The 144,179-nt window shown below is 38.5% G+C and overlaps 5 protein-coding genes and 3 long non-coding RNA genes across 17 annotated transcripts; 5 read left to right on the plus strand and 3 right to left on the minus strand.

The window, feature by feature from the left end:
• Positions 1-6,110: 6,110 nt before the first annotated feature.
• LOC107770072 (uncharacterized) lies at positions 6,111-17,598 on the minus strand. The gene is made up of 3 exons (XR_001644526.2): positions 17,420-17,598; positions 15,298-15,725; positions 6,111-6,380 (listed from the first exon to the last, which is right to left on the minus strand). It is a non-coding gene; the product is annotated as an uncharacterized LOC107770072 (long non-coding RNA).
• Positions 17,599-26,966: 9,368 nt separating this feature from the next.
• Positions 26,967-35,138, plus strand: LOC107770071 (gibberellin 2-beta-dioxygenase 2-like). Its single transcript, XM_075243045.1, has 2 exons — positions 26,967-27,379; positions 34,694-35,138. The coding sequence occupies exons 1-2, from the start codon at positions 26,967-26,969 to the stop codon at positions 35,136-35,138; spliced, it is 858 nt and encodes a 285-aa protein (XP_075099146.1).
• Positions 35,139-37,703: 2,565 nt separating this feature from the next.
• LOC107815187 (uncharacterized) lies at positions 37,704-40,422 on the plus strand. Its single transcript, XM_075245158.1, has 6 exons — positions 37,704-38,538; positions 38,622-38,807; positions 38,887-39,306; positions 39,387-39,950; positions 40,036-40,089; positions 40,158-40,422. The coding sequence occupies exons 1-6, from the start codon at positions 38,422-38,424 to the stop codon at positions 40,320-40,322; spliced, it is 1,506 nt and encodes a 501-aa protein (XP_075101259.1). The 5' UTR covers positions 37,704-38,421; the 3' UTR covers positions 40,323-40,422.
• Positions 40,423-48,083: 7,661 nt separating this feature from the next.
• On the minus strand, positions 48,084-48,430 carry LOC142176014 (secreted RxLR effector protein 161-like). The gene is made up of 2 exons (XM_075243047.1): positions 48,295-48,430; positions 48,084-48,205 (listed from the first exon to the last, which is right to left on the minus strand). Exons 1-2 carry the CDS (start codon positions 48,428-48,430, stop codon positions 48,084-48,086), a joined length of 258 nt encoding a protein of 85 aa, XP_075099148.1.
• A 25,729-nt stretch (positions 48,431-74,159) lies between these two features.
• LOC142176015 (uncharacterized) lies at positions 74,160-76,673 on the plus strand. The gene is made up of 6 exons (XM_075243048.1): positions 74,160-74,483; positions 74,574-74,762; positions 74,885-75,068; positions 75,724-75,908; positions 75,996-76,230; positions 76,315-76,673. Exons 1-6 carry the CDS (start codon positions 74,160-74,162, stop codon positions 76,671-76,673), a joined length of 1,476 nt encoding a protein of 491 aa, XP_075099149.1.
• An 8,624-nt stretch (positions 76,674-85,297) lies between these two features.
• LOC142176693 (uncharacterized) lies at positions 85,298-86,890 on the plus strand. 2 transcript variants are annotated; one of them, XR_012705425.1, is made up of 3 exons: positions 85,298-85,534; positions 86,063-86,522; positions 86,600-86,890. It is a non-coding gene; the product is annotated as an uncharacterized LOC142176693 (long non-coding RNA). The 2 variants fall into 2 exon arrangements; XR_012705424.1 differs by having other exon boundaries at positions 86,404-86,522.
• Positions 86,891-109,576: 22,686 nt separating this feature from the next.
• LOC107824677 (calmodulin-binding transcription activator 3) lies at positions 109,577-125,204 on the minus strand. Of its 4 annotated transcripts, none has more exons than XM_016651475.2 (13): positions 124,916-125,203; positions 124,116-124,224; positions 123,793-123,908; positions 123,258-123,344; positions 122,818-122,906; positions 120,528-120,573; positions 116,430-116,697; positions 116,055-116,305; positions 113,874-114,248; positions 113,065-113,753; positions 111,828-112,407; positions 110,688-110,996; positions 109,577-110,036 (listed from the first exon to the last, which is right to left on the minus strand). In XM_016651475.2, exons 5-13 carry the CDS (start codon positions 122,826-122,828, stop codon positions 110,010-110,012), a joined length of 2,556 nt encoding a protein of 851 aa, XP_016506961.1. In that variant the 5' UTR covers positions 122,829-122,906; positions 123,258-123,344; positions 123,793-123,908; positions 124,116-124,224; positions 124,916-125,203; the 3' UTR covers positions 109,577-110,009. The 4 variants fall into 4 exon arrangements, with proteins under 4 accessions (XP_016506961.1, XP_016506960.1, XP_016506959.1 ...); XM_016651474.2 differs by having other exon boundaries at positions 123,258-123,389; XM_016651473.2 differs by lacking the exon at positions 123,258-123,344 and having other exon boundaries at positions 124,116-124,235; positions 124,916-125,204.
• Positions 125,205-126,611: 1,407 nt separating this feature from the next.
• Positions 126,612-133,120, plus strand: LOC107824678 (uncharacterized). 6 transcript variants are annotated; one of them, XR_012705239.1, is made up of 6 exons: positions 126,613-127,005; positions 129,052-129,382; positions 130,018-130,104; positions 130,211-130,265; positions 130,963-131,042; positions 132,894-133,108. It is a non-coding gene; the product is annotated as an uncharacterized LOC107824678 (long non-coding RNA). The 6 variants fall into 6 exon arrangements; XR_001656913.2 differs by having other exon boundaries at positions 126,612-127,005; positions 129,052-130,104; positions 132,894-133,120; XR_012705241.1 differs by lacking the exon at positions 130,211-130,265 and having other exon boundaries at positions 132,894-133,106.
• The last annotated feature ends 11,059 nt before the right edge of the window (positions 133,121-144,179 follow it).

The following is a 144,179-nucleotide window of genomic DNA, read 5'->3' on the forward strand; positions in this document are numbered from 1 at the left end:
GATACAAATAGACTGGGTTGATTAATCCGGAATGCGTGACATGATCGTTGAGATCAATTATATCATTCAGATAAGTTTTTTTCTTTCCTTTTCCCCAACATTTTGTTGAGAAAGACTTCTTCTTTTTCTATTTTTGAAATTCTTCACTTTTTCATTTCTTGGTTTAAAGATTTTACCTCCCCAACAGTTTGTTTTTGAAAAGGATTTTCAGAGTTTACTACCAGTTGCCAAAATGATGCAAAGCAAAAGGCGAATATAATAGGCCAAAGATAAGGCGATAAAGTGAAAAGAAGTTGGTCGCAAACACAGAGTGGGGAAGGAAGAAAAGGAAAATTCATCCCCATCAAGTTTTGATAGCGTAATGAAGCACAAGGCGGGGAAGAGGGAAAGGGAAAAACCATCCCCAGCAGGAGTGGCACGACCACTCACCATGTGTTAAAACTAACAAATTTTCTTTGATTTGAAGTAGGAAAAGGAAATCTTGTTAATGGCGAAAAAACATGCCACAAGGAAAAGCACCAACACTGGGGCAGAAAATTTTCTGCCATTTGTCGAAAATTTTCTCGAAGGAACGAGGAAATCAATTCAAGTTTTAAGAGATAGCAAGACAACACGATTCTAAGAAAGACAGTCGGAGGTAAGACAATTCCAAGTTTTTGAAGATGGGTTCATCCGCCCTCGAATAGGATATTCTGGGTTCATCCGCCCTCGAATAGGATATTCTGGGTTCATCCGCCCTCGAATAGGATATTCTGGGTTCATCCGCCCTCGAATAGGATATTCTGGGTTCATCCGCCCTCGAATAGGATATTCTGGGTTCATCCGCCCTCGAATAGGATATTTTGGGTTCATCCGCCCTCGAGTAGGATATTTTGGGTTCATCCGCCCTCGAGTAGGATATTTTGGGTTCATCCGCCCTCGAGTAGGATATTTTGGGTTCATCCGCCCTCGAGTAGGATATTTTGGGTTCATCCGCCCTCGAATAGGATATTTTGGGTTCATCCGCCCTCGAATAGGATATTTTGGGTTCATCCGCCCTCGAATAGGATATTTTGGGTTCATCCGCCCTCGAATAGGATATTTTGGGTTCATCCACCCTCGAATAGGATATTTTGGGTTCATCCGCCCTCGAATAGGATATTTTGGGTTCATCCGCCCTCGAATAGGATATTTTGGGTTCATCCGCCCTCGAATAGGATATTTTGGGTTCATCCGGCCTCGAATAGGATATTTTGGGTTCATCCGGCCTCGAATAGGATATTTTGGGTTCATCCGGCCTCGAATAGGATATTTTGGGTTCATCCGGCCCTCGAATAGGATATTTTGGGTTCATCCGCCCTCGAATAGGATATTTTGGGTTCATCCGCCCTCGAATAGGATATTTTGGGTTCATCCGCCCTCGAATAGGATATTTTGGGTTCATCCGCCCTCGAATAGGATATTTTGGGTTCATCCGCCCTCGAATAGGATATTTTGGGTTCATCCGCCCTCGAATAGGATATTTTGGGTTCATCCGCCCTCGAATAGGATATTTTGGGTTCATCCGCCCTCGAATAGGATTTTATTTTCTAAATTGTTGTTGAAGCCAGGCGCCCACCTGTATAACGAGAGGAATACTTTTTGTCTGTCCATTTCATATTTTAGGCGCCCACCTGTATAACAAGGGAATACATTCCTCGTCTTTACCAATAGGAGACGCATTTCCTCATAAGTTCATTTTACCCATAGGAGATGCATTTCCTCCTAAGTTTACTTTTACCCATAGGAGACGCATTTCCTCCTAAGTTTAGTTTTACCCATAGGAGATGCATTTCCTCCTAAGTTTACTTTTACCCATAGGAGACGCATTTCCTCCTAAGTTTAGTTTTACCCATAGGAGATGCATTTCCTCCTAAGTTTAGTTTTACCCATAGGAGACACATTTCCTCCTAAAGTTTAGTTTTACCCACAGGAGATGCATTTCCTCCTAAAGTTTATTTTATCCATAGGAGAGATATTTCCTCCTAAGTTTAGTTTTACCCATAGGAGAGGCATTTCCTCCTAAGTTAGTATTGAAGTTGGGAGCCCGCCCATATAACAGAGGCATACATTTCTGTCCTTTCATTCTGTTCTAGGTCGCCCACCAGTAAAATGCGGGAATACTTTCTGTTCTAGGTCGCCCACCAGTAAAATGTGGGAATACATTCATGTTCTAGGTCGCCCACCAGTATAATGCGGGAATACATTCAGTCTTTTTCATTACAAGCGTTGAAGTTGGGAGCCCGCCCATATAATAGAGGCATACATTTCAAGATCAAGTCAGAAAACAATAAAATAGAGAGTTACAACAAGAATCCCCAGCAGGAAACAATAAAAATCCCCAGCACCGGGAAACAGAAGGTTGCAACAAGATGTCCCAGCACAAATTCAGGCGCATGAGTCAAAAGGAAGAAAGGACGCGTCTTGAAAGAAGCAGCTGGTGAACATTAAATCATGCCCAGCATAACAAGTCTGATGAAGAAAGCCGTACCCACCAGAGGAACCACCGAAAAGCTTGATGAAGAAAGTCATGTCCCCAGCGGGCCGAGCAAAATGATGAAAACTGGTATTCAGAAAAGCAAAGGGCCAGTATCATTCCAAAATTCAAGGAAGAAAAGCACCGAAGGAAACACAAGCCGACAAGAAAGCAAGGCAACAAGAACAAATTTTAGTCTAGCCTAGCTTCTTGTTTTCTTTTAAGCACGGTGTAACAAGGAGATCGGTAAGCAGTGATAACAGCATGCAACAGCAGTAACATCGCAGTCCCACGGTAGTCCCAGCTACCAAAAACTTCCCGAACTACATTGACCTGATTCCTGTTTAGCCCAGGATATGTAGGAAACCTTTGAAGCAAAGGTTCGGTCAAATCTTTTTCAAAAAAAAAAAATTGCTTCACACGGAGTACTCGGATGGGCAAAAATCGCTCGCTTTATCTTTGCACGAAAACCCTTCGTGTCTCCGGGCAAAGAGGGGCAGCTGTAAGCACGTGATTTTTGCCCTATATGAGAATTACTCCCAAAAAATTCAAAAATAAAATAATTTTTCTTGGTGTGCAATTTTTGTGATATTTTGTGTAACTATTTGTATGTTTGTCTATGCATGTTTATTTGATTAATAAAAAATACAAAATATGTCGCATTTTTGCATGTAGGATTTAATTCTACAATTGTTAGTAATTAAATTTGTTTACAAAAATTAAAACTTACAAAAATAGGCATCTATTGCATTTTTAGCATTTAATGTCCAAATGAACAATTTTATGCTTAATTATTACTTAATTGTGTGTTAATTGTTATTGGAAGTTAATTTGCGCTTTTATAACTTAATTTAGTTCTTAATAATAATTTAAGTACTTTTATAATTTAGTTTTAGAAAAATAAAAGAAGAAAAGAGAACAAAAATACAAAGAAAAATCGGATTGGGCCACTTCTTCAATTTCAAACCACAGGCCCAAATAATTGCCCAACTTTCCCCATGACCCGGTCCACTTCAAACCGGGTCGACACGGTCCGCTCCATTAACCCAACACCCTTTCTTCATTTTTGTCCAACACAAAACAAAACCAAAAAAATAAAAAATAAAAGGTGAATTATCACTATTAATAGTTTTATTTTTTGTTTTTTTATATATAAAAAATCCGAAAATATTTTATTTTATTTTATTTTTATTTTTATTTTTATTTTTTAAAAAAAATATATAATAATTTCGGGAATGATTTAAAAAAAATAAGAAAAAGGGAAGTATTGAATAAAAAAAATATAAAAGTAAAAATAGGTGAAATTCTCTTTTTTTTTTAAAAAAAAAAAGTAAAAGAATGTAGAAAATTTAAAAAAATAAAAAGTTTTGTGGAAATTTTTAAAAAATTTAAAAGTAAAAGAAGGTTGGAATTAAAAAAAAAAAATAAAGGTATCTGAAAATTTAAAAAATTTAAAGTAATTGAAAGTAGCATTTTTAAAAGAAAAAGAAAAGATAGTGGTTTTGTTTTTTAAAGAAAAGTTAAATAAAGTGAGATTCTCTTTTAAAAAAATAAAAAGTGGGATTTTAAATAAGATAAAGTAATTAAAGTTGGAATTTTAAAAATAAAAGTAAATAAAGGTGAGATTTCTTTTTCTAAAAAAATAAAAGCAATTTGTAAGTGGGATTTCTTTTAATTAAAAAAATAATAAAATAATAAAAAAACAAATCTAAAAATTTCGAAAATTTTGCTATAAATAGAAGAAAAAATTTAGGAAGAAGGGTGGAAAAAAAGAGGAAAAACTAGATAGAGAGAAGAAAAAAAGAGGGGGCGGAGTGAGAAGTATACACCCGATATACATTCTGGATACACTGAATATACAGGGGCAGAATTCATTTTGGAGAGTTTTGAAGTTGAAAAAGAATAGTTACTGCTTCATTGCCTCGCTTAAGATCTGAAATAGTCAGAACCTTCCTGCCTTTTACTTCTTCTCTATACTTGGAGTCGTTTATAGTCTCCTGGGTTTTCTGCTATTCCTACTGTACTGGTTTGCGGTGTTGCTGAATCTGATGTTGCTATGTTATTACTGTTGCTGACTTCTCCTTCTTTTGTTCTTGTACTGCTGTTTCCAGGTACACATTTGTACAATCTCGGTTTGAAGCAAAAATGAAATATTAATCAGGCTTTGTTCCTGTTGAATTCCTCCTATTTAGATTTGTGGTTGAATATAATTTTCTTTTCTTTGTATAAAAATGTAGTTGATTGATTAAATTAGTAACGATGTCACATATGTATAACTTCTTCATCTAATAATGTTAGTTTAAATTAATCAAAGAATAGTTAATCTGTTTTGATATTATGGTGTGTCAATCTCACGTTTTAGTATTATTGAATAATAGAATATAGAATGAAAGCAGTTTTTCTTTGTACAAACTCGGTCGCAATTTTTCATTCGCATTAGCCGTAAACTAATAATTAATAAGTTACGTTTTTAGCATGTAATTAATTAAGAGATTTTCTTTTATTTTAGAGACGAACTTAATAGGAAAATATAGTCACTGTAGGTTTATCCTTTTAAATAAAAATGAGACGAGCCTCGACAAACAAAAATGCACAAGCTGCGGGGCCCTCTAAATGTATATATTAAAATACTTAGAATTCGGGACAGGCCGTTTAGCGAATTTTACGGCCTTCCCAAAATAACAATACGCTAGTTGTTTTAGGCGCACCTTTAATAATTTAACCTTCTTAAACACGGGTGCACATTGATGTGACCCAAATCCAAATCTCAATAGAGTCAAAATGTGTCGATGACCACGGGTACATTGATTGTAACGCGGTTCGGGATATATTTTCACAACGTTGCAATTCCTTGTAGAAAATAATAATAACAATTATGAAAGCGGTAAAAAGTTAAAATTTGCACATAAGTTCATATTTGTATAAAATCAGATAATCAAGCCGAATATAACAGTTGAGCGACCGTGCTAGAACCACGAAATTCGGGAATGCCTAACACCTTCTCCCGGGTTAACAGAATTCCTTATCCGGATTTCTGGTACGCAAACTGTAATATGGAGTCATTCTTTTCCTCGATTCGGGATTAAAATTGGTGACTTGGGACACCCTAAAACTCCCAAGTGGCGACTCTGAAATAAACAAACCAATCCCGTTTCGATTGTCCTTTAATTGGAAAAAACTCCCTTGTACCCTCTCGGGTACGGAAAAAGGAGGTGTGACAACAATAACAGAACTGGCGAGGTAACTAAAAAAAGCATCAACAAAAATCCAAAAAAGAAGTGGTAAAAAGAACTATAGTGACAAGACTATCAAGGCAAAGTGAAGAAAAGATCAAGATTATCTGAAAAAACCATACAGCTAGGTTTGTGCATGAAGTGAGACTACTTAATTGCACGAGAGAGAGAACAACAACTAAAAATTTATGAACACAGACAAAGTATAGTGGTAGAAGAAATAGCAGAAGGAGGAGAATAAGAAAGAGAAGAAGAGGTTTATGTCACGATCCAATTCCCGAACCCGATCGTGATGGCGCCTCTCGTGAAGGCAAGGCCAGCCAAAACAAACAAAACACCTCTTTTAACAATTAATTAACATAACAAGTCTAAAACATGATTAATATAGCCATAATTGCGGAAAACAACGATAATAACAAAAGGGAAACCATCCTGACACAGCCCAAACCGGGGTGTCACAAGTCATGAGAAACTAAGAAATCCGGATATAAGTCTACTGAACACTAATTCCGATACAATAGTTCTAAAAATATGAAAATGATAAGATAAGGGAGGCACGGGGTTGCAAACGCCAACAACTACCTCGTAGTCTCCGAATCACTGCCTGAACTGGGAGAATCAGCACGCAGGAGCGGACTCTACGATGCCTGAATCTGCACACATGATGCAGGGAGTAATGTGAGTACTCCAACTCAGTGAATAATAATTATAAATAATGGCTGAAAGTATGAAAACATGTAAAGGCACAAAGCAATTCCATATCAAGCAGTAAAATTACTTAAAGCAGTAAATCAGTGAAGAAATCAAATGATATTCCTTTTTAAAACAAGTAAAACAGGTAATTTAATAGGTAAATAACAAGTAGAAAATCCACCCTTCGGGCACAATATCAATCGCTCAGAACAGTATCAGCCCCTCAGGCTCACTCTCAGTACAGTATCAGCCCCTCGGGCTCAATATCAATCACTTAGAACAGTATCAGCCCCTCGGGCTCACTCTCAGATCATAATGGGTAGCCGCGCTCACTGTGGGTGTGCAGACTCTAGAGGGGCCTCTTACGGCCCACGGCACTCGGCCTCACATCACTCGGCACTCGGTCTCACATCACTCAAGCCACCTCGTGGCATATAAAGTATCTTAGGCCCTCGGCCTCATATCACTCAGCATATCCTCACATATGGCCCTCGGCCTCACTCAGTCCAAAAATCATCACAAGACCCTTGGGCATTAGTAAAACAGTAGTTCTCAACCCAAAACATGATGTAGAAATATCATTTTAAGTTTCAAATCTGAGTAAAAGTGGCTGAGTTTATAAAACAGTAGATATCAACAGGACTGAGTTCAAATAATAAGTCAAGCAGTGAGGAAACAATGATAAAAATTTCAGAAGGGTTCAAATAGTTGGCACGAAGCCCAAATATGGCAATCAGCCCAAATCGTGATGATAACAAATGAATTTCAGTCAAATACGCGGTAAAATCATCAATCGGGATGGACCAAGTCACAATCCCCAGTAGTAAAAGACCCCACGGTCATCATCCAGCGCGTATCTTGCCTCAATATAGCACTACGATGTGCAATCCGGGGTTTCAAACCCTCAGGACATCATTTACAATCATTATTCACCTCAAGCCGGCAAAACTCTAGTTCGCTATGCCCTTGCCTCTCAAATCCGCTTCCTCGCGCGTCGAATCTGACCAAAACCATAACGAATACGTCACAATAGGCTAAAGGAACAATACCCAATCAAAAACAATCGAAAAATATCAAAAATTCCGAAATTGGCAAAACCCGAGCCCCAGGCCTACTTCTCGAAACTCAGAAATTTTTACATCATTAGATTCCTTATCTCGCTACGAGTTCATACATATAAAAACCACAAGAATCGAAGTCCAATTGACCCCTCAAATTCCTAATCTTAGCTCTCTTAAGTTCAAGCCTAACCTCCATTTATAGTCCATGATTTTCTTAAATTTCCAGTCTTAATTCATGTAATAACACCATAGGATTGTGTTTTAGGTCCAAAAATCATTACCTTATCAAAGCTCCTTGAAATCCCTCTTCAAAATCGTCCAAAATTCTCCAAGTCCGAAGTTAGAAATGAGAAACCCTTCAAAATTCGCGAAGAAGAACTTAAATACCTTCTGCCCAGCCATAACCGCATCTGCGGACAAATAGCCGCTTCTGCGGTTGAAACTCTGCATCTGCAGAACCTCAGTAAGTCCCGCCTGGCCGCATCTGCGGCTCCGCGTGTGCGGCTCCCTATCCGCATCTGCGGTCCCAGCCAATCCTTGCCTTTTCCGCTTCTGCGACCCCCAACCCGCATCTGCGACACCGCACCTCGGCCCCCAAATCGCAGGTGCGAAAATACCTAAAGCACCAGAAAATCTGCAACAACACAAGTCCAAACTCTTCCTGTTAGCCATCCGAAACCATCTCGAGGCCCCCGGGACCTCAACCAAACGCACCAAGGCATCTTAAATCATCATATAAACTCGTTCAAATCATCAAATCACCTCGAACAACACCAAAACCGTCAATTCACATCGAATTCAAGCCTAAGTTTTTCTAACACTTCCGAAACACACATTCGATCAAAAATCCGACCAAATCACCTCCGAACGACCTGAAATTTTACACACACATCCCAAATCACCTAACGAAGCTACTGCAACTCTCGAAATTCCGTTCCAACCCTCAGATCAAAATCTCACCTACCAACCGGAAATCGCCAAAATACTAACTTCGCCAAAACAAGCTAATTTCTACACCGGACCTCCAAAACCATTTTCGATCACGCTCCTAAGTCACAAATCATCCCCCGAAGCTAACCGAATCACCGAAAATCACATACGATCCCTCTAACTCATAAGTCAACATCCGGTTGACTTTTCTAAACTAAGTCATCCTTAAAGAGACTAAGTGTCTCATTTCCTACCAAAACCAATCCAAATCGACTCAATCACACCAATTACAGATAATGAAGCATAAAGAAGTTGAAAATGGGGAAAACGGAGCGGTAACTCATGAGACGACGGGTCGGGTCGTCACATCCTCCCCAACTTAAACAAACACTCGTCCTCGAACGAGTCAAGAAACATACCTGAAGCCTCAAACAGGTGAGGATATCTGCTCCGCATCTCCCACTCGGTCTCGCTGGTAGCCTTCTCCACGGGTTGACCTCTCTATTGTACCTTCACTGAAGTTATATCCTTTGATCTCAACTTTCGAACCTGACGACCCAAAATAGCTACTGGCTCCACATCAAAGGTCAAATCATCATCCAACTGAACCATGCTGAAGTCCAAAATATGAGATGGGTCCCCAACATACTTCCGGAGCATAGAAACATGAAATATCGGATGCACACTCGACAAGCTGGGTGGCAAAGCAAGCATGTAAGCCACCTCCCCAATCCTCCTAAGTACCTCAAAAGGCCCAATGAATCGCGGAATCAACTTCCCTTTCTTTCCAAATCTCATAACATCCTTCATGGGCGAAACTTTTAGCATGACCTTCTCGCCAACCATGTAAGATACATCTCGAACCTTCCCGTCTGCATAACTCTTCTAACGCGACTGCGCTATACGAAGTCTCTCCTGAATCAACTTCACCTTCTCTAAGGCATCCTAAACAAAATCTGTCCCCAATAACCTGCCTCACCGGGCACAAACCAACCAACTGGAGATCTACACCGTCTCCCATATAATGCCTCATACGGGGCCATCTAAATACTGGACTGATAGCTGTTGTTGTAGGCAAACTCTGCAAGCGACAAAAACTCATCCCAAGAACCTCCGAAATTAATAACACAGGCACGCAACATGTCCTCAAATATCTGAATAGTACGCTCGGACTGCCCGTTCGTGTGCGGATGAAATGTTGTGCTCAACTCCACCTGAGTACCCAACTCTCGCTGAAAAGTCCTCCAAAATTGAGAAGTAAATTGAGTACCTCTATCTGAAATAATAGACACTGGCACACCATGCAATCGAACAATCTCTCATATAAAGATCCCTGTCAGCCGCTCCGAAGAATAGGTAGTACACACTGGAATGAAGTGCACGGACTTGGTCAGCCGATCCACAACCACCCAAATAGCATCGAACTTCTTCAAAGTCCGAGGAAGACCACTCACAAAATCCATAGTGACTCTCTCCCACTTCAACTCGGGAATAACCATCTGCTGAAGCAAGCCACCCGGTCTCTGATGCTCATATTTCACCTGCTGACAATTGAGACACCGAGATACATACCCCACAATATCCTTCTTCATTCTTCTCCACCAATAGTGCTGCCTCAAGTCCTGATACATCTTTGTGGCACCCGGATGAATAGAGTACCGCGAGCTATGGGCCTCCTCCAGAATCAACTCCCTAAACCCATCCACATTGGGCACACAGATCTGGCCCTGCATTCTCAACACGCCATCATCACCTATGGTCACATCTCTGGCATTATCATGCTGGACTTTGTCCTTAAGGACAAGAAAATGCGAATCATCATACTAGCACTCTCCGATGCGATCATATAAGAAAGACCGAGAAACCACACAAGCCAACACCCGGCTGGGCTCCGAAATGTTTAATCTCACAAACCGATTGGCCAAAGCCTGAACATCAACTACAAGGGGCCTCTCCCTAACTGGAATATACGTCAAACTCTCCATACTCGCTGTCTTTCAGCTCAAAGCATCGGCCACTACATTGGCCTTTCCTGGATGATACAGAATAGTAATATCATAATCCTTTAGCAACTTTAGCCACCTCCGCTGCCTCAAATTAAGGTCCTTTTGCTTGAACAAATGCTGAAGACTGCGATGATTAGTGAATACCTCACAAGATACGCCATACAAGTAGTGACTCCAAATCTTCAATGCATGAACTATGGCAGCCAACTTCAGATCGTGAATAGGGTAGTTCTTCTCATGGGGCTTCAACTGACAAGGAGAATAAGCAATCACCCTACCCTCCTGCATCAATACACACCCAATCCCAACTCTCGAAGCCTCACAATACACTGTGTAAGAACCTAAAGCTGATGGCAAAACCAATACTGGAGTTGTGGTCAAAGCTATCTTAAGCTTCTAAAAGCTCTCCTCACACTCGTCCGACCATACAAATGAAACAAACCGGCAATAATAGCCTGCCAACCCAAGAAAGCTACTAATCTCTGTGGCTGAGGACGGTCTAGGCCAACTCTGAACCACCTCTATCTTCTTTGTATCAACCTGAATACCCTCGCTGGACACCACGTGCCCCAAGAAAGCCATTGAACTGAGCCAAAACTCACACTTGGAGAATTTTGCACAAAGGTTCTCCTCCATCAATCTATGCAATACAACTCTCAATGGTTACTTTGTTCTATTGCTTATAATCAATGCACATTCTTATCGTGACATCCTTCTTCTTCATAAACAAAACCGGTGTACCCCAAGGTGACACACTAGGCCGAATGAACCCCTTATCTAGGAGTTCTTAAAGCTGATCCTTCAACTCTTTCAACTTTGTTGGTGCAATACGATATGGCGGAATGGAAATGGGCTGAATACCCGGCACCAGGTCAATACCAAAATCAATATCCTTGTCCGGTGGCATGCCCGATAGGTCTGCAGGAAATACATCGGAAAACTCCCTCACAACTGGAACAGAATCAATGCTAGGAGTCTCAGCTCCAACATCCCTCACAAACGCCAAATATGAAAGACAACCCTTCCCAACCATATGCTGGGCCTTCAAGAAAGAAAACACTCTACTAGGAACGTAATCAGTCACACCACGCCACTCGATCCTCAGTACACCCAGCATAGCCAAAGTGACTGTCTTAGCATGACAGTCTAAAATAGCACGACACGGAGACAACCAATCCATGCCCAAAATGACATCAAAATCCACCATGCTCAATAGCAATAAATCTACTCGGGTCTCCAGACCCCCAATAGTCACCACACATGATCGGTACACACAGTTTGCAATAACAGTATCACCCACCGGGGTAGATACATGAACAGGTAAGGCAAGAAACTCATGGGGCATACCCAAATAACAAGCAAAGTATGATGACACATAAGAAAAGGTGGAACCGGGATCAAATAATACAGAGGCATCTCTGTGGCAGACTGAAACAATACCTGTAATGACAGCATCTGAAGCAATAGCATCTGGCCTGCCTGGAAGTGCATAGAAACGGGCTTGACCGCCCCCTGATCGACCTCCCCCTCTGGGGCGACCGCTGGCTGCCTAACCTCCACCCCTAGCTGGTTGGGCGGGTGGTGAGGTAACTGGAGCAGAAGTCGAGGGCTGACCCCTTTGCTGAGACGAACTAGCAATACGACGAGGACATTGCCTCCACACCATCCAAACTCTCCCCACTCAAAACAACTCCCAGGTGCTGGAGAATGGGACTGAAGGGAATCCCTCGCACCGGAGTGACTAGCTGATCCACTCGGCATGGAAGAACCCTGAACAGATGGGGCAAAAGATAAACTTTGAGCTAGAAGGGCGCTGAGTGAGGGCTGACCCTACTGAGAACCATGATAACCACGGCCTGAAGATGCCCCACGATACTCGGGACGGGCTGACTCAGCGGACCTGAAAGAACGGCCTCTACCATGCTGGAACTGGCCCCTAGACAGAGCACCACTGAAACTGCCAGAACCTCGAGGCCTCTTGGCCTCCCTCTCCTCTCTATCCTGCCAGCGAGCCGTCTCAATCTCACAAGCGATATCAACCACCTCCTCAAATGAAATACCCAATACTCTCTCTCTATTCATCAGAATACAGAGATGATAGTTAAGGTCATCCACAAACCTCTTGATCCTCTCATGATCTGTCGGGACCATCCAAATGGCATGACGAGCCAACTCGGAAAACCTCAACTTATACTGTGACACAGTCATATCCCTTTGCCGAAGCCACTCAAACTGCCTACGTAGCTCCTCCTTGCGGGACTGCGGTACATACCTCTCCAAGAAGAGAGTGGAGAACTCCTGCCAAGTCAAAGGCGTTGCACCTGTCGGCCTACGACTCTCATACGCCTCCCACCAAGTGAAGGCAGCCCCAGTGAACTGAAAGGTGGTAAATGTCACACCACTAGACTCAAGAATCCCTGTCGTACGGAGCATCCACTGACACTTGTCGAGAAAACCTTGGGCATCCTCGCCCTCAGCACCACTGAATGAAAGAGGCTGGAGCCTACCAAACCTCTCGAGACAACGCTGCTCATCGTCTGGCATAACTGGAACTACGAACTCCTAAACTGGTGTAATCGGCTGAGCTGGAGGTGCTCCCGGCATCTGCACTACCTGCTTAGGTGTGCGAGCAGCAGGGGTCTGATTGCCTCTCCCAGCCTGTGAAGTAGTTGCTGCTGTGGTAGCGTCCCTCGGGCACAGTATCAATCGCTCCGAACAGTATCAGCCCTTCGGGCTTACTCTCAGTACAGTATCAGCCCCTCGGGCTCAGTATCAATCACTTAGAACAATATCAGGCCCTCAGACTCACTCTCAGATCATAATGGGTACCCGCACTCACTGTGGGTGTGCAGACTCTAGAGGGGCCCCTTACGGCCCAAGCGCTATATCAAGCCACCTCGTGGCATCATCACTCGGCACTCGGCCTCACATCACTCAGCACTCGGCCTCACATCATTCAAGCCACCTCGTGGCATATAAAGTATCTTAGGCCCTCGACCTCATATCACTCAGCATATCCTCACATATGGCTCTCGGCCTCACTCAGTCCAAAAATCATCACAAGCCCCTTGGGCATTAGTAAAACATTAGTTCTCAGCCCAAAACATGATGTAGAAATATCATTTAAGTTTCAAATCTAAGTAAAAGTGGCTGAGTTTGTAAAACAGTAGATATCAACAGGACTGAGTTCAAATAATAAGTCAAGCAGTGAGGAAACAATGATAAAAATCCCAGAAGAGTTCAAATAGTTGGCACAAAGCCCAAATATGGCAATCAACCCAAATCATGATGATAACAAATGAATTTCAGTCAAATACGCGGTAAAATCATCAATTAGTACGGACCAAGTCACAATCCCCAGTAATAAAAGACCCCGCGCTCATCATCCAGCGCGTATCTTGCCTCAATATAGCACTACGATGTGCAATCCGGGGTTTCAAACCCTCAGGACATCATTTATAATCATTACTCACCTCAAGCTGGCCAAAACTCTAGCTCGCTATGCCCTTGTCTCTCAAATTGGCCTCCTCGCGCGTCGAATCTAACCAAAACCACAATGAATACGTCACAATAGACTATGGGAACAATACCCAATCAAAAACAATCGAAAAATATAAAAAATCCCGAAATTGGCAAAACCCGAGCCCCGGGCCCACTTCTCGAAACTCAGAAATTTTTACATCATTAGATTCCTTATCTCGTCACGAGTTCATACATATAAAAATCACAAGAATGAAGTTCAATTGACCCCTCAAATCCCTAATCTTAGCTCTCTTAAGTTCAAGCCCTAACCTCCATTTTTAGTCCATGATTTTCTTAAATTTCTAATCTTAATTCATGTAATAACACCATAGGATTGTGTTTTAGGTCCAAAAATCTTTACCTTATCGAAGCTCCTTGAAATCCCTCTTCAAAATCGTCCAAAATTCTCCAAGTCTAAAGTTAGAAATGTGAAACCCTTCAAAATTCACGAAGAAGAACTTAAATACCTTCTGCCCAGCCATAACCATATCTGCGGTCAAATAGCCGATTCTGCGGTCCAATAGCCGTATCTGCGGCTCCCTATCCGCATCTGCGGTCCCAGCCAATCCTTGCATTTTCCGCTTCTGCGACCCCCAACCCGCATCTGCGACACCGCACTTGCGGTCCCCAAACCGCAGGTGCGAAAATACCTGAAGCACCAGAAAATCTTCAACAACACAAGTCCAAACTCTTCCCGTTAGCCATCCGAAACCACCCCGAGGCCCCCGAGACCTCAACCAAATGCACCAACGCATCTTAAATCATCATTCAAACTTGTTTTAATCATCAAATCACCTCGAACAACACCAAAACCGTCAATTCACATCGAATTCAAGCCTAAGTTCTTCTAAAACTTCTGAAATACGCATTCCATCAAAAACCAGACCAAATCACCTCCGAACGACCTGAAATTTTACACACACACATCCCAAATCACCTAACAAGCTAATGTAACTCTCGGAATTCCGTTCCGACCCTCGAATCAAAATCTCACCTACCAAACGGAAATCGCCAAAGTACTAACTTCGTCAAAACAAGCTAATTTCTACACCGGACCTCCAAAACCACTTCCGATCACGCTCTTAAGTCACAAATTATCCCCCGAAGCTAACCGAATCACCGAAAATCACATTCGAGCCCTCTAACTCATAAGTCAACATCCGATTGACCTTTCCAAACTAAGCCTTCCTTAAAGAGACTAAGTGTCTCATTTACTACCAAAACCAATCCAAATCGACTCGATCACACCAATTACAGATAATGAAGCATAAAGAAGCTGAAAATGGGAAAAATGAAGCGGTAACTCATGAGACGACGGGTCGGGTCGTCACAGTTTAACATTTTGAGTAAGTACTAACCAGATCGTTACTACCGGTAGATAGAAGATTGATTAGTTGAATAGCAACTTGTTGTGCAGAGTAAGTTTATCCAGGTGAACGAGCACTAAAAGCGAACATGTTAGGATCATTCTGGGCTCAGACGCTGAAGTTGTGCGACGACGTTAATTGTAATTCTCTTTCCATAGCATCCTTTTGTGCATTGAACTTTTCTTGCATTCTTTGATGAATCTTATATTCTATTTCTTCTACTTTTTGCTACATCATCTCATCAGTAGAACTTAAAAGAGTCCAATATCTCCCACTTTTTTTAAGGCAGCCTTGGAAACCCCACATCCATACAATCTTACGCGGCATGGATGCTCAGGTCTTATGACGAATGCAAATGTATCAACTAATTGACCGATATCTTCACTTTGTTGTGTTGATTGTATCTTTTTTATTTCAGCCTACAAACCAAATTCAAGAGAAGATAGTTCAAGTATATGAAATTGAATCAATGATTAAGATCAAAGAAATGATATAGATAGACTTTAAATTAGAAACGTCATACAATTTTACTAATTATATCTCCATATAAAGCCTTTTATACCCAGCCAATTGAACTGATACTACGACGATCAAAATAATGACTGTTTATATTAGTAGTAAAGGTACCTGATCATATAAGAAACTATTTGGACTGCTAAATTAAATATTAAAAGCTGGTTTTCCATATCGATATGAGATAACTTTTGTCAACCAACATATTTTCTCATCTCAGTCTATATCTCTATGACAGTTTATACATAATTATTTTCTATTTGTCGTCTTAGTTTCTTTATTCAAGTCATGAATCTGTTAGTAACAGATAAGAGCTTACAATGGTAGAAAGCTCTTTTGTAAGTTGTGATTTTTTTGAACGTTTGTCTCTACTGCTACTAATACTACTATTATTACTCTGCTTGTTTTTTTTTTCCTTTTTTGGTATGTCAGTGTTTGGATGTGTACAAAACTTAAAAAATGAGCAATGATCATTGAAACAAGCTAAGGGCATATAAACCAAAAATAGCCTTAGAATCTAGTGGTTTTCAATATATCTTGTATAGCATCTTTCTCCAAAAAGTTATAATAAAAATAATTCATTAACGGGCAAAGTGAGATGTTAAAATCAAAAAAAGTGTAAATCAAAATGTATTACAAAATAAAAAGAACATAAACCATAAAACTGGTCTTTTTTATTTATTTAATATAAAATGAAAAGCATTTTTGTTTCTTAGTATGAAACGAGCAATTCAAACAATAATTCAGTCCTATTTGACCTTTTTCCTTTTCTGTCTCCCATAGAAAATCCAGAAAGATCAATGACATTTAAGAACACTCTGACTGATCAATCAAAGTTTCAGGAGCAACATTTAGTAGATGAATTTGGATTAAAATGATAGTTTTGAAGCATTTTAGAGTTTCTTGAGATCTATACACTATACTTATTGCACAACCATCACCCCAAAAGAAATGCATCATGTCCAATTGCGAAAAGCACCGGCATCCATAAAAATAGAAAATTTCCACATCGCTTTAACATTTTCAAGCTATATTCTACTCTCTTATTTTTATTCTTTTGTGTTTTGCTCCTTGTTACATCTTCTTCGACAATTTACTTAGTAAGCATTATCACTCCAAAAGAAACTGAAGCTTAATACATAAAGCTACATAAACATTTGTTAGGAACCCTACAAGCAGGCCAATAATTACAGCCAAATTAAATTATGACAATACGACTATCAATTAATCTACACCGAATTATAACAGACAATAATATGGAATCTAGTTACTTCCATCAGGCAAGTATATCAAATTGGTAATATAGCTTTCAGTTTTAAGATACAGTGGCAAGAGTAGATGCCCAAAAATCTTTGAAAGAATACCCAAAAAAAGATCTAAAATACTGAAGAAGAAAAAGGAAACAACTTTTCACTTCTCTACCCTAAATGCTTGGATAAAGCAAACACAAATTCATAATAAAATTGAAATCAAGTAGAAGAAGCTGTAAAACTATCGCATTCAAACACTAATTTACTACAGGCAAAAAGTAACACATACTAAAAACGAACAAATTGAAGAGTGCGTCGGAGAGCATAGTTGTGGAGGAAGAGAAAAAAACCTGGAAATTAAAGTTTGGGAGGAACGCTATCTTGCAAAGGGATCACAAAGTGCGAGAAGGAGCAAAGAATTAGAAAGAAAAAATTTGGCAACATAGTTATCTATTAGGGATGTTTCTTTGCCTAAGGGAAATTTTGTGGGTATAGATGTTATCGACTAGGGATTTTTGCCTTTGAGAAATTTGGGGCTCTTGTGTTTATTGGGAAAAGCGGAAAAATTTTATATTGATATATTATACTATTAGTTTTGGCGGGTTTCGGAAAATTTTGGGAAAAAAGTTAGGAGGGAATTACTATCCGTTGCAATAGCTTTATTTTCTCAAAAACCGTGGCCAAAGATAGCTCTATTGGGACGGTTAAAACACTGTTGCCAAAAAAATGCCCTATGGAAACGGTTAAAAACCAATTGGAACGGTTCGATAGCTAAAATGTACCGATAGCATCCAAAGCATATTGCAACGGTTGTAACCGTTGCGATAGATATCCTATGGCAACGGTTCTCTAAACGTTGCCAAAAAAACTTTTGCCATAGTCCCATTTTCTAGTAGTTCATACCTTTGTCAAACCTTCATTCCACCTTCACATCATTGAGTTAAATCCCCTATTTCTTTAAGCGCACTTACATCAAGAGTCACCACTTAGCAAGGAAATTTATTTTTTTTCAATTCAAGTGGCTCTTATTTTTTTCAACACAGTGCACATTTCTCCTTATTTCATTAGCTCCACTCAAAAGCCCAACCGACCACCCCACACTTTAACTTTTCCATATTGATTACAATTAAGTGCTTCTAAGAGGTGATAGGGTTCAAAAAGATAGACAATTCACAACTTGGGTAAGGCTTGTAATGTGGTTGCCAAAAGAACAAGATTACAGACTCAAAGGGGTTAACTAGGATATACACAATCAGGTGGGTGAAAACATATATAGATAGGTTCAACAAAGAAACGCCGATATCACTTTCCAGACCAATTAAGACTACCATTTCGCTTCGTACACACACATGGTAAGTTCTAGGCATTGAATGTTAGCATAGAATACACAAAGCCTCACGCACACATGGCACATGACTCAATTCAGTTAGGACCATCAGACACTCTACTAAAGGTGCTTAAGCCAACTCAAGAACACACAATTTAAGGTTTTATTGCTAGAGTCAACTAATGAGCCTAAGTGTCACATTAAAGCAATCTCTATTCTTCTTTGCCCAAGAATTCCTAAACTAAAAAAAAGGAAAAAGTAACTACACCCGGTTCAAATGGAAACCCTTGGAAAAGAACCGTAGTTTAAAAAAACCAAGGGGAGTTGATACACTACCTAATAGAAAAAAATCTTTTTTTTTAGCCACACCAAAAAAAAATTCAATTAAACTAACACAACTAAAATAGCAAAGAAAGTCACCCGTGCATTGTCCCCAATGCACACTATAACTAATAAAAGGGTAAAAGAGACTCCCTGGTAGGCCAAAGGCCGAAGCACTAACAGCTCATAGGGTACTCAGACTTCTCCCAAGCTTGGTCCTTCGTGCGGGTACCTCACACTTAGTTCCAATAATTTGGTTTGTTGTTGCATCCGCTTTGATTTCCATGTTCCTAGAATATCAAAAATTGACACTACAAAAATAACAACAACAACAACAACAACAACAACAACAACTCAGTATAATCCCACTAGTGAGGTCTGGGGAGGGTAGTGTGTATGCAGACCTTACCCCTACCCTGGGGTAGAGAGGCTATTTTCAAAATAGACTCTCGGCATCCTTCCTCCAAGAACTCTCCACCTTGCTCTTGGGGTGACTCGAACTCACAACCTCTTGGTTGGAAGTGGAGGTTGCTTACCATTAGAGCAACCCCCTTGTCTAACACTACAAAATAATACAATTAAAAAAATAAAATGAAATAAAAAGCAGTAAAGTTGGGTTGCCTCCCAATAAACGCTTGATTTAACGTTGCAGCACGACATGAATCACTTTTTGTCTCCACCTCGAGCTTATGAATTGAACCCCAAGTTTTGCTTCAAGCTTATGATTATGCTCTTGGGGCAGTGGAATGAATCTAACTGGCCCAAGGAAATAATGTAGTATTCTGCACCCCTTGGCCTTTGTATGAGGTATGTAATCCTGACTTTCTGGCAAGAAGAATTCCAAAATATATGCACCTTGTTCCTTATCCCTTGACTCTTCAATTGGTTCGGATGACCTATTTCCATATCATCATCCAAACACAATGGGGAAAATATTTAGAGTGTGGACCAATGCGCTCACAAACATGAACTTCAGGACTTCTAGCATCCTCAACATCAATGATACTAGAGTCAACAAAATTTATATCCTCAATGTCCTTGGCTGACTATAGTCTCACTTCATCGACATCCTCAAATTCTAGTTGGTTAGATTATTGTTTTTCTACTCTGACCTCATCCATTTGCACCTCAATTTCGGCATCTAATCCATGCTCTTCTTGGCTACTATCCATAATATTGGCTTGTTGAGCATTAACTACCTCAACTAGTTGACTCACTTGTGCCTGCAGGTTGCGAATAGCAGCATCTTGACTTTGTATGTGAAGTTGTTTCTCATTATTTTGTTCCACAAGGCATCTTAGCATATCCTTGATCTCTTCCAGGTCATCATCCCTAGGTTCTTTATTTCTATTAACTTCACAAGAAAAAGAAGAACCATCAAAGTAAAGGGTTGGGGGAAGATAAGAAATATAAGCACAACCATAAAAGTGACCATCTTGACCACCACACATATCACATACATTCCATACATAAGATTGAGTTGGTGCACATAACTCACTCTTGGGAATATTTTGATAATTTTGTCATGGGTGATTTTCTTCACAATATGCATAAGGAGGATTAAAAGCAGAATTGCCAACATCAAAATTTCCATAATTCCTAGATGTCATGTTTCTCAATTAACAAGTAAAACAAAAATAAATAAAAAAATCATATAAAACAAAATAAAAATAAAAGTTCAAACTTGTAACCTAGCAATATATACACCTACAACTACACCGTTAGTTTCCAGGCAATGACGCCAAAATTTGATCACGCCCAACTATTCCTTAATAAAGACAAAGCGGTCGTTGCAAATATAATTCGGTTTACAAGTCCGGAGTCGAATCCTCAGGGAACTAACCTATCTATTACAACTCTTAGTGATGCTAGTACAAGTTTAAACAATTCCCTAATGTAAGATTTTTATCAATAAATATTGGGATTTGTTTAACTAAAGTAAAATGATACTAAAACTAACAATATTCCAAATTAAAGATAATTCAATAGTAAAGAGATCTAGGGTATTGATTTCCCCAATTGCTAGATTAATCCTTAACTCTTTTGCTATAATCTCGATGTAATACTCTATCAGGATTAAGAGCTATGTGTTACTGCAACTATCTCTCGATCAACTACGATAATTTACTAGAGCATTCTCTCGAACTATTCTAGCTAATAATATATGCAGCTCTGAATTATCCCACCAAAGTTTTGTTATTTCTAACCCCACTTTTAAATTCAAATAATGAATCTCTTCAATTACCCCAAAGTGGTGTTGTTCAACAACGATCTAACCTAGTATTCTTTCTTAAGCAACACAAGGCGATTAGACACGATTAATCAAGGGTCCATTCAATTAATCACCACACAAAACATAGTTGAACAATTATAATAAACTCGGCTCGATTATAACAAAACTGAGTCAAAACTTCATCTAACAATTGATTCCATCAACCCTAGATTAAATGTTTAGATACTCATGGTAAAACGAGATAAAGCCATAAGATAATTCATAATTCACAAAATAATGATAACAAGAAGAAGAATAAAAAACTCTAATGGTGTCTTGATCTTCTCACACTTGTTCTTGCCTCCGATTGAGTCTAAAAATAAGCTTAACATTGACTTGTGTGAGTTTGTTAAGTTTATATAGGGTTAGGATAAGTTTTCCACGCTTTACACTTTAGCCCTTAAACTTTCTTGGCCTTCTCCAGATCGACCGCGGTCACGGGCCAACTGCAGTAATTTTAGACTTTTTGTTTTCCGCCTTTCTTTTACCGCGTTCCAACCGCGGCCCTACTGCGGTAGCGGTGGACTGTTGCCCAATTTTTCTTCGCCTTTTCTTGCTCCATCCGGGCTCTTCTCGATTGGCCTTGTATCTACACATTTGACCCCAAAACACTCTATATCCTCCTCCTAACTCGGAGTAGTTCCTGCAAGGCATAAAAACCTCAATTAGAGTATTTTGTTATCATTTAGCACTTAAAATATCAATAAAGTATGGTTAATTTCGAGCATAAATAGCATTTACATCGCATAATATATGCTACTATCACCAATCGATTTGTGAGGTTAGATATTTCGGAGCTCAGTCGGGTCTTAGCTTATGTGGTTTCTCTGTCTTCCTTGTTTGATCGCATTAGAGAGCGCCAGTATGATGATCCTCATTTGCTTGTCCTTAAAAACAGAGTTCAGCACGACGATGCCAGAGATGTAACTATTAGCGATGATGGGGTATTGAGGATGCAGGGCCGAATATGTGTGCCCAATGTAGACGGGCTTTGAGAGTTGATTCTGGAGGAGGCCCATAGCTCGCGGTATTCCATTCATCTGGGTGCCGCGAAGATGTATCAAGATTGGAGACAACATTATTGGTGGAGAAGAATGAAGAAGGATATTATGATATTTGTAGCTCGGTGTCTCAATTGCCAGCAGGTAAAATATGAGCATCAGAGACAGGGTGGCTTACTTCAACATATAGATATTCTAGAGTGGAAGTGGGAGCGAATCACCATGGACTTTGTAGTTAGGCTCCCACGGACTTTAAAGAAGTTCAATGCTATTTGGGTGATTGTGGATCGGCTGACCAAGTCCGCGCACTTCATTCCTACGTCTACTACCTATTCTTCAGAGCGGTTAGCAAAGATTTATATCAAAGAGATTGTCTGCTTGCATGGTGTCCCAGTTTCCATCATTTCAGATAGAGGTACTCAGTTCACTTCACAATTTTGGAGGGTCTGGCAGCGAGAGTTGGGTACTCAGTTTGAGTTGAGCATAACTTTTCACCCTTAGATGGACGGGCAGTCCGAGCACACTATTCAGATATTGGAGGACATGTTGCGCGCTTGTGTCATTGATTTTAGGGGTTCAAGGAATCAGTTTCTACCGCTCGCGGAGTTTGCTTATAAAAACAGTTATCAGTCGACTATTCAGATGGCTTCATATGAGGCTTTATATGGGAGACAGTGTAGATTTTCAGTTGGTTTGTTTGAGTCGGGTGAGGCTAGACTTTTGGGTACAGACTTGGTGCATCATGCTTTGGACAAGGTGAAGGTGATTTAGGAGCGGTTTCATACAGCGCAGTCAAGACAAAAGAGTTATACTGACAGGAAGGTTTGTGATGTATCCTACATGGTTGGGGAGACGTTTCTATTGAAGGTTTCACCCATGAAGAGTATTATGAGATTTGGGAAGAAGGGTAAATTGAGTCCTCGGTTCATTGGGTCTTTTGAAGTGCTTCGAAGGATTGGGGAGGTGGCTTATGAGCTGGCCTTTCCACCTAGCTTATCGAGTGTGCATCCGGTATTTCATGTTTCTACGCTCCGGAAGTATAGTAGCTATTTTGCAGCGGCAGGTCCGAAAGTTGAGATCAAAGGATGTAGATTCAGTGAAAATATAGTAGAGAGGTCGCCCCGTGGAGGAGGCTACCTGGGAGACCGAGCAGGATATACGGAGCAGATATCCATACCTATTTGAGGCTTCAGGTATGTTTCTTGACTCGTTCGAGAACAAACATTTGTTTAAGAGGGGGGGGGATGTAACGACCCGACCGATCATTTCATAAGTTACCGCTTTGTTTCCCCCATTTTAGCTTCTTTATGTGTTGTTCAGTTGTATTTCATCGTATCATACTGGTCGGTTTGGGTTCGGAGTGGTTTTGTAGAAGAATGAGACATTTAGTCTTTTTTGAGTAAAATTAAGTTGGAAAAGTCAACCGGATATTGACTTATGAGTAGAAGGCCTCGGATGTGAATTCTAATGGTTTGGATAGCTTCTTTAGGTGATTTGGGACTTAGGAGCATGATTGGAATGTATTTTAGAGGTCCGTGGTAGATTTAGGCTTGAATTGGCGAAATTGGAATTTTGGCGTTTTCCGATCGGTAGTGGAAATTTTGATATCGGGGTCGGATTGGAATTTTGGAAGTTGGAGTAAGTCTATTGTGTCATTTGCGATGTGTGTGCAAAATTTTAGGAAATTCGGATGAGGTTTGATAGGTTTTTGCATCGTTTGCGGAATTTGGAAGTTTGAAAATCCTTCCAGCATATAAAGGAGATATGCAAATATATCATGTAAACAACCAAGGAAATTGCAAGTAATGATGTAATTTAATAACCAAATCAAACACTAGCCAGCTTTTCTTCAGATTAACGGATCATTTTGGGCTTTGGAAAGATAGCAGATTTTCTTATATTTTTGTTGCAAAGATTTGTTCTTCGCGTTCGCGAAGGTGTGGCTAGTGGAAGGATCACGAACGCGAGGAGTTGAAGGCATTCATAAAGAGGAAAGATGGAACAGCTCCACCCCAAGGATTTCTTCTACACGTTCGTGTAGAGGACAACGCATTTGCGGAGGGTCTGGCAGGTGAAGCTACGCGTTCGCGAGAGGGTACTCGCGTTCGCGAAAGAGGAAATTTGAGCAGTGGATTTTTGTGCTTCGCGAACGCGAGGCTTTGACTGCGTTCGCAAAGAAGGGCACACCTGGGCAGAATGTTTCAGTTCAAAATCGAGTGTTAGGTTCATAATCTCAAAATTCATTAGAGAGCTCGGGAGAAGGCGATTTTGGAGGGGATTTTTAGAGGATTGATTGGGGTAAGTGTTCTTCACTCAAATTTGGTTAAATCTCATGATTATGACTTGATTCTTATCATATAATTTGGGAATTTGGGGTGAAAATTGGGGAAAATGGAAGAAGATTTGGAGAGTTGATTTTGGAGATTTGGATGACCATTTGATGTCAGATTTTGGTGAATTTGATATGGGTAGATTCGTGAGCGAATGGGTTTTCCAGTTTTATGATTTTTATCGGATTCCGAGACATGGGCCTAGGGGTTAGGTTTGAGCCAATTTCAGGATTTTTGAGTTAATTTGATTATTTTCACTTGGACTTTGTTCCTTTAGCGTATATTGATGATAATATACTGATTTTGGTTAGATTTGGAGCATTTGGAGGCCGATTCGAGAGGCAAGGGCATTGCGGGCTAGAGTTTCGACCGGTTTGAGGTAAGTAATGATTGAAAATGTTGTCCTGAGGGTATGAAACCCTAGATTTCACATCGTTTCACTACTTTGAGGTGGCGCACACGCTAGATGACGAGCGTGGGTTCGTGCACCATTAGGGATTGTGACTGGGTTCATCCCGTACGACTATTAAGTCGCGTATTTGATTGAAAACTTTTGGGCTGAATGTCATATTTGGGCCTCGTGCCAACTGTTTGGACCCTTAGGGGCTTTTTACTACTGTTTTCCTCACCGGTTTGGTTTAATATCTACACTCAGTCATGCTATATTTTTACTGATTTCATAACTCGGTGTTATTTACTCTGTTTGATTCTATAAATGATATTTTGGACTGAGCACCTTGTGTTATTGTTAGCCCGAGTGGCTTGAGAGATTTCTGACTGAGTAAGGCCGAGGGCCTGTGTTGTGAGGATATTATGGGATCGGGCTGCGCGCCGCAACATGTTGTACTGATTGTGATATATGAGAGGCCGAGGGCCTGATTTATTATGCCATGAGATGGCTTGTGATAACGCTTGTATTGTAGGAGCTCCTCCGGAGTCTGAACACCCCCAGTGAGCGCGGGTACCCAGTGTGAGTGATGTGATGCTCCTCGAGGGGCTGTTATGATTCATGTTGTTGCACGAGGGGCTGATTATGAGTGATTGTGAGGTGGCCCGAGAGGCTGGTTCTGTTGATATTTTGCCCGAGGGACTGTCTACGTTTCTATCATTTTGACTCACTGTTTCTTCACTTATTTGAAACTATTGAAAGATGTTTTAAAAGAAAAGGTTTTTACTGAAATTGAGTTTGTTTTACGAGATAATATAGTTCTGTACTGTTTTGGAAATGTACTATATTTGTTGTAGTGCTATGACGTGGAATTTTTCTATTTTCTTACTGCTCAGCTCTCATTTAATTTTATTACTTACTGAGTCGGCGTACTCACATTACTCCCTGCACCTTGTATGCAGATCCAGGAGTTAAGGGTCGCGATAGTGAGCTTTGATCGTCCATTCAACAGGATTTTAGAGTCGACAAGGTAGTTGCATGGCGTTCGCAGCCCTGTTCTTCTCCCTCATACCTTCCCTAGATTTATTTAGTATTGTCTTCTACACTTTGTCAGACTTTATTGTATTGAGACATAGTTGTAGTTGCTCGTGACTTGTGACACCCGAAGTTAGGCTTGTGTATTTATTCCGCACTGGTTATTTAGACTTATGTCATGAGATTTCTTGTTAATTAATGGCTTAAAAATGACTTTTGTAGAAAAATGATTTGATTTGGGAATTGTGTCGAGTGACCTAGTTTCACGATAGACGCCATCACGACCGGCTCAGTTATAGGGTCGTGATGAAAATTGAAATGAAAGATAATAATATAATATAGAAGAGAGAGAAAAATATAAAAAGGGATATTTTCTTTTAGGGGAAAAAATAGGAAAATAGTTGGAGTAAGTTGTCCCCAAAATGGAAAATCCCCATTATGGAGCCCAAAAAGGGGTAAAGGTTGGAGATGCCCTAACTAATATAATCTTGTACGACAAAATTAACCACTACACCCCAAACCATATCAGTTTGATTTTTGGTTACATGTGGCTAAATTTGATAATTTTTAGATAACAAAACTAAAGCAGTAATTTTTGTGCAATGAACATCCAGAAATTTGCCCAGAGCAAAGTTGATATAAATCAACACTACTATCTTACAATCCATTATTCCAAATACACCTAGGTATTACTAGAAAAATGCTTATTATACATAATAATCTCATCAACAACAACAATAGTAATGGAAATGAAATTGGTTATTAAGAATAACTTGATCTTAGCCAAAAAGTCGGGGAAACGTATCAAACTTTAGAATAATATTATAGAAAGTAGACTATATATCGAATCTCATACAAAATTTTAAAAAAAAAATTCATGTCAACAAAGGGGAAAAGGAAAAAGTCAACGGTTTTCTTTGTTTTGTTTAATGTTTGAGTGACATCAATTTTCTTCTTGTACTTTTCACACAAAGGTGTGTAATCGTCAAAAGAATATTTATCTCCATATATTCCACTTCCCACATATCTTCTTCACTTCAGTCCCCTTCTCATAGATTCTCTCTCTTCTTACGTATTGTAATAAGTACACTAATTAAAAGGGGGTTGAGGGTATTAAATCCACATCTTTCTCTATACATATGGAGAGTACGTAACATATGATTCTCTTCATTCTTTTTTTTAACTAGTATTCTCTTTCTTCTAGCTATACTGCTTTTTTCAACATGGTGGTGGCTCATCAGCCTTCTCCGCCGTCTAGCCGCCAAGAAAAAGAAAAATTACGTGACATTGAGCTTCCTATAATAGACCTTTTGGGCGAGAGATCAGAAGTGACAAAGCTCATTGTCAAAGCCTCTAAAAACATTGGTTTCTTCAAAGTCATCAACCATGGTGTCCCTAAACATGTCATTAAAGCAATGGAAGATGAAAGCTACCGATTTTTCTCTAAACCGGCTTCCGAAAAACAACGTGTTGGACCGGCCAATCCCTATGGCTATGGCTGCAAGAATATAGGGTTCAATGGAGATTATAGAGAAGTTGAATATTTGCTTTTTCATACCAACCCTTTGTCTATCTCTCAAACATCCAAAACTATTTCCGTTCAGCCCAGGATATGTAGGAAACCTCTAAAGCAAAGGTTTGGTCAAATCTTTTTCAAAAATGCTTCACACGGAGTACTCGGACGAGCAAAAATCGCCCGCTTTATCTTTGCGCGAAAACCCTTCGTGTCTTCGTGCAAAGAGGGGCAGCTGTAAGCACGTGATTTTTGCTTCACGGACAATCGCTCCAAAAGAAAACAAAAATAGTGACCAATGACCTCGCTGTACAAATTTTCATTTTTTATGACATGTACTGCTGGTCATTTGTGGTTTGGCCCATGTTGCATTTGATCTTACCAATCAAAATACAAAGTATGTCTGTCATGGTAATCAAACCGTAATTCGGTCGTTAAAAGAAAATTCAAAATATATGTGCATCGTCCGTTCTAGGTTGTGATTTAACTTGCTTAAACATTTTAATTTGGCGTGATAATGGTGTTGAAGTGTTACATTGTTGTTTGTTTTAATTTCATTTGTTTTATTATTTATTTGTTATTTTTCATTTTTTGTTTAAAAATAGAAAACAAAAGAAAAGAGTGAATGAAAATCAGTTTGGGCCCAAGAAATAAAACAAAAATAGGCCCAAACCAGCACAAGTCCAGTCCAGACTAGGCCTGCCCTGACCACCTCCCGAAACGACGCCGCATCATGCGTCTGATCTGAGCCGTTCAAACACACCCATCCAACGGTCCCCCTCAGCACCCGTAACCCGACCTGTTTAGCCGGTCCAACCCAACCCATCACTTAAACCCAAACGACCCCGTTTTAATGTCAAACGACCTCGTCTCACCCCTCACCATCAGATCCCAGCCGTTGAGATCAGATGATCTAACGGCCTGGATCCAATCTTCTACGCCGTATATAAGCCTTTCCTCACACCCCACGCCCCCTATCCGAACCCCACCTTTCCCCATCTTCTTCACCAAGCCCTGAAACCCCCCGAAACCCTAGCAGCCGCCCTAGTTTCCCCTTCACCAGAACCCGGCGGCATGAACGCCGGTGACCACCTCCTGAACACCCTAGGACCCCCTCACTCTCCTGAACATGGATCTATTACCCCCTAGCCTCGAATCCCCTTCCTTCATCTCGAATCTTCATTTGAAGATTCGAGTCGAACCCGGACCTATACCAAACCTCACCATCTTCATACCAGACACTCCCCTGACCCCCTTCGTGACCAAACCAGGCTTGGTTTGGTCCGAATCTACCCACAACTTCTAAAAAAACCAGATCTGAAAATCCAAAACCTAGAACAGGAATAGCCTTGGAAACCGGCTAGTCTTATCAGAGTTTGAGGTCTAATAGACCTTAATCAAGGTGTTCTCGTGTGAGAACACCCTGATTAAAGTTTGTTCGGCCTCAAGGGTTCAAAGTTGAGTCAGATTCGGGTCAATTTGGTTTGAACATTTTTTGGTAAGTTTTTCTTGTCCTTTTTGTTTTATTTAACTGCTAATTAAGTTGTCAGCATGTTTCGTTGTGTTTGTTTGTTATTTTTTTTATTTTTCATTCGGATTTCTTCCATCTCTGTCAAAGACCTTTTATTTGGTCAGTTGATTTTCTGTGTGTTCTGAATGTATTCTGTGGTATACATGATCGTCAATTAGATTAGTCGTCAAATGAGTTAATTCATATAGGTTCCCAGTGATTGAACAAAGTTGTCTGAAGTCGTTCGGGACTCTGTACGTGTTGTTTATATGAACGATTGATTGTTATGTGTTACGATTAATATAGTCGAGTCAATGTATGTCGTCAATTAGTTTCAGTCATTAATGGTAACAACTTGATCCGTGTTGTTTATGTCTGCTGTGATCGTATTTGAATCCCATTAGGAACTGAATTGTATTGCCTATTGGTCTTGTTCAATTTGAATTAAAGAACATCTAGGGGGTAGGTTATAATGACAGTTCACACTTTGAGTTTAAAAGGATGCCATGTTCACTTAGTTCAGATTGTGGGCAGCATGCGTATGGTCAGTTGTTTTGGATTAAAATAGTCTGACAGTACATGCTGTCAGATTATATTCTTGCTGCCCATACTTTGGTTAAATAAACAAGAGATTAGGACACTTTAACAACAAAAAAGGGAGAGGGGATGTCAGGGATTTCATGGGAGTTTTGTTATTTAAAATAAGTGAGTGGAAAAACAACAGGGAGGGGGGAATTTTGAGTTGTCCAGCAGGCTGTAAAGTGCTGGGATTAGGCTATAAGAAGGGGGACCTTCCGTTAGAGTAAGGGGGATTCTTTTTGGATCCTAAAAGAGGAGGTTCTTCTGGAAAAAAAAACTGAAAGAAAGAAACATAAATTCAGAGGATATTGTGACCAAACATTGTCTGTAAACTACATAAGAATTCACATTTGGTCAAGCTGTCTTGGCCAAGTTCTGTTGCTTGCCCTGATTGAGCTGCTTGTGATTGTTGAACTGCTGGTGTTGCTGCATTGAATACTCTGTTATTTCTGTTGGTTCGTTACTCTGGTTCTGGGATTGTTTGTTTGTTGCTCGACTGCTCTTGAGCTTCATCATTGTTGGTTGGTTGTTGTTGCTGTGTTGTTGCTGTGTGTCTGCTGTTGCTGTGTTTGTTGCATACTACTCAGCTGATCATTCTTTTCTTCCCTTGCTTTCCTTACTAGGTACACAATTACACTACCAATGTAACTCGAAAGTTTGAGCAATGAGTATAAAAGAGAAGATCTGCAGATGTTTATATATACATAGACTATTATGTTAGGCCTCATGTAATGTATAATAGTTTACGTTCTTGTTTTGGACACTGGAGATAGTCCTCATGCCTAATAAATGTCAATATATGGTAGTTGGATGTTAGACTGTGTATATAGGTTGGTGATAAAAGTATGCCCAATGCAGTAGGTTGTATCTTAGATTTAGTTTAATGGTGTAGTATAATTCTGTAATGTATGCCAAGCATGAAAATCGTACACTAACTAGTTAAGTTCTTTCCCTTCTGAAAAACTGCTTCATATAACTGGTAAACCATGTTTTAAGACAAAGAACACAGAGCTTGCAATCTCAACCTCACGAAGGTCGAGCCCAGGTCGAAACAGACCAAGCAGGCCTGCATCGAACAAACAATGGCCCAGGTCTGGTCCATCACGCATGGGCTGGATTTGGGCCCTTAAATTTTGCTCGGCTGACTGTGTACGTGGCCGTGCTACTGATTTTGCGCAAGCACTCGGAATTCTGTTATAGATAACTTGCAAGCATGTAATTAACTAGGGCTATCTACTGTTTTCAATTAGTAGAGACAAACGCGACAAGAAATGTAGTTGCTATAGGATATCCTTTTAAAATAAGGACGAGATGAGCCTCGACAAAAGTAAAGAAAAATGCACAAATTGCGGGGCCCTCGTTAAATGTATATATATATTGAAGCATTCAGTCCCTAAGGTGGGTCGTTTAGCAAATCTCACGACCTCCCGGAATAATAACGCGATAGCCTCTTTAAGCGCGTATTTAATAATTTTACCTTCTTAAATTCGGGTGCGCATTTATGTGACCCAAATCCAAATCTCGACGGATTCGAAATGTGTTTCTAATCATGGGTACATTGATTGTGACGTGGTTCGAGATATGTTTTCACGACGTTGCAATTCTTGTAAAATAATAATAACGACAAAAGCGGTTAAAAGTTAAAATTTGCACATATGTTCAATTTGTATAAAATCAGATAATCAAGCCGAATACAACAGTTGAGCGACCGTGCTAGAACCACGGAATTCGGGAATGCCTAACACCTTCTCCCGGGTTAACAGAATTCCTTATCCGGATTTCTGGTACGCAGACTATAATATAGAGTCATTCTTTTCCTCGATTCGGGACTAAAATTGGTGACTTGGGACACCCTAAATCTCCCAAGTGGTGACTCTGAAATAATTAAACCAATCCTGTTTCGATTGTCCTTTAATTGGAAAAAACTCCCTTGCGCCCTCACGGGTACGTAAAAAGGAGGTGTGACAACCATGAGCTCATGTAAACATCTTTGTTATATATAAAAGTGGTCCAGGATAGGAGAGAAGTTTTATTGTATGATTCACACAACTGACATTAGCTCTGTGAGACTCCTTTTTGTCTTACAAATTAGTGGATCCCAATCTTATATTTTTGGGTCCACAGAAATCTGGATCCACAAAATTGTGAGACAAATTTTTTTTTCGTATAAATAGTATCAGTTGTATGAGACACAAAATAAAATTTCCAGGATAGGATATGGGAGACTTAGAGGAGTATCTCTACTACTGTTACTCTGTTCGCCTATATACATACTCCCTCCATTTCATATTAAATGAGATACTTTTCTTTTTAGTTTGTTCCAAAACAAATGACACATTTTTAAATTTGAAAATAATTCAACTTTAAACTCTTTCATTTTACTCATTTACTCTTAATGATAAGCTTTTATAGACACACAAATATTATGACCCCACAAACTTTTTACCCCTTAAACTTTTAAGACCACAAGTTTCAAAACTCTTCTTCTTTTTCCTAAAACTTCGTGTCGAGTCAAACTACTTCATTTAATATGAAACGGAGGAAGTATATAACGTCTGTAAAGTTACTAAGATTACAGTTTCTGACACTATAAGGACACTGGATCATTTGTTTCACATTAGGTGACCTATTTATCGTATTGAATATAGGAATCACTACACATCTCATCCAGTGAGAGTACAAGCTGGAGAGGCTCTCTCTATAAAGAGGCCGAGATAGTAGAGTTGCAGGATCTAGTTTAGTGATGTGAGATTAATTAAATTAAGGGGGAAGGAAGGAAGGACGGATATTGGAATTTGGATAGTACACAAGTCAATTTCTTGGTTATAGGGAATGGACCTAGTTTCTGTAGCATAGGGCGTGTTGCGCCAGCTGTAGGATTGTTGAATCTTTCTCCGCCATGTTTGATCTTTTTCGAGGATTCAAAAAGAGCTAGACATCAACTACCCTTATATATCAACTCATCATGCAAATCTCTTCTTTCTCTAACTTTGCTTTCTTCTTCATGCCCAATTTTCTCCCTTTAAATGTCATTTAATTTGTACTTTCTATTTTTTGACTTTCTTTCTTGTTTTTCATTTTTTCATAAAGAGTACTTGCTCTATCGCAGTTTTATGTGAACCTATTTTCTGTTTGGTCCGTTAAAAAAAGAACGATCTTTTTCTAAATTTAGTAACAATTTAACTTAAACTTATAATTTTACCCTTAATAAAAAGATTTTATAACCACATAAATATTTTGGACTTTTTTCTGACTTGTTTAGGACAACGAATTTTAAAAATCTTTATTTTATTGGAACGGAGGGAGCAGTAACCTGGTAACTTACTGTCCAGATGTCAATGTTGTTTTAACTCAAACATGAATAGTTAATTATTTTAAATTACTCAAGCTGATGATGTCCGTAAAACTCGTCTATTTTAGAACGACAGTAATCAGTTGACTCTTGTATGATTGGTTAAATAATTAGCTATGTAAAAGCTAGTCCTCGATGGGCTAAAGACCTTCAGACTTTTGGAGTACTTAACACCTAAGTGATGCATAATTGGTGCAGTTTATAATTAAACAAGTTTCTAATTCTAGTGTAGTGGTTTTGAATTGAAGCAACACGTGCTTTTCTTGGACCATTGTCACGTGGATTCCTAATTTCTCCAATGAGTGTGGGCTTATGTTACGAAATGATGCAACAAAAATATATCAAGAAATTTTTTTTCTTTATATTTACAGTTGTCATCATGTACTATATATCTCTATCCTAGATTAAAGGACAGAAGTTTTCTTGAATTTGTTTGACAATATTATATTCTAACAATTTAAGGAGTGAAAACCACATCCCACTAGATATGTTGAGAGGACAACTAGAGTTTTGAGCAGGATTGCATGATTCAAGAATCGACAATAGTGTCTTTGGAAGATACTTGAAGCAAATGTTGAGAAAATATGTACATAGATTTGTTTTAAAATTAAACGGAGTGCAAAATATGGGGTACATTATATTAGAAAGAGAATCATTCGTCAACGGACTGAAATTCCAAATTGGGGACTAAGTATACTCTCTACCTTTCAATTTAGATGATGTAATTTGATTTGACACAAAATTTGAGGGGAAAAAAAAAGTTTTTTGAAATATGTGATCCTAAAAGTTTAAGAGCAAAATTTTTGTCGGACCATAATATTTTTACGGCTATAAAAACTTATTATTAAAGGTAAAGTGAATAAAATAAAAGGTTTAAAATTAAATTATTCAAATATAAAAATATTTCATTCTTTTTAAAACACACTAGGATGAAAAAGATATAACATGGTATTATCATTTGGTAATATGATAGTGAGAACAAGAGATTAATGAAAGTTTTAATGTGCTATGAAGGAGTTCCTAGCATATTGGATGGCATGTGCGATGTCCCATGTGCTGATGCGCATTGTATATTTAGTGGTCGAAAAAATTATAATCGGTTCCATAATTTTTAAGAAAAATAATTGTTTACAAAAATGTTCTTCATATTTCTAGCTTTAAGAGACTTTAAGGACAATTTTATCTTTAACCATACTAATGTATGCATTAATAGTCTTGATATTATTAATGCTATGGTTTTCTATACATTACTTATACATAGGATAACACCAAGTATAATTTATAACTAATATATACTCCTCCGATCCACAATAAGTGATTTTTGTCATTTTTTATGGTCCAAAATAAGTGATTTTTTCAGATTTCAAGAATGAATTAATTATTTTTTTTCCTACATTGCCCTTGGAGTAAATAGTATTGGAGTATGTGTTAGGAGTGTTTATGTGAGATAGTAAATGTTAATATGATCAATTTTATTGCTAATTAATATTAAAAGGTAGATTCCTTAATCTGTATGAAAACGACCAAAAAATCACTTATTTTGGATCGGAGGGAGTATCAAATAAGATATTAATAATGCATAGAGCTAATACTTGTATTATTTTTTCTTATACCTCGTACCAAACAATCCCTTACGGTTTTATGTCATAGATTAAGAAGGGGGTACGGAACTAGATGCGAATTGAAAATCAAATTGATATAATACTTCATAACACTGTAAGACTCGTTCTGAGAAACAACACATAATGCTTCAGAATCAGATTGACCTGTCAGATATCCTCATCCATCTATAAGGTCCAATCAAATAGTAGAGATTTAGTACTTTGAAAGAAAAAAAAGAACTTTTCGATTTTCAAACATAGAAGTAGAATTCTCCCAGAATTGGTGACAGCCTAACCACTACCTTTTTTACTAAATCAAGAAAAGTTCATTAAGCTAAACGAATTCTGTGCCGATAATGTGATGAACATTTATTGATTGATGTGGTTGTTGACAGGTGTGCAGTGAATGGTTACGTAGAAGCAGTTAGGGAGTCGGCATGTGAGATATTGGAGCTGATGGCAGAAGGATTAAGGGTCCCAGACACCTCAGTGTTGAGCAATTTCCTTAGGGACTATGATTGTGACGCTCTCCTCAGGCTCAATCACTATCCCCCTTTGCCCCCACTCCAACTTCTCAACACGTCTCCTAACCAACCACCATCCAGTATTGGTTTTGGAGAGCATACTGACCCTCATATCTTGACCATCTTGAGATCCAACGACGTTGCTGGCCTTCAAATCTCACCTCAAGACGGTTTGTGGGTCCCTGTCTCCCCTCACCCTTCTACTGCCTTCTGCGTCAATGTGGGTGACGCCTTACAGGTCCGCCTTCCCCTCCCTTCTTTTACTCTACTTGTCCTGTTTACATTAGAAATCTTGTTCGCGACTGTAACAAATTAAAATTAGAGGCCAATTCAAAATGTGAACTTACTAAATACTATCTCCGTTTTAGTTAATGTGAACTTATTTTTTTCGGTCTGTTTAAAAAAAATGACCATTTCTAAATTTGAAAATAATTTAGCTTAAACTTCTAATTCTATCATTAACGAGAAACTTTTATACCCACACAAATACTCTAAATTCTTTTTTTGACTTATTTAGGATCACAAATTTCAAAAATCTTCATTTTTTTCTTAAACTTTGTGTCCAGTCAAACAGGTTCATATAAATTGAAACAGTATAATTTTTTGGTGAATTAAATTCATGGAAGCTACATTGGATCTACCTTTGAACAAAGTACATGCATTCCTTAATTTTTTAAGTATTTAGTATATCTTGTCTCCTAATTTAAATTGTGAGTATGTTTAGTGTCATTCGTGGCGCAATAAAGTGATACAGGATCAACGATGAACATGTCAAGAATTACAGTGGTCCCAGACTTACTCTAGTCACTATCTCTTTCTTTTTCGCATTTCTTATTTCGTACCAGCTACATGTGCTTGTCATGCATGGTAATTAGTGGCGATAAAATGATTAAAAGAAAACAGTTATCCATATATATTATTCATTAAAAAATAAATTGGACAATAAATTTTTTTAAAACGGGTCTAAGAACTATATTATTTAGTTAGAAAATGGATAACCAATAGATAACTAATGAGTTTAACTTATACATTTGTAAAGCTTCAAATTTGGGGTTCCTTAAATTTGTGAGACTAGAAATTATTCTAAAAATAATCATATTCTAGAAGTCATGAATAATATGGTTTTCCATAGTATCCCCGGTTAACCCGTTTTTTATCACATATTAAATATAAGTCGAGTCAAATAATTTATCCATTTTTACATTACTTATTTTCGATTCACCCATATCCGACCCCACCCGCTCGCCCTAATATTTGCCGCCCTAATGGTAATGATAACCCCATCCTCATATAAAGTTAGAAATGGACATAACAGATGGTGAATGATAGCTTGAATTGACATACATGATAGCAACAAGTGCTCTAGGGGGAAATAAAACTGAAAAGTGAAGTGATTAATGCTTTACAGAGTTTGGGGTTTAGCAAACTACAGGTTCCTTCAGTTCTGGCCATGCTTACAATTGATGTGATAAAACTGACCAGTTTCAGGATGAGCTGAACCGAGTGCGGAACCAAAATATGGTTTATTTTTACTAAAAATACTTAAATAAGTGTAAAAAAAAAAAGTTACCAAAGTATATATAACGCCACTAATAGTGGCGCTATACAGTAACGTTAACTGTACCGTTACTGTATAGCGTCACTATTAGTGGCGTTATACTGACAAACTTACATAGCGCCATTAATAGTGGCGCTATATGCCTTATACCTAAAGACATAGCGCCATTAATAGTGGCGCTATACCCCTTAATACAAATCCCCCTCTTCTTCTTCTTCTTCGTTCCATCTCCGACTTCCATCTTCCTCATTTTCACTTCCCCCCCCCCCCCACCACCGATTCTGCCCCCATTTTTTTTAAATTTTTTTTTGGGTCCCCCCGTCACATAAAAGTTTAATATTTGTGGTCCCACTGTCGAGTAGAGCTTCGTGTTATTGTGGATTCACTCTTCCGGAGTCAAAATTTCGATCTATCTACATTTCAAAAATTCTAAATCGAGGTATTTCGATTTATTTTAAGTTGAAACTTTTATAACAATGCATATTACTTGATTTGTATGTGTTCTATTCGGTTTGTGTTTATTTTTTCCGAAACTAGCATGTTAAATTTTATCCGGATTTAATTTTAGTGTTGTATAAAAATATGTAAATTAGTCTAAAAATGTGTTTGTTAATATCCTCATGTATATTTATGTATTTTTATGCCGTTTAGTTTAGATTATTTTTTAGCGGAGTAAAATGTATACTTTATTAGCGTAGTAAAACGTAGACCTTTTTAGCGTAGTAAAACGTAGACCCCTTTAGCGTAGTAAAATGTAGAGCCTTGTAGCGTAGTATTGTGTAGTAATTGTTTAATTATCTTATATTCTAGCACGAAACCCATATATATATTATTTTTACAATTTAGTTATTAAATAAATATGAATAAAAATTATTAAAAAAATATAAAATTATTAATGATAGTTTGGTACCACTGGGCCTCAGAAAATCTAGCACGAAACCCATAATTATAAATATATATATATATATATATATATATATATATATATATAATTTTTACAATTAAGTTATTAAAAAATATGAATAAAAATTATTAAAAAAACATAAAATTATTAATGATAGTTTGGTACCACTGGGCCTCAGAAAATCTAGCACGAAACCCATAAGTATATATATAATTTTTACAATTAAGTTGTTAAAAAATATGAATTTAAATTATAAAAAACAAATATGAATAAAAATTATTAAAAAAACATAAAATTATTAATGATAGTTTGGTACCACTGAGCTTCAGAAAATCTAGCACGAAACCCATAAGTATATATATAATTTTTACAATTAAGTTGTTAAAAAATATGAATTTAAATTATAAAAAACACACATAAATTTTAATGATAGTTATTAAAAATTATGAATTTTCAGTTGACGACATGGATGCACCTATACATCCCGGCCCTCGGACGTCGGAGCTACTACCCCTACAGCCCCAGCATAGATCCGAGCATATATGGGGGGGGGGAGAGTTGCTTACGCAGACTTTTCGGGGCAGGAGAGTGGATTTATTGTGGGAGTTTTTGACTCCTCCCCGCGTTCTACATCCCCGTGTGGTCCATCACCTGGAGGAGATGGGATTATATAGGATCATTAGCATTGGCCGGATACAGCTCGACTATGCTTTGATCACGGCGTTGATTGAGCGGTGGCGACCGGAGACACACACTTTCCATCTGCCCATCGGCGAAGCCACCATCACACTCCAGGACGTCGAGATTTTATATGGCCTGTCCACCGATGGCTTGCCAGTTTTACTGCCTGGGAACATGAGATATTTTAACCGGGCTGCATATATGGATATGCTGCACAGGCTCACGGGCTTCAGGTCCGAGGACCCAGATGTAGCAATTGGGAGTAGTCGTATACAGTTGGTCCCCATTAGAGACCACTTGGTGCAGATCCACGATACTATCACCGACGACTCAGCGGAGGTAGATGTGGAGCAATATACGAGGCTGTTGTTGCTCCTTCTATTTGGGGGGTCTTGTTCCCGAACACTTCGGGGAACCTAGTGAGCCTTCGTTTTCTGCATCATATTGCGGACTTTGATGATACAGTCAGCTACAGCTCAGGGTGGTGCTGTCCTATCTTTTTTGTACAGGCAGATGTGCCGGGCATCCATGGGCACACAGAGAGACGTTTCTGGCTTTCTACCACTTCTACAGGTGACAACTTATTCAAATAATTTGTCGTTTAGTTCCAATTCTACCTAGTTAGAGTTAATCTTTACGTCAACTTTCTGTTTTAGGTTTGGGTGTGGGAGCGATTTCTGCAACTTCGGCCACCTCTACCACAGCTACCGGCTAATGTACATATTCCTGATCTCCCTCTAGCTTGTAGGTGGGTATTGCGTCGTAGACTTGCACGAGAGTATCATGGCCATCATAATCTCCCCTTCTGTAGGGATGTGTTGGATTTTCTGGAGGATGCACAGGTGAATATCTAACTAAACTTACCAATTAATTTTTAACTAGGTGTTGCGCAAACTAACGGTTTGTGTTGTTATTTGATAGTTCATCTGGACGCCGTACAACGAAGAGCTGATAGGTACCCTGCCAGCGTATTGCACGCACGGTCGCCATATTTGGAGGGCTTCCGTCCCTCTCACGTGCCTCGATATTGTTGAGCATCATGCCTCAGAGCGAGTATTTCGTCAGTTTGGATTTCCGCAGTCTATACCGACTCAGCCTGCATGGGATCCTTTACATTATGAGAGGGATGATAGGATGAGAGTGGACGACACATTTATTGAGTGGCTGACAGCGCAATTGGGTATTTGGGACAGCCGAGGGGACTTGACCCCAGCTCCGCAACACTTTCCTATCGAAGTTTATATGGCATGGTACCGCACTGTTTCCCGACTTTTTATCGGGAACCCAGTTCATCAGGTAGATGGTCGATACGTCTCATACGCCGGGAGACATGAGGCTCTGGTATGTTTTCTGTTATTATCAATTACTTTAATAGTAATTTCTAGTCAAATACGTAGTTTATATTAAAAACTTTTGTGCAGGCGATTGGATTGCATACCGTATATCGTATGGGGCAGCAGATGCAGAGTTATGTCCACGACCCTGTGATCATGCAGGACTATAGTCGTCGCTTAATGGATGTGGCTGCCCAGACACTGCAGCGAGGCCGATCGGATCAGCGTTTGGCACACCAGCCAGATTATGTTGACCCAGCCACATACCAGCGAGGTCGTGGTATGCCACGGGGTGGTGGCCGACGAGCTGCTGCTGCTCCACGACGACCTGCTGGTGTTGGACGACGCGGTCGTGGGCGGAGAGGAGGTCCCCAGCAAGGGGGCTTTGAGGCTCCTGCTGATGATGTTGCTGCTGATATGGGAGGTGGCATGCATGAGACCGACATGCCGTCTTACAGCCTTGGCATTTATGACACTCCAGGGACGTCGCAGGTGACCCCATCGGGTCAATTCTTGATCATGGGCTCGGATTTTCAAGGAGTGGAGTTGGGTAGATATTTCCCTGGCCCGTCTACCACTGATGAGTCTCGACCGATCCGAGATTTTGATAGTAGGCACCGACTGAGTTATGGCAGCTCATCACATGCGCAGGTATGAGTTTATTAGTATTAATTTTATTACTGTTTTTACTATAACTTATTTATTTTGTTTTAACTTTATTAATTTACTTTTTTAGGCTTCATGCGATGCTGCGACAGATGACTACATTCAGGATCCAGACACGATTATGGTAAGACAATATAAATTTTTGTGAATTGTTATGTAGTTTTCTATACTAAGTTTGATATTATTATGTAGCCTTCTACTGGACCTGACAGCACCACCGATACATGTCATCCTGTGCCGCATCCGGCCATAAGGAGACGACTTGATGATGATGATCCTGATAGCGTACCCGGGCGGCAGGGGATGCGCCTCAGGCCAACGGCTACTTTGAGACACACCGGATGCGGGACACATTGATTCGGTCTTCCATATTTTTGTTTTTTTGGTGTAAATAATATTTTTTTGTACATTAACAACAATATTTAGTCGAATATGACAGTTACTTTTTTTTAGTTCTCATTTCGTTTTATAGTTTTTGGTATAGTAACACAACAACTTAAACTTAACTTCCACTTAAATTAAAATAAAATTTAGTACAACAAACAAGGAAAACATTACTACAACACAAACACAAACATAACAGGCCAACATAATAAAAATACATGACATATGAAAATGACACTAAACACATACACGTCAATGCTCCATCCTCAGTTGTCATTTATTCTTCGCTCCAACCACTTAAATCGTTCTTCCATTTGTTCTTTTTCTTCTTCTAACTCTTTCACTCTCGCCTTCACCTCCGCAAGTTCCCGTTTATATTTTTCGTTGCGTTCATTGTGTGCTTCACAATTCCATTCTGCTCTCCATTTTTTATCTTCCACCTCCTTTAGTTTCTCCCTCATATCTGTAATAATTCTATCTGCCTCCTTTTATATTCTATGCTGGTATAACAACATATTATGAAATTCTTGTAATCTATCCCTGTAGCTTTCCTGATAACATGGTTCCTCAGCCCATTCATCAAATTCACAAGTAGGTTCGTCAGGTTGCTTGTACAACTTGTTCATACAGCACCAATAGCGGCGTCCAACGTTAGCACCTTCCCACCCACAATCCATCATGCATGGTTTTCCACATAAGCAAATTGGTGGACGACCAGGTTGAGCCATTTATGAACTATTTGCTTATAATAAAAACCTTACTTACTTTTAATGAAATATTCCTTGGGGGAAATTTTTAGCAAATGAAATATTTCTTGGGGGAAATTTTTAGCACACAAAATAACTACAATGACCCCATTATTTATAGGCTAAACAAGACACATATAGCGCCATATCTAATGGCGCTATATTAGATAGCGCCATATCTAATGGCGCCATATCATGATGTTGACGAGACGACTTTATGTCAGCCGGTCACACATATCTAATGGCGCCATATCATGATGTTTTCAGCTTTTTCAGTTCGACAAGACAAGACACACATAGCGCCATATGTATATTTTGTGTATTAAATATCGTGATAGCGACAAGACAACACACATAATAAATATACCGATAATTATATTAAATTATTATTTAAATAGGTAAAAAGGGAAAGTACAAATCATAATTAACAAACAAGAAAATATTATTTCATAAATACTTAAATCGTATACATAACAACTAATTATTACAACATGAACTCATGGGTAGTTAGGTACAATAGAAGAACACCCGCCCTGAGCTTGATTATTATTGCCACCCAAAGGACATTTTCTACGGTCGTGGCCTGTTTGCGAGCATATACCACATTTGCGTGCATATACGATATCACTAACATCCATTTGGTTACGTATACGCGTTCTCTTCTGCACCTGTCTTTTACGCAAATAGGACTTGTTACACACCATTTTAAATGGTTCTGGGGGCCAGGAATGCTCAAAACCCACTGGTTGCAGCTGACCACTATATGTGTTTAGGTATTTGGGAACACTATATTGTTGATCAATATAGTTGGTCTCCGCATAACCAACACGTTGAAAACACTTGATGGCATGTGAACAAGGCATGTGGTAGATTGACCATTTCCCACATGAACATAACCTTGTGGATTCATTTACAGTATGTACATTATTACCACGATTATTATGGATAGCGGTGCGAACTTCAAAAATACCTCGTTCGTTATCATATTGCAAAAAGGAATGCCAATGTGCTCGCCGTCTGTATTTCTCTAATCTCTTCATAGGCACTGGCATAAATTCAACACCCCTTTCCATCAATTCCGTTGCAGCTGCAGACCGTTGTACAAACCTCTCCGCCATCTGCTTGAACGACATACGCACCATGGCTGTGACGGGCAATCCTCTTGCCGACTTTAATAACCCGTTGAAGGATTCTGACACGTTTGTAGTAAGAATTCCCCAGCGTCTGCCACCATCTGCATGCAACGTCCACTTTTCAGGATCATGTCGCATTAACCAACGATATGCTGCATCGTCTTCTTGCCTGATAGAATCCATATGTCTCCAGAATTTATGTTGTTGGTGGTCTGTTGCTGCTATCCACATCAAATCATGTAGATCTTTTTTGGGACGTGCCTTCTTGAAATTGGCCTTAAAGTGCCTCACACAGTAATGGTGGTATGCATAAGGTTCTTGCCAGCCAGGAAGGTTCTCCACAGAACTTAATATACCCCCGTGCCGATCAGATATTAGACAAATACCTGAACGATGTGTGACAACGTGCTCTTTCAAGTGGTTCAAAAACATTGTCCACGTCTCTGTGCTTTCATTTGCACAAATAGTAAAGGCTAGAGGAAATATCTGTCCATTTGCATCCACAGCCACGGCTATCAATAGCTTGATATCGTACTTTCCATAGACATGAGTTCCGTCTATGGATATTACGGGCCGACAATACGGAAAACCATCAATTGCTGGCTTAAATTCCCAAAACACGTAATTGAATATATATTCTGGTTTACCCGGACTCCGCTCAAGCTTCCATTCAATAACTGTTCCGGGGTTAAAGTGCTGCAGTGCAGCTATGTAGTTAGGCAGATCTGCAAATGACTTATCCCAGTTACCATAGACTATTTCAAACGCTCTTTTGCGCCCAAGATATGCCTTTCTTTTAGTAATTGTGTGACCATATTCCTGGTAGACTGTTGTAATGCACTCTTTGATTTTATACTTATGGACGCTTCAATATGCGGAATAAGTACAAGAGATATCAAGTCAATATCCAAGTTGAAGTGATTCCCGTTGAAAGTGTCCATTTCGCATGTGTGGGTGGGAATGTATTTACCCACTTTCCACATACCTGTTTTCTTCTTCGACGCACGCAACATCCAATTACATGGCCAAAACCACTTGCGGCAAATAGCCTTGTATACCGTCGGACTTGACTCCGATACCTGCATCTCACGACACTCTTTAACATTGTGCATTTTACAAGCCCTGCTTACGCGTGCTTTATCAGGAAAAAGCATCCCCTTTGCAAGCACCATTGGTCTAGACTCATCCCACATTGCTGTCCGGATTTCATCAAAATCCCGTGTGAGAGCTTCCACATCCGGCACGGCTGACAAGTTATCAATATAAGGAATCTCCCTTGAATGAAACGACACTTCAGACTCGTTCACTTTTCGTCTATGGGGGGCTCTCTTCAAATCCGGTCCTTCCTCCTCGTCCTCTTCATCACCATCCTCACGAGCAAATGGTGTCTCGTCTCCCGATTCATCGGCATTGTTATCGTAATCGCTGTTCTCTTCCTCACTCTGTTCATCTGCCAGATCCTGATGTAATACGTCGTTTTCGGGCAATTGAGTGAGTACGGGTAGTTCAACTTGCTCGTTTTCACTGCACATTTCAACAAAAATATAAGCTGCTAAATTAATAAATGCTTTATATATGGCTGTAGCTTTTCACTTACAAGTTGTAATGTGATGACATTCCATGATGGACGTTTTCAGTTAGGTGATGACTACCGGATGGGTCACTTGTAAAATTCATATCCGGCCGGTACCCCCTATTAAATAAATGAGCGTTAAAATTTATTCAATACGCAAAAATATACATAATTAACACAAATGAAAATTGAAGTTTACCACTCTTCTTGTGAATTATGGAAAGCAGGGTATAAATTATTTTCTCGCTGCTCATTCGCCGACGGTGATAAATTTAAATCAAGAAAAATTCTTTCATCTGGAACATGTCCGGCAAAAACTGATCCAGAATAACCACCCGATGACTGGGGATTATCTCTACTACGCACAACCTCATTTTTTGGAACGTCTTCGACCTTCACGTACATCTCCAACATTGTGATTACAAGAAATTCCTGGCATTCGTCCGGAGTCCTCAAGAAATCACTCAAAGTGTCATCATCGTCGATGTTAAACTCTGAGTAAAAAGCAACCCCTTGCGGCGTAACGGAATACGGATATCTTCCGGTTACTTTGAGTATCACTGAACGTTTTCTCACACTCATTTTTTTGTATAACAACGATATTAATGTTTTGTACTCCATTGAAAGTGGCAATTTAACATTACACTTAGCAGGTAAACTGTAGCCCACAGAGTTATTCTCCATCACAACCTCACCCCCAATATAATGATACTCTTATTCTACGTTCTTCAGACATAATGAAAAAATGCTGGAGAATTTAACAACAATAGAAACCAACAAGAGTTAAAAAAATTTTTTGAATGAAGTTGGGGCGATTCTACGATGTTTATATAGAAAATGGCTAGCCGGGTTATTTTTTTTTGTATATAGCGCCACAAAAAGTGGCTTTATACACATTTAAATTATTGAAACCAGACATTATTGGTGGGGTCAGGGTATAAGGCATATAGCGCCACTATTAATGGCGCTATGTAAGTTTGTCAGTATAACGCCACTAATAGTGGCGCTATACAGTAACGGTACAGTTAACGTTACTGTATAGCGCCACTATTAGTGGCGTTATATATACTTTGGTAACTTTTTTTTTACACTTATTTGAGTATTTTTAGTAAAAATAAACCATATTTTGGTTCCGCACTCAGCTGAACCCTCTCTGCAAGAATATTTTTGGAGGGCCCTACTTTCATTACTGGTAAAAGTTCTAAACTTTTTCCTTGGATATTCGTAAATGCTCTAAAGTGCCAACTAGCTCTTTGATAGGTGTGGACAACTCTTGATAGTTCAGCGGTTACCTGTTAGCCACATTAGTATTGCTCACGTGCCAAAAAGAATATCGATGATTACGTCCTCCGTTCTAGTTGATGTGAATTATTTTTTTTTGGTATTATTCAAAAAGAATAATAATTTTCTAAATTCGAAAATATTTAGCTTAAATTTTCAATTCTACCCTTAATGAGAAGTTTTTATAACTACACAAATACTCTCAACCACTTTTTGATTTATTTTTTCTTAAATTGGAACGGATAGAGTAAACTTTAGCTGTTAATTTGAATATTGATTACAATTATTTTCTTAAAAGTTTATATATTTGAAAACTAGGCTAAACATACGACATTACAAACATCTATACTTTATAATCTTAGAGAGATGTTTGAAAATTCATAGTCCAAAGTAAAAGTTAGTTCTAACTCCACCCAACATTATTACATTTGAAGAGGAAAAAAAGACAGAAGAGTGATACGAACTATCAAGTACTCCCTCCGTTTCGTATTAGATAAGATACTTTCCTTTTTAGTCTGTTTCAAAACAAATGATACATTTCTAAATTTGAAAATAATTCAACTTTAAATTCTTTCATTTTACCCATTTACCCTTAATGAGAAGCTTTTATAGCCACACAAATGTCATGGCCCCACAAACCTTTTACCCCTTAAACTTTTAAAATCACAAGTTCAAAAGTCTTTTTTTTCTTAAACTCCCTGCCGAATCAAAGTACCTCATCTAATATGAAATGGAGGGAAGGGAGTAATTAATTCTAATGTAAAGTGGGAAGAAAGATCTGTTCTTTGACACTTTAGTCCCTGCATTTTATGGAAATATAATACAAAGATTGATGACTATCTAGCTATACCAAGGAGCAAAAAGACTAACCCTTTAGGAATTGTACACTTGGTATTTCACTTGCAGGCACTGACGAATGGAAGGTTTTTGAGTATGAGGCATAGGGCCATGGTGAATTCTTGCAGAACGAGGTTGTCAATGGCATACTTTGGAGCTCCAGCCCCCAATGCCAGGATAGCTTGTCCCCTTGAGTTGCTCTCACCACAAAGACCTTATCTCTACAGACCTTTCACTTGGGATGAGCATAAGAAAGCTACTTATTCCAGGAAGCTTGGAGACGCACGCCTACACTTCTTTAGGGTACAATCAGATCTTTGTGAATGAAGGGGAAAAAATGGGGCTTCAATGGTTGTGTACATCCCCAAAGGGGAGTTTTGTTTCCGCCCATTCCCCCTCTGTTTTGGCTTAACATATTTTTAACTATTTCCTAGGAGTACAAGCTTTAATGAAAAAACAGATTTGGTTTTCTCTTGTACTTTGATGAAGGTAAATGGAAATTTATTTCGGAAGCTCGATTAGCACTATGGTTTTCACTTTCAAACAAACTCGTCAATAAACTCATTTCAATAAAACCATTTTGAATATTTGCGAAGGAAGCTTTGGAGTAATGGTAAAGTTGTCTCCGTGTACTCTACAGGTCATGAATTCGAACTATGGAATTAGTCACTGAACGAGACCTTGCGTGAACACGAGATACTACGTGCAATGGGTTGTTCTACCCTTTTGCCCATTTGTGAATAATGCTGCAAGGAATTGCGAAGTTATGATTCTCTGGTTCCATGACATACGCGTTCGAGTCAAAGAGTAAGTGCAAAAAGATCAATAGTCAATAATAAACACAGTTAGGTCCGATTTGTTAAAGATAATGAAAGGAATGCTGGTGATAGGGTTGCAGAGGTTAAGGCACTAAGCAATAGCAAGCATGGGAATAAAAATAAACTTTTAATCCAACATTGACAAAGAATATTAAATTCAAATCAAAAAATTTATTGATAGATGGCGCCTGCCAGTGTCTTATTCTTATTTAATCAAAGGTACCATTGTTGAGCTTAAGCACATACACAAAGCCTACGCAGCGCAATATTAACAGGAACGTACCTTCCGCCATTATTGTTCAAGCGTTGCAGGAAATAGCCTTTGAAACCTTTAGCATAAAACCTAGAGATTCTTCTAGCATATGCCTATCATAGGATGCGAGACTGATGTAGTCACAGGCGTATTTATAGGTAGGCTAGGGACTCTTAAGCAAATACTTTAACCTTAGAGACTTCTCCATAAATTATAATTACCCTAGGTACTTCTAATATATGGTAATTTTTTTCCATCAAAGAAACTACCATATATGCACAACTACAAATATTATCTGATATATTATTTCCTTTAGGAGACAAGGTAAATAATTTATTACCTTATATGTGGGCCACACTAGAAGTCTCTAGAAGAGACGGTAAATTTCTAACATTCTTCCACTTGGCCCACATATTAAAATCAGATAATTTTTTATGAGAGATAAACATATAATATGTCCATAGACTTTATCACTCAACTAAGAGTTATGCAACAATCACTTTCGCTAGAACATATCATCACACGAATCATACCGGTCATGCTTTTAAACAAACACTTCCTTCCATGTATTACAATGCACAATATATTCTAACAAAGCGTCTAATAACTTTACGAATGAACTTAATATAAGTCATTCAGAGTCTAACTTTATTGATCCAATAATCACAAATAATACATGAAAAACCAAGTGTGTATTGTCATGTATATCAAAATAAACATAATGTCCAGACAAACTATTAGAGAGCAAAGAAAAACTAAATTGAGCTACTAAGCCTCAGATGGGTTACATGATCCTTGAAAATATTAGCCGAAAGACCTTTAGTCATAGGATCAGCAATCATCAAAGTAGTACTAACATGCTCAAAATTCACATCTTGCTTTTTCACATAGTCTCTAACCATCAAGTACTTTATGTCGATGTGCTTGCTTCGGCTGCCACTTTTATTGTTCTTAGAGAAGAACATTGCAGCTAAATTGTCACATAAGGTTCTCAATGTCCTTGAAATGGAATCGACAATCCTAAGACCAGAAATAAAGTTTTTCAACCATAACGCCTGTGATGTAGCTTCATAGCATGCTATAAATTCAGCTTTCATTGTGGATGTTGCAACAATGGTCTGTTGACACTTCTCCAAGACACAACACCTCCAGCAAGGAGGAAAATGTATCCTGAAGTAGATTTACCAGTGTCTTTGCATCCACCCAAATCAGAGTCTGAATATTCAATCACCTCCAATGAGTCAGAGTATTTGTATGTGAGCTTAAAATCTTGGTTCCTTGCAAGTATCTCAAGACACTTTTACCAACTTTCCAATGATCAAGACCATGGTTACTTTGATATCTGCCAAGCATTCCTACCGCAAAAGCAATATCAGGTCTAGTACAGACATGTGCATACAAAAGGCTCCCAACAAGCGAAGCATAGGGAATGTCTTTCATTTTCTCCTTTGGAGTGTGCAGCATAGAGCCATGGTGAATTCTTGAAGAACGAGGATGTCAATGGCCTATCGTAGAAAACCTAGGAGTCTTCTAGCTTGTGCCTATCGTAGGATGCCAGACTGATGGAGTCACAAGCGTATTTATAGGTAGGCTATGGACTCTTAAGCAAATACTTTAACCCTAGAGACTTTTCCATAAATTATAATTACCCTAGGTACTCCTAATATATGGTAATTTCTTTCCATCATAGAAACTACCATATATGCACAACTACAAATATTATCTGATATATTATTTCCTTTGGGAGACAACATAAATAATTTATTACCTTATATGTGGGCCACACTAGAAATCTCTAGAAGATACGGTAAATTTCTAACATTCTTCCACTTGGCCCACATATTAAAATAAGATAATCTTTTATGAGAGATAAATATATAATATGGCCATAGACTTTATCACTCAACTAAGAGTTATGCAACAATCACTTTCGCTAGAACATATCATCACATGAATCATGGCGGTCATTCTTTTAAACAAACACTTCCTTCCATGTATTACAATGCACAATATATTCTAACAAAGTGTCTAATAACTTTATGAATGAACCTAATATAAGTCATTCAGAGTCCAACTTTATTGATCCAATGATCACAAATAATACATGAAAAACAAAAAGTGTGCACTGTCATGTATATCAAAATAAACATAATGTCTAGACAAACTGTTAGAGAGCAAAGAAAAACTAAATTGAGCTACTAAGCCTCATATGGGTTACATGATCCTTGAAAATATTAGCCGGAAGACCTTTAGTCATAGGATCAACAATCATCAAAGTAGTACTAACATGCTCAAAATTCACATCTTGCTTTTTCACATAGTCTCTAACCATCAAGTACTTTATGTCGATGTGCTTGCTTCGGCTGCCACTTTTATTGTTCTTAGAGAAGAACATTGCAGCTAAATTGTCACATAAGGTTCTCAATGTCCTTGAAATGGAATCGACAATCCTAAGACCAGAAATAAAGTTTTTCAACCATAACGCCTGTGATGTAGCTTCATAGCATGCTATAAATTCAGCTTTCATTGTGGATGTTGCAACAATGGTCTGTTTGACACTTCTACAAGACACAACACCTCTAGTAAGGAGGAAAATGTATCTTGAAGTAGATTTACCAATGTCTTTGTATCCACCCAAATCAGAGTCTGAATATTCAATCACCTCCAATGAGTCAGAGTATTTGTATGCAAGCTTAAAATCCTTGGTTCCTTGCAAGTATCTCAAGACCCTTTTGCCAGCTTTCTAATGATCAAGACCAGGGTTACTTTGATATCTGCCAAGCATTTCTACCGCAAAAGCAATATCAGGTCTAGTAAAGACATGTGCATACACAAGGCTCCCAACAAGCGAAACATAGGGAATGTCTTTCATTTTCTCCTTTGGAGTGTGCAACATAGAGCCATGGTGAATTCTTGCAGAACGAGGATGTCAATGGCCTACTTTGGAGATCCAGCCCTCGATGCTAGGATAGTTTGTTGATAACACCCAACTATGCCTTTTAAAGGACAAAGCGGTCGCTGCAAATATAATCCGGTTTTAAGTTTGGAATCGAATCCTCAAGGAACTAACCTATCTATTACACTCTTCGGCAATGTTATTATCAACTCAATCAATCTCTAGATGCAAGATTTTTGATCAATAAAGATTGAGTTTTTGTTTAACTACTTCAACTACTATTAAAAACAATAGTAAGCTAAAACCAAGATAATTCAATAGTAAAAAGGTCTAGAGCAGTAATTTCCCTAATTGCTAGTTTAGGTCTTGACTCTTCCGCTATAATCTCGCTGTAATATTCTATGAGGATTAAGAGTTATGGGCTATCGTAATTATCTCTCGATCAACTACAATAATTTACTAGAGCATTCTCTCGAACTACTCTAGCTGACAATAGTTATGCAACTCTAAATTATGCCACCAAAGTTTTATTATCTCTAAACCCACTTTTAAGTTCAAGTAATGAATCTCTTCAATTACCCAAAAGTGGTGTTGTTCAACAGCTATCTAACCTAATATTCTTTCTCAAGCAATATAAGGTAATTAGACACGATTAATCAAGGGCTCATTTAATTAATCACCATACAAAACGTAGTAGAACAATCATATCATAAATCCGGCTCGATTATAACAACTTGAGTCAAAACTTCAACCAACAATTGGTTCCATCAACCCTAGATAAGTGTTTAGCTACTCATAACAAAATAAGAGAAAACTACTAAATTGTTCATAATGTAAAATTGCAAGAATTAAAAGGAGATAAAAAAATGCTAATGTTTGGTTGATCTTCTCACTCTTGTTCTTGCCTCCAAAAGTAGTCTAAAAATTAGCTTAGAATCAAGTTGGACGAGTTTCTAAAGCTTATGAGGGTTTTACAAAAGTTTCCCCGAAATTACACTTTGGTCCTCAAACTTCCAGCTGCGTGAACAGTGCACTGCGGTCGCGGCCAACCGCGGTGAAAGATGACCTTTATGCCTCACTTCATTAACCTGCCGCAGTCCACCGCGGTCGCGGTGGCCTTCTTGCCCAGGCTATTTTTTTGCTTCTTTGTGCTCGGGTACTTCTCGAGTGGGTGTTATCTTCACATTATCGCCTCCAAAACACTCCATGTTGCTTCCTCTCATATAATATTCCCTGTGGCACAAAAGAACACTATTTAGAGCATTTTGTTGGCAATTTATTTATAAAATAACAACAAAGTATGGTCATCTCAAGGTGTAAATGTCAACTATATAGCCTACTATCAACACTCCACACTTAAATTATTGTTAGTCCTCGAGCAATCTACCACACTCCATCAAAAATTCCTTCCCTAATCTTTTCCCTTAACGATTCACACCATGAACATTTTTACAAAAGTTGCACCTAGAAGTGAACAACCTTTACCTCAAGAGTCAAACCTTCTCTGCCATGCAACATTAGCACTTACTCAAACCATCCTATACAAGAGTCAAGACTTACCTTTCCTTTGTGAATCATATGCCTTCACATCACACCAGAGAGTAGTTCCACATATAATGATAATTAGAACAAGTGGGAACTAAGATAGACAAAATTCGCTCACTCTCAGAAAGAACATTCACATGCCACAAAGATGCACCATAGGCTTGCCCGTAGTGTAATACTCTACTAATTGAGCCCAATCAGTCTAAGATCAATAGGACTTTACTTGGTTGTAATGTAGGCTAAGGGATGGGTAGGATATATTTAGATATAGTGACTAACCTCCCTAAACACTTTTAATACAGTTACATTAAACTTAAAGATCATAGTTGTGCCAACCAAACACTCCACCTCATTTGTTTAAAACATCCCCATCCATTAGGTGCAATTTGTACAAGCCACAACTTATCAACCACTATAATTATTTATAACCCATATATATATATATATATATATATATGTGTGTGTGTGTGTGTGTGTGCGTGTGTGTGTGTGTGTTTTCCCGTGGTGCTTTTTCTTTTATGCTTCAAAGTTCCACACCTTTTTCTATCTTAATGGTTCCACTCAAAAACCAAACCACCACCCCACACTTTAGCTTTTGCATATTTTCACTACTATTCAAGTGATTATTGGGAGGTAAAAGGGTTCAAACATCAGGTTATTCAAATAATTGGGTAAGGTTTGCAATGTGGTTGCCAAAGAAATAGGCTTATAGGCTCAACAGGGTTAACTAAGATATATTGCCTTCAGGTGAGTTTATTTTATATGCTTGGCTCAACAAAGAAATGCCTATATCACTTCTAAAACTGAAAGAGACTACTATTTCGCTTTGCAAACACACAGGGCAAGTTCTAGGCATCAAATATGAAACATGGAACACAGTAAAACTCACACACACATGGCACATGACCCACTCCGGATTGGTTTATCAAGACAGTCTCTTTTGAGCGTTCAAGTTAGAAACAAACGTACAAATTAAGGCACTCTAATAGGATTCAACCAATGAAGCTAGGCGTTATACACTAGTGTCTATTGTGCTCAAGTGTATCAACGCTAAGGGTTTTCCTTCGAATTTAGCTCGCAACCCATTAATCCTAATTTAAAAACTAAAAAGGACCAAAATAAACAAAAACTACCTATACCCGGTTCAAACTAAACCCTTGGAAAAGAACCGTGGCCCAAAGAAAAACCAAGGGGGAGTTACTACACTACCTAAAAATAAAATAAAAAATCTTTTTGGTGTTTTTTCTAGACTAACTTCCCTCAAGAACATTGTCTAAAGGATCCGTCATCAGGAAGAGTCTACATATTCCATTTTTTTTCGACTTAGTCCCTCAAGAACCCCACCGAAAGAGATCCGTCGTCGGGACAAGTCACTTACTATTTTCACTTACCTAATTAACTATTACTCTAACACTAAAGAAATCAAAGCAGAACAAAACAAAGAACATCAAACAGTCCATTATTACAATTACAAACATACAATGAAGTATCCCCTACCCCACACTTAAAATAAAGACATATCTCCATGGCTTAATAATTTAAAGAGCAGTGAGGTAAAGGAACTTCCCTAAAGGATCACTCCTGATTGGAGACTGTGTCTGGGTTGACGTTCAGGCGCGACCCAGAGCTCTCAACCAGCCCAAGAATTTCTTCTCCGACTTCACTTGACTCTCAGCTTGGACCACCGCAGTAGGTCACCAAATCGGAGGCAGAATGATGTGGTTTTACCGCGGTCCACCGCGGTCGCAGTGAGAGTTAAAACCTGAGGCAGAATACTTGCCTTCTACCGCGGTCCATCGCGGTCGCGGTGCTAACAATGATCTTTTTATTTTTTTTAGTTACAAGCACAATACTAACAACAATATCCATGGGTTGCCTCTCACGCAGCGCTTGATTTAACGTCGTGGCACGACGCAAGCATTTGATCATCACTCCTCATTCGTGTACTGGGGCTCTTCCAAATTGATTACCACTCTATCCCCTTTTTCTTCAGCCATTCCAAGGTAATATTTCAACCTTTGCCCATTTATTGTGAACTTGTTTGTCCTATCTTATGATTCAATCTCTACAGCTCCACTTAACAACAATTGCACCACTCTGAAGGGTCCTGACTATCGGGACCTTAACTTACCTGGGAACAATCTCAATATCGAGTTGTATAACAACACTAGATCTCCGAGTTTGAAGTATCGATCCAAGATGTGCTTATCATGCATTAATTTCATCCTTTCTTTGTATAATCTAGCACTCTCAAAGGTCGGGAACCTGAATTCCTCTAGCTCATGTAACCCAGTGATTCTGTTAGTATCTGTTGTCTCCATGTCTAAGTTTAACTGTCGCAATGCCCAAAGTGCTTTATGCTCTTGCTCAACTGTGAGGTGGCATGCCTTGCCAAACACCAACTTGTACGGTGACATACCAATTGGGGTTTTGAAGGCTTGCGGTACGTCCACAATGCATCATCCAATTTCTTTGCCCAGTCAGTCCTTGTTGCATTCACTGTTTTTGTGAGGACACCTTTAATCTCCTTGTTGGACACTTCAACTTGCCTGCTCGATTGTGGGTGGTACGGGGTGGTCACTTTATGACGAACTCCATATTTTTCCAATAGCCATGCAAATGCTTTATTGCAGAAATGGGTTCCCCCATCACTGAGTATAGCTCTTGGGGTACCAAAATGCGTGAAAATGTTCTTCTTTAGAAAGCCTAGTACCCCCTTAGCATCATTGGCCGGGAGAGCCACTGCTTCGACCCACTTGGAGACATAGTCACTGCTACCAATATGTACTTGTTACCATACGAGCTGACAAATGGCCCCATCAAGTCAACCCCCCACATGTCAAAAATCTCCACTTCTTGAATTGTGGACATTGGCATCTCATGTCTATGAGATATGTTGCCAGTTCTTTGGCATTTATCGCAACTTTTAACCCAAGAATGGGCACCCTTGAACAGAGTAGGCCAGTACAATCCTGACTCCAACACCTTAGCTACTGTCCGAATTCCTCCAAAATGTCCACCATATGGTGAAGCATGGCAAGCCTACAAAACAGAATGTTGATCTTTCTCGGGGATACACCGCCGGATCATGTTATCTACACATATTTTAAACAACAGAGGTTCATCCCAATAATAATACCGACAATCACGAAAGAACTTTTTCTTTTGTATTGAGGAGAGTTCATAAGGTACAATACCGCTTGCTAAATAATTAACAATATCAGTATACCAAGGTACCTCCTCCATTGTCATTGTCAGTAACTGTTCATCTGGGAATGTCTCTGTTATATCCTCAACCTCTACCTTCTTTTCAGCTCCTTCCAACCTTGAGAGGTGGTCAGCTACTTGGTTCTCTATCCCTTTTCGGTCACGTATTTCCAGATCGAATTCTTGTAACAGAAGAACCCAGCAAATCAAGCATGGCTTTGACTCCTTCTTTTCTATCAGGTACCTAATTGCTGCATGGTCAGTGTAAACAATAACTTTCGAGCCAATCAAATATGACCTGAATTTGTCGAATGCAAAAACAATAGTCAACATCTCCTTTTCTGTCACAGTGTAATTGAGTTGTGCATCGTTTAGTATTCTACTTGCATAGTAAATCGGGTGCATCAGTTTATCCTTTCGCTACCCCAAGACTGCTCCTATGGAATAATCACTTGCGTCGCACATAAGCTCAAATGGCTGCTCCCAGTTGGGTGCAACAATGATGGGTGCAATCACCAATTACTTCTTCAGCTCCTCAAATGCCAACCTGCAATCATTAGAAAACACAAAGGGGTGATCCTTTTCAAGGAGTTTGCATAATGGGTTAGCAATTTTGGAGAAATCTTTTATGAATCGCCTGTAGAACCCGGCATGCCCAAGAAAACTTCTCATCGCCTTGACTGAAGTGGGCGGTGATAGTTTTTCAATCACGTCAACCTTAGCATGGTCGACCTCAATTCCTTTACTGGACACTCGATATCCCAGGACTATCCCTTCCTGTACCATAAAATGGCACTTCTCCCAGTTCAACACTAAATTTGTCTCCACACATCTTTTGAGCACTCTTCTTAAATTGTGAAGACAGTCCTCGAATGAATCTCCCACCACGGAGAAATCATCTATAAAGATCTCCATAATATCCTCCACCATGTCTGTGAAAATAGCTAACATGCAAAAGTCAAAGATGATCTCCATAATATCCTCCACTATGTCTGTTAAAATGTCGCTGGTGCATTGCAAAGCCCAAAAGGCATTCTCCAAAAGGCGAAGATGCCATACGGACAAGTGAAGGATGTTTTCTCTCTATCTTTGGGGTTATTGATATCTAATTGTACCCCGAATATCCATCCAAGAAGCAGAAGTGTGATCGCCCAGCCAGCCTGTCCAATATTTGGTCAATAAAAGGTACGGGAAAGTGGTCCTTCCGGGTGGTTGTGTTCAATTTTTGGTAATCCATGCAAATCCGCCATCCCATGACTGTACGAGTTGAGATCAACTCATTGTTCTCTTTTTGCACAACAGTCATTCCCCTTTTTTCGGCACACATTGGACAAGGCTGACCCAATTGCTATCGGAGATGGGGAAGATGATTCCCGCATCTAACCATTTGATCACTTCCTTCTTTACTACCTCTTTCATGTTCAGGTTCAGCCTTCGTTGATGTTCTATGGAAGGTCTGTGTCCTTCTTCCAAGAGAATCTTGTGCATATAAAAGGCTGGGTTGATACCCTTTATGTCTGTCATGGTCCAGCCAATGGCAGTCTTGCTTTCCTGCAGTACCTGTAAGAGCTGTTCTACCTGTACATCTATCAACTCGGATGATATAACAACAGGAAAAGTAGAATTGAGACCTAAGAAACATACCTGAGGTGAGCTGGGAGTAGCTTCAGCTCCAGCTTGGGTGGTTCCTCTACTGATGGCTTTGCTGGAGGTGTAGCCCTTTTTTCTAATTCAAGGGACTCAAACTGAGGTTCCCTTTTCCAGAATCCTTGGCCTTCAAGTGCCATGACCCTCTCAGCTAACCCTTCACCATCCATTTCTTCTAAATTTATCAGACATTCCTCCAATGGATTTTTAGCAGTCAGGGTCACATCATCTTCTTGCAGGATCGCATCCACTGCCTCCACTAGAGAGCAATTAGCATATTCACTGGGTCTCCTCATGGAATAATGAATATTGAATATGACTTCTTCATCATTCAGTCTCATTTTTAATTTTCCAGTCTTACAATCGATCAAGGCTCTCCCAGTGGCCAAAAATGGGCTACCTAAAATGATAGGTATCTCCTCATCTACCTGACAATCCAGAATAAAAAAGTCTGCAGGGAACACGAACTTCCCCACTTACACCAACACATCATCAAGAATCCCAGTAGGCCTTTTTACCGTGCGTCAGCCTACTGCAGCAGGATCGAAATCGGTCTAGCTCTGCCAATGCCCAGTTTGGTGTATACAGCCAGAGGCATCAAATTTATGCTGGCTCCCAAATCACATAATGCCTTTGCAAAGGCGTAACTCCCAATCGTGCATGGAATAGTGAAGCTACCTGGGTCGGACATCTTTTGAGCCATCGGTCTGGTCACTACTACATTGCAGTTATGTGTCAGAGTCACTGTGGATATGTCCTGAAAATCAAACTTCTGTAACATTAGCTCTTTCATCATCTTCGCATAACCTGGCATCTCCCTCAAGGCATCCATCAAATGAATATTCAATTGAATTTGACGCAGTATCTCCATGAATTTCTTGTATTGATCTTCCTTCTTTTGTTTTACCAGTGTTTGAGGGAATGGTGCATGTATCACCCTTTGTGCACTGCTTGTTGGCTTCTCTCTGTTGGGGTCCTGTGGCACAAGAGGCACCACCTGTTCTGCAGCTTGTTCATTTACCTTAGCCTTACCCTTTTCATCTTGACCCTGTTCAACCACCACTTCAGTCAGATTTGTTGGTTCATCTACCTCTAGTGGAATTGGAGTGGCTGGCGTAGTCTCTATGCTGGCTTGTGCAACCTCCTGCTCTTTGTCTAAATCTCTCCCATTCCGGAGACTTACTGCCATCAGCTGATTCGGGTTTTGTTCCTTGGGGTTAATATTTGTATCTGCTGGCAATGTACCTTGGGGGCGGTTGTTTAAAGCCATAGACAACTGCCCCAACTGAGTTTCAATGTTCTTTATAGCTGAATCATGTACTGCCAACTTTTCTTGCATCTTACCATTTGTCCTAATAAGTTGCTAGAGCATCCCTCTGATCTCTACCATGTTGTTATCTTGCTGCTGAGGAGGTGACTGATATGTCAACTATTGCTGGTTCTGCTGTGGGTAGCCTGTTGTCTCTGGTGGTATGGCACCATTTGGCCTTGAGCTTACATGCCCCCAGGCTAAGGCATGTTGGGTCTGTATTGCTGATTTGGTACCGGTCTCCACTGTTGTCCTCCTTGTCTCTGACCTCCAAAGTTGTTAACATAATTCATATCTTCCCTTGCCCCTTGATTTTACCTTCTCCGCTCCATGAACACACATAAGATTGATTAACATAGGGTGTACACAGTACTCCATTTGTCGTGTCAACAATATGCACCTGTTTGGTACCCATCTCATCTATCTTCTTCGTCAAAATACTCATATGGGTCATGAGTGTGGCCATGTTCTCTGCATGCAAATTATTTGGGTCAAGAGGAACTGAATGCACTATGGGTGCCAGTATTGTACCTCTAATCATCCACCCCGAGTTCTGGGACATCTTGTCAAGAAGGACTTTGCACTCGGTGAATGTCTTACTCAAAAATGCACCTCCAGTTGAAGCATCCACATTGGCCTTTAGTTTGTTAGCTAACCCCATGTAAAACCTCTGGCCAAGCATCTGGTCTAGAATGCCATGGTAAGGACACTTCACCAGTATCCCTTTGAATCTTTCCCAAGTTTCTTGCAAGGTCTCAATCGGCTGCTGCTTGTACTGCAATATTTCATCAATTTGCCTTGCAGTCTTGTTGGGCGGGTAGAACTTATTCAAAAACCGCTTTACTAATTCCTCCCAGGTGATAATGGAATTGATTGGGAGCAAATTCAGCCAAGTCTGAGCTTCCCTAATCACAGAGAACGGGAACAGTAATAGCTTGATAGCTTCTGGGGTCACATTTGGCTGCCTTTGAGTCACACAAATTGATAGAAAATTTTTCAAATATTTCTAATGGTCTTCATTGTGTGACCCGGAGAACAATCCTTTATACTACAGCAGATGCAGCATGTTGTTGGTGATCTGGAATGTCTCCGCTTGAATTGCGGGTACAACTATGGCAGTTACCAAGTTGTCAGCTGTGCGTTGAGCCCAATCATAAAGTGCAGCTTCTGGCACAAGAGGTGACACCACTCTGACATTTGGGTCAGCTGGCTCATTCCTAATATTTTCGTTGATGTTCTCTACGTCACCCATGTCAAATTCAAGCTGGTATGGTTGTTGTGATTGTTGGATCCTCCTGTTAGCACGGTTCAATGCCCTGAATATTTTCTCGAGGTCTGAAAGTCCTTCAAGCAGTTCCCAGTCCTCGAAGAATTTTTAGGCATACACCTGAATTCCACAAGAGTTCAAACGTTAGAATTTCAATGAAAATTGTTTAACACCTTTAAAATTTGATTTGAACTAATAATTTTAACACTACTTCTAAGTTGTAATAGACAACACCGTTAGTTCCTCGGCAACGGCGCCAAAATTTGATAATGTCCAACTATGTCTTTTAAAGGACAAAGCGGTCGCTGCAAATATAATCCGGTTTTAAGTCCGAAATCGAATCTTCAGGGAACTAACCTATATATTACACTCTTCGGCAATGTTATTATCAACTCAATCAATCTCTAGAAGCAAGATTTTTGATCAATAAAGATTGAGTTTTTGTTTAACTACTTCAAATACTATTAAAAACAACAGTAAGCTAAAACAAAGATAATTCAATGGTAAAAAGGTCTAGAGCAGTGATTTCCCCAATTGCTAGTTTAGGTCTTGACTCTTCAGCTATAATCTCGCCGTAATACTTTACGAGGATTAAGAGTTATGGGCTATCGTAATTATCTCTCGATCAACTACAATAATTTACTAGAGCATTCTCTCGAACTACTCTAGTTGACAATAGTTATGCAACTCTAAATTATCCCATCAAAGTTTTGTTATCTCTAAACCCACTTTTAAGTTCAAGTAATGAATCTCTTCAATTACCCAAAAGTGGTGTTGTTCAACAGCTATCTAACCTAATATTCTTTTTCAAGCAATATAAGGTAATTAGACACGATTAATCAAGGGCCCATTCAATTAATCACCATACAAAACGTAGTTGAACAATCATATCATAAATCCAGCTCGATTATAACAACTTGAGTCAAAACTTTAACCAACAATTGGTTCCATCAACCCTAGATAAGTGTTTAGCTACTCATAACAAAATAAGAGAAAACTACTAAATTGTTCATAATGTAAAATTGCAAGAATTAAAAGGAGATAGAAAAATGCTAATGTTTGGTTGATCTTCTCACTCTTGTCTTTGCCTCCAAAAGCAGTCTAAAAATTAGCTTAGAACCAAGTTGGGCGAGTTTCTAAAGCTTATGAGGGTTTTCCAAAAGTTTCCCCGAAATTACACTTTGGTCCTCAAACTTCCAGCTGCATGAACAGTGCACCGCGGTCGCGGCCAACCGCGGTCGACCGCGGTGAAAGCTGACCTTTCTGCCTCACTTCATTAACCTGCCGGGGTCCACCGCAGTCGCGGTGGTCTTCTTGCCCAGGCTATTTTTTTGCTTCTTTGTGCTCGGGTACTTCTCGAGTGGGTGTTTTCTTCACATTATCGCCTCCAAAACACTCCATGTTGCTTCCTCTCATATAATATTCCCTATGGCACAAAAAAACACTATTTAGAGCATTTTGTTGGTAATTTATCTATAAAACAACAACAAAGTATGGTCATCTTAAGGTGTAAATGTCAACTATATAGCCTACTATCACTTGTCCCCCTGAGTTGCTCTTACCACAAAGACCTTATCTCTACAGGCCTTTCACTTGGGATGAGTATAAGAAAGCTACTTATTCCAGGAACTTGGAGACACTCGTCTACACTTCTTTAGGGTACAATCAGATCTTTGTGAATGAAGGAAAAAACATGGGGCTTGAATGGTTGTGTACATCCCCAAAGGGGAGTTTTTTTCCACCTATTTCCCCTCCGTTTTTGGCTTAACATATTTTTAACTATTTCCTAGGAGTACTAGCTTTAATGAAAAAATGAATTTGGCTTTCTCTTGTACTTTGATGAAGGTAAATGGAACTTTATTTCGGAAGCTCGATTAGCACTACGGTTTCCACTTTCAAACAAACTCGTCAATAAACTCATTTCAATAAAACCATTTTGAATATTTGCGAAGGAAGCTTTGGAGTAATGATAAAGTTGTCTCCGTGTACTCTACAGGTCATGAATTCGAACTATGGAATTAGTCACTGAACGAGACCTTGCATGAACACGAGATACATCATGCAACGGGTTGTTCTACCCTTTTGCCCATTTGTGAATAATGTTGCAAGCAACTACGAAGTTATGATTCTCTGGTTTCATGACATATGCGTTCGAGCCAAAGAGTAAGTGAAAAAAGATCAATAGTCAATACTAAACACGTTTAGGTCCGATTTGTTAAAGACAATGAAATGAGTGCTGGTGACAGGGTTGCAGGGGTTAAGGCGCTAGGCAATAGCAAGCTTGGGAATAAAAATAAACTTTTAATCCAACATTGACAAAGAATATTAACTTCAAATCAGAAACTTTATTGATGGATGTCGCCTACCAGTGTCTTATTCTGATTTAATCAAAGGTACCATTGTTGAACTGAAGCACATACACAGAGCCTACGCATCGCAATATTAACAAGAACGTACCTTCAGCCATTGTTGTTCTAGCGTTGCAAGGAATTGCCTTTGAAACCATTAGCAGAAAACCTAGAGCCTTCTAGCATATGCCTATCGTAGGATGCCAGACTGATGGAGTCACATGTGTATTTATAGGTAGGCTAGGGACTCTTAAGCAAATACTTTAGCCCTAGAGACTTCTCCATAAATTATAATTACCCTAGGTACTCCTAATATATGGTAATTACTTTGCATCAAAGAAACTACCATATATGCACAACTATAAATATTATCTGATATATTATTTCCTTTGGAAGACAAGGAAAAGTGTGCACTGTCATGTATATCAAAATAAACATAATGTCTAGACATACTGTTAGAGAGCAAAGCAAGACTAAGGCCTCATTTGTTTGTACTTAATGGAGGTCTGAATCTGAATCATTCAGATCTAGCCCACTAAGTGCATTTGTTTTTTAAATCTTAACCCTAATTATTCAGATCCAGCCCATTAAGTCTATTTTTTTTATCTCTCTTAAAAACTCTTAATAGGTCTGAAAGGATCTTATTCGGGCAGATCCATAATAGAGTCCTACTGGCGTTCAGACTCTTTGGAAAAAACGATACTACGTTATTTTCGCAAAGTTTCGCTCAATGATAAGGCTTTATTTTTGCAAAGTTTCACGCTTTCTTAATCGTCTGTGTTTAACCAAAAATGTGATTCTTTGGTCAAAGCTAAAGATAAATAGAAATTCGGGCTACTGATAATCAGGAGACGAAAAAGAAATAATAGACTTTTTGAGAATGACAAATAAGCAGTAAATAGGTTTGTATTCCAATGTAATGTTTATGATATCCTCTGTCCTTACAAATGACGAGACCTCCTCTTTTTATAGTTGATTCTAAGTAAAGGAGTAATACCTTAGTCTTAATGAGATAATTATGAGCAATAAATGACATTAAATAAGACGTTACACAATCATTCCTATTTAATACCAATTCTCTAACGTATTGGGTATTTAATATTGAATTTGGACTCCTTTTCGTCATCATATCCATGTCTTCAATGCCTACTGATCTCTTGGCTTTAAATGACCTAAATAGGTACGAAGCTTGTAATATTCGAATTGCCTCTCGTGCCTATTTAGCTTTTCTTTCCCCGTATCTGTTGTCACTCGTGCCTCTTAACTGATCATCATGTTTTGACCATTCCTCGTGTCATGCCACGTCACCTTCAATGTAAATTCAGTTTTTTCCCAATACAGATAGTCCCCCTACTTTCCATTTATTTATCAATTAAATATCTGGGAAGTGGATCTTCATAAAAAGGGAATTTTTGCCATAATTAATTCTATGACAATACTGATGCTTCAATTGGCCCTTCTAATTAATGCTTTGCACATGTGTCACTTTCTGATTGGTTCTGCAATTCTGCACCCTTTTTTCAAGGCTTCTTTATTCCCACTATTCACGAAGTGATAGTTGCCTTTATTATAGGCTTTCCGTCATTACACTTCTAAGTTTGACGGTTGTCATTATAAACATATTTAACCCTCTTTATTTTGTCTTCTTCTTCTTCATAGACCTTCAACAAGCAATTTATTATTCACTTTTGCTTTATTTCCCCTTTAGTTCATCCTTATTCAACAATGTCATCTCCAAACCCTAACCCTAGAAAAGTTTCAATTCTAGATCACTTCCCCAATGCCCCCGTAAGACATAGGAGAGGCAGAGGAGGTAGGCCTCAGAGCTTGAGCCTAGGATCCACTCGTGGTGATTCATCTGGTTCTGCTTCTTCATCTTCCGGTATTAGGAGTTCTATCCCAAAGACCCCTTCTTCTAAAGGTAAAGAACTTTTTGAACCTACTCAGGAACCTTTAGTTGAAGAAATCGTACCCAATGATTTATCTTTTGGGAATGATAGAAGATCTCTCCAAGAACAAGTTAAAAATTTAGAAAAAGTTGACACATATCCTTCTTTAATAACTGAACTTGTGATTCCTACTGTTAGGAAAGATTGTAATTGGAGAGATAATCTTCGTATGATGATTCCTGCCCCCAACCAGAGAATTTCTTCTTTCAGAATTGGATTCTCTTTCGTTTATACTTATCCCTTTACTTTGGGATTTAATCTTGCCATTGATCCAGTTATACTTGAATTTTGCTGCTTTTTCAAAATTTGCTTAGCACAAGTAGGTCCTCTTGTTTGGAGAGCTGTGGCTTGCTTAAGGTATTTGTCTACCAAAGCCAATGTTAATTTTACCTTTTCCCATCTTATTCACCTATACCACCCCAAATTATTCCGCCATGGAGTTTTTACCTTGACTGCAAGAAGCAAGAAGGTTTTGGTAAACCTCGAAGATGACAAGGATCGAGGGTGGTATTGTCGTTACGTTGTTGTACGTACGGTGGATTTGTTGGGTGAAACAAACATTCCCTTCCCTAAGAAGTGGAATTTTGCACGTAAATTTTTCTTTTTCTTACCGTATCTACTTTTTAAGAATTTTGATTTCTTTTCTAATATCGTCTTTTTTTGGCTTTTTGTAGCAACCATGGGAGATGTGGAACACGTTCCTAACTTCCGTGGTTGGGTAGATTCAATTTTGAAGATTGCGCCTATGGAGGCGAGAACTTGGAAATCAATTTCTCTTTTGAATGGTTGGAAAGTGAAGTCCCATGGTATGTATTTCCTTATGCTTTGCCGTATATTGAATTCTTTCTTATTTTAATTCTTTATCCCTATTTTTATCAGGATTTGGTATCAGGGGTATGACAGCTGAGGTAGCTGTTGCCATTCGAGCGTCTTCAACCGCTTCACTTGATTTGGAAAAGATTCAGGCCACGCGACCAAAAAGAAAAGTTGTAGAAGAAAGTTCTGAGAATGAGGAAGAAGAGAATACCTCTTTGATAGCTAGGCCAAGAGCCAGGAGATGCGTCATTGATGGAGATGAAGTTGAAGATGCTCCTACTCGAGCCCCTATCTCCGAGCCTGTTCAAATCCTTTCTGATGAGGATTCCACTCCAAGAGGCTCTAATGAATCAATTCGACGTCTCTTTGTTAGTGGTTTTGAGAGTGGAGAGTTTGGACCAGTTCTTGATGAAACTCCCCTCTCTTCTTCTATTCCCATTTCTTCTATTCCTTTGACAACCACGAGTATTTCTTTGCCTATTTTATCGACTCCTATTTCTTTACTTGTTTTGGTTCCCATATCTGCTCCTACTGTCCCTACTTTGACTCCCACAGCTCCCATTGTTTTTACCTCTTTTACTACTCTTCCTTCCATTGTCCCCCCTCCCTCTATTCAGCATACAAAGGCGGGTTCTAGCAGCAAAGGCATGGCTGAGAAGTGTTACTCTTGAAGTTCCTGCCCATCATAGCCTTTTGAGAAAGACTGGTGGAGCTGATGTTTGGCTCGAGCCTCTAATCGGAGATATTGAGAAGAAGAAGATGGAGAGCCACAGTTGCTTGACTCTAATGAATGACATAGTTCATTCTACCTTAAAGGTACTTCTCTTTTAACTTACAAGTTTTTTTATATCTCTCTATATTACCACATTTGATGCCTTTCCCTTATAGGCTAATCTTATTGGTACTGAGTTAATGGGAAGAATCTCCACTCTAGAGAAGAAGGATCGAGAGTCTGCGAAGGCTATCTCTGAGGCTAGGAGAATAGCCGAGGAAACCCAGCTTGAGGTAGCAAACTGGAAGGAGCAGTTTGAGAATGCTCAGGGGACCATAGAGGAGTTGCAAGAAAGTAGAAATCACCTGGAGCAGCAAAAGCGTGGTTTGACTTCTGAGCTAGCAATTGCCAAGGCTTCTTCAAACCAATTTGAAAAAGATAAGGAGCTTTTGGAGTACTCATTTTCAGAACAATTATCAAAGGACAGTGAAGAAATCAGAGAGCTTAAGGCACTTGTGGAGAAGGAAGAAGAATATGCAGGGGAGTTAGTGCAAAACTTGACTCAAGCTCAGGCTGACTTAAGGATCTCCTCTGACGAGATACGTGCTTTGAAGAGTTCTCATGCCTCCCTTGAAGCTTCCCTTGATTCCCACTTAGCTGAACACCAGATATTGAAGAACGATCTTGCTATGTGGGAAAGGGAGTATGGACTTCTTGAGGAGAACTTCAACATAGAGGTAAGTTGGGCTTTTCTAAAATCTCGCCGTGATGCTTTGATGGAAGCTACTCAAGAAAACTTTGATTTGCAATCTGAATTAGCCAAAGTCTTAGACACTGTTGAAAAAAGCCAACAACCAGTTGATACTCCTTCTCCTGCACTTGGAACTCCTGGGGCAGAAGAGCTTTTAAATGAAGAAGTGGCTACTGCGGTAATTGGAGTTGCAATTCCGGCTCCCGAGGGTGAAACTTCTATGACACAGTCCATGGAAGCTGAAGCTCCCATGACTCTTGCTTCCCTTGGTGATTTTAACACTCCAGGCCCAGTTGAAATCACTCATATTGCTGCTCCCTCAGAAGTTGTTACCGTGCCTGTGACTGCCCCTGAAAATGAGATTGCAACTTCTGATGTTCCAACCCCTTGAGTAACTAGTTGAATGTATTTCAAATTTTACTGTTTTTTCTAATCGGTGGTGTTATCCCTTAGCAACTTTAAGGGATCTTTTGATGAAGTCCCCAGTTATCATAATGGGGATTTGTAAAAAATAAATATTTTGCTGACTAAGTTTGTACTTAGTCTTTTATATTAAGAAGTTTTATCGGCACTTCTGTATATTCTATTCTTGCCTATTTATCTAGGACTTATAGAATAACTTAGCATTTTTATCCTTTGAAAATGCTTTATGATTCTTCTCATGGATTATCAACATGAAGCTTATAAAAGAGGGCCCTTTTATTTTATCGACACTTAATGAAGAAGACATCTCAACTTCATAATGGTGTTATAATACGATGAAAGAAATAGGAATACACATGTTTTGTATGAAACAAGTTTGACAAGTTTTTATTCATGAACTTTAACAAGTTTTTTGACTATTACATATATTAAAATACATCTATAACTTCCTCGTAACTATTTTTCTTGTAACAGATTTTTACATAATATAAAATAAACAAGGTTTTTCTTCATAACCTGTTTCAGTACACAGTCATGACCCTATCTTTATATGAAGAGTTTGAGAGGTGACTTCGTTTATGAGTTTGAGAGATGACTCTGTGGTTCTCATGGGAAAAACAGTATGATGAATGTCTTGTGTTTGTTGAACACGATGATGAATGCTGAAGATTTCGTAACTTTTTCTCAACACTTGCCTCTTTGTGGCCGACTTTTGTTCGATATTTGTATCTGTGTTTCTACATATATCTGTGTATAATATGTAGTCCCCCAAGTGTTTGAGCGGTGAAGTATAAAGCCTTGAGCACTTGTTTATTTCTTTCAATTTGGTCCTTTTCCTGAAACAGAAAAATATACGGGACTCGGAGGTGCGATTATAGATGAAGACTGCCTAACTCGTGTGTATTTCCATCAGATTAATTGTAACCCTGGGCTGGGAATTTTAGAGTACTCCATTTTGCCTTGCAGGTCGTGACTCATCATTTGGCACGAGTTAGGGTTTTTGCCTAGCATCTAAAATCGTTAGTAAAACTTTAATAATTCAAAAGAAAATTTTTAACATGGCGATACCTGACCGTGGGTACTTTCTCAAAAGTAATATCTCTTTAAATGGACGACATTCCAATGCGAGGGTAAAACTTTGCTGTCCATTGTCTCCAACTTGTATGCTCCTTTACCCGCAATGTCACGAACTCTGTATGGTCCTTCCCACGTTGGACTTAGCTTTCCTGAATTAGCAGCCTTTGCAGATTGAAACACCTTTTTAAGCACAAAGTCCTCAATTTTGAAAAATCTGAGGCGTGCTTTCCTATTGTAATATCGTTCAATTACTTGCTTTTGTGCTGCCATTCTTATCAATGCAGCTTCTCTTCTTCCTTTAAGCAAATCAAGGTTGACCCGCATCTCTTCATCATTAGATTCCTCCGTTGCCTGAACGTACCGTGTGCTCGGTTCACCTATTTCAACTGGAATTAAGGCTTCCGTACCATAAACCATTGAAAATGGTGTTTCTCCAGTGCTTGTTTTTGTCGTTGTACGATAAGCCCATAGTACTCCAGGTAATATCTCAGGCCAATTACCTTTTGAATCTTGTAACCTCTTCTTCAAGTTATTGATAATGACTTTGTTTGTGGATTCCGCTTGTCCATTACCCACTGGATGGTATGGCGTAGATGTTATCCTTTTAATCTGCCAACTTTGAAGAAATTCTGTGATTTGAGCTCCTATGAATTGTGGTCCATTATCACACACGATCTCCTTTGGTGCTCCAAAGCGGCATATTATATTTCGCCATATGAAGTCTTTAACTTCCTTCTCTCGTACCTGTTTAAATGCTCCTGCTTCTACCCATTTAGTGAAATAATCTGTGAGTACAAATAGAAACTTTACCTGACCCTTTGCTTGTGGTAGTGGACCTACGATATCCATTACCCATTTAATAAAGGGCCACGGGGCTATAACAGGGTGTAGTAACTCAGCTGGTCTGTGCATATTATTATCGTATCTTTGACATTTATCACATTTGGACACGAAGTTGTTTGCCTCTTCTTCCATCTTAGGCCAATAATATCCTGCTCGAATCAATGTTCTTACCAGTGACCTTCCCCCTGCGTGATTTCCATAATGTCCTTCGTGCACTTCCTTCGTCACATATTCTGTTTGAGAGGGTCCGAGACACCTTGCTAGTGGTCCACCAAACATCTTTTGATAAAGATTTCCTTGATACAAACAATATCGAGCGGCTTTTTTGTGAAGCGCGTGAGCCTTCCCTTTGTCATTAGGCACGGTTCCGTGCTGTAAAAAAGCAATAATTTTGTTTCTCCAATCCCATGTTAAATGATTAAAATTTACCTCATTATTATCAGGTTCGAGAATGGAATGAAATAAATGTATGACTGAAGCATTTGCGTCATTTGCTACGTCAGCTGCAGATGCGAGATTAGCTAAAGCATCTGCTTCCACATTCTCATCTCTTGGGATCTGCATTACCTTCCAAGTTTGGAATTGCTTTATTAGTTCCCGTACCTTTTCGAGATATTCTTGCATTCGAGTTTCCCTGGCTGTATAAGTCCCTAGCATTTGATTGACCACGAGTTGAGAATCACTCTTGATTATAATTTGTGTTATGCCGAGTTCTCTTGCCAATTCTAAACCTGCAATTACAGCCTCGTACTCTGCTTCATTTTTAGTTATAGAATGACATTTTATAGCTTGCCTAATAGTTTCACCCGTAGGTGGTATGAGAACTATACCCAGACCTGCTCCTTTTACATTATATGAACCATCAATGAATAAAATCCAAGTCCCCGGGTTTGCACCATTAAAAACATGTAATTCTTTTTCTGCTTCTAAATGCACCCCTGGCTAAAATCAGCTATGAAATTGGCTAATACTTGAGATTTTATAGTAGTCCTAGGTTGATAAATGATTTCGTATTCACTTAATTCTATAGCACATTTTGCTAACCTCCCTGACAATTCATGTTTATGCAAAATGTTTCGAAGCAGAAAAGCATTAACTACAACAATGGGATGACATTGAAAATAAGGTCTTAATTTTCTAGATGCCATGATCAAAGCTAATGCTAATTTTTCTAGCTGTGGGTATCGTGTTTCAGCATCTAGTAAGGACTTACTTACATAATAAATAGGAGATTATTTACCTTGGTCCTCACGGACTAAAACAGCACTTACCACAACTTCAGACACAACCAGATAGATGGGAAGCTTTTCTCCCACCTTTGGTTTTGCCAATAACGGTGGTTTTGACAAATAAGCTTTCAAATTTCTAAGGGCTTGTTGACAATCTTCGTTCCATTCAAAATGATCTTTCTTTTTGAGTGCAGAGAAAAACTTAAAACACTTTTCTGAAGATTTGGAAATAAATCTCCCCAAAGCTGCAATTCTCCCCGTTAATCTTTGAACTTCCTTTTTATTAGTAAGGATATCAGGGATTTCTTCTATTTCTTTGATCTGAGAAGGATTTAACTCAATACCACGGTTAGAAACAAGAAAACCCAAAAACTTACCTGATGCAACTCCAAATGCACATTTTTCTGGGTTGAGTTTCATATTAAATTTTTGCAAAATTTCAAATGTAACAGATAGATGAGAAATATGATCATGAGACTGCTGGGTTTTGACGAGCATATCGTCTATATATACCTCCATTGTCTTTCCTAAATGTTCTTGGAACATTTTGGTGACCAACCTTTGATAGGTTGCCCCATCATATTTGAGACCAAAGGGCATTACTTTATAACAGTAAGTCCCCCTGTTTGTGATGAAAGAAGTTTTTTCTTCATCACTAGGGTCCATTTTAATTTGGTTGTACCCTGAATATGCATCTAAAAAACTTAAAAGTTCATGTCCTGCAGTTGCATCAATTAATTGATCTATATGTGGTAAAGGAAAAGAATCTTTTGGACAAACTTTATTAAGATCTGTATAATCTACACAGACTCTCCACTTACCATTTTTCTTAGGTACAACAACTGTGTTGGCTAACCAATTAGGGTACTTTACCTCGCGGATTGACCTAACTTTTAATAGCTTTTGGACCTCATCTTGAATCACCTGGTTTTTGAAAGCCCCTTGCTTTCTTTTCTTTTGCTTTATTGGTGTAAAGGACGGGTCTTCGTTTAATTTGTGAGTCATCACATCCTGTGGTATCCCTGTCATGTCAGCATGGGACCAAGCAAAACAGTCCACGTTAGATTTTAGAAATTCAATTAACATACCTCGCATGTTTGAGTTTAAATTAGCTCCAACATAAACTTTCCGTTCAGACCACTGCTCAAATAATATCACAACCTCGAGTTCTTCAATGGTTGTTTTGATATTTTCATTCTCCTCAGGTTCTTGAATTGTATCAGGTCTCGAGTCTAAATCTGTTTTCTCTTGCTCAGTTGAGGTTTGATTGCTGACACCTTCAACTGTTTCCTGTAATTGCTATTTTTCTTTGTTTACGGTGCTCGTATCTATTACAACGTTGATACTCCTAGCTGTATGCTGATCCCCTCGAATTTGACAAATCCCCTACGGTGATGGAAATTTAAGAACTTGATGTAGAGTTGATGGAACAACATCCATATCATGGATCCAAGGCCTCCCCATGATCATATTGTAGGCCATTTCCATATCAACTACCTGAAATTTAGTTTCTTTAACAACACCTGCAACAAAAGTTGTTAGAACTACCTCTCCTTTTGTTACCACACTTGAATTGTCGAAGTCTGACAAGGTATGCGCCTTGGGTATCATGTTATCTTTATCTTGCATTTCATGTAATACCCTTAGTAGTATAATATTTACGGAACTCCCTGGATCAATCAAAACTCGTTTTACATTAGTATCATGTACAAGTAAAGATATTACCAGTGCGTCATTATGTGGGGTTATCACTCCTTCGGTATCTGCATCATCGAATGAAATACTTTCATTTTCTAAAACCTGCCGTACCCGTTTCCCATGTGTAATTGTTACTTTATAAACCTTGTTGGAAGCTGTGTAGGTTATGCCGTGAATATCTTCTCCCCCACTTATCACATTCACTGTTCTCTTGGGTGAAGGAGGCTTTGGAGGCTCTTGCCTATTTTTCATATAGGCTTGTTTACCTTTTTCACTAAATAACTCAGTGAGGTACCCTTGCTTCAATAGATGATCCACTTCGCTCTGCAAGAATCTACAGTCTGAAGTTTTGTGCCCGTGATCATTGTGGAATTCGCACCAATGATCTAGATTGCATCTATTTGGATTTGACCGCATCTCTTTTGACCATCGTACCTTATCTCCCATGCCTCTCAAAACAGCCACGAGCTCGGAGGTAGTGACATTAAAGTTATATCCGCCGAACCTTGCCTTTAAACTGCTGTCATCATCTCGTGACTCTTGTCTGTTCCGATCATTTTTGAATCTTGATGAAGAACCAGATTCCCTGTTCCTCAATTTTTGATCATATTGCTGGCTATCTTGTTTTGACTGTGAGTCTTTTCCTGGAGGTCCCATATATGGATCGTACCTATTTTTACCTGATCTTTTTTCGGTTTCTGATCTTCTGGAGCCGCCCCTTTCTTCATGATGAAACTTAGGTACGGTATCTTCTTCAATTCGCAGCTTCGTACTGTACCTGTTGTAAACATCATTCCACGTGGTTGCAGGGAATTCACGAAGGCTTTCTTTGAGTCTTCTCGTGGCTTTAGAACTTTTGTCATTTAAATTACTTGCGAAAGCTATTGCAGCCCAGTTGTCAGGTACACGGGGTAGAGTCATTCTTTCACGCTGGAATCTATCAACAAAGTCTCTGAGCAACTCTGAATCCCCTTGTTTGATTTTGAAAATATCTTCCATTCTTTTCTCAACCTTTTGAGCTCCCGAGTGTGCTGTAATAAAAGAATCTGCAAGCTCAGCAAAAGAATTTATAGAATTTTCAGATAAAAGAGAATACCAGGTTAATGCACCCTTGGTGAGTGTTTCTCCAAATTTTTTGACCAGTACTGATTCGATTTCTTGTTTGGTCAAGTCGTTGCCTTTCATGTCTGTTGTAAATGCAGTCAGGTGGTCACGTGGGTCTATAGTACCATCATATTTTGGGATGTCAGGCATTTTGAACTTTTTCGGAATTGGAAGGGGAGCAGCACTTGGCTTCCAAGGTTGTTGTGAGTATCTGTCCATGTCTACTCCTTTTATTACAGGCGGAACTCTAGGGATTTGCTCAATATGCTCATTTTGTTCCGTAATCTGTTTCTGCAAGGTTAGAACTAAATTTTGCAAATAGGAATTATTTGAATTACCTGGTCCCCCTTCCTGTGGTTCACTGGTGGTTCCTCCATTACCAGAATTAACAAGACCAGAATGAGGATTCTCCAATGTATTATTATTAGGAGCTGGTGTGGGTGGTGCAGCAGGCAATCGACTAACTAGAGCCTAAAGAGCTTTGCCGACCTGTGCATCAATTAGCTTTTGTAAAGCTTCATTTGCACCTCCTTCAAAATGTTCAGATTGTTCTTGTTGATCAGCACTGGATTCAGGTGCAGGAGTGCCTTCACGAGATTGACATGGTGAATCTAGAGGGGAGGGAACCACGTCAATGTTCGGTAGGTCTCCTTGATTTTGATGGATTTGATTTTCATGATTTCCCAATGTGTTATCACTGTTATTATTGTTGTTGTTGTTTGACATGTTGATAAAGACGAGTAAAACGTAGCTTCAAAGAAAAGATTATCAGATTTCCGGTAACGGAACCAATTTGTTTAACCAAAAATGTGATTCTTTGGTCAAAGCTAAAGACAAATAGAAATTCGGGCTACTGATAATCAGGAGACGAAAAAGAAATAATAGACTTTTTGAGAATGACAAATAAGCAGTAAATAGGTTTGTATTCTAATGTAATGTTTATGATATCCTCTGTCCTTACAAATGACGAGACCTCCTCTTTTTATAGTTGATTCTAAGTAAAGGAGTAATACCTTAGTCTTAATGAGACAATTATGAGCAATAAATGACATTAAATAAGACGTTACACAATCATTCCTATTTAATACTAATTCTCTAACGTATTGGGTATTTAATATTGAATTTGGACTCCTTTTCATCATCATATCCTTGTCTTCAATGCCTTCTGATCTCTTGGCTTTAAATGACCTATATAGGTACGAAACTTGTATTATTCGAATTGTCTCTCGTGCCTATTTAGCTTTTCTTTCCCCATATTTGTTGTCAGTCGTGCCTCTTAACTGATCATCATGTTTTGACCATTCCTCGTGTCATGCCACGTCACCTTCAATGTAAATTCAGTTTTTTCCCAATACAGTCTGTGCATATAAGTATCATGCCTCCCCTCTTCATCTATCATCTTCTACTCAAGCTTGTTTTCTCTTGAACAGGTAAGATTCTAAAACCTTTAGAAAGTGTTTTGTTATTATATTTTGAAATTCGCAATATTCTTGCCTATTATTTTGTGAAGTGAGTTTCAAGATTTCAATTCGTATTCTCTAATAGTTATTTCTAAAGTGAAAAATTAAGCAAAAAGTTGTTCAAACTCTAGCATTAAACTTTGATGAAAATTAGAACTTAGAGATGTGTTAATTCCTACTGATTTGTTATGCTTCAAAAAATTGTGAAGCTTCAGTCGAGTAGAAAGTGTTAGAAGAATATTAATGGGTGTAAATAACTAATCTGAGCCTCCAAAATTACCTGTTCAAGATCAAAAAATAAAAATTAAAAAGAGTATAAAGAGTTGTGTCTTCCTTGAGGATCTATGGAAGTCCAACTGCCAAACTTCATCGAAGCATATTTCTATGAATATATTCAGATTTCTCCACATATTTTGACCAACAGATATAGAACTTTCAGCATGTTCTGTGTTTCTTTTAGATGGAATTTTTTTTCCAGAGATCTCCCCTGGCAATGTACTACCTTAGCTTTCTTGGAAAAGAACAAAATGTAGTTAAGAATTTATAGCATGCTACTTCTCGGAGGACCTCCGTTCTGGAACTGTTAGCTGTTTGCCTTATGCTTATTGTTTATTCAATTGAATATTCAAGTCTCTTTCCTTCTTTTAATAAATATCTATTCCACCTCATATCTTTCTCTTCTCCCTTCACAATAAATTGAAATTCATGTTCACTTGTACGAAGAGTACAAGATGCAATCTACGCACTTGTGTCTGCTTCTACAGATTTTTTTTCTGCTAAATATAAATCTCTTTTTCTGTTTTCAATTTTTTGTATTGATTGTCTCGGTCTACTACTTCTATTTTCATCAGTCATATCCGATAATCATTATTATTTTATATTTCAGCTATGGAACAATCTAGTGAAAACTCAAGAGCGAGTTGGAAAAATATGGACGTAGTAAAAACGTTTTTAGAAAGTTGTATTCAAGAGATATCCTTAAACGGGAGACTTGGAAGTAGTTTGAAGGCAGATTCATGGAACAAGGTTAAACTAGTTTTGGAGACTACTCATGGCTTTAGCATCACACAAAAGCAGATGAAGAATCATTATGACTATCTAAAAGAAAAGTATCAAGCTTGGTTGCCAATAACTAAAAAGACTGGCAATATTTATGACCTAGTAAGCAATACCATTCTAATGTCTAATAGTGAGTGGGATGAATACATAAAGGTTAGTTCATTATCTAGTAATTTAGCCTTTTATTTTCTTTTTTCCGTAAGAAAAGGATTTGACATGCATATTAAAATTTCTTTATTATAGGCTCATCCAAAAGCAAAGGCATTGAAGACTTCACCTCTACCCTTCCCTGATCTTTGTACTAAACTTTTTGAGGGTTCTACAGCAACAGGAATTCATGGTTGGAGTCCAAGCTGTACATATCCTCGTCCTGTTGTCTCTTATGTATCTACTACTATAGATATAGATACACTTGATAACATCGAAGATCTAGTTAGTAACAAAATGATAGAGCTCCTACTAATTATCCATCTCAGTCTTCAGTTCCAAGTGAAAGGAAACCTTTGGGAAAGAAAAAGAAGTTTTCATCGTCTTAATTGGAAATTGATGAGAAGATGAGTAATGCATTAGATATATTGATTAAAAATAATAATGGGCCTGACATTGAGGAATGTATAGAACAATTAGATGTACTTGGATGGGAAGAACCATTATACAGTGCAACTATTAGCATACTTTGTGAAGGTGACAACTACAAGAAAGTGTGGATAAAAATTCCAGAGGACGACAAGTTAAAGAGTTGGATTAAGGCCATGGGAAAAAAATTGGGAATTCTTTGATTTTGCTAATTTGCTAGATTCAGTAGACGTTAATAATATGGAACCTTCTTTGCCTTTTCTAACTAGTATCTATTATGCTTATTTAATTTTTTTAATAATATGGAACCTTCGCTGTTTTATTCAACTAGTATCTATTATGCTTGTTTAATTTTTTAATATTATATTATGCTTAGAACATTTTTTTCTGTGATATACCTTTTTTAAATGTCTTGTTTGACGTATGTTTGGTGTTTATGTATTGTTTTACTGATTAATTTATTGTGTTTATGTAACTTTTTTGTTTACATACAATGTTATGCTTACTATCGTGTATTATATATTTTCTTTGTTAAAACAGTTTAGATATGGACACTGGAGATCAAATATTATGGTTGATGTGCTTGTATTGGTATAGAAATTATTTTAGACTCAAGAATATCCAAAGAAATAAAGAATTAGCATCGTCTTTATCTGGTGATAAATACACATCAGAATTATTGTCCGGCTCTAGTCGACAATGCTTAGAATTGATGCGTATGTTCGACTATGTCAGCATTTTAGACATAAAGGATGACTCGTAGATAGTAAACATATTTCTGTCGAAGAAAAGATTGCAATACTTTTGACTATTATAGGTCCTAATGAGCGTTTTGTGGTTATCAAGAGAAGATTTCAACATTCTTCACAAACGGTTCACAAATATTTTCACGAGGTTCTTGAAGCAATGATGAAATTTGCCAAAGAGGAGATATTGTCGACAACATCCGATTCAAATTTGCATATTCCTAGTTCTCATAAAAAGCTACGAAATTTTTTTAAGGTATTATGTATTTTAAAATTATTATATATTTTCGTTAAAATTTTCTTATAACTTTTAACGTAAAAATAATTATTTATTTATTTGCAGGGAGCAATAGGTGCACTCGACGGGACATTAGTACATGCAGTTATTCCAGCTAATCAACAAATTGTTTACAGAGGAAGAGGAAAGGGCAAATGTTATCAGAATGTTTTAGCTATATGTGATTGTAACATGGTCTTCACTTATGTTTATGCTGGATGGGAAGGGGTAGCACATGATGCACGTGTTCTAACAGAGATCGCATCTAATCCAAATAATGGCTTTCCATTTCCTCCTCCTAGTAAGTGATACAACTTATTAAGTTATTGTGAAATAATAAGTTAGATGTTTATTATGTCCATTTAACCTTCTATTTTGATGACAGACAAATATTATTTATGTGATGCGGCATATCCCAACATTCGAGGGTTTTTAGCGCCATATCTTAATATTCGATATTGGTTAGGAGATTATCATCGTAGACGGGCCATAAATAAAGAGGAAAAGTTTAACCACGCTCATGCCCAACTCAGAAATGTTATTGAACGTGCTTATGGAATTTTAAAAGCAAGGTTCCCAATATTGGACAAGATGGCTCCATATCCTATTGATGTCCAAAGAGATGTTGTTATTGCATGTTTTGCAGTTCATAATTTTATCAGGAAAGAGCATCTAAATGATGACTTGTTTAATCAATATGATTTACCTCAAGTAATATTTGAGGAAGAAGGAGAACTCGAATAAGAATTGGATGAAACAAGTGGACCTAGCTGGACAGCTGAAGATTCGCAGTTTATGAACAATATGCGTGAAGAACTTGCACTTCAGCTAATGTAAGGAAGAGGAAATACTTGATAGTTTTGTATTATCGTTATTAGAAATATGTTTTTAATGTTTGAACATTAGAACTTGAAAAATGTTTAATTAACTATTTTATTTGAGTTTTATATATGGTATGTTCAAATATAGATAAATTGTACAAATTCAGTTACTAAAAACAAATAGTCTTAATCATTCAGTGTTCAGACCTAATGATAACATATTAATCATTCGGTTGTGTATTCAGATTCAGATGTCTGAATCTTAATACACATCTTCATATTCAGATGTGTATTCAAATTCAGACGTCTGAATCTTAATACACATCTTCATATTCAGATGTGTATTCAGATTCAGACGTCTTAATCTTAATAAAAACAAATGAGGCCTAAATTGAGCTACTAAGCCCAATATGGGTGACATGATCCTTGAAAATATTAGCCGACAGACCTTTAGTTATAGGATCAGCAATCATCAAAGTAGTACTAACATGCTCAAAATTCACATCTTGCTTCTTCACATAGTCTCTAACCATCAAGTACTTTATGTCGATCTGCTTGCTTCGGCTGCCACTTTTATTGTTCTTAGAGAAGAACACTGCAACTGAATTGTCACATAAGAAATCTCATTGTCCTTGAAATGGAATCGGCAATCCTAAGACCGGAAATAAAGTTTTTCAACCATAACGCCTGTGATGTAGCATCATAGCATGATATAAATTCATCTTCCAATGTGGATGTTGCAACAATGGTCTGTTGACACTTCTACAAGACTACTTTGGAGCTCCAGCCCCCGATGCCAGGATAGCTTGTCCCCCTGAGTTGCTCTCACAACAAAGACCTTATCTCTACAGGCCTTTCACTTGGGATGTGTATAAGAAAGCTACTTATTCCAGGAATCTTGGAGACACTCGCCTACACTTCTTTAGGGTACAATCAGATCTTTGTGAATAAAGGAAAAAAGTGGGGCTTGAATGGTTGTGTACATCCCCAAAGGGGAGTTTTTTTCCGCCCATTCCCCCTATGTTTTTGGCTTTACATATTTTTAAATATTTCCTAGGAGTACTAGCTTTAATGAAAAAATGGATTTGGTTTTCTCTTGTACTTTGATGAAGGTAAATGGAACTTTATTTCAGAAGCTCGATTAGCACTACGGTTTTCACTTTCAAACAAACTCGTTAATAAACTCATTTCAATAAAACCATTTTGAATATTTGCGAAGGAAGCTTTGGAGTAATGGTAAAGTTGTCTCTGTATACTCTACAGGTCACGAATTCGAACTATGGAATTAGTCACTGAACGAGACCTTGCGTGAATACGAGATACTACATGCAACGGGTTGTTCTACCCTTTTGCCCATTTGTGAATAATGCTGCAAGGAACTACGAAGTTATGATTCTCTGGTTCCATGACATACGCGTTCGAGCCAAAGAGTAAGTGAAAAAAGATCAATAGTCAATACTAAACACATTTAGGTCCGATTTGTTAAAGACAATGAAAGGAGTGCTGGTGAAAGGGTTGCAGGGGTTAAGGCGCTAGGCAATAGCAAGCATGGGAATAAAAAGAAACTTTTAATCCAATATTGACAAAGAATATTAACTTCGAATCAGAAAATTTATTGACGGATGGCGCCTGCCAATATCTTATTCTGATTTAATCAAAGGTACCATTGCACAGAGCCTACGCAACACAATATTAATAGGAACATACTTTCATCCATTGTTGTTCAAGCGTTGCAGGGAATCGCCTTTGAAACCTTTAGCAGAAAACCTAGAGAGCCTTCTAGTATATGCCTATCGTAGAATGCTAGACTGATGGAGTCATATGCGTATTTATAGGTAGGCTAGGGACTCTTAAGCAAATACTTTAACCTTAGAGACTTCTCCATAAATTATAATTACCCTAGGTACTCCTAATATATGGTAATTTCTTTCCATCAAAGAAACTACCATATATGCACAACTACAAATATTATCCGATATATTATTTTCATTGGGAGACAAGGTAAATAATTTATTACCTTATATGTAGGACACACTAGAAGTCTCTAGAAGAGACGGTAAATTTCTAACATTCTTCCACTTGGCCCACATATTAAAATCAGATAATCTTTTATGAGAGATAAACATATAAAATGGCCATAGACTTTATCACTCAACTAAGAGTTATGCAACAATCACTTTCGCTAGAACATATCATCACATGAATCATGGTGGTCATGCTTTTAAACAAACACTTCCTTTCATGTATTACAATGCACAATATATTCTAACAAAGTGTCTAATAACTTTACGAATGAAGTTAATATAAGTCATTCATAGACCAACTTTATTGATCCAATGATCACAAATAATACATGAAAAACCAAAAGTGTGCGCTGTCATGTATATCAAAATAAACATAATGTCTAGACAAACTGTTAGAGAGCAAAGCAAGACTAAATTGAGGTACTAAGCCCCATATGGGTTACATGATCCTTGAAAATATTAGCCGGCAGACCTTTAGTTATAGGATCAGCAATCATCAAAGTAGTACTAACATGCTCAAAATTCACATCTTGCTTCTTCACATAGTCTCTAACCATCAAGTACTTTATGTCGATGTGCTTGCTTCAGCTGCCACTTTTATTGTTCTTAGAGAAGAACATTGCAGCTGAATTGTCACATAATATTCTCAATGTCCTTGAAATGGAATAGACAATCCTAAGACTGGAAATAAAGTTTTTCAATCATAACTCCTGTGATGTAGCTTCATAGCATGCTATAAATTCAGCTTCCATTGTGGATGTTGCAACAATGGTCTGTTTGACACTTCTCCAAGACACAGCACCTCTAGCATGGAGGAAAATGTATCCTGAAGTAGATTTACCAGTGTCTTTGCATCCACCCAAATCAGAGTCTGAATATTCAATCACCTCTAATGAGTCAGAGTATTTGTATGTGAGCTTAAAGTCCTTGGTTCCTTGAAAGTATCTCAAGACCATTTTACCAGCTTTCCAATGGTCAAGACCAGGGTTACTTTAATATCTGCCAAGCATTCCTACCGCAAAAGCAATATCAGGTCTAGTACAGACCTGTGCATACACAAGGCTCCCAACAAGCAAAGCATAGGGAATGTCTTTCATTTGCTCCTTTGGAGTGTGCGCCATAGAGCCATGGTGAATTCTTACAAAACGAGGATGTCAATGGCCTACTTTGGAGCTCCAGCCCTTGATGCTAGGATAGCTTGCCCCCCTGAGTTGCTCTCACCCCAAAAACCTTATCTCTGCAGGCCTTTCACTTGGGATGTGTATAAGAAAGCTACTTATTCCAGGAAGCTTGGAGACACTCGCTTACACTTATTTAGGGTACAATCAGATCTTTGGGAATAAAGGAAAAAGAAATGGGGCTTGAATGGTTGTGTACATCCCCAAAGGGGAATGTTTTTTCGCTCACTCCCCCTCCGTTTTTGGCTTAACATATTTTTAACTATTTCCTAGGAGCACTAGCTTTAACGAAAAAACGGATTTGGTTTTCTCTTGTACTTTGATGAAGGTAAATGGAACTTTATTTTGGAAGCTCGATTAGCACTACGGTTTCCACTTTCAAACAAACTCGTCAATAAACTCATTTCAATAAAACCATAGGGAATGTCTTTCATTTGCTCCTTTTCCAATGCATTTACTGGATATTGATTCAATGAGAATTTGTCACCTTTAATTATGGGTGCTGCTATAGATGAACATTCATCATCTCGAATCTTCCCAGAATTCTTTCAAGGTAGGCCTTTTGAGACAGTCCAAGTAATCTTTGGGATCTGCCTCTGTGAATCTCTATGCCAATGACATAAGAGGCTTCACCCATACCCTTTATCTTAAAATTCTGGATAAGGAACTATTTAGTCTCGTGCGACAATCCCAAGTCACTACTTGCAAGCAAAATATCATCCACATATAGGACTAGAAAAATATATTTGCTCCCACTTATCTTAAGGTATATACACTGATCAATGATGTTCTCCGTAAATCCAAATGAAGAAACAACATTATGAAATTTAATATGCCATTGGCGGGAAGCCTGCTTTAGCCCATAAATGGATTTATTCAACTTGCAAACAAGGTGACTTTTGTCCTTATCACAAAATCTTTCAGGCTGACGCATATATACCTCCTCCTCAAGATCTCCATTTAAGAAAGTTGTTTTCACATCCATTTGATGTAACTCTAAATCAAAATGAGCTATTAATGCCATGATTATTCTCAATGAATCCTTCTTTGATACTGGAGAGAAGGTTTCATGGTAATCAATGCCTTCCCTTTGAGTAAAACCCTTGGCTACAAGTCTGGCTTTATATCGTTCGATATTACCCGATGAATCTCTTTTAGTTTTAAAGACCCGCTTGGAACCTATGGTAGAGAATCTCTTTGGTAATTCGACGAGATCCCAAATTTTGTTTCTAGCCATAGATTCTAACTCTTCTTTCATGGCATCATACCAAAGTGTGGAGTTTTCTCCACTCATGGATTGTGAAAACGAGCATGGATCATCTTTTAGTCCAATATCATAATCAGACTCTTGGAGATATACAACATAGTCACTAGAAATTGCTGGTTTTCGAACTGTTGAGGATTTTTTTACTCTCACTGGTTTAGACACTTCTTCAGTGGGTTCATGTAAAATGGGTTGATCTTCATGTGGCTCCTCAAGTGGTGGCGGCTCTTGAACTTGTTGCTTTTCAGATAATTCATGAGAATTATTCTGAGCAACATTCAAGTTCCTAATATATAAAGGTACCACAGGTGGTTCCCTTATTTCTTCCAATTCCATCCTTTGAGTCAAACCGCTCCCACTTTCTTCATGTTCCTCAAGAAATTTAGCATTTCTAGCCTCAACAATTTTAGGAGAATGAGAAGGACAATAAAACCTAAATCCCTTAGAGTTAAATGCATAGCCTATAAAATAACCACTTATTGTTCTTTCATCCAACTTCTTTAGTTGTGGGTTATAAACCCTCACTTCAGTTGGACATCCCCAAACGTGCAAATGGTTTAAACTAGGTTTTTATCCTTTCCATAACTCAAAAGGTGTCTTGGGGACAACCTTGTATGGAACCCTATTTAAAATATATACAACGGTTTTTAAGGCTTCACTCCATAAGGATAAAGGTAAACTTGATCTGCTGATCATGCTTCTTACCATATCCATTAATGTCCAGTTCCTTCTTTCTGCCACACCATTTTGTAGTGGTGTTCCTCGCATGGTATATTGAGCAATTATACCTTCACTTTTAAGAAACTCAGCAAATGGACACTTAACTTGTCCCTTATCTGTGTACCTACCATAATATTCTCCACCCCTATCAGATCTTACAGTTTTGATCTGAGCACCCGTTTGTTTCTCTACTTCTATTTTATAAACTTTAAAAGTATCAAGTGCTTCTGATTTATTAAACAGAAAATAGAGATACATATATCTTGAACAGTCATCAATAAACGAGATAAAATATCTCTCACCATTCAAGCAAGGGGTAGGAAAAGGTCCACATATGTCTGTATGTGTGATCTCAAGCAATTGAGTACTCCTTTTGGCACCTTTAGTTGATTTGTTGGTCTGCTTACCCTTTATACAGTCCACACAAGTCTCAAAGTCAGAAAAATCAAGAGTTTTTAGAACTCCATCATTAACCAACCTTTTGACTCTATCAATAGAGATGTGTCCCAATATCTTGTGCCAAAGACTTGATGAGTCTCATTCATAATACATCGCTTAGTGCCAATTTCTTTATCATGCAAAGTTAAAACATTGCATTGGAATGTGGGGTCTAGCTCAAGTTTATATAAATTTTCATTCAAATTTTCAAAACCAATAACTTTATTATCTTTCAAAAGTTTCACAGAAGGATAATGAAAATTTACATCATATCCACTAATCGATAGTCTTGAAAGAGAAATTAAATTTCTAGAATATTCTAGAACATAAAAAGTATTTTCTAAATCTAAGTGAAAACCATCCTTCAAAATGAGCCTATAAGTCCCCACGCCTTCCACACGTGAACGCATCCTATTGCCAGAATAGACGTATTGTTCACTTCCTATCGGCTTCCTCTGAGTTAGAAAGCCCTACATGATTTTGAAAATGTGAATTGTAGTACCAGAATCAATCTGCCTTATATTATCAGAAACTTCAGTAAAATTAGATTCATAACATACAAACGTAAAATTACCTTTCTTCTCAAGCCATTTCTTGTATTTCAGGCAATCCTTCTTCCAGTATCCCTTTTTCTTACAGAAACGACAAACATCTTTGTCAAAGGTTCTTTTCTTCTTCATGGAAACACTTTTGCCCTTCTTTACATTTCTCTTACTATGAGTCACCATATTAACACTTTCAGGTATCTCATGCTTCAACATCTCTTCTTCTTGAACACATATAGTCAAAAGTTCATTGATTGACCATTTATCCTTATGTGTGTTGTAAGAAATCTTGAACGGACCATATTCCGCAGGAAGTGAGTTGAGAATGAAATTCACAAGAAATGGTTCAGACATATCAACCTCAAGGGACTTGAGTTTAGCAGCAATGTCTCTCATCTCCATAATGTGCGCACGCACTGTACGACTTCTGTCGAAAGTCATACTTGAGAGCCTCTTCATAAGGGTGTTGGCTAATGCCTTGTCAGAGCTTACAAATTGTCCATCAATTGCCTTCATGTAAACTTTGGCCTTATCGCTATTAGGGATAGAACCCCTAATGCTTTGGCTTATGTGAACTTTTATGAGCATTAAACTTAAGCGATTAGATCGCTCCCACCGCTCATAATTAGCCTTAGCAGCTGGCGTACTTGATTCCGTGAAAATAGGTGGTTCATCCACACGAAGTGTCAGGTCTAGATCCGAGCACCCTAAAGTGAGAAGGATTTTCTCCTTCCATTCAGCATAATTGTCACTAGAAAGCATTGGAATTCGAGCATTCTCATTAAAAATAGTGGTAGGAAAAGCGATAAAGACTACAAAACAAGGATAAACATACATAAGCTATGAAGTACAATCCATCAAAGGTGAATCGCATAAAATACCGATTCGAAGTAAATTCTAGACCTTCCTGTGAGCAGAGGTTGCAACTCATGCATAGAATTTACTTTACTTTATTAGACTAGTAAACCAAGATATACAAAAATTAATCCGTACCTGTGGGCATAAGATTATTTTCAACTTAAAGGTTTAATATCTCATTCCAATTAATCTCACCAAAAATATTACCTCCCTGTAGGGTCGGGTTACCATTTTAATAAGATAACTGGACTAAATAGATGTCATTATAACCTTTAATCACTAAACGTTATGTGATTAATTAACTCAATTTCTTTTATATTAAGTACTCAAGATGTTGTGGCCACTCCTAAATATATCATATAAAAAAAACTCAAAAATGACATCTTAGTAATTAACCTTAATAATCAACTTAAACAAAATATTGATTAGATTCTAACAATGGGCAAACGAAGTATAAGCAGATGCCTATATAGACCCATTAGGAGAACAATTCTATAATCAACTTTAGCAAATATTGATATGACTTGTTGTATTATCCCAAATAATAAAAGTAATCTTGTAATCTATCAGAATAGTATAAGAACTCACAGAATCATATCAATGATACAATATTTATTCCAAAAGAAAAGACAATAGAACTTAAACGATCTGGATTAAAATTACCTTTAAGAACAGAACAACACAAGTCATCAATCATTCGTTGGAATCCCTTTTAACTATTGGACATCGATTTTAAATAAAAGTTTAAACAAAGACTCGTGGGTAAATAAATTAGAACATATCTCACGTACTGGGATTACAGCTTCAGATCTATTTGATCAAACAATATGAATAAAAAGGCCACAATATGCATAGATTTAATAATCATGTACATCCAAATCTCAAGATAAAATATTTTATTTTATTTGCCTTATCTGGCCAAAACTAAAATCGCCACCAAGAATATATACCCAAATCTATCTATATTTAAAAAGAGAGGAAGAAGCATCCTCATTAAGCCAAGTGGCATCATCATAATAGGCCACTTGGCATTTTAGGACAACCCTCTAAAAAGAATAGGAGCTAGAAGATTATTTTAACAAAAATCAGATTTCTTTATTTTTAAAATATTAAAGATTTCTTTATTTTAAAAAGTTAACTGATTTTAAAGCTTACATTTGTTAATCTTTAAATTTAAAAAGGAAATCTGATTTACATTGTTATTTAAAAATTAAACATTAATTGCACATTTTAAAACATATGTTTTTGACTCTCTAACTTTGAACCATGAAGACCAATTTTTTATATTTTAAAGAGCTTTATTTAATTTAAAATTTAAAATTTATTTATTTTAATAAAATTAACTGATTTTAAAACATTCATCTTAAAAATTTAACTGATTTAACATACATTGTTTACTCGTTAACTTTAAAAAAGAAAACTAATTTAGATTATTATTTAAAAATCAAAAATTGCACATTTAGAACCCACTTTCCCTATCCTCCGCAAAACCACTAAACACGATGCAAACGCACGATTGAAAGTGAACTACTCCACGATGCCGACTTCTATTTCTCCAACTTATAGTCGGTTCTTAACTTTGAATCTTCCGCCTACTATCAAAAATACAAGAAAACATACGATTTCAGCAAATGTGGCTATTCACAGTGATTTAATCAAGCAAGTTCAAAGTTCGAGTTGTTCATCTGTGAGGAGTACCGGATCCTTACCATTCCAATGGCATTTTCTCGATTGAATTGGTTCTACAAGATGAAAAGGTATTAAAAATATATTATTATCTTATAATTCGTTTTTAAATTTGCATATATGCGTATTCATGGGATAATCAATAGCAAAAACCTGATTGAAGTATTTGTGCACCAAATATATGTATCCTTAAATATGTTTCTCAGTGATATACTAAGCATGTATCATGTGTTTGCTTCTCCATTTTTCAATGTGAAAATCTTTATTTTTTTGCTCTGTTGTTCGTATATTTTTTTAATTTCTATACATGCATGTATGTAATATGCTTTTTTTGTAAGGGGATCGAATACATGCTTCTATTGGCAAGTCAGTGCTGCATTTTTTCAGAACACATATTAATGATCCACTTCTCCAATGAATATCTTTGATCTGGCACCATATGATCAATTGATAAATAAGGTTGATGTGAACAAGCCTGAATTATTCGGTAAAAATAACGTTCATTGTAAACTTCTAATTATTACTTTCTCACTTTCATGATGTTATTTTCTATGGTTTCTATTGGTGGTACTAATATTGTCTCTTTTTGTCTTCTTGAGCGAGAGGATCTTAAGGAAATGGCCTCTCTACTCTCTTTAGGTATGGGTAAGGTCTGTGTATACACTATCCTCTCCATACTGAGTCATCGTCGTTGTTGTTGTTTGTAAACTTCTAATTATTATATTTTCTGTGATTTAATTAACATCTTCTAATTCTTTAGATGTAATCGGAGAAATCCCAATTTTAGTGAGGTTTAAACGCACAAACAAGGTGAAATTTCTAGAAAGGTTATGAATGCCGAACTTAAAGATGTTGAGCAAGAATAAACACTCATTTACTGATTATGGATGAATTTGGCAATTACATATGCTAAAATTATCTTTCTATTTCTATTTGGCAGGACGAAGAGCCGCTACATTCTAGGGCAAATTATTGATCAAATTGTATCTCATATGCCAAGCTTTAACAGCCAGCCTATCGTTGTTGTTATGCAGCTTATAAAAGCCCATAAATTTCAAGGTAAAATGCAATTATTCACATGTCTTTTCTTTGTGAGAGGTTATTTCATTACATCTTACACATACGTTATTTCGCAGATTTATATTCGGTGCTCCATAGTTGGAATGTATCAAAGTTTTGGATTAGTCCAAATTTTCCTCAATCTGACGAGTTAAGAAAATGGTTTAATATAAAAAAGATCCCTGCATCAATACTCAATTTCTATGTTTTCAATCTAACTGTTTTACACTTTGTTAAATTTAGATTACTTTATGTTCGGGATAGTTTCTTTGAGAGACTGACTCAAACCATCTATCAGCAAAGTTTTTGCCTCTGATGAGTTAGCTAAGGGCGTTGTTCAAGTTAAAACAATTGATGAATTAGTGGAGTCCATGCAAGTGACTGAACTATTTTGTGTTATATTACTTCAATCATTCTTTAAAGTTATTTGTTGTTCTACGTGCATCTATTACAATGAATAACACATATCTTTAAGTCGTTGTGTGATAAAATCAAGATAAAAAACTATTTAACATGACTATTTTTGTTGTCAGATTGATACATATATTGTGTACTCTTATTAGCCAATGATATGTAATATGATTAGAAGGTACCAGCCAAACAAGTCGGACCATCTCTTTTGCCTTCACCCCTGTCCTAGATTTCTCAAAAAATAAGCTTATTAGGCAGCGTGCGAGCGTACATGTCACGACCGCAGTTCGTCATCCGTGAACTGTCGTGATGGTACCTAGTCTCTACGACTAGGTAAGCCTAACAAATGCGGAACATAAACGGTACTTGCAGAAGAAATAATCAAAAACCAAAATAACTTAATGGAAACAATAGTTATAATGCCGCTCGGCATATACAATACAACATTTTCAAAACTAAGTACACTATCCCAAAATCCGGAAACTCACGGAAATACAAGCCTTTGGAATATCTAATAGTCTAACTCCATACTATCTAACAAGAAAGAAAAATACATAAGGGCAATGTTTAACAGCTAGAATAGAAAGGGTCTCCTCAGTCTGCGGATGCGGAAGATGTACCTCGAAATCTCTAAAGCAGTCGCCTCTCTCAAGGATGGTAAGCCTGAGTAGTGGCACCTGGATCTGCACAGGAAAAACATGCGCAGAAAGGGGCATGAGTACACCACAGCGGTACTCAGTAAGTGCCAAGCCTAACCTCGGTCGGGTAGTGACGAGGAAGGTCAGGGCCCTACTGAGATTAAATAAATATAAAGATCAACAGTATAGAACAAAACAATATAAATAAGTATAGCAGTAAAATAACACAGGATGTACAGGACAACAACAACTATACAAAAGCAAGGTAAACACGGAAAGGAAATACAGATCATCACCAATAGTAACAATCGGGGATCTCCCAAGATACCGTCATGTAGTCCCATATGTACATATCCAATGGATCTCCGGGGATCCCGTCCCGTAGTCCAACTCATAATGCGTAGGGATCTACCGGAATCCCGTTCCGTAGTCCCAAATATAAATACCCAGTACTGGGGGAATCTACCGGGTGCATTCTCGTAGTTCCGTATAACTGTGCAGGAGGATCTACCGGAATCCCACATCCGTAGCCCCAAAATAAACAAACAAGGGGGAGCTACCTGAATTCCACATTCGTAGTCCCAAAATAAATACACGGCAGCAACAGGAAAATCTACAGAAATGGAAATATTTCATAATAAGACAACAAGTGATTCTAGCTAGCATGTTGCACAGAATTCAAGTAAGGCAGGTCGAACAAATAAAGCAATTAAGTCACTTAGACATGCTTTCCTAAGCTAACAACAGGCTTAATAATGCAAGTAATAGAAACAGGAAAGGAAACATGCTAGTAATTACTTAAAGAAAACTGGAGTTCCAACAATTAGCACAAGTACGCACTCGTCACCTCACGTACAAGGCATTTCAATTACCAAATATACCAATCCTTAGGGGAAGGTCCCCCACACAAGGTTTGACAAGCCACTTACCTCGAACCAGCTCAAAATCAACCCGACACCACGTCTTTACCACGAGTACTCGACTCCAAATTATCCAAATCTATTCAATTTAATTGCATAATATAAATAATACTTCAAGTAACTGATTCTACAATTAAAGTCTAAGCTAATCCGCGAAATTATTGAAAATGACAAAAATGCCCCTCGGGCACATGTCTCGGAATCAGGTGAAATTTATATTTTCAGAAACCTCGTACTCTCACGACTCTATGCATAACAAGAACAATGAAATCGGAGTCCAAATGACCCCTCAAATTCTCATTTAAAGGTCTCTTAAACTCAAGCCCTAAATACCCATTTTTTCAAATTTTTTACCACTAATTAGGTCTTTAATCACATAAAAATGAGTTATGAAGTCAAGGATGTTACCTCCAAGTGATTCCCCTTTGTTTTCCTCGAAAATCTCTCTCAAAAGCTTCAAACCCGGATGAAAATGGTGAAAGAATAGCTCAAATTCGCGAAGGCGACAATTTATATGTTTTGGCCCAGGCATTTTCGCATCTGCGGTCCAATTTCCGCTTCTACAGTACCCCATTTGCGGTCCTTGAACCGCATCTGCGATTTTTCACTTAAGTCCCAATTTTCGCTTCTACGATCCCTTTTACCGCATCTGCGGCATCGCAGATGCGGCCCCTATGCTGCTTCTGCGGTTACAACCTTCCCAGGCCCTTTCCGCTTCTACGCTCCTTTCCCCCGCATCTGGGGCATCGCACATGCGGTTCCCAATCCGCAGGTGCGGAAACACTAGAAGCAGAAAATCTGAAGCTTCCTAAAAAATTCTAAACTCTTCGTTAACCATCCGAAATCACCACGAGGCCCCCGGGACCTCAATCAAAAGCACAAACATCACCTAATACCTTATTCAAGCTTGTACCAATATTCAAAACACTTCAAACAACATCAAATCAACCAAAACACATCAGATTCAAGCCTAAGTTTCTAAAATCTTCTGAATTTCGCTTTTGATCAAAAACCCAACCAAACCACGTCCGAATGACCTGAAATTTTGCACACACATCCCAAATGACACCACGGAACTATTACAACTCTCGAATCCCATTCCGACCCTCGGATCAAAATCTCGCTATCAAATCGGTTCAAAAATTCAACCTTCGGCATTTCAAGCATAAATTAGCTACGGACCTCTAAAATACAATACGAACACGCTCCTAACCCCAAAATCACCCAACAGAGCTAATGGAACCATCGAATTTCCATTCCGAGGCCGTATTCACACTGTTCCACTTACGGCCAACTTTCCAACACTTAAGCTCACATTTAGGGACTAAGTGTCCCAAAACTCTCCGAAACTCAACACCAAATATCTCAGCAAATCAAAATAGCAGAATCAGTTAATAGGGGATCAGGACATTAATTCTTAAGACGACCGGACGGGTTGTCACAGTACATGCTAAAAGTGTTCTCAAAATGGACAACGTAGTACCTTTTAGAGGCAACTAGAGAAGGAAAATTATCGACTTTACTTTTAGAGGATCTTGAAAATAGTATCTAACTTAAGAGGAAATAATAAAGAGATAATATGCTAGCTTTAAAATTTAACGACTTAATTATATATTTGAATACTTTTTGTAGCAGTTCTGTTGTAACATGAACAACTTTTGTAGTTTAAACTAGGAATTACCTCTTTTTATCAGTCAAACAGCTATAAGATATTATTATAACTGTAGAGAAATTTAATAATTACGATAGAAAATAGTGGAACTTTTTTCCATTTAAATATATGCATTATTGTAATTATTTTGACTTTATGTTCTAACTATTTTTTTTTTAAAAAAAAATACACTTTATGTTCTAACTGTTTTGCTTTTTCACACTAAATATCTAATAATTTGCTCGGTTTAACTATATATTTCAATCTCTTTAGTTAGGAAGTTATATGTAAATAACTGAAATATTTGTATTTACCAAAAAATTAAGCTATATATGTTCAGCTCTCAGTTGGCATTTTGATTTTTGATTAATGAAATATGCCTAATTTAAAGTATGCCTAATTTATGTGTTCCCCATAATACAAATATGCTATCCTCAATTTCGATATCACAAGTTGTATTAATATATTAAATAAGAAAGTCCATGTTGGATTGTTGCAAGTATTGAAAATTTAGAAACTGAAAAGAGGATGGTCGAATGTGAAGTGCAAGAAGTGTCAAAAGAAGGTGGATAACATGGGAAACATTTATTGTTGGCCAAATCTAAAATGTAAAAATGAAAATTAATCAACAACGAATAGGTAATAATAGAAACTCTATTTCCTTAATCCATCAAAACATACATTTATATCTCGAATCAAACATGTATTTAGGTACAAGCTTCAGATTATGGTCATGGACGGTACTGGATCTATTTCACTGTTGCTCTGGGACCGCGCAAGTTCGCAAATGAATTGAAGGAAGGATTACTTGATGTATTTTTCTAAATTAAGTTCATATTTGTTTTAAAAGAATTCTAACGCAAAATGTCTTCTAAAATACTGGCGTTGTTGACGAATCTCCCTATCCAGTAGAGTTGAACAAATATCCTTAAAAGAAAATTAATGTTTAAGGTCATCGTCAAGAGCTCGAACATTCAGATGCAAGATGAAGTTTACAGTGTTGTTAAGGTTATAGATGAGGAGCAACGGATGAAGAAATATACTAATGCTCCACATTCAGATGCCTTCACCGTATGTGATCGTTACTCACAAACATCATAATTTATTTAAGTTGCACATTTACATTAAATTGCATATTTTAAGTCTTTTTTTGAAACTAAATTATTTTTTTATATTTGTTAGGACCCTAACTTCAATACTATTCAAGGTGTAGATGAAGAGAAGGAATGCAAGGTAAATATATTGCTAACTTTTAATATTGAAATTTTTCCTTGGAATAGAATAAATGGAAGAAAATGGGTTGATATTGGTACAATCTGATCCATTATCAGAGAGCTTTTCTCCTTTATGATGACACTTATTTTACTTATATATGTGGATAGATATATTTGAGAATAAAATTTTAGATCTGGTCAAACACAGATTTTTTGAAGGATGCACTAAAGAACTTGATTGTTAGAATTCAAGAGTTTATATTCAGTAGTGTGACGACCCGGCCCGTTGTCACACGAGTTACCGCCCCGTTTCCCCCATTTTATGCTTCTTCATGTTTCTTTATCGGTATTCGGTGTGTTAGAGTTAAATCAGATTGGTTTTGATAGGAAATGAGACACTTAGTCTCTTTAAGGAAGGCTTGTTTTGGAAAAGTCAATCAGATATTGACTAATGAGTTATAGGGCTCGGATGTGATTTCCGGTGATTCGGTTAACTTCGGGGGATGATATGTGGCTTAGGGGTGTGATCGGAATTGATTTTGGAGGTCCAGAGTAGAATTAGGCTTGAATTGGCGAAGTTAGTATTTTGGTGAATTCCGATTGGTAGGTGAGATTTTGATACGGGGGTCGTAATGGAATTCCGAGAGTTGCAGTAGTTTCGTTAGGTAATTTTGGACGTGTGTGCAAAATTTCAGATCATTCGGAGGTGTTTTGGTCGGGTTTTTGATCAAATGCGTATTTCGGAAGTTTTTAAGAAATTTAGGCTTGAATCCGATGTAATTTGATGGTTTTAGTGTTGTTTGATGAGTTTCGATGATTGGAACGAGTTTGGGTGATGTTTTAGGAAGGGTTGGCACTTTTGGTTGAGGTCCCGGGGGCCTCGGGGTGATTTCGGATGGTCAAACGAACCAATTCTAACCTTTGGAAGTTGCAGATTTTTCAACTGAAGTGTTGCAGACATTTGTTCTCTGCGATCGCAGGAGTGCAATTGTGATCGCATAGAAGGTTTGGGGAAAGCTGTTCTGTTGCTCATTGCGATCGCGTTTGGTGGATTATGATCGCGTAGTATTAAATGGACCTGGGGTCCAGGATGGTATTTTGTTCAATGCGAACGCGGGTGAAGGTATGTGATCGCGTAGGTTCAGGAGCTAATGCATTGCGATCGCAGGGATTTTAGTGCGATCACATAGAAGGAATTTTGAGAGTTTGAATTTTGTGTTGTGCGATCGCAGAAGTTTGGATGCGATCGCATAGAAGAAATCTGGGTTGGCAAAAGGGTTTTAATAGAATTTTATCCGCGCGCCTAAGTCTATTTCCACCATTTTTGAACATCCTTGAGAGCTTTTGGACGAGGATTAAAGAGGGTTTCGACTGGGATTGATTGGAGGTGAGTCTTATGACCTAAAAATATCATTTAATTGTAGATTCAACATCTAAATTCATGGAAATTTGATTAAAAGGGGAAGGATTAGGGCTTGACTTTTGAAATAGAAATTTGGGGGTTTGAGGGAGCATTTGAGCTCGGATTTCGGTAAATTTGATATGTATAGACTCGTGGCGAGATAAGAAATCCGGTGATGTCAATTTTCTGTTTTTTCGAGAAGTGGGCCCGGGGCTCGGGTTTTGCCAACTTTGTGATTTTTGATATTTTTCGAGTCTTTTCGATTGGGTTGTATTCCCTTAGCCTATTGTAACGTATTACTTGTGGTTTTGATCAGATTCGATGCTCGAGGAGGTTGATTTGCGAGGCAAGGGAGTAGCGAGCTAGGATTTCGGCCTGCTTGAGGTGAGTAATGGTTATAAATGATGTTCTGAAGGTTTGAAACCCCGGATTTGCACAATGTGGTGCTATGTTGAGATTAGACACACGCTGTATGATGAGCGTGGGGTCTGTTACTACTGGGGATTTGGACTCGATCCATCCCGTTTGATGACTCTACTATACTTTTGACTGAGACTCAATTAATATCATTATATTATGGGCTAGTTGCCATGTTTGAGGCCTTGTGCCGATCTGTAAAACCCTCAGGGGGCATTTGTATTGGTTGACCTCACTTTTCTTATCGAAATCATACCCTCAGTCATGTTCTTAACTGATAAACATAATATGAACCAGCTTTAGAAATTGTTAAATCCTAATGAGAGTAATGTGTGGGTTGAGAACCCCGTCTTATCTTAGTGTGCCCGAGAGGTCAAGTCTATATTGACTGAGAGGGGTAGAGAACCCCATGGTGAGGGTATTTGATATGCTATGGATCGGGCTGCACGCCGCAGTAGTATATTATATGGATCGGACTGCACGCCGCAGTAGTATATTATATGGATCGGACTGCACGCTGCAGTAGTATATTATATGGATCGGACTGCACGCCGCAGTAGTATATTATATGGATCGGACTGCACGCCGTAGTAGTATATTATATGGGTCGGACTGCACGCCGCAGTAGTATATTATATGGGTCGGACTGCATGCCACAGTAGTATAGCGCTTGGGCTGAAGGAGCCCTCCGGAGTCTGCACACCCCCAGTGAGCGCAGTCGACTATTCTTGGATCGGGCTGCACGCCGCAACAGTATATATATATATATATATATGGATTGAGTTGCATGGATCGGGCTGCGCGCCGCAGTAGTATACTATATGGATCGGGCTGCACGCCGCAACAGTACAAATATGAATTCGGTTACCGTAAGGAGTAAATGAAATGAATATTGGCTTAAAGGACTTTTAACTGACTTCTTCATTCAGTTGTTGTTTTGATATTCTCACTGTTTTAATATAGAACTGCGTAGTGTTCTACGAGTTTTCTTTCCATCAGTCATTATTTATTGCGATTACTCACTGAGTTGGAGTACTCACTTTACTCCATGCACCATGTGTGCAGATACAGGTATCCCGGAGGCATAGTTTGAGCTTTCTGCTGTTGTTCAGTTTATTCCGGAGTCATCGAGGTAGCTGCATGGCGTCCGCAGGACCCGATTTCTCCCCTTATCCTCTCTATTTTCCACATTCTAGACAACTCTATGTATAGGTTGCTACACAGACTTGTACTAGAGGCTCTTGGCTTGTGACACCAGATCGGTGGGGTTTATATTGTTATTTTATGGATTTTCCGTACTGTTTATCTATTACTACAGAGTTGTAATCATGTTAATTTGGCCTTAAATCCTATTAATTGGTAATGATTCTATATAAGGTATTGTGAGTGACGAATTGGTCGGGCTTGCCTGACATCGTGTTGGGCACCATCACGATCGGGGATTTGGGGTCGTGACAAGTTGGTATTAGAGCTGAGGTTACTAGGTCTCGCAAGTCTTGAGCCGGTTTAGTAGAGTCTCACGGATCGATACGGAGACGTCTGTACTTATCCTCGGGAGGCTGCAGAACCTGTTAGGAAAATTCCACATTCTTGAAATTCTTGCCGTGCGAACTTGTTGATCCGAATACTAAATTTCTCTTTATTCCATTCTCTCACAAATGGTGAGGACTCGAGCTACCAGATGTGTCGGACGACCACCAGTACCACCTACTGAGGCTACTAGAGGTCGTGGACGCGGTCGTGGTCGTGGTAGAGGCAGAGTAGCAGGGGCAGCACCTGTGGATACTTTAGTTGCCCCAGCTCAGGACCAGGCTCCAGCAGCACCAGTGCAGGCACCAGCTGTGCCCATTGTGATATCAGGTCTCCAGGAGACATTGGCCCAGATATTGACAGTTTGTATGGGCCTGGCTCAGGCGGTTTCAGCCATCATACAGCAGCAGCTACTTCACAGGCCGGGGAGGCAATCACACCCCCCGCTGCTCGCACACCTGAGTAGGTAGTGCAGGGATTACAGACTCCAGAGGCACCTCCAGCTCAGCTAGTGGTACCCGTTCAGGAGTACAGGGTTCCAGTTATGCCAGACGATGAGCAGCGTCGTCTCGAGAGGTTCAGTAGACTTCAGCCTCCTTCTTTCAGTGGTGCTCAGGGCGAGGATGCCCAGGGTTTTCTCGACAAGTGTCAGCATATGCTTCGGACAGTAGGGATTCTTGAGTCCAGCGGTGTGGCTTTTACTACATTTCAGTTTACTGGAGTGGTCTTCACTTGGTGGGAGGCATATGAGCGGCGTAGGCCGGCAGGTGCAGCACCTTTGACTTGGCAGGAGTTCTCCACTCTCTTCTTGGAGAAGTGGATACCGCAGTCGCAGAGGGAGGAGCTGCGTAGACAGTTTGAGTGGCTTCGCTAGGGAGATATTACTGTGTCTCAGTATGAAGCGAGATTTTCTGAGTTGGCTCGTTATGCCTCATGGATAGTTCTGACTGATCGGGAGAGGATTAAGAGGTTTGTGGATGGTCTTAATTATCACCTTCGTATTCTGATGACTCGAGAGAAAGTTCTGGGTATTTCCTTCGAGGATGCAGTTGATATTGCTCGTGATATTGAGACGGCTCGCTGTCAGGAGAGAGAGGAGAGGGAGGCCAAGAGGCCTCGAGGTTCTGGCAGTTTCAGTGGCGCTCCTTCGAGGGGCCAGTTCCAGCAGGGTCGGGGTCGTTCTTTCAGGCCCGCTCAGTCAGCTCGACCCGAGTACCGAGGTGGATCTTCTGGTCATGGTTATCAGGGTTCTCAGCAGAGTCAGCCATCTCTCAGCGCTATTCCAGCACAAAGTTCGTCTCGTGCTCCATCTGCTCAAGGTTCTTCCAGGCCGAGTGCATCAGCTAGCCACTCTAGCACGAAGGGTTCCCTTCAGTCCCAGTTCCCAGCACCCGAGAGTTGCTATGAGTGTGGAGAGTTCGGGCATATGCGGAGGGAGTGTCCTCGCCGTGCTGCTAGCTCATCTCAGCAGAGGGGCCAGCCCTCATCTTCTGGCCCAGTTTCTTCAACACCCGCCAAGCCGGCTAGGGGTGGAGGTCAGGCAGCCAGGGATCACCCTAGAGGGGGAGGTCGATCAGGGGGCGGTCAGGCCCGTTTCTATGCACTCCCAGGCAGACCCAATGCCATTGCTTCGGATGCTGTCATTACAGGTATTGTTTCTGTCTTCCACAGAGATGTCGTTGCATTATTTGATCCCGGTTCCACCTATTCCTATGTGTCTTCATATTTTGCTCATCATTTGGGTATGACCCGAGGATGTCTTGCCTTACCTGTTCATGTATCTACCCCGGTGGGTGATACCATTATTGTAGACCATGTATATCAGTCGTGTTTGGTGACTATTGGGGGTCTGGAGACCCGAGTTGATTTATTGTTGTTGAGCATGATGGACTTTGATGTTATTCTGGGCATGGATTGGCTATCTCCGTGTCATGCTATTCTTGACTGTCATGATAAGACAGTCACTTTGGCTATACGGGTGTTCCGAGGATCGAGTGGCGTGGCATGACTGACTATGTGCCTAGCAGGGTGATTTCCTTTCTAAAGGCCCAGCGTATGGTTGGGAAAGGTTTTCTATGGCTCTTGTGAGGGATGTTGGAGCTGAGACTCCTAGCATTGATTCAGTTCCAGTTGTGAGGGAGTTTCCCGATGTGTTTTCTGCAGACCTGTCGGGCATGCCACCGGACAGGGACATTGATTTTGGTATTGACCTGGTGCCGGGCACTCAGCCCATTTCCATTCCTCCATATCGTATGGCACCGGCAGAGTTGAAAGAACTAAAGGATCAGCTTCAGGAACTCCTAGATAAGGGGTTTATTCGGCCTAGTATGTCACCGTGGGGTGCACCATTTCTATTTGTGAAAAAGAAGGATGGCACAATGAGAATGTGCATTTACTACAGGCAATTGAACAAAGTAACAGTGAAGAACAAGTATCCCCTTCCCCGTATCGATGATTTATTTGACCAGCTTTAGGGGGCAAGGGTATTCTCCAAGATTGATCTTCGTTCAGGCTATCACCAGTTGAAGATCAGGGATTCAGATATTATGAAGACTACTTTCAGGACTAGATATGGGCACTATGAGTTTCTTGTTATGTCCTTTGGGCTGACTAATTCCCCAGCCGCATTCATGCATTTGATGAACAGTGTATTTCGGCCATATCTGGATTCGTTTGTGATTGTTTTTATTGATGATATATTGGTGTACTCGCGTAGCCAGGAGGAGCACGCACAACATTTGCGAGTGGTATTACAGAGACTGAGGGAGGAGAAACTTTATGCAAAATTTTCCAAGTGTGAGTTTTGGCTCAGTTCAGTGGCTTTCTTGGGGAGCGTGGTGTCCAGCGAGGGTATACAGGTTGATCCGAAGAAGATAAAGGTAGTTCAGAGTTGGCCCAGACCGTCCTCAGCCACAGAGATTCGTAGTTTCCTCGGTTTGGCGGGTTATTATTGCCGGTTCGTTCAGGGTTTTTCATCTATTGCCTCGACCTTGACCAAGTTTACGTAGAAGGGTGCTCCATTTGTATGGTCGGACGAGTGCGAGAAGAGCTTTCAGAAGCTCAAGACAGCTTTGACCACAACTCCGGTATTGGTGTTACCATCAGCTTCAGGTTCTTCTACCGTCTATTGTGACGCTTCGAGAGATGGGATTGGCTGTATGTTGATGTAGGAGGGTAGAGTGATTGCATATGCTTCTTGTCAATTGAAGCCCCACGAGAAGAACTACCCTGTTCATGACTTAGAGTTGGCTGCCATAGTTCATGCTTTGAAGATTTGGAGGCACTATTTATATGGCGTATCTTGTGAGGTATTCACCGATCATCGCAGTCTTCAACATTTGTTCAAGCAAAAGGATCTTAATTTGAGACAGCGGAGGTGGCTTCAGTTGCTCAAGGATTATGATATTACCATTTTGTATCACCCCGGGAAGGCCAATATGGTGGCCGATGCGTTGAGCCGGAAGGCGGTTAGCATGGGGAGTTTGGCGTACATTCCAGTTGGGGAGAGGCCCTTTGCAGTTGATGTTCAGGCTTTGGCCAATCGGATGGTGAGATTAGACATTTCAGAGCCTAGTCGGGTGTTGGCTTGTGCGGTTTCTCGATCTTCCTTGTATGACCGCATCAGAGAGCGCCAGTATGATGATCCACATTTGCTTGTCCTTAGGGACAGGATTCAGCATGATGATGCCAGGGATGTGACCATTGATGGTGATGGCGTGTTGAGGATGCAGGGCCGGATTTACGTGCCCAATGTGGATGGGCTTCGGGAGTTGATATTGGAGGAGGCCCACAGCTCGCGGTATTCCATCCATCTAGGTGCCGCGAAGATGTATCAGGATTTGAGGCAGCACTATTGGTGGAGAAGGATGAAAAATGATATAGTAGGGTATGTGGCTCGGTGTCTCAACTGTCAGCAGGTAAAGTACGAGCATCAGAGACCGGGTGGCATACTTCAGCGGATGATTATTCCTGAGTGGAAGTGGGAGAGAGTTACTATTGATTTGTGAGTGGTCTTCCTCGGACTTTGAAGAAATTTGATTCGATTTGGGTGATTGTGGACAGGCTGACCAAGTCCGCGCACTTCATTCCAGTATGTACTACCTATTCTTCGGTGCGGCTGGCAGGGATCTTTATTCGGGAAATTGTCCGATTGCATGGGGTTCCAGTGTCTCATCTCAGATATGGGTACTCAGTTTACTTCGCAGTTTTGGAGAGCCGTGCAGAGAGAGTTGGGTACTCAGGTAGAGTTGAGCACAGCGTTTCATCCTCAGACGGACGGACAATCCGAGCGCACCATTCAGATACTGAAGGACATGTTGCGCGCCTGTGTTATTGATTTCGGAGGTTCTTGGGATGAGTTTCTGCCGCTTGCAGAGTTTACCTACAACAACAGCTATCAGTCCAGCATTCAGATGGCACCATATGAGGCCTTGTATGGGAGACGGTGTAGATCTCCAGTTGGTTGGTTCGAGCCTGGCGAGGCTAGGATGTTGGGAATAGACTTGGTTCAGGATGCCTTAGAGAAAGTGAAGGTGATTCAAGAAAGACTTTGTACAGCTCAGTCACGTTATAAGAGTTATGCGGACCGGAAGGTTCGAGATGTGTCCTATATGGTTGGTGAGAAGGTCTTGCTGAAGGTTTCGCCCATGAAGGGTGTTATGAGGTTTGGGAAGAAAGGCAAGTTGAGTCCGCGGTTCATTGGGCCTTTTGAGGTGCTTCGGAAGATTGGGGAAGTGGCTTATGAGCTTGCCTTGCCACCCAGCTTGTTGAGCGTTCATCCAGTATTCCATGTTTCTATGCTCCGGAAGTATATTGGGGACCTGTCTCATGTTTTAGACTTCAGCATGGTCCAGTTGGATGATGATTTGACCTACGATGTGGAGCCAGTGGCTATTTTGGGTCGTCAGGTTCGGAGATTGAGATCAAAGGATATCGCTTCGGTGAAGGTGCAGTGGAGAGGTCGGCCCGTGGAGGAGGCTACTTGGGAGACCGAGCGAGAGATGCAGAGCAGATATCCTCACCTGTTTGAGGCTCCAGGTATGTTTCTTGACCCGCTCGAGGATGAGCATTTGTTTTAGTTGGGGAGGATATGATGACCCGGCTCGTCGTCACGCGAGTTACCGCCACGTTTCCCCCATTTTATGCTTCTTCATGTTTCGTTATCGGTATTCGGTGTGTTAGAGTTAAATCGGATTGGTTTTGATAGGAAATGAGACACTTAGTCTCTTTAAGGAAGGCTTGTTTTGGAAAAGTCAACCGGATGTTGACTAATGAGTAAGAGGACCTGAATGTGATTTCCGGTGATTCGGTTAGCTTCGGGGGATGATATGTGGCTTAGGGGTGTGATCGGAATTGATTTTGGAGGTCCGGAGTAGAATTAGGCTTGAATTGGCGAAGTTAGTATTTAGGCGAATTCCGGTTGGTAGGTGAGATTTTAATACGGGGGTCAGAATGGAATTCCGAGAGTTGCAGTAGCTTCATGAGGTAATTTTGGACGTGTGTGCAAAATTTCAGATCATTCGGAGGTGTTTTGGTCGGGTTTTTGATCAAATGCGTATTTCGGAAGTTTTTAAGAAATTTAGGCTTGAATCCGATGTAATTTGATGGTTTTAGTGTTGTTTGATGAGTTTTGATGATTGGAACGAGTTTGGGTGAAGTTTTAGGATGGGTTGGCACTTTTTGGTGAGGTCCCGGGGGCCTCGGGGTGATTTCGGATGGTCAAACGGACCAATTCTAACCTTTGGAAGTTGCAGATTTTTCAGCTGAAGCGTTGCAGACATTTGTTCTCTGCGATCGCATAGAAGGTTTAGGGAAAGCTGTTTTGTTGCTCATTGCGATCGCGTTTGGTGGATTGCGATCGCATAGTATTAAATGGACCTGGGGTACAGGATTGTATTTTGTTCAATGCGAACGCGGGTGAAGGTATGCGATCGCATAGGTTCAGGAGCTAATGCATTGCGATCGCAGGGATTTTAGTGCGATCGCATAGAAGGAATTTTGAGAGTTTGAATTTTGTGTTGTGCGATCGCATAGAAGAAATCTGGGCTGGACAGAAGGGTTTTTAATAGAATTTTATCCGCGAGCCCAAGTCTATTTCCACCATTTTTGAACATCCTTGAGAGCTTTTGGACGAGGATTAAAGAGGGTTTCGACTGGAATTGATTGGAGGTGAGTCTTATGACCTAAAAACATCATTTAATTGTAGATTCAACATCTAAATTCATGGAAATTTGATTAAAAGGGGAAGGATTAGGGCTTGACTTTTGAAATAGAAATTTGGGGGTTTGAGGGAGCATTTGAGCTCGGATTTCGGTAAATTTGATATGTATAGACTCGTGGCGAGATAAGGAAACCGATGATGTCAAATTTTTTTATTTTTGAGAAGTGGGCCCGGGGCTCGGGTTTTGCCAAATTCGTGATTTTCGATATTTTTCGAGTCTTTTCGATTGAGTTGTATTCCCTTAGCCTATTGTAACGTATTACTTGTGGTTTTGATCAGATTCGAAGCTCGAGGAGGTTGATTTGCGAGGCAAGGGAGTAGCGAGCTAGGATTTCGGCCTGCTTGAGGTGAGTAATGGTTATAAATGATGTTCTGAAGGTTTGAAACCCCGGATTTGCACAACGTGGTGCTATGTTGAGATTAGACACACGCTGTATGATGAGCGTGGGGTCTGTTACTACTGGGGATTTGGACTCGATCCATCCCGTTTGATGACTCTACTATACTTTTGACTGAGACTCAATTAATATCATTATATTATGGGCTAGTTGCCATGTTTGAGGCCTTGTGCCGATCTGTTGAACCCTCAGGGGGCATTTGTATTGGTTGATCTCACTTTTCTTGTCGAAATCATACCCTCAGTCATGTTCTTAACTGATAAACATAATATGAACCAGCTTTAGAAATTGTTAAATCCTAATGAGAGTAACGTGTGGGTTGAGAACCCCGTCTTATCTTAGTGTGCCCGAGAGGCCAAGTCTATATTGACTGAGAGGGGTCGAGAACCCCATTGTGAGGGTATTTGATATGCTATGGATCGGGCTGCACGCCGCAACAATATATATATTTATGTGAATCGGACTGCACACCGCAGTAGTATATTATATGGATCGGACTGCATGCCGTAGTAGTATATTATATGGATCGGACTGCACGCCGCAGTAGTATATTATATGGATCGGACTGCATGCCACAGTAGTATATTATATGGGTTGGACTGCACGCCACAGTAGTATAGCGCTTGGGCTGAAGGAGCCCCTCCGGAGTCTGCACACCCCCAGTGAGCGCAGTCGACTATTCTTGGATCGGGCTGCACGCCACAGTAGTATATATATATATATATGGATCGGGCTGCGCGCCGCAGCAGTATACTATATGGATCGGGCTGCACGTCGCAGCAGTACAAATATGAATTCGGTTATCGTAAGGAGTAAATGAAATAAATACTGGCTTAAAGGACTTTTAACTGACTTCTTCATTAAGTTGTTGTTTTGATATTCTCACTGTTTTAATATAGAACTGCGTAGTGTTCTATGAGTTTTCTTTTCGTCAGTCATTATTTATTGTTATTACTCACTGAGTTGGAGTACTCACTTTACTCTCTGCACCATGTGTGTAGATACAGGTATCCCGGAGGCATAGTTTGAGCTTTCTGCTGCTGTTCAGCTTATTCCGGAGTCATCGAGGTAGCTGCATGGCGTCCGCAGGACCCGATTTCTCCCCTTATTCTCTCTATTTTCCGCATTCTAGACAACTCTATGTATAGGTTGCTACACAGACTTGTACTAGAGGCTCTTGGCTCGTGACACCAGATCGGTGGGATTTATATTGTTATTTTATGGATTTTCTGTACTGTTTATCTATTACTACAGAGTTGTAATCATGTTAATTTGGCCTTAAATCCTATTAATTAGTAATGAATTCTATATCAGGGATTGTGAGTGACGAATTGGTCGGGCTTGCCTAGCATCGTGTTGGGCGCCATCACGACCGGGGATTTGGGGTCGTGACAAGTAGTAAGTAGGTATATATGATGTATTAAAACAATTTGATAAACTGCATTAATATTTGTATCACAAGATTGTATTGTGTGTAAATCATGAAATGCTAAAATTTAGTTAATACACGACAAAATACTTTACTCACTTGCATGGAACTTTTTGATAAAACTGCAAATTAGTTTTGCCATTGATCTATTTTTTCTCATCATAGTAGAAAAAGGAAGTCTTTATTTGAGCTTATAAAATTTGTTCTGCTAAAATGTAAGTTTGAAGGCAAAATAATTGTACATGCATGGATACGATCAATTTTTTTAATATATTAAGCATTTTGAATTTTCACTTTGTTTATTCTATAGGAAGCTACAAACGATAATAACATTATGCCTCCATTGAAGATGTATGACAAGAGGACTAGATCAGCCAATAAGGCATCATCAGTATTTGAGTTGTTAACTACTCAGATGTATGTATGCATTACTTTAATGTGAATTCATAGGAAGTCAAAAATATAAAATTCCACCAAACTCTCGAAGAACTTTTTTCCTTAATTGTTTTTCAGTCATAGTTTATCTTCCATAAAATATATTTGACAGTTTGGGATAAACTCTTAGAGGAATACATTGAGAAACTTTATTCACCATTATGAGTTTTTTAGAAGTAGAATAGGCTTTTTCTGATATTCAATTTGGTGCTTATGCATTGTGACAAATTGAAGCATAAATTAGTTCTTTATTCTTCACTTATGTCACAACCCGGATTTTCCACCCTCGTGAGTCGTAATGGCGCCTACTAATGTGAGCTAGGCAAGCCAATTATTGAACAAATTACATTTATCCATTTTTATACCCTTTTAGCATTTATAAAGCAATAATGTGAAGGAAAAAAATAGCGAAAATTTCATTAAGCAGAAGAAATGTAGTGAAATATCTGAAATATGAATCTAATACAACTGTTTAAGCCTTAATCACCCAGAACTGGTGTCACAATACCACAGACGATCTAAAAGTGCTAAATACAAAGTCTGAAAACAAAGATACACTGTTTCTGAATCAAAGAAATGAAATAAGAAATAAAGGATAGAGGAGATGCTAGGGCCTGCGGACGTCTGCAGGTCTACTTTGGATCTCCGCGTGGACTGAAGGTAGCCACCCAAATGCTATGGTCCAAGAGCTGCTCCGGAATCTACACATAGTGCAGAGTATATTATCAGCACAACCGACCCCATGTGCTGGTAAGTGACTAGCCTAACCTCGGCAAAGTAGTGACGAGGCTAGGACCAGACTACCAAATGAACATGTGCAGTTATATAAAGTACAGCGGAAAATAAAACAGAAATAAACAAGTAAAGATGGGAGGGGGTACATGCTGCGGGGGTGTATCAATATCAATAGTAAATCAAGAGTAACGACATAAGGACAGCTTAAAATTCACGACAAAACAATAAGAAACTTATATCCAATCTATAAACACTTTGTATCAACAATTGTTGTGGCGCGCAACCCGATCCCAATATATAACAACATTGTTGTGGCGTGCAACCCGATCCCAATATATAACAACACTGTTGTGGCGTGCCACCCGATCCTTATCATTTATCATTGTTGCAGCGTGCAACCCGATCCACATATATAACAACATTGTTGTGGCGTGCCACCCGATCCTTATCATTTATCATTGTTGCAGCGTGCAATCCGATCCACATATATCATTGTTGTGGCGTGCAACCCGATCCACATATATCATTGTTGCGTGCAACCCGATCCACATATATCATTGTTGCGGCGTGCAACCCGATCCACATATAATATTGTTGCGGCGTGCAACCAGATCCACATATAATATTGTTGCGGCGTGCAACCCAATCCATATATACAATCAACAACAATCATAACAAGAGTCCCGGCAAGGGATCAATAAAGAACTACACTATCTCGGCAAGGGAATCGACAGTATAAGAAACTACGTCCCGGCAAGGGAGAAACAACTATAACCAAACTTGTTCCAACACCTAACTACCTCAGCTAACACCAATACTCAGTCATAAATAATTTCCACGAGAATAACTATAATCTTTGCTCAATACAAAGACTCATCAACTTAAGTATCCGTAGTATTATCTAAGAACACAATAAATTTCAATTCAAGACTCACGGTCATGCTCGATACCAACGTATAGATACTCGTCACCATGCTTATACATCGTACTCAACAAGAAACAAGTAGCAAATAAGACACAACTCCTAATCCCTCAAGCTAAGGCTAGACCAAACACTTACCTCGATGCCACAAACACAATTCACGCCTCAATTATCGCTTTACCCCTTGATTCCACCACCAATTCGCTCGTATCTAGCCAAAATTACTTAATTACATCAATAAACGCCAAATGAATCAACCACAATGCATAAAAATGAGTTTTTCAAAGTTTTACCCAAAAAGTCAAAAATCGCCCTCGGGCCCACATGGTCACCGGAGGTTCGAACCAAAACCCGATTACCCATTCCACTACAAACCCAAATATATAATTTGTTTTGAAATCGGATCTCAAATCGAGGTCCAAATCCCCAATTTTTTAAAAACGTAGGTTCTACCCAAAACGCCCAATTTTTTCTCATGAAAATCATTGATTTTGAGTTGAAATCATGTGAAAAGATGTTAATGATTGAAGAAAACGAGTTAAAATTGACTTACAATCGATTTGGAAGAAGAGTTGTTCTTGAAAAATCGCCCTAAGGAGTTTGTATTTTGAAAAGATGTGAAAAATGGTTAATTTTCGGCTAAGTATAAAAACTGTAGGTTGCAGGTATGGGAATTACGAACCTCGACCCCTACTATGTTCGCATTTGCGATGGGAGTTTTCGCATTAGCGAGGTGAGAAATGCGAAGAATGCGTCGCAATTGCGACGACTGGCTTAAAGGGAGGGAATCGCATTTGCGATAGAACCCTCGCAATTGCGAGGATAGACTGGCCTGGGCCCCTTTCGCATTTGCGACATGCCTCTCGCATTTGCGATCTCGCATTTGCGAGCCAGGCAATGCCACAACTGAAAATCTACAATTTTCCAAGTTTAGAATACACCTCGTGGCCTATCCAAAACTCACCCGAGTCCTCGGGGCTCCAAACCAAACATGCACACCAACCTAAAAACATCATACGGACTCGCTCGTGTATTCAAATCACTAAGATAACATCAACAACTAGGAATTTAGCATTAAAATCATGAAATTTTCTTAAGAACTTCAAATTTCCAATTTTCTCAAAAATGATCTGATTCACGTTGTTTCAAGCCCGTTTCTTACCAAATTTCACAGACTTATCTTAAATCACATATAAGACCTGTACCGGGCGCCGCAACCAAAACACAGGCCCGATACCATTGAGTTCTAATCACAATTCATTTCCAAATCTCATAAATAATTTCAGAAAATAATTTTCTTTAAAAAAAATTATTTCTCGGGCTTGGGACCTCGGAATTCGATTCTGGGCATAAGCCCAAGTCCCACATTTTCCTACGGAGCCTCCGGTACCGTAATCACGGGTCCGGGTCCGCTTACCCAAAATGTTGACCAAAGTCAACTTAATTCATTTTATAATCAAAATTTACTATTTTTCACAGATTTTCACATATTAGCTTTCCAGCTACGCGCCCGGACTGCGCATGCAAATCGAGGTGGGACAGAAAGAGGTTTTTAAGGCCTCGGAACACATAATTCATTTTACAAACAGGTGATGACCCAAAAGTTACATATTTGAAAAGTTAACAAGTAAAGCTTTATACGTTTGGTTTAGTGTTTCTACCTAATTCACCATGAAGCAAGCAGTAACAGAGAGATAGGTAAGTAGAAATGAAAATATATTAATGTCGTAGTCATATTGCCGTAAGGAATACAATAAAATGCAGGCTACTTACATTTCCAAGCCAAAACTAAGGTTTCACCTACAAGACCAGCTATTTTGAAAGAGCTAAATTTTACAGCAACTCTCCGTTCATTAAGAGGAATTGGATTGCCAGTGGCATGTAGAGATTGTAAGAAAACTTACCTCAACATTATTGCAAATATCAAAGCCGAAACAGTTTCTTTTTTAAATTGACAAGGAATAACCCTTTCTTAAATATATGTCAATTTTTTTCTCTCGGAATCTAGGACAATAAGAATCTTACCATGATGAAAAACTTAATTTTATTACTTTCAAGGATTAAAAACTAGCCTATGATATCTATCTTGATAGAAATCGAGCATCAGTTTTTTACCTCTTACATTTTCACATCAATTGGAAAGGTTTGTACGGTTGATCTAAGCTAGGAAATTTTCTTAGAATAGTATTGTCATTTGGTCTTGAATCATACTTGGGTTCCAATATTGACCCCAATAAATTCATCTATTCATTTTTTATTTTAATTCTTTTGAATTCGATCTTTAAATTTAATAAGCAATATATATACATATGTTTCTATTGTCTCTCTCGCTCTTTTTTTCTTTGAATCGATCCGCGCATCGCGCGGGTACGTATACTAGTATCTACTTAAAGAGACAAGGGTTTTACCTAGATGAGATTAGTACTGGTTGAAAAACAAACTTTTTGAAGTAACACTATGCGGCAGCGATCGTAAAAGATAACACACAGAATTTTCTTAACAAAATACTACCAATGACTGAAAAACATTATATTAATACTCTATTGCACTATAAAGGTGCGAGCAACACATCTCCTTATATATGACTAATCTCTTAATCGATACAAGAGTAAAATATGACGTCAACAATTATTTTGGAACACCAAACAACACAGCTAAAGGCAAGCTCTGATACCACATGTTGAGCTTAAGCACATACACAGAGTCTACGCAGCGGAATATTAACAGGAACGTACCTTCAGCCATTGTTGTTCAAGCGTTGCAGGGAATCGCCTTTGAAACCTTTAGCAGAAAACCTAGAGAGCCTTCTAGCCTATGCCTATTGTAGGATGTCAGACTGATGGAGTCACAGGCGTATTTATAGATAGGGTAGGGACTCTTAGGCAAATACTTTAGCCCTAGGGACTTCTCCATAAATTATAATTACCCTAGGGACTCCTAATATATGGTAATTTCTTTCCATCAAAGAAACTATCATATATGCACAACTACAAATATTATCTGATATATTATTTCCTTTGGGAGACAAGGTAAATAATTTATTACCTTATATGTGGGTCACACTAAAAGTTTCTAGAAGAGACGGTAAATTTCTAACAACCATGACATATAACACAAAGCTTTAACAACTTAATTTCCAAATAGAGAATACAACTGTTTGTTAAGCCCAGTAAAGTTTAAACATCTAACAAGAAATTGCCTCTACTTTGATTGCAACACTGCATGGGGTTGCAGAAATGGAGACACATTTTGAAACCTACTAGAGATCTAGCAGCAAATCGCGAGCGCTTCCTACGACTATTTGTTCTCAGTCCGCAAATACAATTTCCGAGGAGCTCATAATCCTCGTTCCAAAACTGTATAGGCCAAAATCTGCCTCAAGGATATTTAGCGTAATATGGCATTAAGGAAAGAGTCGGTCGAGGTCGAGCAGGAAGCAACATGATTCGTGGCCGAGATGTCAACCATGACCAAGGTCGAGCATTGTGTAAAGAACAGTAACGGCGAGTGTTTGAAATAGGATATTAAAAAAAATATTCTAGTGAATATTCTCTTCACTTGTACTATTAGATTTTATTAGAGACATGTCTTGTATAAATAGAAAAGGAGATAATGGGATAGGGGATATGTGATATTCACTTGATAAGAACACTTTTCATAAGAAGATTCTCTCTCTAGCAAAGATACAAACTTTACATTTTCATCAGTATTATTACTCACACTATTCCAAAATAGTTCGAACATTCAGGATTTGTCTGTCACTCATCATTGTCAGGAGGAACAATCATCTAGCTCATTCATTATTGGGTGAATCACTCCCTCTATTTACTTAAATGTCATTTGTTGTTATTTATTGTTAGTTACTCCTCCATTATTGTTCATACCTTTTGGAATATCAAAAGTGTTATCTTCAATCTCTCACTGACTTTGTCTTATATTATCCGTGTTTTCAAGATCTATATCTAGAGATATTATCATTAACTAAGTTCAACCCTTCATTACATAAAATATAATAGTTTAACCGAAAGTCCGGAATATACTCTAGCATAATATATTGGAATTCTAGCATAATATACTGGAGTTCTAGTATAATATATCAGTCCAACATAATATGCTGGAAGTTCATACACAAGTGCTCCAATCTCCAGTATATCATGCTGAAATTTTTCGCCTGTTGGAGTTCCAGCATAATATGTTGGAAGTTCATACACAGATGCACCATTCTCCAGTATATTATGCTGTAACTTTCCGTGATGCGGCAAAATAATGGCTATTTTTCAATGACTTTGCAAACGCTGACTATTTTAAAATTATCAGTCCGAAAGCTGGCTAGTCCGTGCTATTTTACGAGGAAACTGTCTTTGAACATTTTATTTTTTATTATTCATAATCGATAGAGTGGAAGTAAATATTTAATCTAGTCTTTGGAGCAAGATATCGGACCATGTTCCTTGCTTATGCCACCACCTACGACCCTTCCTTGAAGGTGAAGTAATTCACAGCCTGCAGAAATTATTCTAATACCTTCCATGTGGCAAAAACCCTTCCTTGGAGTCGAAGTTATACTGCAGCCTGCAGAATTATTTCAATACCTTCCATATGACTTCCAGCACAGTAAGAATACAATTTACCACATTTTGCTTTGGCCATGAGTTCCTAGCGAAAAAGAGTGGAAACGAAAAACAGAGAAAGGTAACAACTTTCAGATGGTAGCAAGAACAAAGGCCAGCAGTAGTTTCAAAACTTCGGACAATCATATTCCAACTACCTTATAAAAGTTATGTACATTGTAGGCAAGTATTTACATTTGATGCAAGAAAATATCCACACTGTTAACATGATACACATTTACTTATGCTCCCAGTTATGGTCAGTTGATGGCATCTATTAGCATTCAGCCTAAATGCGACCAACATGTTCCTTTAGCTATACAATTTCTCTTGAAATGCTAAATTTCATCCATGCTATCCTAATGGGAACTGGGTGTGATTACAACAGCAGAAAATGCAATGTACATTGTCCTCCTTTCTCTTCGAGATGACTAAATTTCATGTTAGGCTAGAATAAACTCAAAATAGTACATTTTGGTGTGGTTAATGGGCATGTCTACAAAATAGTTGGAGAGTGCCTTTGCTCGTAAACTGAAAAGCTAAACTGGTGAAAACCTATATACTGCTCCCTCCATCATCCAACTGCAGAAATAAACAAAAGTCAGTCAGCTTTGAATACAGTTGATTGGTCACGGGCACTTGTAGCAAATAGCAAAATTAAGGTGACAATCACAAGTTATGGACATGATTCCACGAATAAGTATTTAAGAGAACATTAGCTTTAGGTTTGTCTGCTGTAAGAAACCCACGTCTTTTTTTCATCACTAGATATACAAGCACGGAGTACTGGACTTCAACCTACATAGAGGTATAGGCTCCTTGTACGAAGTGGATTTACATGCAAGAGATGTATCATGTCATGAATGATAGAATAGATAATAAGATCAAAACAAGTATATTCTGCATATGTAAATGCTCTTCCAAAAAAATGAATCAACAGTATGATCAATACAAGTATAATGTGTGTGTCTATATGGTTCTTTATTTTAGCAATAGTATAAGACCATTTGTTATTTGTGAGAGCATATGTAGCTTGTTTAAACTAAAATAATTCAATGCCACTGACACGTAAAAAGAATCTATTAAGCAGTGAATCATAGCAACAGTTATTGCTGGCTTGAATATGCTTTTTACTGAGACAGAGATTGTAACATCCCAGTTCCTTGCATTATTACGAGAGGTGGATTGTATGATGTTAGATTCTAAATTCTCCTACCTAAAGATTAGACTCACCTTAAAACTATCAAACTTTGCAACCAGCCTCATATACTGGTCTCTTGCCTCTGGATGACGTACCATGGACTGAACTCTTGCCAAAGCCTTCTGAACTCCAGCAAACTTCTGTTTTCGACCAATACTTAGATATTCATACTCGTCGTTCTTCTCAAACTCAGGTAGTTCTTTCTGACTAGTTTTTTCTGGCTGAAATCCTCTCAATCCTGGTTTTTTCCTCCTCCAACGCAGAATGGCCTTTTCAACTATACTGACCGACCAAACAAACTTTTTATATTGCTTACGAACTTGATGTCCGCGTACATGAGCCTGAAAATCATAACATGATGTAAAATATTTTTAACTGCACACTGACGGTGGTGAAATTATTAATGATTCAGAAAAATTGATTCCAGAATTCAATTAAAGTTAGTGAAATGAAAGTCAATACCTCATTAAATACAACATTGAAGATCTAAAGGTTGTCTAGACTAAATTCAGAGTGGACGTTAAAAGAACTCTTTAATTCAATCATCAACGATTTACAAGAAGTCCAACACAAGTTAGTGTGAACTTTCAAATATATAAATGCTAGTTTATTTAGAGGGCTGAAGTGATGTTATTCACAGGGTTCGAAAGTGATGATAGCAGTTGCAATCTAACCATCATCATCTGCACATCTTGTTTAAAGCATCCAGCTACACAGACAATCTTAGGCTTTATGCACAATGTATCAGTTTAAGCAAAAGCCAAATTATTTGATAAATAGGGAGAGAAAAACAACTTGCACTCTGTGATATATAACTTCTGACCATTCTCATGCAGCTTTTTGTAAGAACTACATTTACAGACAGTATACTCTTCTACTTCTCATTGAAAAGCTAGTTACTATACAGCACTAACAAGCAGAATAGTGAAGTTGACAGGCTTAATACCCATTTATAAATAAGTTTATAATAGGTCAACTCGAAAATAATATAAGGCTATTTGAAAGCTAGAGAGTGTAAAAGAATGGGACACTCCCAATGGAAATATATAAAAAGAGCCAGTTTAGCTAAGCCATAACTTAAACTTGGCTAAGCAAAAACTTAAACAAAAAGTCATACTTATTAGCTGACACATAAAAAAGGAAAAAAGAAAAGAACAAACATTTCAATTTACCTGTATTTTCACTATCCGATTGCGTATCTTCAAAAATTCTCTCCTCCCCTTCCAGCCACGATATTTCTGCTGGATTTTTATGGCAGCTGGGTGTAAATAGTCCTCAAAGTGATTCACCTTTTGGACCTTGTTCAAGGAGCCCAAAGCAACAAGGTCAACTGAAGCTTCAGAAACATCATTTCTACTCTCCCTAAGCTGCCTCTGATGGAATGAACGGGCTCTGAAAGCAGCTTGAATCAATGCTGCAGCGTGAGCTGATTTCCTCACAGAAGCAAGAGATCCTTTCAAGGAAATATCATCATGTATCGTTCCATTCAAAGGAACAACCTCTTGAGCTGCAGATTCAAAAGCCTTTTCAGCTTCAAGCCCAGCACAAATACTGTCAAGAGCATTATTATTGATAGCCAACGATTGAAGATGAGCAGTAAGCTCTGATTCTGCCAAATATCCAGCAACCCCTTTGTGACCTCCACTAGAAGCCAAATCAGCAGCTGTTTGTCCCCCAGGGAATGCAGCAGTTGGATCATCAACAGCACAAACAGCTACACCTAGCTTGACAAGTGCAATAACCATATCCTCCCTAAAGTAGATCATTAATACAACAGTTAAGATGAATGACTTTTAAGTGTACATCAATCTTCTGTAAGACTTGCAAGTTAAGATAATTTTTCTTTTTTATTATCAATAATTCAACTTTTCAAGTAAATATCAGTATATGCAGGACATAGCTCCCTCACAAGTCACGAAGCCTCTGTGGTAGAATTCTCGGGACTCGGACGAAGTTTTTCCTCTTCACAAATATAGGTTTGAAATTCACACTTATTCGAGATGAATTTCAACCGCAAATGCATGATAAAATGACAGGGAATACTATAGAATCAAAAGATAACTTATCGAATATGAATTCAATTATTATTATTATTATTATTATTATTATTATTATTATTATTATTATTATTATTATATTTTTTGATAAATGCATGAATATTCAATTATTTATGGCGCAGGGGAAACATACAACTAAACAACAATTTAGCCTTTAATGGAAGAGGAATATTCTTTCCTCAAACAGGAGGGAGCTGGTTGGGTTGGACCCACCTTACAAACTACGTAGCCTTGATAGGTGTACAATGGAGAAAGAAGAAACTTAGAAGCAGTGAACCCATTAAGTCATACACACTAAAAGGTTCCTATCTTGAGAAAGAATAAGCCAGATACAAATTATTGATGCACTCACCTTCCATAATGTGCAGCCCAGTGGAGAGCTGTCCTACCACGTGCATCTCTCAAATTAGGATTAATACCAGCAGCAGTTAATAGAACCAACCCCCATTCATAACCAAGAGAAGCGACTAAGTGAATAACCCCTTGTCCTTCGTCATCCAAAATATTTGGACCTTTATCTTCTTCATGTGCTCTAGAGACTAGCCATTCATAAAATTTATCCTTCATGAAACTCTGAATCAACGTATCTCTAAAGTTGATGTGATTGCCTTCAATAATGGCAAGTAAGTCCTCTAAACTTTCAGAAGCATTTCCAATGTTGCATTTCAAAGAACATAGCAGAGTCTTCAATTTACCTCTTTCACAATCTGTGCTAGAGCAATCCAAGAATTTTTTATTCAGGCCTGAATATAGCAATTTAGCTAGTCGCACTTGCAGACGCACTTCATCACTTGGTCTAAGGGCAAGAGCTAGTTCTGATGATTTTTCACGATATTCAAACTCCCGCACCTCACTGCATGCTAACCTATTACTGCAGGTTACATAAAAAGGAACACGTCCAGGAGAATGAGAAGGAACTTCACATCGAATGATACTCTGAGTCAGAAGTTCTGCAGAGACCTCAACTTCACCAAACATACAGCTCCATTTCTGAGAAGTAGGATGCTTCCCATGGCCAAGAAAGGTACCTATGATCAAAACCTGAAGAGAAATATAGCCGTTTATCTGAATTTTAACATCTATAACTAATACAATATGTCTTCTTGGATTTTCAAAGTTACGAATGAGAACGGACCATTCTATGAGATCAGGTAAGTTTACCTTTGTTTCCACTCCTGAGTAGGCCCAATCAGGAGCAAAATCAGAGATACTGAACAGCTGCTCTTGGGATAGAAAAGGGCCTAAAGAGTTGGTGTCCAACTGCATGTGACATGATAAACGGGCAACTTCTTTATCCCCATTATCAAGGGTGTTCCAATAGTTGCCAGAATCAGAGGCCAACAATGACTCGTTGCCGTCTACAGCTATCTCTCTATCCATCCATCTGCCAAAGCTATCAAGTTTCTTTAGGCTGCCAGCTTCATCACTGTTGAGTCTACCTTCTAAGGAACTATTTTGAACTGCAGCATCAGGAGTAACAACAGTCTGAGAACTAGAAATGTTCTGTATCTGAGCTGGAGCTAGATGGATATTCTCCTACGATAAACAAAAATGGTAGTAGCATTAAACGGCATGCTTATAATAACCACATAGCACATCAACACTCTAATACCAAAAGCACGCCACTGAATTAAGAACCCAACTTCAAGCCTTTGAGCAAAAAATAGAAGATAATTTCAGTGTTAATGTGGCCCATAATAGGTTAGTAGCACTTTATTTTAGAAAACCAGACAAGAAAGCTAGAAATGGAGCAGGTGAAATTTCCAGAGTCACGTTTAGAAGTGAGTTTGCATCACCAACATTAAACGAGGCAGACCCTCAAGAACTGGATCCCATTGCAATGTATCTTAATATCAGAAGAATAATTCAAAATCAAGATATGCCAACAGAAGATTGGATACCTTTATGTCAAATACTTTGGTATAATATCTTTTAAAGGAATACTTTCATACAATATCTACTTTATAAATATAAAATCTAGTACCTTTTATGGGTATGGTATCAGAACCAGCCTATGGCAAACGATAAAAAACTGAAATTGTGTTTGGTCATGTTAGTCCTACAGATAAACCAGTGACCAAATACTGAAAATTTCTCGACTACCTTGTCTACATAAAAGAGAAGCTCAGCTGCAACTAAGCACATTTGTATTGAAGATATATACCAAGAATTTACCAATTTACAAAATCTGACTTGCCCTTAATACTGTTAGATAGTTAGTGGATATGTCATATACTTAGTGTCCCACATTGGAAAATAGCTGTTATGTATTGTGTACAATTTGTATATAAACAGGGCTCAGTGTTAGACAATTACGTTACGCTTATTAGTAATATTCTCCAGTGCCTTTACTTCTTACATGGTACCAGAACAGCAGCGAGAAATATCCGGGACAGAAAAGTCAATCGCCATGCGTCTTACCGGTGACTGCTCAGATCTGATTTGCGTCATCCCACTTTGGGTGAATGTTGTTCGTAAACCAACACCACCATCAGATTTGGGAAGCTCCGGCAACCAAACCCCAGTCAGCTTCTCTGGAAGTAGGCATCCCACGCGCTCTCACGTGCCGGCAGAAGCTAGGGTTCTGGCGAAGTGTTCTGGCCAGATTCCGACGAGTTTTTCCTGCTGCTGTGTTCGTGAGGTCATTCCGAGGCCACCCATCTAGGTGCTCCTCATTCCGGCTACCAGAACATCGTCTTTAGGCTACCAGCTTCGGTTTCCAGTGGTTTCTTTACTTTACCGGCGACATCTCTGATCTTTACTTGCTCTCAAGGGTTGGATTGGAATCTCCAGTTTACCAGTTTAGTTATTCAGGGAAGTTTAACAGTAAAATCTGATTTTATTTTCTGAAATATATCATCTGGTCAGATTCTTTTTTTATCATTTTTTTTTTTTTGTTGCTACATTCTGTTGTCATTTGCTTATATTTGGTTAGAACTCTCTTAAATCCAACCATGTCTCTCGTGGTTGGTATTTTTGGTTCGAAAAATACAGGATGACTATAAGTGTCACTGGTCCCTCACTGTTTCTTGTATTAGTTACATCTGTAACAAACTCGGTACATATGACTTATATGCACCGGCTTGAGAAGGAGAGTTAGATAGCGTATATGTTGTATACGTATTCCCACATTGGAAAATAGGTGTTAGGTCTTGTGTAAAGTTTGTATATAAATAGGACTCCATGTTAGACAATTATGTTATGCATATTAATAATATTTTCCCGCGCCTTCACTTCTTGCAAAATACCTTCAACATCGCGCTGCCACTCTCCTTGAAAGAAAAACAAACAAGAGAGCTACCAATAACTACATGAATATATCTACAGCATAGAATATAGTACCTCAAGTACTTCCCCAGAAGTAATTGTCAATCTGTTTCTGCTGTTTGCCACATCTTTAACAGCTCTACCACCATCTAATCTTGCATAAGTGAGTTTACTGGACAGCAAATCAGCCACATTAAGGTATCCTGAGTAGAACTTTTTCTGTAGTGTAACATTTAAATTTCTGTCTGAGCTCTGAGCGTCAATAGACACGAATGAGCCAAATTGTGGATTGAGCTGAAAGTTGTCCCTCGAGAACTCCACAAGTCCTGACAAGACAAAGCAAGGTCTTTTAGTTTGTATTATGTAAGAACTTTGTGAAGTGCTATAATACTGTACAAGTTTCATCATACAAACATTATGAATTAACGGAAGCATCAAAGAGGAAATTACCTGTTGGTTTCTCTGTGCTGAAAGAAGAGGTAATGGGCAAGAAATGACCACTTGCAGGAACAAGCAAGGGGTTCACTTCATTTCCTTTAGAATCGCCAGTATAAAGCTCAGAAGAGAGTGCCTGTTCTTTCCAGTCAACTGAGCTTGGACTTGATGTATGAGATTCCTGAACTATTAGGCCAGACACAAAGCAAGGCGAGGAACTAGGATTTTCAAGCAGTTGACCTGGATGAATAGGTTGCAGACGGGAGGCACCTACTCTGTAGCTCTGCATGGCACATATCATTAATACTTTAACTTATCATGACAGAGACTAAGATTCACAGACATCTCATAATAAGCCTCTTTGCCACATACCACACAATAACTGCCTGTATTCATTCCCAGAAAACAAAAGAAACAGGTGATTTGATTTGCTGAATAAATTTTCCCCAATTACTATAAACATACAGAAAAGGCATTGGTGTACTCTATGCAATAACTTTGTGATATATCATTAATATTTAACGGTAGATATTTGCTTAGAACAACTAAGTGAACAAAATATTCTGGCAATTATTAGATTAGCTAAGCAATCACCCTACTTCATAAACAAACAAAAGGATCTTTTACAACATATGAGCAAGACGAAAAAGACGCTTGTATAGCATAATGAATCTAATACCTCTCCTGTTATTGACCACTTCTCCTGATCTTCAATAGCACGTTGCGATGTTTTAAAGATTGACTGACTGATTACTATTCACATGAATACACGTAAATTGGGTGCGTGCTTTTTAAAACAACAATACACTGTCTACTAAGAATGAAATCCTCCTTTCTTGTGTTAGATAGTTATGTAAATAATATATAGGCAAAAAGGCCTCGTAGCCACTTGAACTTGTACCGATTTGTCATTCCGGTAAATAAACTTAGGAAAATGTCATTTTAACACCTCAACTCAATAGAATAAGTATTAATAAATCCACATCAGATAAATGACATTTATTTTTATTTTACATATAAAAGAACTCCAAATTCAACCCTTCCTCCCCCCCACACCCCCAACCAAAAAACCCCGCGGGCTTCCGTCAGCCCTTCCACAACTCTCTATGAATTTGACATTGCTGCTACAAAATGGAGCTATTATTTCAACTTCTATAGTTTACGAATTTATGGACAGAATTGAGACTCTCCATTAAATATCCACAGCCTTTTTTCTTTTGCCTAAATAATATCAAGATTTTTCTTTGAACACATTCCAAAATCCCGATTAATTATGAAGTCCAACAAACATAGCAGCTAAAATGTTTTCTCAGACTAAACCCCTCATAATAGGAAACCAAAATAAATTTTGCAAGGTTATCGAATTGATTCCTATAAAATTAGAGACAAGACAATCAATAGAAGAAGAATGAGCAAAGCAGGTACAACTGATTTTTTCTTAATAGTCTCATTAATGATATGACATGTACCATTGCAGGTGTCCATTATTTTGTTCCCAAACCTTCTCTGAAAGACCCCAAATTCAATAATGAAAACAAAATTCATCAACATCAATAACTCAAAACTCCAACCAATCCACATTCCGCCACCATATAAACTTTAGTTTAGCGTTCAATAAGAAAAAAGATAAAAACTTTGCAATCGATGAGGTCTGAAGTAGGAGATTGGGGAAAGGACGTCACGGAAAAATTGTGCTGGGAAATATTGTGAAAGAAAAGGGCGAGGGGAAGGGGGACAGAAAGAGTGGAGGGGAGGGGAATCTGGGAATACTGTGAAAGAAAGGGGGAGTGAGGGAGAAGAAGGAGGGGGTGGGGAGGGGAGATGGGGGGAACCTAGAAAAATAAAGAATTAAATTAAAGCTTTTTTTAAATTATTTTAACTTTTTCCTTTTAGTTAAAAACTTAAAATGTTTGTTTTATTTAGTAAGTATTTTTTTGTAAATCATAACCATCACATAGACGCGCTTTTTGATGGTGATAGGCACGCACTTTTGCCACGTCAGTTATACCACTGCCACATAAGCTTGGTCAATGGTCAATGATGTTTATTAATGCTCATTCTATTGAGTTAAGCTATTAAAATGGGATTTTTCTAAGTTTATTTACCGGGATGACAAACCAGTGGAAGTTCAAGTGGCTACGAGGCCTTTTTGCCTAATAGATAATTAGACCTAGTCCCGCATAGAATAGGAGTAGGATATGTATTGTATAAATAGAGCCCATTGTATTATAATTGAACAGATCAATAATATATTTTTTTCCCGTACTTTTTCACATGGTATCAAAGCAGTCGTGAGAGATTTATCACTAAGCATAAATTCCGCAAGAAAAATCATTATTTCTCAATGTTGTGAAAAAACCAATACCATCACAAAGTAGATTAGCCTCCGGCGACCAACCCACAAAAAAATCTCTAGCAAAACCCACCCACCCCCTACGTGAACTCACGCGTCGTCGGAAGAAAATTATCCGGCGAGGTTCCGACGTCACGAGCCGGCACATGAGGCAGTTTCCGGCCACTTTTTGAAAAAATTTCTTCACGACAACTTGTTCTCCCTTCAATTCCGAGCCTACCCATCAAATTTAAACCAAATTCCAACCAATTTTCTATTTTTCCGATGACTTTCTCCAGATTCCGGCCCTTTTCTCTTCACTGTTCTGGTGAGATTATTGTTGTTCGTACTTGTCTTTGCTATTTGGTATAACCATGTCTCTTGGATTTGATGTATTTGGTTTTAAAAACACGGGTTCTGGAAATTCAAGCTTCATGATTACTTCAGAGCCCTTAATGGAAAGTTCAAACTATTTAGCTTGGACTTCCTCTGTTGAATTGTGGTATAAAGGTCAAGGTGTTCAACATCACTTAACCAAAAAGGCTAGCGAGGGAGATGAAAAGGCCAAAGCACTTTGGGAAAAGATCGATGCTCAATTATGTAGTATCTTGTGGCGGTCTATTAATTCCAAGCTGATGCCCTTGTTTCGTCCATCCAGACATATCATTTAGTTTGGGAAAAGGCTCGCACTTTATAAGTTAATGACATATCTCTCTTTTCTATGATGTGATGTCGCAAATGACAAACTTAAAGAAACATGAATTGGATATGTCTACTTAGGACAAGTACAGGCAGTCATGGAGGAATTTGAGAAGTTACTGCCAGTTTCTGCTAGTATTGAAAAGCAACAAGAACAACGATAGAAGATGTTTCTAGTCCTTACACTCGCAGGACTTCCTAATTATGAGAAAGCACGGAAAAAAATATATTATTGATCTTCTACTAAGTGTTTTACAATATCCCTATTTATAATTATACATATTACATATTCTACTCCTATTCCATGTGGGACTAAGGTTATTTACATAATGTTGATTGGCTTAATTATTAGGAAAGATTTGATTCTGATTGAGATTTGATTTTACTCTGATTCATTGTAATTGATTGTAATTTTTTTTTTTCCTAAAATAGTCATAGGACCTAGTGTATAAATATCTTATCTTAGGGATGTAAGAAATACATAGAAATACAAGAAGTCTTTTCTTCTTCTCAAAAATCTACATGGTATCAAAGCCATTGTTGCATTTTGAGGTGAGCTATCTCCCTCGCAGCACTAGGGTTCCGTTTTTATCAAAGAGGCCAAGTTTTCTCTCTCTTGGTGGTTGTCTGCAACACAAACTCATTCCGGTTCCGTCGAGACAGGTTTGGTTTTCGAGGCAGATTATTTTTTGAGCAATTTTCTTCAGATTTTCTTCGGGTGCGGGAGGGATTTTGAACAATCCGTGCAACTTAGGTTATTGAATATATTCATCTTATATTCCCCTTTCCTCTACCCTAAATATTTAATTCTCATATCAGGGTCTATAAACAAGAATACAATGAATCCATTACATTCGCCAGATAACACATGGATATCACTTCCAAAAGTTACAAAGTAGAGAACACAGACAAATGCATGCAGAGATATATGATGCAGGATTATATAAAACAGAAAATAGATATTAAGTGTAGAATAAGAGAATTAACAAACAGCAACTATCTCGAAAAAGACATATATAAATCACCTAATGATTAAACAGACATACAGAAAGCACCAAATGATTAAACTAATGTGGAAATACCTCTATTACTTCTCTATAATGCACAAGGACAATGTGCTCCAACTTTCTGTAAAAGCAAATCAAGAACAAAAGCTCTGTCAAAATCTATAAAGGACCATATCAATACTAAGAACATTGGATATTGTTTTTAATATCTTCGCCTTCATTCTTTTTCTCTAGAGACTATAGGATTTCAACATAAAGAATAATCATTGTATATAACTATGAAGCACATGAATTGTTGTCAAAAGCCCTTGCACTAAAATATGAGCTAGGGAATATACTTCTTCTGATCTCTTTTACTTGATTTTTGCTTTTGCACAACCTTTAAGAAAATCATGGCGCCTAGAGAGGAAAAAGCAACGCCCCAAACGTCACCTCACGTCGTCGTCCCCGTGTCCAAGAAAACTTGGTTTCCTTGTTGATTTTGGATTAGGACACTCCAACCCTCACAGATAAATACCCCTAAACTCGTTTTGGACGGGGTTGGACATATTTGGAGGCAAGAAGAGCTACGAAACACACTTGGAGCACGAAATCATCGCATCCTTCATCTCTTTCCCTAATTTTGTAGTTTTATGTTTTCAAACACTTTTGTGATTGTTCATACGACTATGAGTGGCTAAAACCCCTCTTATTATGGGGTTACGGGTAGTTCTTGAATCTTGATTGTTGACTTTTAATGGTTGTTGAGTGATTTGGTTATTCAATCTTTGTTCTTAATAATTTTACTGCATAGCTAATAGTAGAACACTATCTATGAGTTTATAGTTAAACTCAAAAGTGGGAACTATAGATTACATATAGGATTTAATAGAGTAAGTTCTTGAATCCGGGCATCGGAGAATAGATTCGTGATTAGGATACACATATACAAATTGTCTTACTTGGTTATTCTTGTGGGAATACATATGCGTTCTAGTTAATTCTCATTCTATAAATGTATAGTATTAGGTTGGTTTGAATAGGCGAGCAAGGCATCGAAAGAACCTCACGAGCAAAATAAACCTTGTTAGTCAACAAATCAGATAGATCAAGTAGTTAATTCAACTAGAAAACTCAACAGGATAGATAGTAATCCCATAACCCTAGAATATCTATGATATCATTGAATTTGCTCCTAAAGTTATTCGTGCGCTTTACCTGTATCCTTGTCTCGTTGCTTGCTTGTTAATTTTCGTAGTAGTTTTAGTTAAGCAAAAATCACAATCATTTCTCGGAAAATCCCTTGAATAGACAATTTGTAGTTAGCTTGAGTTAGCCGATAATTAATCACAAGTCTTCGTGGGAACGAACTAAGTCTTCGTGGGAATGATACTTTCTACACTTTATTACTTGCGGACCATGTACACTTGCGCGTGCGTTTGGACCCAACAAAACTCTATCAGAATCAAAGTCTATGCTCGCTTACCCGAAATCAAATCCTCTTATACTAGGGGAAGGAATGAGGAGCCCACCGGGATGTAAACCTCCACCGACTTCAATATGTGAAGTTATCATGTATTCTTGCCTCCAAAGTATTCTAACAAAATTCAAATTCTATTACGTAAGTCAAAAAATATTTTGGCTCTCAAGGCGACCACCATGACAATTTTCCAACAAAATAATCTTTTTGAACACCAGACTGCCCAAGTCCAAACCACCATTTGGGAAGCCATACAAGATTAAAACTAACAGAAGCCTCCATACCATTCAATACCCCTTCAGAAGAAATCACACCGTGGGCAATCAGTCAACAACAACAACAACCCAATAGATTCCCACAAGTGGGGTCTGGGAAGGGCAGGATGTACGCAGCCTTACCCCTACCCTAGAAGGGCAGAGAGGTTGTTTCCGATAGACCCTCGGCTAAAGAATTGTGCAATCAATCCTATCAGCTTTTAATTTCGAAGTCTCTTGCAAAGGAAAGCCAATATAGAGATATATAGGGAACATGCCTGAATCAAGGTTACCAGGTCCCACAAAAAGCAAAGAGAGACTCCACATATCCAACCTTTGAAAAATCCCTTGAAGAACAATACTATACATTCTCATTCTTTTATCTCTAAAGTATAGCACGGAATCAAATTAATGTTTCGAAGCTTGACAATAAAATGCACAGTAAGGAATATCCAGATAACTGATAAACATCATAACAGACGCAGGTGAACCACCGGAAAATAAAATTATAGTAAAGAAATTGAAACTGATAAGTAATTAACAAACTACATACTCTATTTCTGCAATAACCATTTCCCCTAAAACACGTCTTCAACATCAAAGCAACAACACAGAACAAGCTAACAGAATATCATACAGCAGAGAGACTCACTCTTCAAGCATCCAATAACTTCGCCTCTGAAAGTTCTCGTTGTTCTCTCCATGGGCATAGTAACAGTGAAGAACATCTACGCTGCCTGCCTGCAATCAGAAAAAAAAGTTGATGTTTTGAATGAAGAGAATGATACATGCACAATAGCTTGGTCAAAATCTAGTCAACAGTACATCCGAAGTGCAAAAAAGGTTAGTTCTCAGCGTTTTGCATAAAATTAGGTCGTCTAGTCTTCATTTAAGTCATCTAAATTACTATGTTTGGACTTCAATTGGTCATAAAGGTTTCAGTATTGTTTAGAAGAAATTAGCAACTCAAAGAGCAGCTTGAATAAATATCCATATTTTTTAAGATAATGAGTTTCCATATTACTTGTTCAACTTTACCATGGAAGGTACCTTTAAGGAATTCTGGGTCCCAATACATTAAAAAATTGTTACCTGATGACAGGGATTTTGGACTTCATAAATGAATCAACTACGCCTTAATCCCAAACTAAGTGGGTTGACTACATGAATCTTCCATATCTGTTCCGCACAATTTGACTTGCACCAGTAAATATGTTAAGAGGCCTAAGAAGTCATATCCAATTAAAATAATCAATTCAAGCTGAAACATAATGCTGTTTCACTTGATTTACACTGAGACCAGCATAAGATTGAAACATGTACAGATTCTAATTCACGGGGAAATAATTCTTTCCAAGTGATAAAATCATAAGATGTGGATGACCTCCTTATTATCAATCTCCTGTTTGCACTACAGATTGAAAAGGGTAATCAGAAAAACATAGGCAAAAAAACAATTTATTAGGTGCAAATGTACCCAATAGATACTAAATTCACCAGCACGACACAAGTGTCTTTGGTAATGACAAGACGAAGATAAGAGGGAAAACACCAATGCTAAACATTGATAACATTGGGCAGTGCTATTGACCAAGTGAGCTTAAGGACAATAGATTGAACAGCACACCTTCAACTTTTCATGAGCTTCTTTCACAGTTTTACCGTCCTTCTTCTTTCTCCACTGGTGACCATCTTTACGGAAATACCGTAGTACTTTCCGATCAAATAGAAACAAGGAACCGCCTGAAAACCAAAAGCTACATTAGTTTGACTAAATGCAAAAGAAAATCCATGATCCATCAGTGAACATCTCCTAATTCCCAAAACACTACTTTCAGTACAGCTTGCAATTTGTTTCGGGACGAGAAGCATGTCAAATTATTGATTTCCTGACATCTATCGCATAGAAATGTTAATGCAGGAATATAGATGGACGTAATAATCATCAACCTGGAGGTCTGACTGGGGGCTCCGGAGTCAAGTAGAACTTGTGATGATTGCGCAAGATTTCACAGATTTCAGCCGGCCGAAGCCAACGGTGCTGGGTTTCCTGCAGTACCTGTTCGAGATCTACTAGATATGCATAATTATATATACATATTAAAAACTATGTAGCTGAAAAGAAATCATAAATGATATGCCACCAGTATGACCAAATACATTTAAGATGACTTAGTCTCAAGAGTTTTTACCAATCCAAACCAAAACTTGCATAATATAACATTACATACCAAGTTAACATCTATTCAGATCTAAACAAGCAGCACATATAAGAAGGAAGGAAAAACACAGCAGCGGAACTTATTCAAAATTTTCAGAACTATTCAGTCAGTATATAATGGAACAAATGCATCAGAGGGATTATAGACTGAGAAAAAGGCAAAAACAAAATACATTGGACAAGTCTTTGCGACAAGGAAATCTGTATTACTCTTTTTTTTCCATTAAAAAAAATAAAATAAAAATAGTGAATGTAATAAGAAGAGAAACTTGGACAAGAAACAACTGAACTAGATCAAATACATTTAAATACTCCAAGAGTCACATATTCAACAAGATTATTTTGCATTTATGAACAAAAAGAGTATGAATCAGCGACGAAGAGAAGAGAAATGAAAAGTGAAAGTGGTGAGAGAAGAGCGCAATTGAACTTGATCAAATAAACATAAACTATTATACCATATAAAAGCGCATTTTTCCACTAAGGTTGTGTGAATAACAATTTAACAGGAGACAGAAGCAAGAAATACCTAAAGGTTGATTGGAAAGGTAACGTCTGGTGTCAGCCATGAATAATACGCAATGGAGCAAACAAGAAAGGTTCAAAACTCATGGGGAAATCTGTGTGAGTGTGTGAAGAGCCAAAGATCGCACAGTTCAGTGAAGATTTGAGATGAAACCCTAAACCTTTAAAGAAATAACCGTTTTCAGTTCAGGTAGTTTTCCCTCCCCTGGGTTTTAGAGAGGGTGTCCGGAAAGTCAAAGCTCTGTTCTGCAGTTTCGCCTTTTCTTATTCTTTTCTTTCAGACGTGGCTTTTTTTTTTTGTCCTCCAGACGTGGCTTTTGGATTTTGTTCTTTCACACTTCAACACTTTCAGCTTTTTCCTTTTTTTTTTCTTTTTTTTTTCTTGGATTTATATAGTACTCCCTCTATTCACTTTTATTTGTCACTATCCTAAAATAGATTTTCAATTTATTATGACTATACACCAATTAATATGAGTATCATGGTAAATTATGCACTTTATTTATTAATTCTTAAAGATGTGTAAAGCCAATAGTAGATAGTAGAGGTGGCAAAATGGTTAAAAGAAAATAGTTCTCCACCCATATTATCCATCAAAAATTGGGTTGGATAATGAACCATTTAAAAACGGGTCGAATATGGATAAGAACCAGATTATCCACTTAGAAAATGGTTAACCAAATGGATAATTAATATGTTTAACTTTTATATTTGTAAAGCCTCAAATTGGGGTTCCTCAAGTTTGGAAGACTAAGAATTCTCTCATAAGTGATCATATTCAATACGCCATGGATTATATGGATATCCATATTATTCGTCGGATAACCCATTTTTTATCCGTCTCCAATACAGGTCGGGTCCGATAATTTATCCGTTTTTTGAATTACCTGTTTTGACCCGCTTATATCCGACCCGACCCGCTTGTTTGCCACCCCTAGTGGATAAGTAAAAGTAAAACGGATGGAGTACTTTCTTAAGTGGCATTTGGATATTGTTGTTTATAATTTATGGCTTCACAACTGGAGCTAGTACTCCCTCCGTTTAAATTTAGATGATGTAGTTTGACTTGACACAAAGTTTAAGAAAAAAAATAAGATTTTTGAAATATGTAGTCCTAAAAGTTAACGGGCAAAAGCTTTGTAGGGCCATGCCATTTCTGTAGCAACAAAGCTTCTCATTACGGGTAAAGTGGATAAAATAAAAAAAATTAAAGTTAAGTTGTTTCCAAATATAAAAATATGTCATTCTTTTTTGAACGGACTAATAAGAAAAGTCTGTCATTTAAATTGAAACGGATGGAGTAGTTTCTAACTGGACATTTGAATTTTGTTTGGTTTTTATATAATTTTGAAAGAAAGTGGTTTGCTTGAATCAGTTTTCAGAAAATTGTTGTTTGGTTATAATATATTTCAGTACTAGAATCAGTGGCGGACCCAAGTGGTGGCTAGCGGGTTCATAAAAAAATAATATTGTGTATATGTATAAATTAGGATTAAAGTTGTGTAAATTTTGTATAAATATTTATTTGAACCCACTTGACAACTACTATTTACGACTAAAGTTATATACTTCTAAGATTGAACCCGCTTGCACAAAATTTTGGATCTGCCACTGACCAGAATATATAAGAAAATTCCAGGAAATAACAACTACTACAAGACAACTAAAGTTTTTAATATTTAAATTTTTGCTGGCAAAGTTGCTCGATATATATTCTCTTTCTACTATATTAGAAGTGCGAGTATAGTAGGTGAAGCAGACACCTCTTCGTCGACATGTCTGCTTGCTGGTGGGGGCAATTTCGTCCTTACTGCTCTTGTGCTATCCAAATTCCTGTTGTGTCCATGTATTGGCTGATTTGAGTCGTTTAGAGAAAGATTACATAGGTAATTTCGCAAGCCACTTTGACTGCCATCGCCTAAATCTCTGCTTTACCAAGATTTTCCTTCGCATCTCTCTTTTCGCTTTGTTTAGATTCCCTTGGCTTCTCCGCTGACGCATCAATTTCTGCTATATATTGACAAGAGATTGTGATTTTTGCTGAGTTTTTGCAATTCAATATTTGCTCCATCAAGATAATCACAGGGTTAGAAGGTTAGTTTTACTCTTCCGTTTCTTTTCCTTCAATTGTTGGGTTTGGATTGTTTCCTGGAGGATCCGCCTAAATTAATTCAACTTAGCAGTTTACACTCGATTTTTTTATGCAATTTGTATAATCCAGGCCCCTAAAATTTCTCTATTCCAATTTCAGTCAGCAATTTTTGTTGCAATGTTTGGGGTATTTCAAATTTGCATATGCTTGTTAATCCATCTATGTCCTTTAGAGTTAGATTATAATTTCATGTATCCCGGGAGATAAAGACGAGAAGTAGTACTTGGAACAAAAAAAAAAGGTAAAAATTGCTATTCCTTATAGATAGCTATTTTGTGTATGAATTATTTCTAGTAATGTTTGACTGAATGGTTTAGTTACATAAAAATCTTAGTTTTGTCGTGTTGCTTCTTGAATTTATCCTTAAAAGAGAAAAAACGGAAGTTAATTGGTCAGCACAACTGAAATCTGAGTAGTATTCTCACTTTGTTAAAGTATCTATTTTAATATCCTTAGTTATACATGCAATTTTGGACTTTGGTTCGACTACTACTATGTATTTTTGTATATATAGTTTGGACTAACAGGTAAACATTCCTGATTTGGGGATTTTTCTGAAATATTAAAATGTACTGTACAACATAATACAAAGCCTTCAGAATATTTAAAATATTTTTCTGATTATTTAGTCTTCCATTGTGGCAATTTGCAACAGATTGCTCTTTGAATTTTTGGTCTACATGTTTAGAGGAATAAACCTAGATGGTCCCTTATGACATTGTCTCTACACAGACAAACTTACATGTTTGCACATCTGAGTATCACTTCATTTTTCTAATTTTCTTCTGAGAGTTAATTGTTGCACTTCCTCGAAAGACCTGTGTCAGTATTAATTAAAATTATTTTCTTTAGGAATTAATTTAGCTAATCATTATTCTTCAGCAAAATGTTTATCCCTGAATGAATCACATATAGAACTACAGTACCATTGGAAATATATAAAGTCTGTAGAAAATATATTATTAGAACCTAAATTAGAAGAAATAATAACTATCACCAGCCCTACAATATTGATAAATGATCATTGAAGGAACAAAGAAAATGATTTAAAAAGCTCTTTATGTCTAAGGAAAGACATTGTTCTGGATATGTAAATTTATAGTAGTGTTAACCTACATGTTTACATCTTGTCGATGTTTCTATGTTTTTTTTTTGGTTGATAAATTTGGTTGGAAATATAATGGCTTGATTTCACAAGTTCTTCAAAGTGCTGGCTTGGGAAGCAGAAACAATGCTTCTACTAAAATACATGACTTCGACTATATAGATGATTATGCACTTCTTTAGTCTATTGCCATATGCTTATTAATAATGCTAAATAGTTATGCTTTATATTTCATATTATTGTGTTAATATGTCTCTACTTTAGTAGTAATAAATTTATATGCCTACAAATAAAAGAAAGATGGACAACGCCTAAATTGAGCAGATCAGGAACGTTCATATCTTGGTGGAAAAAATAGTGAGAAATGCTAAATGGTACATAATTCATTCTCCATAAGACTCTTAAACATCATAAGATTTGACGCTACAGAGTAACATTCATTAACTTCTAGCACTAGCAAATATTTTTATTTCAACTATCAGGGTTCCTTACTTCGGCAGGGTACAAATATCTAAATTTGATGTATTTAGATACTTTCTATTGGTGCAACACCAAGTGTAGTTCCTGTACAGAAGACTTCATCTGCACTAATGTCATATAAGACTATAAAGCAAGTCAAACAAATTCAAACACAAATTATAACTAATGTATTCGCTATACCCAATACATTATCCCTCCTCTTTTGTTAAAATTTATGGAATTAAGAAAATAATTTAGTTGAGTAGACTCTAAAGTATGTTACAATCAAGAATTTAAAGAGAATTTTCAAAAAAAATATTTCTTTTAATAATTGTGATGTACGAATGTGTTACTTTCTACTTTTTCCATTCTGATAATTTGTATTACACACATGCTAAAGCATTTTTTGTTTTGCATTTTCCAGACCAGCTTGTTTTCTCGGTCGCAAGGCAAAAACACTCTGCTTCCTAAGAGCACGACAACTATTAGGACCTAATATAGCCGATAGAACTGCAGTTTGTATAGATTTTGAATCAAATTATGCAGATTTTGTTCAACTTTGCTTCACAGTTTGTAAACAAAAGTTTTTTTTTATGTTAAATCAAAAATTTATAAGCTCCTTGGGCCCGGGCACCGCCCGGGCTACCGCCAACTAGTTCTATTCTACTTATATAGAAGAGCGCACAAGCTCCTCTCCGTTGACATCCCTGCTTGCCGACGGACGGCAATTTCGTATTTGCAGTGCCCTATTTTAGGTAAAATTCTTGTTGTGTCCCTACACTAACTGATTTGTGTTGTTTAGGAAAGACTACTTAGGTAATTTCGCAATTAACTGTCACCGCTTAATTTTGCTCTGCTTTATCATAATACCATAATTTTGCTCTGCTTCACCATATTGCTTTCTGGAAAATTGGCCCATCTTCTCCTTCTTACTCGGTTAACCCTTGTGATTTTTGCGGTGCTTTTTGCTTCATAAATTGAATCCCAATTTCTGGAATGTAAAGTAATATTTTTGACTGAAAATTGAGGTTTTTGCTGAGATTTTCACAGTTTCACATTTGCTCCACCAAGATAATCATATGGCTGAAAGGGTAGTTTTACTGTTCTATTTCTTCTCCTTCATATGGGTGACTCTGATTATTTTGTTTCAGGGTTCTTCTTAGTTTATTGTTCAAATTTTTGTTGTTTGTGAAACTCAAAGAACAACTTGAAAAGAAACTGGGGTTTCCGCCAATTATCCGATAATTTTCTATCTTTGTTTGTATTCGAAGGTTTTGTCATTTTTAAATTAGGGATTTCAGAATACATGAGCCTCTGACTTTCTTATATTTGAGCCACAATTCTAAGTTTCATCTTGTTCATCCTGTTTCTTTCTCTGCTTCATCATCAGATTTCGTTTTATCTCAAGTTTATCGATTTCGACATCAACAATTATCAAAGGTCTTTGTGTAAGAAATTTGGGTCACTGACTTGAACGGTATTTCTTACTCTTACCACTATGCTTTGTTCATGTGTTACTTCGGGTTTAAAACCAATTGTTTGCTAGATCTCAAATTTTTTCTTTTGGTCAACTTTGTTTTCAGTTGGCCTGCTATGTGTTTGTGAAATTGCCAACTCCAATTACTTACCCATCCCAAGGTAAATATTTTGTAGTTTGATTTAGTCCACTAAGTATGTTTGGGGACGATAATCATGAGTTTTATGGATAACTTAAGAACTCTAAGTGTTAGGTATTACTGGGGTTATTGGGTGTTAATAGTGAATTTGTCAGTGCAGGCGAATTTGCTATGAATGGCTTAATTGAAGGTATTGGTTAGTCATAAATATTTTTATTTGATCATGGCATGAAAAGTAAAAGAACTTGTGAATGAATTATGGAGAAAAACAAATTGACGAATCAGAATCCGACCTCAAAGTAGATAGAAGAATTCTTTCGTCATATGGTTTTGCTGCATATGCCAGACATTAGATCCTTTATGTAGATTATTGGGGGGAAAAAGCCAATGAGGCAATATCCATGTCAAAGAGAAATTGACTGGAACCATTGCAAATTTGAAATAAGAAACTCTTCCCTATATTTTCCAGGTTACATATTTAAATTTATTCAAGATTTGCAGGCAGACCGATAATTTTCTCATAACATATCCATGTTAATACAGATTTAAACTCCATAACTCAAGTATTGACATATAGAATTATTCAATCTCAATTATTTTATGTATCTGCGATTTGCTTTAGCTATGAGGTGCCAGTTTCTCTTAACACTACAACTGGTTACCCACTTAAATATTTTTGATCAGTTTGAACTCAAAACGAATTTGATATTCTTTTGTAGCACGTTCACTGAGGAAAAACTGGAAAAATTGAAATTGATGTTCGATTCACTAGCTGCACAATTTCTCCTTCTGTTTTAAGGTATTTTTTGTCAAATTTTCAGTTTTTTCCCAATGAAATCATGAATTGGATATTTATAAATATAGGTTTATATCAGAATTGAGGGGCCGTTGGGTGATAAAATGTTCTATTTGGTCACCCATAATGTAAGGATCAAAAACTTACATTTGAAGACCTTGTGTCTACTCCATTTTTATGCTGCTTCATTTATCAGTGTTGTTCTCTGTCAACTTATTTGGCAATTAATTGGGTCTTATCAAAAGGAAGCTATGACAAATAATTAGTTATGCTTGTTTTGTAGGATAAAAAATATAGGGAACTAAGTTTTGTAGGAGTGTTACTCAAGATTTTTTGGGCTTTGGCATATTTATCTGATATTTAATTTCTTTTGCTATTTTTGTATTGGACTAATTTTTTAATTCAGTTTTTGTCTTCCTAAAAGACCAAGTTGGTAGTTAAAAACACGTAGACCGAAAACATAAAAAAGAGAACAACTTGATAGTTAAAAACACGTAGACCAAAAAGAGAAAAAAGAGAATAACACATCCACTATATTAGAAGTTCAACTTGTGGCAATCAGATATTATGGGATTGTCCAAAAAAGATGTTGTGATGGGTGAGGTAAAACCAAAATAAAATTTTGGACAGAATCCCATAATATTCTGTATTGAATCAGCTGAAAAATATATCTCTTCAGCTCGGATAATCAAATAATATATTTGGCTAAATTATGAACTTACAAGATAGTCTATCCCATTTAAAAAAAATAATGAAACTAAAACAAACAAACAAAAAAATCAGAACACCTTGGTTCATGCTACGTTCTCTGCTTTGGATCTCTGCTTTACAGATAACCGTGTACTTTTTTATTTTTTTTATTTGGTATTGTGCTTTACGATGAATTTTCACTCTTTAGTGATGATCATTATCTACTGAGAATATGTTGCATCTTTAACTTTATTTTATATTATTGCTGATAAATAAAAAAATCAACCCAAGTAATGTAGAATTAACAATCAAGTTTGTCTCTCTTGAACTTTCAAACCTATTGTAACTGCAATTTATGATTCAATCTGGAAAAGAAGAAAACAGAACGTTAAACTGAAAAATTATGAGTAAGATACTTCAATATTGTTTTCTCCTTCTACTCCAAGAGAGAAGATGAGGCTATTGTTAAAACAGATAATACATTTGACTAAAAAATAGAATTTGTCTTTCTCGTGGTAGTAAAATGAGCAAAATTGTACATAAGCAGTAAGTTAATGAGAATATGAGATGATCAGAATAATAGTTTAGTTTATGTCGTTATATACGTGTTGTATACTCTTTTTGTGGTATCATATTGAGCTGTGAGAAAAAAAGGGAAGCAGTACAATGATTAGATCCGCCTTCTTATTGAAGCTTATAGCCTTAATCATTTTCTTCTTAACTAAGAGAATTACCTGCGCCTGGCTCCCTAGATTCTCCTGATCAAATTTTGGAAATGTTTCTTGTGGCGGAAAGTGAAAACAGTAGCCAATACGGAGAGAAACTGTCCTTATTTGTATTTATGTCTGTTGTCCCAAAGTTATGACAAAGAAATATCTATGTTAGGAATTCAGCCTATAAAATATGTCTTGTGTCTTACTTAGATGTTTAACTTAGAAGTTAGATAAGGTACGACTTAATCAAAATGGAATCTCACTTTTTACAGGAGTAAATTTTACTGATAGAAGGGTAATGCTGGTTCCTAACTTCTAACTTCTGAACACACTTTTCTGACTTATAATCTGCTTATCCCCGAATACATATGTTGCACCTATGATACTGCTATTAGCTGTTGTATCCCAAAGCTTCGCCATATTGATGTGAATTACAATATCTACTTTGCAGGACAAGAGTTTCTTTTGGCAACCGGTTTACGCGAATTCTTTATGTTGGAATACAGGAGAGTGGAGATCTATTGGAATTAGATTTGGTACATTATACCTTTTCCAGATGTTCTCCAGATGAGTGCAAATACGTGTAGCTTTTGAATTTCCATGGTTAAGTCTGTTGGCATTGTAAAGTGAATTATAGAATGTAAATGATGAATTAAATATGTTGGAATTTTTTTCTCTATTGAAAGGTCGCCCCCAATATTATTGTTCAGCCATAGGAATATCTATATCCATCGTGGTATTAGCACAATCTCACGGGAGAAATTCAAAAATAACCAGATTTACAACTGATCGTTCAAAAATAGCCCAGTTTTAAAAGTAATCGAAATTTAGCCACTTTTCATGTAAAGATAAATCTGAGCGAAAATACTGTTCAAAACCCGGAAAATACGCCAGTATATTATACTGGAGTTCCAGCATAAGTATGTTGGAACTCTAGCATAATATGATGGAGTTCCAGCATAAATACACTAGAACTCCAACATAATATACTTGAGTTCCAGCAAGTATAATTGTCAAGTATAATATACTGGAGTTTGAAGTACCGGTGCTCCAGTCTCCAGTATATTATACTGGAGTCAGCAAAGTATACCGGTCCAGCATAATATGCTGGAGTTCATACACAGGTGCACCGAACTCCAATATATTATGCTGGACCGGTCTCTGTTGCAGCAAAATAGTGGCTATTTTTCATTGATTTTGTAAACGCTGGCTATTTTTGAATGACCAGTCCGAAAACTGGCTATACCGTGCTATTTTTACCAATCTTACTGCTTGAGCGGGTAAAAACACGCTATAACCTAAAGTGTTGGGCCTGGGCTTGCACGGGCCAATTCCATCTAGTCTATATCATATCATCATACTATATTATAAGCATGAAGGCTTTTAGGTAAAGTTATTTACCATAATAACCTTCAAAAATTGAATGACCAAATTATCCTCTACCTAAAATTAAAATTACCTCCTATAAAATGATGTTTTATACATAATGCCCTTTTAAAAAATTCACAACATTAATCATATATCATATATTTATATTTATATTTATGTTTATATTTATATTTATATTTATTTATTTATTTATTTATTATTATTATACTAAAAGTGAGAAGCCCTAACTTGCAAATCATATAATACTAAAACAGACATCAAAAGTTGAAGGACCTTTTTTGCCCTTGAGTCATAGAATATTCTTTTTATTATCAAAGTACAAAAATGTAAATAAACATTGTAAGTGTTAATGTGGATGAATATTCAATTTTAGTTACAATCCCCATTTATACTATACAAAATGAATCTGCCAAAAGTCAATAGACTCAAGCAAAGTGCGTGTACCATCATTAGCATTGGAGTTGTGTGCTCTAGCTTCTAAATTAATTGCAAACTTGAAATTAATACATAAGTTCTTGGGACATGAAGCGCTTCAGCTTCTAATGTACCACGCATGTGTAGTTTGTAACTGGTAGGAAGTAATTAAACCAATTATTTTACGGACCTTTCTCTATTCTAATTGTTGAGATTTCTACATCATTTTTAAAAATAGTTCTCCACTTATAAGTACATATACTTCACAAGAGTTTTCTATGGACTTTGTCATATTACAGTAGTGTTTTTCTATCGGCTGGGGATAGCAACTGAATTTATCATCTTCATTATCGGGGGTGGGGCCGATGGAAAATTCGAGGACCTTCATCACTGCTACACTCCAGCATGTTGGTACAACATATTTCCTAGAGTTAGCTATCCTATATATCATTTTGCATCTCATATTTGTTTCGATGCTATTTCACTTTGCTTCTTCTGTTATCTGATAGTCCTCATATAGTTAATTAGTAATCCTCATATTTGTACCATAACGCGTACATGTATATGAAGGTTTTATCAAAATCTACATTATAGTATTCATCCTACATGCATTTTCGCGTAACAAGCACCTAGAAGCTTAATTTGTTGCTCTTTGCAGATTTTGATCATTACCACATAGGTTATTTGTAAACTTCTTTCTACATAGAGTTTTTAAACTTCTTGAAATATTTTTTTAATTAAACTAACTTCTTAACTATCATATTGTTAAGCGAGAAGATCAGAGACGCTAACTTAGATAAGAAAAAATCTACTTTTGAAAGCACTTTTTCAAAAAGTGAAAACAAATTTAAAGTGTCTTATAAACAAACAATTACAGTGTTCCACTATTATCTTAGACCTCTAATTAAAATCAGTACAAAGTTAAAATTTGGTAGAGTTATCACTTTTGAATTGTCGATAAAAGATTTGGAGGGAGTCATGGATTAGATGAAAAGACAGTGTTAGAATTATATATATCACTAACATTATAGTAGTAAAACAAAGTATAAGAACAAAGTTTAAGAACGTTCTTCATCTTTTTAATTACTTTTACTGTTGTCTCTGATCTTCTTTGATTTTCAATAGTCTCTCATAAACTATTATGATCTTCTACGAGTTATTACCTATATATAATTTATTTATTTTAATGTAAACATGAATTATTTTATTTTACTTCTTTGTGAAAAAGTGAGGTTCGAAGTTCGATTGGCCAAGTGAACTATAGTATTGTGCATGTGTGTAGCAATATTGCTTCAACTTCTTTAAACTGTGTAGGCTTGCGATATTCAAGCTTATTTTTCAAGTGTTTTCTAAAACTATGTAAAAGTTATAGAAAGATTAATATTGTTGCGAGCAATATAAATATATGTCTCTACAATGTGCTTCTCTGTACCAAAATACAATATGCATCAACATTTCTCTCTTTATTGAGTTAGTTAAATAGAATCATAATTTTCATAAACTATTTATCACCCAAATACATTTTTTAATAACATTTATATGATTTTAAAAACTTTGTATTTACAGGACTTAAGTTAAAAGTTAAATTACCCATTTACCCTTTGAAAAAATTAATTATCCTAATTTTTTTAAAAAACAAAAAAAGGGAAAGAAACTAACGCCTAACATATAAGGCACGCTTCAAACCATTATGAAGCCAATAAGAATAAAGGAAAAAAAAAGTGTCACGACCCGGATTTTCCATCCTCGGGAGTCGTGATGGCGCCTATGAATGAGAGCTAGGCAAGCCAACCCTTAACTACCTAGTTCATTACCAAATTACTTCTTTTTAACAAATACCAGTGGTAACATGAAAACAACGGAACTTTAATTAATTAAGCGGAAGGTAACGATGAAATATCTAAAAGCAACGCCTTTTACAACTTTTAAAATCCACTAAATAACCTAAAATCTTGTGTCACAGTTTCACAGATTGTCTAAGAATTTCTACATATAAGGTCTGAAGAAAAACAATACATTATTTCTGAACAAAAGGAAATGAAACAGGAAATAGAGGTAGAGGGAGATGCCAGGGCCTGCGGACGCCTGCAGGTCTACCTTGGGTCTTCGGGTGGACTGAAGGAAGCACTCCAACTACTGTCCAAAAGCTGCTCCTGGATCTGCACACAGTGCAGAGTGTAGTATCAGCACAACCGACTCCATGTGATGGTAAGTGTCTAGCCTAACCTCGGCGAAGTAGTGACGAGGCTAGGACCAGACCACCAAATAAACCTGTGCAGTTCATATATATATATATACAACAAAAAAGAAATATAGAAATAACCAGTCAATGTGGGAGGGGAAACATGCTGTGGGGGAAATAATTGTTCCGAATAGCAAGACATCAAGTAAGGAAAGAAACAACATAACTAGAATATCAACAATGAAGCAGAAGTCAACAATTTGCACGGCATCACCCTTCGTGCTTTTACTCTCAGCCTCACCAAAACAATCATATAATCAAAATGTGCACGACATCACCCTTCGTGCTTTTACTCTCTCTCCTCACCATATAATCAATAGATTCGGCACAGAATGGTACGTCGTGCGGCACGACATCACCCTTCGTGCTTTACACTCTTCCTCACCCAAACAACAATCACAAGCAAAGGGGGCAAGGGAATAAACAAAATAGTAACAGAGATCCCGGCAAGGGAACAACAATTAAATAATTAAATCCCGGAGAGGGAACAACAAATAAATCAACAATAGCCCGGCAAGGGAGCTAATCAACAAAACAACAAACATCCCGGCAAGGGAACAATTGATAACTCTTTTTCTTTCTTTCACTTTTACTTCATAACTCACTTTACCACTTGAGCCAGTGCTCCAAAGGGGTCAATCGTCTCATATCCTTTCACAATTTGTAATATAACTTGAGTCAATGCTCCTCGATGTTCAAAGGTCACCATTCCTTTCACAAGCTTTTCACAACATATAGAAATCATCATCAAGGCATGAAAGATACAACAAAATCATGATATTCACAATATAAAGACTCATGGTCATGCTAGACACCAACGTATAGATACTCGTCACCATGCCTATACGTCGTACTCGACAATTATCACATAGCAAATAGGACTCAATTCCTAATCCCTCAAGCTAAGGTTAGATCAAACACTTACCTCGATGTCACGAACACAACTCAAGGTTCCATTATAGCTTTACCCCTTGATTCCACCGCCAATTTTCTCGTATCTAGTCACAATTTACTTAATTACATCAATAAACGCTAAATGAATCGATTTTGAATGCATCAAAATGAGTTTTCCAAAGTTTTACCCAAAAAGTCAAAATCGCCCCCGGGCCCATGTGGTCAAAACCCGAAGTTCGAACAAAAACCTGATTACTCATTCCTCCACGAGCTCAAATATATAATTTGTTTTAAAATCGGACCTCAAATCGAGGTCCAAATCCCCAATTTTTGAAAAACCTAGGTTCTACCCAAAACACCCAATTTCCCCCATGAAAATAATTGATTTGAAGTTGAAATCATGTTAAAAGATGTTAATGATTAAAGAAAACTAGTTAAAAATGACTTATAATTGATTTGGAGAAGAAAGGTTGTTTGAAAAATCGCCTCTTATGTTTTTGGGATTTTTGAAAAGTGCAAAATAACTGAAAATCTCGTCTATACCCCTCTCAGACCCCTTGTGCGGACCGCACAAAATGGACTACGGCCGCACAGGTCTTCATGAGGTACTGCGGTCCAGTGTCCTGTGCGAACCGCAAGAAATGCACTGCGGCCGCACAGGACTCCACCGCGGACCGCAAGAAATCGAGCGCGGCTGCGAAGGCTTGGCCTTTTTCACCGCAGACCGCACAAATACCACCGCGGTCGCGGAGTCCCCACCGCAGCCGCGAAGCTTCCACTGCGGACCGAGAGACCTGGCTTCAGAGACCTGCAACTTCTCTGAATCTGCAACTTTTTCCTAAGTGTAAAAACATTCCAAAACTCACCCGAGCCCTCGGGGCTCCAAACCAAATGCCATACTAACTCAAAAACATCATATGTGTCACACCTCCTTTTTACACACCCGAAGGTAGTATAAGGGAGGTTTTCCAATTTAAGTGACATTATTCGAAATGAGATTATTTTATTTATTTTCGTTCAGAGTCGCCACTTGGGATGGTTTGTTTTTGGTGTCCCAAGTCACCGGTTTATTTTAAATCCCAAATTGAGGAAAATTTCGACTTTCTTTTTGAAGTCTACGAACCAGAAATTCTAAGTAAGGAATTCTGTTAATCCGAGGGAAGGTGTTAGGCACCCCCAGATTCCGTGGTTCTAGCACGGTCGCTTAAACTATTACAATTGGCCTATTATCCGATTTTAATACATGTTTTAGCCTATGGTGCATTTTTAACTTATTAACCGCTTTCAATTATTTTAAGGAAGATTTCAACGTCATTTAAAATACGTCTTTGGACCACGCCACATGAAATGCACCCGCAATCCGAAACACATCTTATTCAACGTTGTTGAGATTTGGATTTGGGTTACATGAAATGCACACCCGAGTTTAGGAAGGTAATATTATTAAAATAGCGCGCCTAAAACAACTACGCGTTTTTAACTTTGTGAGGGCCATGGAAATTTGCTAAATGGCACGCCTTGAATTCTAAGGATTTTAAAAGAAATAATTAAGTGAAGGCCACGCGTTTGAGATTTTATCTGGCGCGGAGCACCTCAATTCCATTTTAAAAGGGGTATTCAAACTAAATGTCATGGGCGGCTTTCCAGCTGTGCCCCATGACCCCTTGGGCGCGCCCCGTGGCGTCCTAGCAAGCCTTCCAATGCCTAGCGCCACGGACGGCCCCGTGGTCTTGGCCGCGCCAAGTGACAAGCGCGCATGTGCCTCTGTCATCCCACCGATATCCCTCGCCAGCGCCCAACCGCAGGCAGATGCCAACAGCGCCGCGCGCGCAGACAACGCCGCGCGCGCAGACCCTGATGCCAAAGACTATGCTGCTGACAATGGACCTGTTTTCTGCCTTATAGCAAACTAAGTCTTTTTCATTGTAAATATAGAGTAGTTTTATTCCATGTACTTCCATTATGTTTCTCTATCTTAATCAAGTCTAGTCTTGTAGCTTTGGATTATTTTTTTTAAGCATTATTAGGAGGGATCAAGCAATCAAACTTTCTAGCGAGCAAACAATTCTCTGTACTGGTGTCTCTCCCCCTCGACACCGCGTTGCCTTTCTGTAATAGCTTTCATTAATGCAATCAAGCTTTCTTTCATTCTCAATTCTCATTCCTGTTCTCTCAATTGCTCTTGACAATGGTTTTCCCGTATGGCACTGACAATCTAGTCTAGCGTACGGAGGGGACCTCAGTTAGCGGACAACAACTGCACTGACATTAATTGCTTAGCCTTACGTCGCCCTTCCAAGGACTCTCAAGAAGGCGCCGCGTAACAGTTGGTATCAGAGCCTAGGCTCGACATCGGACGAGGGAACGCATTGCCATTACCACCATTTCTGACCATGGTGAATCATGGGGACCGCATTGCGGTCCTTGAATAGACGGTTGACGGATTACTGCCCATCATGGATACAGTGCCTGAACTAAGAACCAGCCTAGGGCAAAGGTTGGACGACCTGGACCGCAGGGTGCTCCAGGCCGAAGTTGACATAGAAAACATTAGTCATGACTCCGAGGGAGATCGGCAAACGGCAGCCACAGAGGCAGCCGAAATTTTTGGCAAATTCGAGGGACTCCAACAGGAGCGTGCCGAGGATTTAGCTTACAGGGCACAAGAGGCAGACAGGGTGACTGCCATGCAACAAACTATTGACAACTTGACAGACAAGCTCAATGTTGTCAATGCTGCTTTACAGGGCCTGCTGCGAGGCGGTGGAAACCAGATCGGGGGCGCTGCAAACCCCACTTCCGCGACACAAAAACTGAAAATTCCTGAGCCAAAGCCATACAGTGGAGCTAGGAGTGCCAAGGAAGTAGAGAACTTCATCTTTGATGTCGAACAATATTTCGATGTTGTTGGGGGCCTAGAAGAAGCTAAGAAGGTAGCAACTGCTGCCATGTATCTTCAGGGTGATGCTAAACTCTGGTGGCGGGTGAAATACGAAGCCATCAAGGCCGGTGAAGATGCTCTCGAAACATGGGCAGAACTGAAGGCAGCCATCCGCCTACAGTTCTTCCACGAAAATGTCGAATACAATTCAAGGAGAAAGCTATGGGAGCTCCGCCAGACCAATCCGTGCGGGACTACGTGCGAGAATTCTCCGCGCTCATGCTAAGCATATGCGACATGGGGGACAAAGACAAGCTCTTCACCTTCCTAGAAGGGCTGAAACCTTATGCCCGTATGGAGCTACAAAGACAATGGGTAGATACCCTGCCCAAGGCGATCCAAGCAGTTGAATGCCTTAGGGACTATCAAATGGAAGCTCGGAAGGATAGGCCTCAGCTGCCTGCCCGAGCGGGATTCAAAGGGGGCCAGTCTAGCAATGGTGGCCCTAGCAGAAGTGGGGGAGATCGGAGCTCAACCAAACCTAAGGCTCCCTCCACAGGCAGCAACAATGTTGCGTCTAACAACAATGATCGGGGGAGGAAGCCTCCTTCAAGATGCCGTCATTACGGCGGACCACATTGGAACAATGAGTGCCCACAGGCACAGATGAACGCCCATCAGACTTTTGATGATGGGACGGATGACGACTCAGACGATGCGGATCAGACTGAACCAGTAGGTGCCTTCAATGCAATTGTTGGCTCCATTTCTGAGGCATTAGCAGAGACTAGTGCTGGTATTCGTAAGAAGAAGGACCCATGTCCAGTCACCAAGAAAGGGAAAAAGAAGGCAGATGATAAGACTTCTCTTAAGCACGAGAGGACCTTAATGTTCGTTGAGATGAAGGTGAATGGCAAGCCCATTCGGGCCATGGTAGACACGAGTGCTACCCACAACTACTTAGCCTCGACTCAAGTGGAGCGCCTTGGTCTAGTTGTAGGGAAAGGTAGAGGCCGTGTCAAGGCTATCAACTCACCTCCCCAGCCAGTGGGTGGAATAGCCAAAGAAGTACCGGTGAAGCTTGGCCCTTACGAAGAAAAATTCAACCTGCGCATGGTGATCATAGATGACTTCGAGTTGATAGTTGGATAGGAATTCCTGAGGCAAACCAACACCATGCCTGTACCGTATGCTGACATGTTATTGATGATGGGAGAAAATGGGACCAAGCCCTGCATTATCCCGTGCATGCCCATGAAGATGGTCGTTGAAAACATCTCGACCTTGCAGTTGAAGAAGGGGGTCAAAAGAAATGAACCCACGTTCCTGGCAACCCTCTGCATCGAAGATATAGAACGCTCCTTGGGTCCCATTCTTGAACCCGTGAAGGAGCTACTACTAGAGTTTGAAGATGTCATGCCACAAGACATGCCAAAGCGACTACCGCCTAGGCGCATTGTGGACCATGAAATTGAGCTGGTGTCGGGCGCGAAGCCACCCGCCCGGGCACCTTACAGAATGTCACAACCCGAACTCACCGAGCTTCGGAGACAATTGATGAAAATGCTAGACACAGGGATTATCGTGCCCTCCAAATCCCCATACGGGTCCCCTGTGCTATTCCAAAAGAAACATGATGGTAGTCTATGACTCTGTATGGACTATCGAGCTCTAAACAAAATTACTGTAAAGAACAAGTACCCTATTCCGCTAATGGCAGACTTGTTCGATAGACTGGGTGGTGCGACGGTGTTCACCAAAATAGACCTGAAGACAGGTTATTGGCAAGTTCGGATTGCAAAGGGTGATGAGCACAAGACGACCTGTGTGACAAGATATGGGTCGTACGATTTCCTGGTTATGCCATTCGGCTTGACTAACTCCCCAGCTACGTTTTGCACTTTGATGAACCAAGTCTTCCGAGAGTACATTGATGAATTCGTGGTGGTCTACTTAGATGACATTATGGTATATAGGCAAACATTGGAGGAACACCTGATGCACTTGCGGAAGGTCCTAGCTCGATTGCGGGAGCATGAACTATATGTGAAGCTATCTAAGTGCTCCTTTGCTCAAAAGCAAATTGACTTCCTCGAACATGTCATCGAGGAAGGGCAGATCAAGATGGACCAGCAGAAGATTCAGGAAATCACAGATTGGCCGTCGCCTAAGGATATCCACACCTGAGGGCGTTCCTTGGTCTATACAATTTCTATCGACGATTCGTGAAAGACTACTCCCTCATTGCAGTACCATTGACAGAACTCCTCAAGAAGGTCACGCCTTGGGAATGGGGACCCAAGCGAGCGGAGGCCTTCAACGCATTGAAAGCGGCTATGTCTAGTAGCCCCGTCTTGGCCCTTCCTGATCTAGCCAAGCCATTTGAAGTACAAACAGATGCATCTGACTATGCCCTCGGTGGAGTCCTGCTACAAGAAGGCCATCATGTAGCGTACGAGAGTCGGAAGCTAAAAGATACAGAGCGGCGCTATGCCGCCCATGAGAAAGAATTATTGGCTGTTGTCCACTGCTTGCGCCTCTGGAGGCACTATCTTCTGGGAACCCCGTTCGTGGTCAAGACAGACAACACAGTTGTTAGCCATTTCATGACCCAGCCGAAGTTGAATGGTCGACAGGCCAGGTGGTAGGAACTCCTAGCTGAATTCCACTTCAACCTGGAGTACCGAAGTGGGAAGACCAATCATATTGCTGATGCGCTCAGTCGGAGAGCTGATCTAGCATCGGTGTGCTTGCTCGCCACCCTAAGGGGGAACGAAGTAGCCACCTCCATCAAGGACCAGATACAGGATTTACTCATCAAAGACCCTGTTGCACAGTATTTGGTTGATTTGGTAGGACAGGGCAAGACTCGCCAGTTCTACATGGAAGATGGTTTTCTGAAAGTGAAAGGGAACCGACTTTATGTTCCTAAAGGAGGAGACCTACAAAGGACTCTTCTGGCGGAATGTCATGATACTCTGTGGGCCGGCCATCCCGGTAAAGAACGCACCATGGCGTTACTCCGCCGTGCATATTATTGGCCTCAAATGGCCGATGACGTTGCTCAATATGTGAAGACTTGTCTAGTATGCCAGAAGGACAAGTCAGACCGCTTAATACAGGCGGGACTCTTGGAACCACTAGCTGTCCCAAAGAGACCTTGGGAAAGTGTTTCCCTGGATTTCATCACCGGATTGCCCAAGGTCGGAGATCTAACAACTATCTTGGTTGTGGTAGATCGGTTTTCCAAATATGCTATCTTTATTGCTGCCCCACAATATATATCAGCAGAAGATACAGCTCGACTCTTCTTCTCTCATGTTGCCAAATATTGGGGCCTACCCAAAGACATTGTTAGTGATCGTGACTCACGCTTCACTAGCAACTTTTGGACCCAACTCTTTAAGTGCCTTGGGTCGAAGCTGAGTCACAACTCAAGCTTTCATCCGCAATCTGATGGCCAGACGGAGCGGTTCAATGGTATGTTGGAGGAATATCTCCGTCATTTTGTAACCGGATCGCAAAAGAATTGGGTGAAGCTTTTGGATGCTGCTCAACTGTGTTTCAATTCACAAAAGAGCTCTAGTACAAACAAAAGCGCTTTTGAAATTGTTACCAGACAGCAACCGCTACTCCCACACACAGTCAATGCACCAAATATGTCTAAATCTCCTCGAGCTTCTAGCTTCTCTAAAGAGTGGAAGCAAAATTTGGAGATAGTGCGGAGCTATCTTGTCAAGGCTCAAAAGCGGATGAAGAGGCATGCTGATCAGAATCGTCGCTTTGTTGAATACCAAGTAGGAGACAAAGTGATGGTTAAAATTCCAAAGCGTTACTTATTTGCGGGGTCCATGACCCTCGCTTATTGCAAAAATACATTGGACCCTTGTCCATTGAAAGGCGTATTGGGAAAGTTG

Source organism: Nicotiana tabacum, chromosome 22 (assembly GCF_000715075.1).
Source record: "Nicotiana tabacum cultivar K326 chromosome 22, ASM71507v2, whole genome shotgun sequence".
NCBI classification, from domain to species: Eukaryota; Viridiplantae; Streptophyta; class Magnoliopsida; order Solanales; family Solanaceae; genus Nicotiana; species Nicotiana tabacum.

Coding starts and splice junctions, on each gene's coding strand:
- LOC107770071 (XM_075243045.1), top strand. CDS start 26,967: ATGGTGGTGGCTCATCAGCCTTCTCCGCCGTCTAGCCGCCAAGAAAAA. Junction 27,380..34,693: donor AGGAAACCTCTAAAGCAAAG/GTTTGGTCAAAT, acceptor GGTTGTTGACAG/GTGTGCAGTGAATGGTTACG.
- LOC107815187 (XM_075245158.1), top strand. CDS start 38,422: ATGATACAGTCAGCTACAGCTCAGGGTGGTGCTGTCCTATCTTTTTTG. Junction 39,307..39,386: donor CCGGGAGACATGAGGCTCTG/GTATGTTTTCTG, acceptor ACTTTTGTGCAG/GCGATTGGATTGCATACCGT. Junction 39,951..40,035: donor GCAGCTCATCACATGCGCAG/GTATGAGTTTAT, acceptor TTACTTTTTTAG/GCTTCATGCGATGCTGCGAC.
- LOC142176014 (XM_075243047.1), bottom strand. CDS start 48,430: ATGAAAGACATTCCCTATGCTTCGCTTGTTGGGAGCCTTTTGTATGCA. Junction 48,206..48,294: donor TCTTGATCATTGGAAAGTTG/GTAAAAGTGTCT, acceptor TTGAATATTCAG/ACTCTGATTTGGGTGGATGC.
- LOC142176015 (XM_075243048.1), top strand. CDS start 74,160: ATGGAACAATCTAGTGAAAACTCAAGAGCGAGTTGGAAAAATATGGAC. Junction 75,069..75,723: donor AGAGGACGACAAGTTAAAGA/GTTGGATTAAGG, acceptor TGACTATTATAG/GTCCTAATGAGCGTTTTGTG. Junction 76,231..76,314: donor CTTTCCATTTCCTCCTCCTA/GTAAGTGATACA, acceptor TTTTGATGACAG/ACAAATATTATTTATGTGAT.
- LOC107824677 (XM_075244288.1), bottom strand. CDS start 124,955: ATGGCTGACACCAGACGTTACCTTTCCAATCAACCTTTAG. Junction 112,408..113,064: donor TGGGCTGCACATTATGGAAG/GTGAGTGCATCA, acceptor GATCTACTTTAG/GGAGGATATGGTTATTGCAC. Junction 110,037..110,687: donor CAAAGTTTGATAGTTTTAAG/GTGAGTCTAATC, acceptor TTATTTCTGCAG/TTGGATGATGGAGGGAGCAG.